This window comes from Anabrus simplex, chromosome 2, assembly GCF_040414725.1.
Source record: "Anabrus simplex isolate iqAnaSimp1 chromosome 2, ASM4041472v1, whole genome shotgun sequence".
NCBI lineage: Eukaryota > Metazoa > Arthropoda > Insecta > Orthoptera > Tettigoniidae > Anabrus > Anabrus simplex.
Genome location: NC_090266.1, coordinates 940,872,597 through 941,016,775, shown reverse-complemented (window position 1 = coordinate 941,016,775; position 144,179 = coordinate 940,872,597). Strand labels below are relative to the sequence as shown.

Here is a 144,179-nt window from a genome sequence, read left to right as displayed (position 1 = left end):
ATTTTATATTTCATAATTCAAATTGATGGTTAATTAGATTGAATTTAATTTCAATTTCCATTATGGTCTTTTTGAACTGCACATTTAATTTGAACTTGTAACTATGATACAATTTAACCATTTTCACGTGAAGGTCAATTAGGTTGAAACAAATTTCAACTTTCATTACGTAGCCTAGCATTTTCTATGGGATCCAATTAACTTAAATTTTACTCTCAAAAGGAAACTATGGTTACCGGCCAGTATTTTTGATTTATATGAGAATCGTTTTTTTTCTTATCCATCAATATTTTTTTTGTAAACCCTATTAACATATGAAACATCTCCCATTTTTATTAATTGTAAGTTAAATTTTATTAATTATTAAATATTTTGTTTCCACCTTACAAATGTCTTGTCTTACCATTTGGCATACTGAGCAGCAACAGTAATTTGTCAAGTGTCAGTTTTCATTTTGAGTCCTGGCCTTATACCTCTAATTAATTTATGGGTCCGTTCCACTTTTTATTTACGTAATTTACTGCGACCAAGGTAAGTTGAGCTTTTTTCTTGTTCTTGTTTATGATTGTTTGCATTGTGTTAGTTTTTGCATGTCCTTGGGCCGATTCACAGTGTTCACTCGCGATGGTATTTTTAATTATCACAATTCTCACTTTTGGAGCCATCGAAGCTTAAGCGACGTTTCTCTTTGAATATATGATTAGAGGTACGAAGTGATCGTCTTATTGGGTCGTACATTTTACCAAAAAGTCAGTGGACGGAATTACCTTCCGTTTTTTCGATGTAATCTTCCAGGATTGCCATAATCCGGGTACAAGGACGACACATTGAACACAACTCCTTCAACAACGAGTAAGTACACTGTACAGTCATTATAACACGTAACTGCAACATACTTAGTAAGACAGTTTCCTTGTTCATTAAAAACAACTGTACTTCTACCAAGGTATCGAACAACTTTTCTTAGTGTTGTATTGGTACACATAGGATGGCGTTTACACACAATCAAGTCAGTGGCGCTGGCAACCACAAATTCTAAATTATCTTGCAAATGGCTCGCTTGCGGACCCATGTTTAATAAGACTTTTTTTGTATCTAGTATCGTGTACTTACAGCTGTTTCAATCTGTGCTATTAATTCTGATACACCTTGTATTTTATTTTAAGCTCCAAGTTATTCTTCATTTTAAAATCAAATTTTTTGTGTGAAATTGCCTTATTCTTAAACCTCCCACCTTCGTTCAAATTTATTTGAATTTGACTACCATTTACTCTCCTGAACAGCACACCACTAACAATAAAATCAACATTTACTCAATTTTATAGATAAAAAGTCATATTTCCGTCTGCATTTTAAAATATTAACTTGATTCTTGGATTTTATTCCGGATAGGAGAAATTTTAACCTTTTTGTTCAGTTTTATGATTGAGTGTTTGCGCGATGGTTTGTCTGCTAAAGCATCACAAGACAGTCGATTGGTATAGCATAAGGGCGAGTAGAATCTTAGATATGAGTTGAGATATGAGGGAACCTAGACATGAAAATCGATGTGTCTCTTTTACCATTATTTTCAGACGAAAATTGATCGTGACAAAATAAATTCAGAATATGATTTTTTCAATGTTCATGACTGGCATAATATCACCCATTCACAATCATTGACAAGTTTACGCAACGTAAATAATTTTATACTTATATTGAGCCCATAATTCTACATTTCAGAAGAACCGCCGCACTACTATGTAGGGCTAGCTGCGGGAGGGGAAAACGCACATCCATCTTTGAAAATAACTAGCCTGATGTTTCTCGCTTGTTATTCACAGCAGGAGGTGAGCAAGAACGGAACATTTCGGAAGACTTCGGGAAATTGATAATAAAATTTTGGCTAATAATCCATTATGGGAGAGAACTCGGAAATGTCATTAGGGAGGAAGGAATTAATAATAATTTTTGGAATCATTTGATGCTTACTTCACAGGAAGAAATATAATTAATTATGCACATAGAGATGTTCGCCTGTCCATCGGCAGAGGGGGAACGGCACCAGGCGAGGTCATCCAGTCATCTAACGCGAGAAAGTCACCCACGGAATTAATTAATTACGCCCATGAAAAATGAAGAAGGAATCAACAAACAACACCATTGCGTTCGGAAAAATAGGCGGAATCTCTGGTGTGAGTTTCAGAAAAATCTGTCTAGTGGTATAGAAGATGGGATGATTACACAAGAGCAGGGGATCCGTCGTACCGCGTCACTAGATTTCGTAAAATACCCCCTCTGACCACGAGAGAAGCCACTCAATATCCACCATTCCGAAAGGGTAAACCTGTGACAGTCGACACCAAGAAGAGTACTTACAAAAGTTCAAGAAGTAGGTAACAGACTTAGGATCTCGAAAGCCTTATTGGCTTGAGAGAGGTAGGGAAAGACAAAGTGTTGGGAAAACGTAAAACAAAGTTTAATAAAAGTAATGCTTTAGTCAACGCAGTGCGACGGGAACATTGTGACACCGTGTATTAGTTATTACAAGGAACTTCTGTAAAGGAGATTAAAGTCTATTTGTCTATCTAGTCTAACATGATCTTTTGTTACCTGACCACGGGGAATCATTTGGTTTGTGGGTGAGAACTGATACACAGGAACGAACACCTGGTCGTTAGACGTTGGTAACTTCAAGCGTTCCAAGCAGTCACGAGGTTATAAGAGTTGTGCGCCGTACCTTCTATTTTTGTAGGTTTCAAATTGTTATTATATTAGATTATAATTTTTGGAAGAAGAGCTAATCCGTGTTGCACAAAGAAGTGCAGAGTCAGTGTAATTGATAAGTTAGTATTTAAGTGAGGCACTAAGTCGGAGGTTGCCGGCTTGCTAAATGCAGCCAAAATGACGCCACATGAATCAGCACAATTGCAGGTCTGTCTAATTCTAATATTATGTCTTTGTAGCTAGAAATATAAATGCTTGTCCTCTTAAATAGTAAATCATGACACCACGTTGTATATGTGACGTGTGTAGAATTAAGTTTGATGCGATGACGATTTTGTGTCATGTCTGCAGAAAGTGTACCAGGAAACACTGTAGGAGCTATTTTCTGTCATTGGTAGTGGCGAGGCGTATAAAACTGTGTTAATTTTCCTAAAATGTGTAATCAAATACTACAATAAAAACCTGTTAAATATATTCACGCCGGTAAAAGTCGTAATAATGACAAAGTAAAAATAACGATTATAAGTGTGATAAAGTCAAATAAAAATAACTATAATAATAATAATAATCACTCTAGGAGTAAATTCATATAATAATAATGCATTCAGCAGCTGTGTGAGTGAGGTTTACAGTTTCATATCGAAATCCAGCGAAGTGAGATAATTTTGGCATCGGGAAATTTAAAATTTTGACGCCGTTTATCTGAGAGACATAATCATGGCATGCTAATTTTCTCCTGAGGTCTTGGAAAATTTAAAGAAACTACTTTAAGATTATTATGAAGTTGTTTGGTTATGGGATGACTTGTACTTTAAATCTGATCAACCTCCGGAAGAAAGTGGATCGTAACAAGGGATGAAATATTTATGAGAACAATGAGGAAAAACGTTTGAGGCAGAGTAAGCCATGCATTTTATGAGTGGGAAGTTCTAAGCAGGATGTCGAAGAGAAAAGGCCCTGTAGTTTGACAAATAGGAATTTTTGTGACAGGGTGTGTATGTTGATGTGCAATATTTCTGAGACAGGCTGTATAAGAGGAGCGGCATCTTGTAGCGATCCTGAATTATGTTAAACAGAGCAATTGAAAAATGTAAGGGTTGTCAAATCCAAGTGAGTGTGTTGTAACGCATATTTTAAGTATAAGTGATATTCTCTCATGATTATTATTTTACGTAAGACTACAAATAAAGTCAGTTAAGTCAAGTTGTCGATTCTATTTGATACCAACAAAGTGCACTTTGTTATAAGTTATAACCGACCTCACGAACAAAACACATTCTTACACACGGTCGAGGTAATACTTGCTTATTGAAAATCTAATTTTATTCTGTATCTTTACGAGGCGATAAACATCCCGAATTGGAAACATTGCGGGTGATGAGCGAGTTTACCAAATTGAGAGTATACCCTTCGTATGTTGATGAAAGTTTACTTCACTGGAGAGTTGAAATTGACACATGTTTGGTGTGTTGACATTGAAGATTATTTGGAACCTCGCACTCTAGGCTATGTCATAAATATCGTGGTGGTTGTGGTTATTGTTTTCATTAATATCACTTAATATCAGACGAGATTTAGCTTACTTTTATTTAGCGAACTTCATTGTATATGTTTGAATTTTAATGAGTGACATATTGAACTATTCAAACCAGTTATTTAATTTTCATTTCATACTTTATCGTAGGAAATGGACATAGTTCATATTATTCCAGATTCGAGTTCATTTCTATAGCGGATTTGACTTCATGTGTTTGAATTTAAAGAGAATTAGATTTAAATATCCGGACATTGTTTTAAATTTTCGATTTTACCCGACAGTATCAGAGATGTGTAGACACTTTAGTGTTGGCTCAACGATAGGTTTGGGATGCCGTGTGTACGTAATTACCATCAAAGTTGTGTAGACACTGTATTGTTGGTTCAAGGACAGTATCAGGACGCCGTTTATACATAGCCGCGTCATACGTCAGGCATTTTTATGAATCGACTTGAACGATGATAGTGTCTGCAGTAGTGGATGCAGGTATAGAAGATATTAGCAGGTACTACCTACGCCACGTTTCGGCATAACCTTTACTAGCTGGAATGTGCTCCCACAATACCGTTGCATCGGTATTGGCTTAAATGTAAAGGTTGTCCCACGTGGAAACATGGCTAATGGAGACTGCTCCCTACTATTTAGCCGCGTGCGTTCAAGATCGACGACTTTTCATTTTCTATTTTACATTGCTTTTATTTTACTTCGAGATATATTGTTCTGGTATACGGTATGTTACGATAGTGCGGTGTGTTAACACTTAGTTTTTTTTTGTATTGAGGAATTTACACTAAGAATGTGATTTCAATTCGTCAGCTGTTATCATATTTTATTTATTTTACATTATTAACATTATTTAGGTGAAACGTTGGTCTACCGATCACTTGTAGTTAAGTTTAAGAGGACAAGTGTAGGTAGACAGATTAGTAATTGTAGTTGTAGTTATGTAGAATTGGAAAGGCTTCATGTCGTTCCCTATGTTTATTATGGATTTGTACTTTAACTAATGTAGCGACGTATCTGTTCCATAACCTGAAAGTTGATTTAGTAAGGAGACTTTTCGAGTGATTTATCACTTTTATATAACTTCAGTGATTGGCGTTTCTTCTAAACACATACCGGTAGTGAGTTTATGTTTCCCTGCATTTAGCAGTTTTGTTCCTTCAGAACGATGTAACGTAAAATCCTCTCGGATCAAGTGTTGTTCGTTCATTCTGAACATCTGTGTGTGATGATGCATATTTCGGCATCGGGATTTATCTATAACTTAAGGGTGTCACGAGATGAAAACACATGGTGTGATTTTACTTTAGAGTTTTATAATTGTTGTTAACTTGCAACAAACAACATGTTTTCAAATAATATTTCGCAACCTACCCGGAGCAACTGATAGTTAATTTGGTTCGACTAAGGATCCATTCGGTGGCTGTTCCGGTATCCGAGAGGATGTTCGACTGGTGGATAACCTTAATTAAATGTAAATCTGGAATTCTATTTGTTGAAGGTCTGATTTTCCACGGATCGTGTGGGTTAACTCACAGTTATCGTTGGGGTCAATGTTGTCCGACTTTTAGGTTTTCTGTCCTTTTATTGGTTTTGCTGTCCACAAACCTTATATTACGTTTCAAAACTTTGGAAGACACTAATGCAAATAATTTTATGAGCTTTCGCCCTTCACGTTATGCAATGTGACTGACCTATAACATTTTGTGATCAATTTAATTTGCTCTTTTTGGTTATACAGTAACCGAGATTGTCATGATTTATTTCAATAAAATTTATTAAGCACATTTTGCTCCTTATTTGTAGTAGTTATGCTCTCCTCTGAACCCTGTCGATCGGTCAATGAAGTGACAGAAAATAATTCTGCATGACCCCAATATTTAAGAATCAAGTTTTCCTACCGATGCAGCCGAGGCAGACGACCGACGATGGAATGGTAGGTTCAAAGGTTCAGTAAAATTGCGCCCAACGTGGTGCTTGAACCCACGACCATGAGAGTAAGATTCTCATGCTCTACCGACTGAGTTATGGAGGCAGACGACCTACGATGGAATGGTAGGTTCAAAGGTTGAATATACGCTTGGTTAAAGGTGATTTTGTAGAATCTGAGAATGTTCTTGTAGACTGAAACATGTCATTTTTGTTTAGTAGTGAGTTTTGACAGATTTTTCGTAGTATTATATGTGTTATGAATAGTATTTTCGACAGATTGAAAAGCTTTGAGGTTGCTGAGTCGACATGAAAATAATGGCTTCTTTCTATAAGGATGATTTGACCAGTCAGGCAAATTACGATACCAAAAACTCAAATAACTTGAGGGAAACGCCTCTCTAGAACTTCATTTTTGGAAAAAATTCAATGGCTATTTCAGATATCTGGAATACTTACTCTTACATACCAAAAAGATTTGGTTGTATCCGAATTACAACTATGTCTAAAACGTATTTGAAATGTGGACTGCATGAGGGAAGCATGGCATATTGGTAGGTGTAAATAATAGTTTTGGATTTCTGTCACCATCAACATGACCATTTTCGTACCAGTAGGATAATATTTGTCTTACAATGTTCGCTCCTTACATTTCCTTGACACGCAACGATTCCGATTAATAACTTGTTTAAATTAATAAATTTCAAAATTCAATACTGGGTATTAAAAATCGTTAAGAGCAAAATAAAAAACGAAACATAATCGTGACAAAAGCAGATAATGTAGACGCAAGAGTCATAATGAAACAGGCGAGTACGTGAAAAGAATTCATTAACAACAGCGGCTACAAGATATCAAGCATGAAGCAACAAATACATTTCAAACCGAGATAAAACAAGCGATCGATAAACGAAACTTACTTTCACAAATCGGGAAAATGGAAGACTTACATAAAAAGTTCCAAACTCACCACACCAAGAGCCCTTTAGCAAAAAATTCACAAAGGCTACAAGAAACAAACGAACAAACAAATGTTTTAAAAACAGCCTTAAACCAAAATGTTTCACATTCAACGAAAAAAATATATTGCCAAAAGTAAGTTTTAACCATGGGCTCACCATTATCAAGAATAATAGCGAATATATTACTAAGTAATATTGAAAAATGAATCTTAAACAAACATCTATCTAAAGGATCTTACACTGGAGCGGATACGTAGATGGCGTAATATTTATGTAGGCATATGACAATAACGCAAATGAGCAGTGCTGATGAAACACTAAGAATTTTTTACACAGGTCAATCAAATTCACGATGGAACCAGAAACTAACCAGAAGATACAATTTTTAGACATCACAATCAGTAGAAAATTGTTATAAAAAACATACAGGAAACCCACTCAGACTTCAAACAAAATAGACAACGAATCCAACCACCCGCACACTCAAAAATTAGCAGGACTGAATACAACGATACACAGATCAATATCCATACCAATGAGCACAACAGGTTTCAAGAACGAAATACAGACAATAAAACAAACTGCACAATAACGCAAATGAGCAGCACACACCTGACACACCACAGTAGATCGATTATTAAGGAAACATAAAAACACAAGAATACGCACACGCGGAAACAAAAAAATGCATTATCCTCAATTACGTGAACAAGAACAGGTAGGAGAAAAGTAACATTTTCAAAAATCTAGGTCTAAAAATAGCCTTCAGAACGAACGCATAGCACGCTACAAGGTCATACCAGGGAATGAAACCCGAACAAAAATGGCTTTTGTGTAAATCAGGAGTTTATGAATTCAAATATCAAGACCCAAACTGCAACGCAACGGCCAAAAAACCCTGTTTCCACACCGGATAAAAAAGAACATAAAATGCTGTTAGATGCAATCGGCATTCTGTCCTCGGAGAGCACCTATATGATACCTCCCAGACAGTTCACAGACACCAAGACAGATGTTAAAATTCTACACATCAAAAATAAATCAAATCATTAAACGTAAATAGGCACTGCAAACACGCATCGGAAAAGAAAATTCAATGTCCGCACACACCTGAACCCTCACCCCCACACCACTCATCATACAACTAAATTAGTTAAAACTTTTTTAAAACAACATTTCACGCTATATTTCTTTAGCTCTTAATTAATCCCACTGAAGGTTACTCTGGCGCAAATTACGTCTGGAATGTAGGTTAGGTGGTACCTATCTGTACTAAATTCTGTGAATACAGGCAGCGACTCGCCAACTGGGGCCGTTCTGAAGGTTTTAATTTTGTCACTAAAGATACACTAAAGCCATATTGAACCATTCAGTTCATGGTCAAGTAATATGGATTTTGGCCTAATATATTGGAATTGCATGAGACCAGCCTGAAGACGCTGTGCATAGCATTCTTTATGTAAGTGTATCTTCGAGTGCGCATTTTTTGTGGGAATATAGCATCAAAAGCGTGAAGAAAATTCCAGAGACTCTTAAATGGAATTTATTACCCAAGCGAAGCCCCTTCATAAGTGGCGTTGGACGCTAAACACTGCATGAATCTCGCGGGTTGATTGTATCTTGGAGGGAAGAGGAAGTTAATTTAATATCGCCAGCTACATACGAGATGCCCTGGATCTGATAGGAGAATTGCAACCTGCATAATTTCCCGCAAATTTTGATATGCGACACGGCTATAATTATAAATGCATACGTTAAGTGAGATACTTGTCACACTTTGCGCGGTAGAAATTTCCATTCGCGGGTGCGCTTAAATTGGAGACCTCCCACATTGGAGCTTGGTAACGCGGGCGCGAGCCTGATTATATATACACGGCCGCCATGGGCGTCAGTTTCATTCATCGACTGTACTGCTGCCAGAACGAGGTCATCACGCTACAAGTCGGCATACAGAAGAGCGTCTTTATCTTCGAGCTACGTACGCCAAGTTCAAGCAAGCCTTGGGGAAAAGTAAGTAATTGACATGGATAATTAAGCTGTACAATTGATATTACAAGCGTTGATCTGTTGCCTAGAGGAAATAGGCTGCTAATTATATGCTGTTTGCTAGTAACTTCACATTACTTGAGGTTAAAATTGTACCAAACGAACGATGCTTATTAGTGTAGGCTCAGGTTATCGATTGGATTAGAGAGTTCGGTCAGTGTGAAAAGCATGAAATGAAACTGCTATTATGTCTTGAGAGATGAACAATTTGAGGAGCAGGTCTACACTCTGAAAGTGACTTGATTAACAGACCACATTAGGTACGGTGGTAGAGAAAACGGGCATCAAACTACGGACAGTGTGTAACGGACATTTCTTTACAATTTTCCCTACATCATCCCGGAACGAGATACTGCTCATGTGTGTTGGGGGAGCGGTAACCGGAGCTGAAGCAGACGAGGTGTCGTCACGGCATAAGGAGTCGACCCAGAACCATCCAGCACGTCTACTCAACACGACACCGAAGTGGCGACCATTCAATCACCAGGGAAGCTGCAGGAAATGCAACCGCCAGCCAGGACGTCTCCCGCTACCAACCTGTGTGTGCCGTCACCATCTAAGCCCGTCAGGATGCAGTAAATCAGGCTGTCCACTGAGGAACCGTTCCGTAATGATCACCATCTCAGGTCAGAGCTTTCCAATTGTAATAAGCATGCTGTCATAAATTCTACTTGACAGGAGAATGTTGGCCATCAGCCAACATGTAAATATCGTAGGAAATTGTCATGTGTTTAGTGTCTATGCCCAGGACTCGAACTCAGTTAGGTTAATAGTAGGTTGCTTGTCGTGGGGACGAGAAGAAAGCCAGATTTCTAAAGCTGCGGTGAGAGCGAAAGACTTCCGCAGTTTGTTTACTGCTCACCAGCTGGAAGCTATTTTTAGAGACAGAAGAATGGCCGACCCTTGTCACGTGCCTGTAGTAAGGGGAGGAAGGGAGTAGTATGATGTCACGACACAGGATCGCAGAAGGGAAATGCTAGTGAATGTCTGTTAAATGTTTAGGGAGACCAGCGACCTTCTGTTACGGAACAAGTTGTGATTATATTTCCATTTGTAAAGATTATTTCTATGCAACCAGCCCCCAATTATATGATTATCAGATGGTATATTAGAATTCCTAAGGATTCATCTTATATGTTTGTGTCTTGCTCTTGGTAGGTCTTGTGTTCGATACCTCATCGGAGCAATGTAATTTCGTATGTTTATGTTTGCCAGTTAGGATGTTCTGAGTACTGTGGGATAGAGCTGTATAGAGAAATACAGGAAGAAATTACTAGCCTTGCATTTTGTGCAGATGCACGTTTAAATATTCCGTTACTCATATCATTGCTGATATGCTTGTTACAGCACGGAAGACATGTGAACGTGTTTTCGCGACCAAATGTAGGATGGTTATCGACGGCTCCCTGTTTAATAGTCCCATGCATTATACCACATATCTGACTTGTATATTTGTATATCTTCATTATCGATCTGATTGTAATAAATATTATTGCAAATATTTGCATGTAGCTAAAAATTTTAATTTTGTTATTTCGTTAGGATTGCTCTCACCTTGCACTTTTGGTATCCTCTTTAGTTAAGTAATATCGATGCCTTGTTCGTTAATCTTTACCCCTGATTCATGTTTCTCCAGAGCTGCTGAAAGAGGAGACCCATCGCGAGGTAAGCTATGTGCAAGAAATACTCACTCTGGTGGACGTATTGGTAACTATGATTCACTTGGTTCGATTTCGGCGTCATTATAGGGCACAATATGAAGAATTATTTAATTCATTGCTGCACATACATTCCTTCTAAAATAATTCATTCATTGCAAACATCATTTTTAATACAGACGTCTTCACGTACTTGCTATAGGGAGCCTGTGTTACTTACTCTGCTCGAGACGGCTACCAGTCACGTGACAAAAGAGCAGCGGGCAGGCGGGTTGCATACCGTGGCGGTACTGTACTTGCCGCTCGGAAATGGTACCATATGAAGAACAGCAATGAATTACATAAATAAATCATCTCTGAGGAATTATCAAACATTATAATATAAATAGAGTTGAGTAGGGTAATATGAAATGTACGTACTTCTTCAAATGTGTTATTTTAAGTTTTCCTAGTAACGCTATGCTTTCCCGCCCTTCATATTTATCGTACTTGTTGGATTGACAATAAGTAACAACGGCGCTGCAGATTAATTTTTTTCTGCTAGTTGCTTTACGTCGCACAGACACAGATAGGTCTTATGGCGACGATGGGACAGGAATGGCCTAGGAATGGGAAGGGAGCGGCCGTGTCCTTAATTAAGGTACAGCCCCAGCATTTGCCTGGTGTGAAAATGGGAAACCACGGAAAACCAACTTCAGGGCTGCCGACAGTCGGTTCGAACCCACTCTCTCCCGAATGCGAGCTCAGAGTTGCGCGCTCCTAAGCACACGGCCAACTCGCCCAGTAATTAAATTTTTAATGTGATTCAATATTTTATTACATATTAAACATGTTGTGTGTTATTTTCTTGAAGCATCAAATACTCTTCTTCCCAAGAAGATTTGAAACTTGTTGGCGTCGATGACGTAGGCTGTGCTGCACTGTCTTCCATAGTAAATGCAACATTTACCCACTAGGCTAGAACGTCGTGTGTTGTGAGGATAAAGTCGGGAACACACTACTGTCACCTCACGTGAGTTCAAGCGTATCGTATCTCAATCTAACCTGTCCAGAAATATATGGTATACCTTTGCACCACAGACCTTCAGTACGTACTACGTCACGAACTTCCCATGCTTCTTCCCTACTTGCTCGCTAAGTTGCCCTCGTTCCTCAAAAGCAGGGAGCAAACTGGCTCGGAACGCATTTCGCTTTCGATTGACGATGCCTGTTCTAGTATACGTGAAGTCAACTAGGCTATAGTCACGTAGAACTTTCCCCTTCGCTGAACAGAGACCCATCCCCCACTGCTCACGCGCTGACAACAACGGACGTGAAACCTGAGCAGGTTTTAATAAAAGCACAGAAAATATTCTTTAATTCTACCTGTACCGGGTGGTACACCCCAACGCCGCAATTTTAAATCTTGCGCCAATAAATCCTCCTCTACTGGAGAAACTCTGAACTTTAAAAACTGGATTAACTCATAAGTTTCTCAGAAGATGTCACAACCGTAAAATTTGTGATTACGAAATTGTCAGTACTGTGTGGAGTTCAACTTGTTTTGTTTTCTATTGATCAAGAAGTGTGGACTTTCTCTGATAGATGTCCCTACACAAAACTATGACCATGTACCCTGGTGCGAAGTGGAAGAAATTTATTTGAAGAAATTTTGTATTCATAAGTTTGTCTTTACTAAATTTCGTTCTTTCATTTGTGGGTTGGCAATATAAATCTTTTCTTTCCGCCAGTTTTGAACTTAGCCAATCCAGAATTTCTGTAATTAATTTTTGACCAATCGTGTATTTCTTCTCCAATTTTGATGGGTAACCTTTATCCAGCCAATAAACGACTGTGGGTGTGTCTTAATTATTCATGGAAGGTCTCGAATCTTCCCCGAGAGTATTAAAGCTGCTGATTTTCCTGTCTCTCCGCCACTCGAACAACATCTAGCCTAGTGTATGGAAGTGTAGCAGGAGGCGGGAAGCGCCTCTTTCATCCGGCAGCAGCTCTTCACCAAGGTAATGGCCACTTAACTTCTTTATTTATCGCTAGCTCAGCAGTCTAAACCGCGGGGAAGGTCCGAAACCTTTACTATGTAACCTATCTTGTAACATGTAATTTGCCGTCGCTTTTGTAAAAACTTCACCTATCTTTAACTGTAAATCGGGGATAGAGAGTGCGTTACCCTCTTGAGCTCCCCTTCATTTTCGGCTTGAGGTGACTACGTTTTGTAACTGTTTCTTCCCTTCTGTAATGTCTTAAATTTTTCTCATACGAGTCACCTCCCTAGCTTGGGAATAGCTCCTGTGCCATCGGCCCAGTGCCTCTTAGGTTTTAAAATGTGTATTTACTAGTGCTAATTCACGCCTCCTTTCCTTTCTTTGAATTAAGTCCATTTAAATTAACCTATTATTTTTCTTTTAAGGCCCCATAGGCTTGGTACGAGATACCCCTGTTTAATTCTTGTAAGTTGTGCCTTGGTGGCAAGTGATTGTAAAGTCTGGTATTACCCTTATAAGCTTGAAAAATTGAGAGCGGGTTAGCTCTTTTATTTGTGGTAAAAGTGCCTCTAGGAGGCCTGACATGTTTTTTGGAGCTTATGCTCCTTGAATGAAGGAGTTTTCTGCCCTTTGAATAAATGAGTGTACCTTGGTAAAGTTGGGCTAGTAGCTCTAGGATTGTGTAATTGGGCTCGAAGCCCAGAACTTGTAAAGACCCCGAAACTCGGGCTTTCGTTCGTAAGATTATACCTTGTACCTGATTAGTGGATAGTGGTTGAGTTGTTGTTATCCGTTTTAATTCTATCTAAAATTTGTTAAGTTTTCTACTTGTGAAAATGTAATCTTTATTGAAATTTTAATTCATCTTTCGGCCTTGTAGTTAGACCCATTCCAGCCCCCACCTTCTTTGACCTCTGCCTTCCACGGGTAACTCCGTAATAAGTAGTAGCAGAGCGTGGTTGAATGGGTCTCAATTTAGCCCCTTTTGAAAGCTAAACATTGCTTTTGTTTTGAGCTCTAACAATTTTCTCCGTCGCTGGAATTTTCTTTCGTATTTTCTAAATTTGTCAATCTTTTGTCATAATGTCCGGCCCTCGCGATGTCCTCCAACTCAGCTATTTAATAATAATAATGTTATTTGTTTTACGTCCCACTAACTACTTTTTAAAGTCTTCGGAGACGACGAGGTGCCGGAATTTAGTCCCGCAGGAGTTCTTTTACGTGCCTGTAAATCTACCGACACGGGGCTGTCGTATTTGAGCATTTTCAAATACCACCGGACTGAGTCAGGATCGAACCTGCCAAGTTGGGGTTAGAAGGCCAGCGCCTTAACCGTCTGAGCCACTCAGCCCAGCTCTCGGCTATTTTCGCAAGAAAGAACTGATTTACGAATTAACAATTACAAATGTTCAATCTGCAGGCACGGTTGCGGTAGACACCAACAAGCTTAAAGATTCCCTTGAATTGCCGATTAGTATCCCAACATTGGGAGAGAAAGGTATTGACGACGCTCTCTCCACGATCACTGACAATACTACTGAGCTAGCATCCGTAGTTAGTTTTTTTGAAGTAGGTGATCCATCCCCTAATCAACTCAAAATAGTACAGACTAGATTGTACCATTTTTCCAATAAAGTTAGTGACCTTTTGTCTCTTACGTTGAGTGACATTCAAGGGAAGGAGGCTAGTGCTCTTGTTGAACACCATTCTAAAATGTCTAGTAAGGTTAATCAATTGTTGACTGGGGCAGCGGCTCCCAAAACCGACCAGCCCTCTGTGGTAAACGTCGCTAGCGAGTAAGAGCCTTACAAGGGGGAAGAAAGTAGGAAATCCGTAGGAGGACAACTAACATCTGCCCCATTAGAAACTGAGTCAGGTCGTCGTACATCCATCCCTCCATTTGTGTTGAATAATGCACCGTCTGAAACAGCTCCTCCTCCCCCTAGGCCGTTACCAACTATGTCACCCGGGTTCAGTAGTTTGCCTCATCCATTAGGAATGTTGCTCCGGGTTATTTCTAAGTTTTCCGTTAACTCCACGAGTGATGTTATTTCATTCCTAGATCACGCTCTTGTCTTTTCTCTTTCTCCGTGTCAAATTCTTCAGATTATTTATCCCTATTCCATTGGTGTCCTCTCTGACAAAATAGTAAGAGCCATAGCTGATAAATCCTCCATCGAAGACTTCCCCGCCCATTTGTTAACTAATTTCATTCCGGCTAGGGCAAGGTCCTCTCTCATACAGCGGCATTATTACAGAGTACAGCGTCTGGATGAAAATCTTGCCGACTTCATCCAAGACATTATGTTCTATACTAGGGTATTTGCTCTTCATTTCCCAGAAGATCAAATTGTTCACGCCATTGTGGAAGGAATTTCACCATCCTATAGGTCATATTTGTGTTTTGCGTCGCGTCCGCAAACTTTTGCCGAATTAGAAGCTATCGCTGTCTCAGCCGAGGGAGTAAGATATGCTGACACACTACGTCTGGCGAGGGATTCCCTTCCTTCTTCAAGTAATCTTCGGCCTTCACCTCGCCGAACCATCGCAACCCGCAAATGTTATGCTTGTGGGTTTGCAGACCATCTCCGGAACAAGTGCCTTTGAACCAATCCAACGGGGCAAAGAATGGAGCAGGGTCATCTCTAGGCTGTTTTAAATGCGGCGCTTTTTCCCATATTGCTAAGAATTGTCCTAATACTAATAGCACCACCTCCTGCTCAACTTCTGGTGCAACTTCCACAAATAATCAAAAGTGACTAGCGGCATCGGCTGAGTCGGCGTGCCCAACTTCTTCAGGCTCAGCCCCTGTTAAATCCGACGAAATTTCAGGGAAAAGTCAGTCTTCTAATTTATCATTTGAAGGTCCCAAAGAATGTCTTAGGACTGTGGCGGATTCCCCCGCACCTGTACCATTTCTCAAAATTGAAATAAATAATGAACCCGTCACCGATCTATTAGACTCAGGCAGTGTTTTTTCAATTATTTCGGCTGAATGGTACTCTAAATTAAAATCTGTTTGTAAATTTTCTGATTTTTGTTCGTCTTCGGTTCAATGTGTTTCGGCTAACTCATCTCCATTAGAAATTTTAGGTTCCCTGTATGCCAAAATTCGTATTTTGAAATTCACATGGAAAATTAAACTGTTTGTGGCTAAGCATTTGTCTTGCCCTATTATATTGCGAGGGGATTTCATGTCTCACACCGGTCTAGTGCTCGACATTCAGAGCAAGTCATGCACTTTCAAATTTGCTAGTAATTTCAAAATCCCCTTACTTAAATGTAGTTCTGTGTCATGTTCATCTGTTTCGCCTACCGAGGATGAGATGTTGTTAGACCTTAGACATCTACCTGAAGAGCAGGCTGATAGTATTCGTAAGTTGTGTCAGTCATTTCCAGATGTCTTCTCCGATACTCTTGGCGTTACTGACCTTATCGAATACAAGATCGAGGTTACGGATTCGATTCCAGTCCGATTTCCACCTTATAGGTTATCTCCACCTAAAATGAAGGCTCTGAAAGAGATCATAGATCAAATGTTAAAGGACGGTATTATTCGACCCACTAAGTCGGCGTATTCATCGCCTATTTTCCTAGTTCCGAAACCCCAAGGTGGCTTCAGCCCTGTGATTGACTATAGGGCTTTAAATCGGAAGGTGGTGTTACAATCTGTGCCCCTTCCAGACCTTCACTCTTGTTTCTCATGTTTTCGGAAAGCTAAATTCTTCACCATCTTAGACCTCAATCAGGTGTATAACCAGATTCCTCTGGCTGAAGAATCTAAATATCTTACAGCTTTTGCCACGGACTGGAACTTGTATGAGTACAATCGCGTGCCTTTCGGGCTCCCCACGGGAGCAGCTGTTCTTACGCGATTGCTAGATAGGGTCTCCTCCGACATCAAATTTGAGTACTTATACCATTATCTTGATGATGTCGTCGTATTTTCTGAGACCTTTGAAGAACATCTTGATCATCTGAAAGAGGTCCTTAATCGCCTTCGTAAGGCAGGGTTAACCGTGAAGTTATCTAAGGTTGCTTTCGCTAAGCCTTCTATGTCATTTCTTGGGCATATTGTGTCGCCCGATGGTGTTGCAGTGGATTATTCTAGAACACGGGCTATCCGTGATTTTAAACCTCCCAAGGATGTCAAAGGTATTGCCAGATTCATTGGCATGGTGAATTTCTTCAGGAAATTTATTCCTAACTTCGCTAACAGGGCGGCGTCCTTGAACTTACTTCGTAGGAAAGGTGTCAAATTTGAGTGGGGGCCTTCTCAACAAGCCGCTTTCGAAGATCTCAAATTAGCTCTTTGTAATGCCCCTGTTCTTGCCATGCCTGATTTCTCGAAGAAATTTATCGTCCAAACCGACGCATTGTCGTCGGCGGTGGCTGCAGTCCTTCTTCAAGAGACTGAACTAGGGAGGCGACCCATCGCCTATGCGTCTAGGACTCTATAGGCTCAAGAAGCCAAGAATTCCATCTATGAACTTGAAGGTTTGGCAGTCTTGTTCGCACTAGAAATGTTCCGCCTCTATCTGGAACATGTCAAGTTCGACTTGGAGATAGATAACCAAGCCTTAAGTTGGGTCTTAGCTAGGCCGCGTCGTACTGGTCGTATAGCCCGCTGGGCCATCAGAATCTCTGCCTTCCAGTTTGATGTTAGGCATATAAGGGAGCCTGAAAATGTTGTGGCAGACGGACTAAGCCGTATGTTTTCAAAGGATGTAGAGCCCTTTGAACAGGAAGACAGTTCTTCACTTCCCGAGTCCATATCTCCTGGTGTAAATGCCATCCTAACGGATGCTCCCATGTTGTTTAGGGATCTTGAAAAATATCAACGTGAAGATCCAGTGCTGGCTCCTATTACGGAAACCCTTTCTTCTGGGGAACATGCCGTCTCTTACGTGCTGAGGAATGGGGTTTTATGTTGCCCGTCGAGGCATGATCAGAAGATGGAAGTGGTGGTTCCAGCTGTTCTTGTACCTATGATCTTCATGTTCTACCATGAGACCCCATTATGGGGGCATTTAGGCACCTTCAAAACTCGAGAAAAGATCCGAGAAATGTTCATTTGGAAAGGTATGGACTGTGAAATTCGTGAAATGGTAAAATCTTCTAAATCTTGTTGGCTTAGTAAACCCACCATGTCCACTAAGCAAGGGCTATTGTCTTCTCATCAAGCGTCGCGCCCCATGGAACGCCTCTATATCGACTACGTAGGACCCTTCCCCCAATCAAACGGGAACACCAACAAATTCATCCTTGTGTGTGTAGATGGCTTCACTAGATTTTCATGGTTTTTTCCGACTAAGCTGGCTACCGCTCTGTTTAAATTCCATCTTTGCTTCTTTTGGTCCGTGTCAATATATTGTTTCTGACAATGCTAAAGCTTTCGCCTCCAATATATTCCGTAAATTCTGTTTTGATCTGTCCATCTCTCATGTAACTACTTCTGCATACTATCCTCAACCATTTTTGGCTGAACAGGTAAATCGTAATCTGAGGTCGGCTTTAATTGCTTATCATCATAACGATCATTCTAGGTGGGATACGTCCATGCATTGGCTAGCCTTTGCTTTGAATTCCGCGGTTCATGAATCTCATAAGTTTACTCCAGCTTCCTTGATGTTTGAGTTTGTACCCAACACGCCGCTCTCTAACCTGTGGTCTCTTAGTGATATTCTACCTGAGACAATAGATCCAGATAATATTAGAGATCTTTGGAAGAAGGCTAAGGCCAATCTTAAAGTTTCTCATGAAAAGGTTAGGGAAAGATATGATCGTGGACGGAGGTCCAACAATTTAAAAATAGGAGATCAAGTTATCGTCAAAAACTTTGTTCCCGCCGGCAAGCTTGCCCCCAGATTTCATGGGCCGTCCACGGTTTTGGATTTCCTAACTCCAGTAACATTGTTAGTAAGCAATCCAGCCACCGAGAGGATCTTTAGGATCCATATTTCACAGATTAAGCCCGTGTAAAATCCTTGTTAACTTTGTCATTCACATTTTGCTGGAACTCTGAAGGTCATATTTCTCTAAACCTTAGGCCTTCTGCACCTTGTTCTAATTTCTGCTCTATATACGTATGTAAGACCTTACTCGCTGGTTATCCTGCTGTACTTTCCTGCACGGCCATTACCAAGCTCCCGTCTCCTGCTGAACCATACTAATGGCTTTGAAAATTTCCACGCCGCTGGCCCCACAGCCTCACCAACAAGGTTGTACCCTAAAGCACAAGTTACCAACAACAATTTTCTGTCGCCAAGATTTTTCTGTTTCAGTGCCCCACAGCCGTTCGTCGCCTTACCGCCACCGGTGGCGCCCACTCCACTCCCGTGATGTCCTCCTGTGTACGGCGCGCCGGAGGCTGTCTCCCGGCAGAGGCTGAAGTGCGGCGCACCAACCGCAAGCTTATCTGGGGACTGTAAACAAACTTCGCATCTGCGGCGTCCTTCACCACGACTACCCCTCTCATAGTGCGGGAGAGAGGTATCTCAGGGTATTGAGGGGTCCGGAGGACCTCGACTGGACATTGGCAGTGGCGGCTGGTCTTGCCGTCAAAATTTTCATCGTGTGGTGGGCATTCTACGGCAACAAAGACACTCTCAAGCCGGAGTTCAACTAACTCCTAACTATCTACTTCAAAACAAAGGAGACTTAAAAAAGGTTTTGATGCTTTCAATGGTTTTTCGAAATTCTTCTACAAACTTTGGAAATTCTCAATGTCTCATCCACACTCTCCCACAAACCTATTTACAAGCATGCAGAAATTTTCGTCAAGTCATGTTTTATCTTGGTTAAACAAAAAATTGGAATTTTGATATGGAAAATAATTGTCTTCAACTTTCTTCTGTGTCACCACTTGGGCGGACATTTGGGGGGGGGGGGGAGGTCTGTACCGGGCGGTAGACCCATACGCCGCAATTTTAAATCTTGCGCCAATAAATCCTCCTCTACTGAAGAAACTCTGAACTTTAAAAACTGGATTAACTCATAAGTTTCTCAGAAGATGTCACAACCGTAAATTTTGTGATTACGAAATTGTCAGTACTGTGTGGAGTTCAACTTGTTTTGTTTTCTATTGATCAAGAAGTGTGGACTTTCTCTGATAGATGTCCCTACACAAAACTATGACCATGCACACTGGTGCGAAGTGGAAGAAATTTATTTGAAGAAATTTTGTATTCATACGTTTGTTCTTTACTAAATTTCGTTCTTTCATTTGTGGGTTGGCAATATAAATCTTTTCTTTCCGCCAGTTTTGAACTTAGCCAATCCAGAATTTCTGTAATTAATTTTTGACCAATCGTGTATTTCTTCTCCAATTTTGATGGGTAACCTTTATCCAGCCAATAAACGACTGTGGGTGTGTCTTAATTATTCATGTAAGGTCTCGGATCTTCCCCGAGAGTATAAAAACTGCTGATTTTCCTGTCTCTCCGCCACTCGAACAACATCTAGCCTAGTGTATGGAAGTGTAGCAGGAGGCGGGAAGCGCCTCTTTCATCCGGCAGCAGCTCTTCACCAAGGTAATGGCCACTTAACTTCTTTATTTATCGCTAGCTCAGCAGTCTAAACCGCGGGGAAGGTCCGAAACCTTTACTATGTAACCTATCTTGTAACATGTAATTTGCCGTCGCTTTTGTAAAAACTTCACCTATCTTTAACTGTAAATCGGGATAGAGAGTGCTTTACCCTCTTGAGCTCACCTTCATTTTTGGTTTGAGGTGACTACGTTTTGTAACTGTTTCTTCCCTTCTGCAATGTCTTAAAGTTTTCTCATACGAGTCACCTCCCTAGCTTGGGAATAGCCCCTGTGTCATCGACCTAGTGCCTCTTAGGTTTTAAAATGTGTATTTACTAGTGCTAATTCACGCCTCCTTTCCTTTCTTTCATTTAGGACCATTTAAATTAACCTATTTTTTTCTTTTAAGGCCCTGTAGGCTGGGTACGAGATACCCCTGTTTAATTCTTGTAAGTTGTGCCTTGATGGCAAGTGATTGGAAAGTCTGGTATTACCCTTATAAGCGTGAAAAATTGAGAGCGGGTTAGCTCTTTTATTTGTGGTAAAAGTGCCTCTAGGAGGCCTGACATGTTTTTGGAGCTTATGCTCCTTGAATGAAGGGGTTTTCTGCCCTTTGAACAAATGAGTGTACCTTGGTTAAGTTGGGCTAGTAGCTCAAGGATTGTGTAATTGGGGCTCGAAGCCCAGAACTTGTAAAGACCCCGAAACTCGGGCTTTCGTTCGTAAGATTATACCTTGTACCTGATTATTGGATAGTGGTTGAGTTGTTGTTATATATTTTAATTCTATGTAAAATTGGTTAAGTTTTTCTACTTGTGAAAATATAACCTTTATTGAAATTTTAATTCATCTTTCGGCCTTGTAGTGAGACCCATTCCAACCCGCACCTTCTTTCACCTCTGCCTTCCACGGGTAAATCCGTAACACTACCAAAGTGACATATTTTGTTCTCTTGTGCAACAGAACATAATTTGACGTAACATACGAATAAAACTTGTTCAAAATCAGGCAAAATGTACAAGAGTATTCTTGAACAACGGTAGATTAACTGTCCTTCCTACGTTGGAAAAAATGTTGTCTGCTTCAGATTCACTCCCTCAGCCAGGTCTTTCCTTAATTCCCTATAAACAGAAACAAGTGATAACCATTCCACCTGATACAACTTTCCTTGTTCAGCCTTGGGATGTAGATTCTTTTAGTCAATGGAAGAATTTCGCCAAACATTTTTGTGAGCGATTTTTTTTCGAAACACTGCTATTGAACCCCAGAATCTTCATGCGATTATCGATAAGTTCAGTGCCCCCATATTAAATAAAATGATTAAACAAGCCTGGTAGAGATCTATATTTCCAGTTGAATGTTATGCCTTTGATGCTTTGGGCAATATTATCTGGGACACTGAAGATTCGAGTTGCTTAACTCCCAACTGCAAAAATGCACCAATCATCCATTGTTGTTACTTTCCTTTACATTTGTGTGTAACTGATTTCTACATTAAGACCCACAATCATGCTCAGGTATATGTGAACGAAAATGATAAAAAAAACTTAATAGAAAAAATATTATTTACTGCTAGGTTTTCTGTCGTATCCCAGGATGGTAATATAGTCAGTGAGATTGAATCAAGGTGTCGTAAAGCTAATGCAGTGAGCTCGCAGTTGCGATCAACAGTATTCTGTAAGAAGGAAGTCAGCTCCCAGACGAAACTATCTTTACATCGGTCTGTTTTCAGACCAATTTTGCTTTACGGGAGCGTAAGCTGGGTGGACTCAGGATATCTTATTCATAAGTTAGAAGTGACAGATATAAAAGTAGCAAGAATGATTTCTGGTACAAACAGGTGGGAACAATGGCAGGAGGGTACTCGGAATGAGGAGATAAAGGCTAATTTAGGAATGAACTCGATGGTTGAAACTGTACGCATAAACCGGCTTCGGTGGACGGGTCATGTGAGGCGAATGGAACACGTATTCTTTTGTTTTCGGAAAATCCCAATAGGAAGGGTGTAAAAGGGTGATAATGGGTTGAATGCCTTTAATGAGGCTACTTATATTTCAGAACATGAAGATATTACAGACCTGAAAATTGGTATTTGGGATCTACTTTAAAAGTAAAGAAACACGTATTTTTTTCGTTTTTGGAAAATCCAAATATTGGGGGGGTGAATTTTTTTAAAATGAGTGTGCCGACATCTTAAAACTTTAAAATTTACCGATGTAAAAATTGGTAGTTAGAATCTCCTCTAAAAATAAAGAAACATGTATTTTTTTGTTTCCTGTAAATCCCAATAGGAGGGGTGTAAAAGGGTGAAAATGGGTCGAATGACTTTAATGAGGATACATATATCTCAGAAACGGAAGATATTAGAGAACTGAACATTTGTATATGGGATCTCCTTTAAAAATAAAGAAACACGTGTTTTTTTAGTTTTTGGAAAATCCAATTTATGGCGGTAAAACAGGAGTGACAAATTGGGGTGAACTTTTTGAAAGACTATATCAAGAAAATATCTTGGAAACGTAAAATGTTACAGACGTAAAAAGTGGGTGTTTGGAATCTCCTGTAAATGTAAAGAAACATAGGTGATTTGTTTTTGTAAACTCCACTTAAGGGGAACTCAAAAGGGGTGAAATTTTAAGATAAGAATTTTTACAGTATATCTAAGAAAACTTGACATGCTACAGAAGTGAAATATGGTATTTTTTATCTCTATTAAACATAAAGAAACGTGTATTTTTAGTTTCCGGAAATATCACTTGGGTGGAGGGGGGGGGTAAAAGTGACTGAAAATGGTGTTGAATTCTTTTAATTAGGCTACTGATATCTCAAAAATGAAGATGTTACAGACGTGAAATTTGATATTTGCAATCTGCTTTAAAAGTAAAGAAACACGTATTCTCGGAAAATCCAATGAATGTGGGGGGGGGGGGAGGTGAAAGAATTGAAAAATTAATTGACTTATTTGTATGAGAATACATACATCTAATAAAAATCTAAAGTTGTTACAGACGTGAAAATTCGTATTTGGATCTCCTTTAAAAACAAAGAAAAACGCGTTTTGGGGGGAAACCATCTTGGGGGGCGGGAGTGTAAAGAAGTTGAATTCCTTTCATAAGGACACATAAATCAAAAACTGAAGAAGTTAGAGTAGTGATAATTGGTATTTAGAAGATCCTTTACTATTAAAGAAACAAGTATTTTTTGCGGGAAAATACACTTGGGGGCGGGAGTAGTGTGAAATGAAGTGAAAAAAGTAAATTATTTTTATGCGGATACTTATATCTCAAAACTGAAGGTAATAGACGTGAACATTGGTGTTTGGAATCCCCTTTAAACATAAAGAAACACGCCTTCTTTTAATTTTCTTTATTTTTTTTGGGGGGGGGGTAAATAAACTTTACGGCGGTGGGGTGTAAAAGGAGGTGAGACCAATTGATTTTACTGTTCATAATGTACTTATAAGGAGACTCAGTTGCTCAGGCGGCAGCGCGCCGGCCCCTCACAGCTGGGTTCCGTGGTTCAAATACCGGTCACTCCATGTGATATTCGTGCTGGACAAAACGGAGGCGGGACAGGTTTTTCTCTGGATACTCCAGTTTTCCCTGTCATCATTCATTCCAGCAACACATAATAATAATAATAATAATAATAATAATAATAATAATAATGTTCCCGACCGTCGTCAAATGTGCGGACCGTGCTGGAAACGGCTCCTGGACGGGTAATGACTAAGAATGCAGTACGGCCGCGGGTTCAGTGCCGCCAAGGCACCCAATATGACACCACGCCGGATCTCCTGAAGGATTTTATCCATATTAAAAATGGTTATAGGAAAAGATTGCAAAGATTTACGGACCCAACTGACCGACAAGAATATCTGAGCCTAGCCCGGGAAGTACGAAATCGATTGCTGGAAAGGAAGATTGAAAAATGGGAGGAAACGTGCCGAAATCTAATAGAAAACGAGTCAGATAGGGAATTTTGGTGGATTCTCCCAGAAAACGAGTCAGATCGCGAATTTCGGCGGATTATATATCTAAAACAATAAGCATTCAATTATAAATTTCAGTATAATACCGTAGCGAAGCACGGGTAACTTGCTAGTCTATATATATAAAGTAACTTGTACTGACTGATTCATAATCGCCGTGCCAAAACTACTGGACATACAGAAATGAAATTTTGGGGATACATTCATATTAACATGTAGGTGCTCGCTAAGAGAGCATTTTTGGATATTCCGTCGCTAAGGGGGTGAAAAGGGGGGGTGAAATTTTAAAATTAGTGTAGCTATATCTCAAAACTTTAAAAGTTTACAGATGTAAATTTGGCATTTAGAATCTTCTTTAAAAATAAGGAAATACATAATTTTGTTTTCAGAAAATCACAAAAGGAGGGGTGAAAAGGGTGAAAAAGGGGTTGAATGCTTTTAATCAGGATACCGGTACTCATATCTCAGAAATTGAACATATTACAGACCTGAAAATTTGTACTTTTGATCTTTTTTAAAAACAAAGAAACACGTATTTTTTTGTTTTCGGAAAATCCAATTAATGGGAGGGTGAAAAGGGGGTGAATTTTTAAAATGAGTGTATCTGTATCTCAAAACCTTAAAAGTCTGCACATGTAAAAATTGATATTTAGAATCTCCTTTAAAAATAAAGTGACACGTATTTTTTGTGTTCTGTAAATCCCAATAGGAGGGGTGTAAAAGGGTGAATAATGGGTTGAATGCCTTTAAAGAGGATACATATATCTCAGAAACTGAAGATATTACAGAACTGAAAATTTGTATATGGGATCTTCTTTAAAAATAAAGAAACACGTGTTTTTTTGTTTTTGGAAAATCCAATTAATGGCGGATAAACAGGAGTGACAAATTGGTGTTAATTTTTTGAAAGATTATATCTACAGAAGACCTGAGAAACGTAAAATGTTACAGATGTAAAAAGTGGTATTTGGAATCTCCTGTAAATGTAAAGAAACATAGGTGATTTGTTTTTGGAAACTCCACTTAAGGGGAACTCAAATGGGGGTGAAATTTTAAAATGAGAATTTGTACAGTATTTCTCAAGAAGCTTAACATGTTACAGAAGTGAAAAATGGTATTTTTATCTCTATTAAAAAATCAAGAAACGTGTATTTTTAGTTTTCCGAAATACCACTTGGGTGGAACGTGGGGGGGGGGGGGGTAAATGTGTCTGAAAATGGTGTTGAATTATTTTAATTAGGCTACTGATATCTCAAGAATGAAGATGTTACAGACGTGAAATATAGTATATGGAATCTGCTTTAAAAGTAAAGAAACACGTATTCTCGGAAAATCCAATGAAGTGGGTGGGGGTGAAAGAATTGAAAAATTAATTGACTTAATTGTATGAGAATACTTTCGTCTAATAAAAACTAAAGTTGTTACAGACGTGAAATTTGGTATTTGTATCCCCTTTAAAAACAATGAAAAACGCGTTTTGGGGAGGAAATCATCTTTGGGGGCGGGAGTAAAATGGAGTTGAATTCCTTTCATGAGGACACAGAAATCAAAAACTGAAGAAGTTAGAGTCGTGATAATTGGTATTTAGAAGATCATTTACTATTAAATAAACAAGTTTTTAGCCGGAAAATTCACGTGATCATTGGTGTTTGGAATCTCCTTTAAACATAAAGAAACAGGCCTACTTTTAATTTTTTGTAGGGGGGGGTAAATAAACTTGACGGCGGTGGAGTGTAAAAGGAGGTGAGTCCAGTTGATTTTACTGTTCATAATGTACTTAAAAATGAGCCTCCCTTGCTCAGGTGGCAGCGCGCCGGCCTCTCACAGCTCGGTTCCGTGGTTCAAATCCCGCTCACTCCACGTGACATTCGTGCTGGACAAAACGGAGGCGAGACAGATTTTCTCCGGATACTCCGGTTTTTCCTGTCATCATTCATTCCAACACACTGTCCAATATCTTTTCATTTCATTTGTCATTCACTATCCATTGCCCCAGAGGAGTGCGACAGGCTTCGGCAGCCGGCACAATTCCAATTGTCGCCGCTAGATGGGGGCTTTATTCATTCAATTCCTGACCCTGTCGAATGACTGGAAACAGGCTGTAGATTTTCGATGTACTTATTCTGATCATAAACCGATCATTTTTAATCTTTCCTGGGTTCGTTTTCAAGAGCCATCTTTTTCTTCGGAGAAGTTCTTAGATTACAGTAGATTCTCCTGGCATATAAATAAAAATTTAAACACCTTTGAAATAAGCGATAGGAATGAGATTGACCGTCCAATTGTTCACCTCTATAATAAGGTCAATAATACACGGAAGTATGTCATTCGTATCGCCAGAAATCCCGCACACTTGCCTACGCGCGGCAATGGTGCTGGTCATAATGTCAACAATGACAATGGCAGCAGATGTAATTTACCACCAAGTAGCGGTCTTGCATCTTGCTATGGGGTCCATAACATCTATAATAATAATAATAATAATAATAATAATAATAATAATAATAATAATAATAATAATAATGTTCTGGACCGTCGCCAAATGTGCGGACCGCGCTGGAAACGGGTCCTGGACGGGTAATGACTAAGAATGCAGTCCGGCCGCGGGTGCAGTACCGCCAAGGCACCCAAGACGAAACCACGCCGGATCTCCTCAAGGATTTGATCCATATTAAAAATGCTTATAGGAAAAGATGGCAAAGATTTAGGGACCCAACTGACCGGGTGGAATACCTGGACCTAGCCCGGGAAGTACGAAATCGATTCCTGGAAAGAAAGATTGAAAAATGGGAGGAAACTTGCCGTAATCTATTAGAAAACGAGTCAGATCGCGAAATTTGGCGGATTCTCTCAGAAAACCAGTCAGATCGCGAATTTCGGCTGATTATATATTAAAAAATAAGCATTCAATTACGAATTTCAGTATAACACCGTAGCGAAGCACGGGTATCTTGCTAGTAACTTATATAAGTTCAGTCTGTATACTTTTTAGGGAAAAGGTGTGTCAAAGTCAAGTGCCAAATCGTTTCCGGAACCAAAAAGTGCAGTAGTCTAATAGATTAAAGTTTTTAAAGAGCTATTTATTTATTTATTTATTTATTTATTTATTTATTTATTTATTTATTCATAGACATAAGTTTTTGGAATTACGGAATTAAGTATTATGTAAACATTTCTGTCAGTTTACATAACATACCATGGCGCAACAATCCCGAAGGGCCATGGCCTACCAAGCGACCCCACCTCAGCCCCAAGGCCTTCAGATTACGAGGTGTCGTGTGGTCAGCACGACGACTGTCATTTTACACGGAAGTCTTAAACTCCTCACCAGAACTGTGCAGTCGCTCGAAGAAAGAATGAGCGCATGGTAATGGATGTTCCCCGTATTTAATATTTTATCAAACTTAATTTGAATTTCTATTAAATAATAATTCACTTCCCATGTAGACACAAACCCTGAGTATACGCACAGCAAATATTATATCTGTAAGTTAAGTTGTTTCTGAGAGAATTACTACTGCGAGGAACTTATACAGTACCATGAGCTCATTACCTTTTTTTAACGACATCCATATACGCCCTTCCGTAATTCTACTCACTCATGAAGTACATTGAGACAGTTTGATCGAGTAATACTTATTTGTTTTGAACATTAAATTCAATTTACAGACAGAAATAGAGTCGCGTAGCTGTGTGCTTGCATTCGGGAGATGGAAGGTTCGAATCCCACTGTCGACGGCCTAAAATATGATTTTCCATGGTTTCCCATTTTCACACCATGCAAATGCTGGGGCTGTGCCTTAATTAGAGTTCTAACATTTTCCCATCCTTGCGTCCCCGAAAACCTTCAGTGTGTCAGTGCGATGTTAAATAACTAGGAAAACAAGTACACACAGAAAGTATTGTGTCGAGATAACGTATTGATGGTTTTAATAACCCAGACTACAGAGCAATTGGTCAATTAATTTTCCTGAATATTATGGCGCCTAATCTATTTAGATGCAGCGACTGAAGTTTGAATCAGGGGTGAAAGATTAAAATAGAATATACAAAATCTATTTCAAAATGAAATTCTGTATTAAAATGAACACGATCTACCAGTCTGCAACCGCTAATATCATCAGTGTGTTAACTAGAAATAGAACTGCAGGACAGAGGCTTACCTGTGTTAATTAGTCCGACGTGATTGATGGCCGTTCACGATTTTATAACACTTCTATTACTGCATGAATGGTGGAAGCTAGTTAACATAGTGTCAACATTTCGTAATTCACAAAATCTAAATATGATTAATGCAAGACTTAACGTCATTTTTGAAGCACATTTAAAAAGTTGGGAGTGCGCCTAAATACGAGCAATGTAAGTAAAGTAGGGTTAATAGTGATAGTGCAATGTTTATTGAACTAACAAGTACAATTGCATTACATTCTTTCAATGTAGTCGTGCCGCAAACTCTATTACCCTTTGTGAATTATCGGGAAGCTGTTGGGGACCGTTGGCAAGGCGTTCTCTGTTGTTGACAGCGAGGGAGCCACGTCAGGAAATCGGCGGCCTCGGAGGGGTTCCTTTAACTTCGGAAACAGGTCAAGGACACACAGACTCATGTCTGGTGAGTACGGAGGGAGTTCCAAGACCTCACAATGCCACTGTTGCAGTAAGAGTTTGACGTTGTTTGCAATAAACGTGGACGTTTGCGACGCATATCCGGACGCAGATTTCGCTCCAGAAAGAGGCCATATTAATCCTCCCTGAGGCACAGCATGCGTAAGAATAACACCCTCACAATCGTATGCCACTATCAACATAAGCTTCACCCCACTGGGTTCCTGTCGTAATATCTGTGGACGTGACGAACCTGGGTGACGTTATTCATTCGATTGACGCATTAATTCAGGCCCGTCGGTTCGCGCCCACATCTCAGCAATGGCCACAAATCGGTGCAGAAAGACGTCTCCTTCGTTGTGGTATCTGTCCAGGTGGATGCAAGCCAGTGCATAACGGTGCAATTTCTGTACGTCGGTGAGGTGATGTGGAACCCAACGGGACGCAATTTTCCTCAAGATAAAACATTTCGTCAGTATGTGCACACCGTTCGATGAGTGAGACCAACCTCTACGGATAATTCCCGGACAGTCCATCTGTGGTCGAAGGAAACGAGACCCCTCACAATGCCAATCTGATCTTGAGGAATGGACGGCCAACTTGTGCGGTGCAAACCCGCAGTCTCATTCCGACCCGTATGAAACACTTTGACCCAACTGTCCTATACAGTAATACATTCTCGCAACAGGCTTTACGTATTCCTCGATAACATTCTGATGCATTTTTGACACGGGCAAACTCGATTTTAATTCACGAACGAACGCTGATCACCTTTTGAAATCATGCTTTAGAGCGGTGAAATCGACACTCCTTACTTCAACGCCACACAGCAACAACACTCCCAACTGTATGTCCGTCAAATGCACACTACACGTCGACAAGAGCGCAACCTCACCGCTCCCATGTCCTATTTGCACGTGGCTGATCTTTTGCGAGTGTCTCGACTACGTTGCTACTACTTTAATTACAGCCCTTATAGAGGACATGATAGGTTAGGACCAATTACGAACATGCCAATTCGCAACTTTGTACAGTCTCATTACACCAAAATTGATACAAAAATATTTTGTTCAAATTATGGCGTAAACTATGGCATATAAATGCTTGCTTTAGACTCGATGCATGCAATGTGCGAGATGCGTCACCGCCTGGCTCAAATTCAAACTTGTAACGATCCTTAATTATCCAGTAAACAAAAACTGCTAATTTGTTATTTCCAGACCCTATAGGCAGTATGAGAGCCGCAAAGAAAAAGCCACGAATATGCCAGGGGGTGGAGTAATAATCATATGGTGCTTGATGTCAAAGGTCAATATTCAAGTACAACCCAAAAACAGGAATAAAAATGCTCGACGAAAATTTCCCCTGATCACATAATTAAGGGGCTCAATTAATCGTGAGCAGATCAACACCTGAAGCAGAGCAAACACAAGCTCAGTTAGGGAAGCAAGGAAGATAAGGTGCGCAGTTGCTAAGCAAAGCAGAAGTATTTTTCCGGGATGAACATAATAGAAAAGGACAAAGGAGAACTGATCCATGTTTTTAGAAGATAGCATACCGTATGAAAAAACCTACAACCTGTTTTCCAGTCATTGACCGGGTCAGGGATGGAATGAAGGAAGCAGATGGCTATTAGTACGATGGGATCGCCACTCCCAAAGCGATTTATTAATGACTGATAGATGCTATGAAATGAGAATGGAGAGTGTTGCTGGAATGAAAGATGACAGGGAAAACCGGAGTACCCGGAGAAAAACCTGTCCTCCCTCCGCTTTGTGCATCACAAATCACACACGGAGTGACCGGGATTTGAACCACGGTATCCAGCGGTGAGAGGCCGACACGCTGCCGTCTGAGCCACAGAGGCTCTTGCATCCCGTATATTTATCATATAACACTTGATTTTCTAAAGACCTTAAAAAGTTCAAGGAGAAATTCATCTTAGGAACGTAAAGATGCAAAATTGCTTACATTCACATCGTTTCACCAAAAGGAAAACTACAAGTAACTAGCACCTTTCATAAATCTACGAGTTAACACATACATCATTTCAGCTCACGCGCTCCACAAGAATCGAAAGCATTTTACACTATAGGGAACATGCATGATTTTCAAAAATACTTTTTTTTGAAAAGTACACCAATGAAATAGTACGTAAACGTATTACAATGAGGTAAGTTGCCTTGTTTTCTACCATTTAAAAAATGTTCAAAAGTGCTTTTCCGCAAGGCGAGTGAAACGGCCTCTGGCGTAAGCGGCGCGCTGTGACGTCACGATCCAGTACCGCATGCAGCTCTACCAGCCATTGTGCATCAGCCGTTACTAAAAGCCGATTGTTTATTATTCGTGATCGCGAATAACTTCAAAATGACAGAAGAAAGGTTCAAAACAGCACAGTAAGACAATCTATCATGTGTAGATGTCATCATTCTTGAAAAATAGCGACTTTTGTGGCCGCAGAAATTCGCGGATAAAAAGCTAGTTTGTAAGTGGCATCTTTTATATACGTGCAATGTATTGTAACTCATAGTATTAGGATAACAACGAACCTGGATAGAAATCACATCACTTTCAACATTTCCTTCTAGACTGATTCCCATATTAAAGAATAACATTACATTTTCGGGCTTTCAGCATTAGTAAAGTAAGAAATCGGATTTCAGCACTAACATAAACATTTAATTAACATTATAGTACTAGTCCGCCTCTGTGGTGTAGTGGTTAATGTGATTAGCTGCCACCCCCGGAGGCCCGGTTTCGATTCCCTGCTCTGCTATGTAAGTTGAAAACAAATAGTACGAGGGCTGGATCGGTGTCTACTCAGCCTCGGGAGGTCAACTGAGTAGAGAGGTTTCGAATCCCACCTCAGCCATCCTCTAAGTGGTTTTTCGTATTTTCCCACTTCTCCTCCAAGCACCTAAGGCCATGGCCGTTTCCTTCCCCCTTCCTTGTCTATCTCTTCCGATCTTCCCATCCTCCAACAAGGCCCCTGTTGAGCATAGCAGGTGAGGCCGCCTGGGCGAGGTAATGACCCTCCTCACCAGTTGTATCGTCATACCGAAAGTCTCGCGCGCCAGGACACTGCCCTTGAAGTGGTAGACTTGAAATTCCTCGCTGAGTGCGAGGGAAAATCCAAACCTGAAGGATAAACTGATTAAGAAAGAAAGAAAGAAGGAAAGAAAGAAAGATCATAGTACTATTGGTCTATAATCTATCATTCCCGAAAAAATATATATTTATGGTTGGGGCAACTGGCCTACCCACTTGCGGGGCCCATGAAAGAGAAACATTAAATACCTTGGTGGAGGGAAAAAGTTAAACATGATAAAGATAAAGAAAAATATGACTTCATCTAGTTTTCACAAGTCGTGCTGAGTCTGAGTGGTTCAGACGGTTGAGGTGCTGGCCTTCTGACCCCAACTTGGCAAGTTCGATCCTGGTTCAGTCCGGTGGTAGTTGAAGGTGCTCAAATACGTCAGCCTCGTGTCGGTAGATTTACTGGCACGTAAAAGAACTCCTGCAGGACTAAATTCCTGCACATCGGCGTCTCCGAAAACCGTAGAAGTAGATAGCGGGCGTAATGCCAATAACATTAATTACATTTGGCTTTTAACAAGCTGAGCATATCACGCAAGAAAACTGTCTTAGTGACATTTTAGTCGTTCAATACAGGAATGTCTTTGGGTTCTGTGTGACTTTTACCTTTTTTTTTTTTTTTGCTATTTGATTTACAACGCATAGTCAAAGATAGGTCGTATGGTGACGATGGGACAGGAAAGGCCTAGGAATGGGAAGGAAGCGGCCGTGGCCTTAATTAAGGTACAGCCCCAGCATTTGCCTGGTGTGAAAATGGGAAACCACGAAAAACCATCTTCAGGTATGCCGACAGTGGGGTTCGAACCCACTATCTCCCGGATTCGAGCTCACAGCTGCGAGCTCCTACCCGCACGGCCAACTTGCCCGGTATTTGTATCGTTCGGTTTATTGACTTGGCTTGTATAACCTAAAACTTAGGCTAAGTTGGATAATATTTTAAACACCAACATCATTATTTTCACCTGTGTGCAATTATATTATTTATTTCACTAATATTATGATAATTATTATAATTGAGCATTGTTAACTTATAAGACCCCAACAGACAAGCATTGGTTTTGTGTAGAGATATATATTTGTTAAATTCACGTTTTCTTTCATGACGTACACGCCTATTTTTTGTTATATTATAGAGTATTTACCTATAGCCTAAATTTCTTTACAAATATAAGCTCTTCAATAAAGATATAAATAACTGTCGCATGCCAAGATAAATTGGTATAATTAGAGCTGTCAATGTGGTTCATAACCCCTTTGATTTATTACCTAGACATGGATCACCCAAAACATAGGTTAGGTTTGGAGAATACTTTAATAAACAGCATTAATTAATGCACTGTTTATTACTTTCATATTCCAAGATGTAAATGAAGCATTTAATTAAAGCATCATACATTAAAATTCAAAATGTTACCACTAGAACAGCTGACATGGAAAAGTGATTGAAAATTCAAACAAATGCAACTTTGTGACGTTCCCACTTTGCCCACAGATTAATGACAAATTTATAACGTGGCGGGTCACTTTAATATTAAAATAAATAAATGATATGTCATGGTTTCTCCAGAAACAGTATCCCAAGGGCGCCAGTCTTCAAGCTTATGGCTTGAAAACAAAAGTAGATAATTAATAATAATAATAATAAATAAATAAAAAATACGTAATGAGACTCAAAAAACTCCCAGGGGTGAGGTGAACGGAACACAAATCATTAAGTACACTAACTTGGAATTTAAGGATCATTAATAATCATTTCATAAAATACAAATTAAAACAGCTATTTATTAAGATGAAAACGTGACGTAACGGCGTATCAACTAAATCTGAACTTACGGAAGCAAAAGAAAAAGTGAATGAAATTAACTTTAAGAAAATGAACTGTTGCGCGAAGACTTGCAGTAACTTATGCCATAAGCTCACCAAATGTAGACTCTGTTGTCTTGAAGCTGAAGATGGGTGGATTTCTCGTACAGGCTGCCTCATCTGTTGTTGGATTCTAGTCCTACATCCACATTTCCTGTCTTTAACACTTCCTATTGTACTCCTTACATAAAGTCGTAATGAGTCCTAATTTTAAGTGCAAAACCACCATGGGTTATGTTCATGGAGAGAATACACTTGTATTCTTCCGAATTACGGAACAGTAGCGTAGCTAAACTCATAATAAAAGCTCTCCTGCCCTATACCAGTCAGAACCGGTCTCCCGTTGACTACCTCTCGTCATTGAGATAACAAGTCCCAATGAGAGTAACTTTTGAGTAGAATATACTCCGATGCGAAGTGAACTAAGTTAAAATCTTCTCCGATGTGTAGACGTAGAATCGTAGTAAGAGTATCTTCCAAGCGTGAGAATCAGAATCAGAATGTCCGAATCTCTGAATGTGAGTCTGAATGAGAGTCTGAATGGGAGAATGTCCTCTCCAGCCCTTGTCGGTGGTATATATTGGTTCAAAAGTCTCCTTCCATCAGCCATATCACATGGTCCAGTAAGATTCGAGGTCTCATCCCTTCTCCGATGTACAGCTGTGAATCCATCACGTTGCTTCATTACGTTCATTCACATAGGCTGAACTTTCCCGCTGAAATAAAGCGTCTCGAAGCTGAGTTTGAAAAGTGGGTGTTAATAATGTATCAACTGTCTTTTCATGAGGTGGAGAGGGTAATATCTCTCGTAACCTCGATGACGTACTTTTCCTGGAACTGGGCTGAAATTAGCCTGCTGACTCTGGTCACCTCACAACGGCTATTGGAAAATTTACTGCAAGTTATAAATATGCGTGATGTTGAAATACTTTACCCAATAATTTGTTCGTTCAGAATACGTTATAGCCGCGATACAAAGAAATGAAATTATGATTGAAATGGATGATAAAAGCCCTATATATATACATATTAATTTAAAATGACCTATCAGTGATTAAATATATACATATTATCAATTAAATATATAGTTCAATAAATAAAAACATTCAGTGATGTCCCAAACATCACATTCGCCCCTCTGAGCCTGAAACAAGTAGTACTTCGTTGAGGGCTCACACCCACACATTGCCACTTACGTTACACTTGTTTCCAAAACAACTGTACATTAATTCATTACTGTATACAACACAACACTATTTTACAAAATTACAACTTGATGATTCCACCTACAACTTAATAACAGATAATATATAACACTTCAAAATTTCCATTAAAGCACAATATTACAACTTAGCGAGTTTCTGATGTCTCACTTTCTCAAATGTTCGTCACCTCTTGCTGATTTTATCAATCCAGTGTATGCAATACTTGACAATTCAATTTAGATCTGTACAAAATTTACACAAACAGAGTGCATCGTATTACTCTTTCAAGTGTTTATACGTTCTTGCTGTATGACTATCACTTCACACACGCTAACACATTCACGTGGTTTTAGCCTAGGGTAAAATTATTGCAAGTCTTTATGATGACTTCTTATTGTCTACGGGGAATTTACAAATTTTAAACTGCAATATTAATGATCCTCGTTATATAAAATCAAATACTAGATTACCCATACATGGCGTTACGTAAAGAGAACAGACGTAATCTTGGTAATGAACTCGTGTCAATCGTATACACACACATCGTGTAGCAAGCAAAACAAAACTTGGGAAACTCCACCTACCAGAGAGCAGTCACTCCACGCTGCGACAGGTGTATATTATATAAGAGATAAGCGTGGCCTGGCTCACTGACCTATATTCCAGCACTATGGAAAATCCACAGGACTCGTAATATATTTACGTAAACTTCTAATGTTGTACGTACCCATTAAAATGCAATCGCCGTCAGATAATTTATAAGCACAAGGTCCTAGTTTCTTATGTATACGATAAGGTCCTTGATATAAAACTCCAGCCATATCACCCATAAAAACCGTGGCTAAATCACCTGCCTCATCACCTAATGCAATATTTAATGCTCTAATTAAGGCTGCAGAACTAGTCTTCGTCCCGTAGGGAACGCGCTGAAACTGATACAAGCTGTACTTATGACTAAATGCTGTCAGAGGCCTGTCCTCTACTCTCAAAGGAATCTGCCAAAAACTACTTCTTAAATCAACAGATGAAAACCATTTTTTACCCTCAAAGCCCTGAATTAACTCTTCAATAGTCTGTGATTTTAACTGGTCAGTACAAATACGTCTATTCATATCCCTCCCATCAATGCAAATTCTAACGCTCCCATCACTCTTAGGCACAACGATTAAAGAATTTACATACTGGCTATTAGACACTTCAATTATCCCATCAGCTAACATAGCTTGTATCTGATCGTTAACTGCCTTGGCATATTTGTGTGGGATAGCATACCGTGGCCCGCTGAAAGGACTGTCATCCAGCACTGAAAAAGAATGTTCATAAACATGTGTTTTACCGGGTTTCTTAGAAAGAATCTCAGCGTGTTCACATAACACTGCCAACAATTCGTCTCTCTGGACTTCCTCTAATTTACTGTTACTCGCAGCTTCAAATAAGGCATCCTTCTGATCCTCTTTCAACCACAACTGGCATAAATTAAACCCCTCACTGGGTTTCTCCTCATATCTAGAAACCTCAATAACACTCCACATAGAACAAACATTCGTTTTCCTCTGAATTTCATTTTTCAGTTCGAGTTTGACATACTTATTATCCCACTTCAGATTTACCGTTGCATCATCGTAATCTAGCTGAGCCGATTTTAAAGTCAGCCAGTCACATCCCAAGATGAGATCAAATACGAGGTGAGGAATAACCAAACATACCTGTACTGAAATAAAACCCTCTATACAAATCGGCACCGCAACCTGCTTGCATATTTGTTTCGACTTTTTACCAACAGCTGTAATAATGAATGTAGACTTAACAGGCATCTCTTCTATCATAATACCCTGTTTAACTAAAGAGTCATACCATTCTGAACTAATACATGATTTCTGACTTCCAGTATCAATTAACGCGTGAACATACGCCCCCCAAACTTCTAATTGAACCACAGGATTAATCACTTCATCACCCGAATCTAAATAATTATTATCTGGTTCACACATAAGGTCTTCCTTAACATCTAGGTCATATGGCAATAGTTTCATAACACAATTCCTAACTACTTCCTGGTAAGGCTGGAATTCTGACCCATCATTACAGCCTGCATTTAGTTTAAAGGTTGCGATCGTGCACCTACACTTGGCTCGTTAGTAACTTGTCCTCTGACTTGTTGGGCATTTTCCATTCTATTTTCAGGTGCGCCACCCCTACCGTTATGCCTTGGCTGAAACTGATTACTATTCTCGTAGTTTGGCTGTCTCCTATTGTCCCTTGGTTCACTATGAGGAACAAAATTATGTGCGTTTCCTGTTCTATGCCCAATGTTTCCTAGCGCATCAAAACTCCCTAATAACTGCTCCATTTCCTGAATAGTTTTAATACTTTGCATACACGCTGCTTCGCGTATCCTGTCTGGAAAATGTCGTAACAGTAATCTGACTACATCTGAATCAGCCGTGATTCCGTCTAAATTCTGGCAAATCATAACATGTGACAAAAAATACTCAGTCATAAAGACACATTCATTATGTTTGAATTTCCCAAATACTACCCTTTCTCTTTCACGGCTTTGAACGTTTTCGTTCCAGTATTTGTCTGTGGAACTTCGTCTTAAATTCCTCCAGACTTTTCATGTTACTTTTATAGACTGAAAACCAGGAACGCGTCTCTCCCACAAAAGCATGATCAATAATGTCGATCGCCTCTTCCCAGTCCATAAAACCTTCCTCAATCCGTTTCCCAAACCGTTTTTCTACTATTTTCAGAAATTCAAGTGGGTTAGTTTGTTTCCCATTGAACTTCGGTAATTCGATTTCCTTACTGTAAATCCCTCCATGACTTTGCCTCTCAGTGTTACCTTGCCTTTCTCTTACTTCTCGTTGTCTGCGTGCTTCTGCCATCGCTATGCGGTTATCTACATCTTTATCTCTTCTTTCAATTTCATTCACTACAGTGTTCTGTTTTCCTTTCAAAGTCTTAATTTCCACTGTATTGCCTTCTACTATCGCAAACTTTTCTCTTTGTTCCCTAGTGTTGTCTTCTATTATACACTTAACGGTATCGATATTGTTTTGTACCTGTTGCTTAAATTCTCTTATTTCTTCCTTTTGGGTCTCAACTTTATTATCAATACTTATCACCTGTGTCTCTAACTCCTTTCTGGTGTTGTTGCTTTCTTTTTCCATTAATCCCAACAACTCACTCCTCTGCTCTACAAATTTCTTTTCTACCTCTTGTTTGTTTGGCTTAGTTGTCTCTTTCTGTTCCTCTATCTGCTTGTTAAATCTTTCATTTTGCTTAAATAATTCTTGTAACTGTTTGCTATGTTCGTCCATCCTTTTATTAGCTTCGACCTTGTGTTCATTCAATGCCTTACTTAATTCTCGTTTAGTTTGTTCTACTTCATTTTTAATTTCTGATTTAGTTTGTTCTACTTCATTTTTTATTTCTGATTTAGTTTGTTCTACATCTGTTTTAATTTGTTCCAATTCCTTTTTTATTTCGGATTTATTTTGTTCCATTTCATTTTTTATTTCAGATTTACTATCCTCTATCTTACTTAACATTAACTGCATCATTTCAAGTAACTGATTATTATTACTCTCACTGTTAGGACTAACCTCCGTCTCGCCCCCCATCGTACTATCGTCTGAATCTAACGTAACTTCGTCATTCCTACTCTTATTCCCTTCGCTATCTTCGCTCCTAATATCAGTTTCTTCCTCTACACATTTATCTAACTCTTCCTTAGAATTACCTAAAGTACTACCCTTCAGCACGTGTCCACTACGCAGCGTCATGTCTTTCTCCTCTTGCTCGGCCATGTTACCCCCAAAATCAAACACACTAGAAAAATATACTGTGGATACACAACAGTTACCCCCAAACTACTGATTTTATCCTTCTATACCAGTACTTAATGATTTACGAGCCCCTCAGTTGTGGCGACAATTTGTGACGTTCCCACTTTGCCCACAGATTAATGACAAATTTATAACGTGGCGGGTCACTTTAATATTAAAATAAATAAATGATATGTCATGGTTTCTCCAGAAACAGTATCCCAAGGGCGCCAGTCTTCAAGCTTATGGCTTGAAAACAAAAGTAGATAATTAATAATAATAATAATAAATAAATAAAAAATACGTAATGAGACTCAAAAAACTCCCAGGGGTGAGGTGAACGGAACACAAATCATTAAGTACACTAACTTGGAATTTAAGGATCATTAATAATCATTTCATAAAATACAAATTAAAACAGCTATTTATTAAGATGAAAACGTGACGTAACGGCGTATCAACTAAATCTGAACTTACGGAAGCAAAAGAAAAAGTGAATGAAATTAACTTTAAGAAAATGAACTGTTGCGCGAAGACTTGCAGTAACTTATGCCATAAGCTCACCAAATGTAGACTCTGTTGTCTTGAAGCTGAAGATGGGTGGATTTCTCGTACAGGCTGCCTCATCTGTTGTTGGATTCTAGTCCTACATCCACATTTCCTGTCTTTAACACTTCCTATTGTACTCCTTACATAAAGTCGTAATGAGTCCTAATTTTAAGTGCAAAACCACCATGGGTTATGTTCATGGAGAGAATACACTTGTATTCTTCCGAATTACGGAACAGTAGCGTAGCTAAACTCATAATAAAAGCTCTCCTGCCCTATACCAGTCAGAACCGGTCTCCCGTTGACTACCTCTCGTCATTGAGATAACAAGTCCCAATGAGAGTAACTTTTGAGTAGAATATACTCCGATGCGAAGTGAACTAAGTTAAAATCTTCTCCGATGTGTAGACGTAGAATCGTAGTAATAGTATCTTCCAAGCGTGAGAATCAGAATCAGAATGTCCGAATCTCTGAATGTGAGTCTGAATGAGAGTCTGAATGGGAGAATGTCCTCTCCAGCCCTTGTCGGTGGTATATATTGGCTCAAAAGTCTCCTTCCATCAGCCATATCACATGGTCCAGTAAGATTCGAGGTCTCATCCCTTCTCCGATGTACAGCTGTGAATCCATCACGTTGCTTCATTACGTTCATTCACATAGGCTGAACTTTCCCGCTGAAATAAAGCGTCTCGAAGCTGAGTTTGAAAAGTGGGTGTTAATAATGTATCAACTGTCTTTTCATGAGGTGGAGAGGGTAATATCTCTCGTAACCTCGATGACGTACTTTTCCTGGAACTGGGCTGAAATTAGCCTGCTGACTCTGGTCACCTCACAACGGCTATTGGAAAATTTACTGCAAGTTATAAATATGCGTGATGTTGAAATACTTTACCCAATAATTTGTTCGTTCAGAATACGTTATAGCCGCGATACAAAGAAATGAAATTATGATTGAAATGGATGATAAAAGCCCTATATATATACATATTAATTTAAAATGACCTATCAGTGATTAAATATATACATATTATCAATTAAATATATAGTTCAATAATTAAAAACATTCAGTGATGTCCCGAACATCACAACTTAATCTTTAAAAAAATAAACTGTAGACTTTTCCGATATATCACCAGCATTTCTCCGGCTCGCCAAAATCCATTTCTCCTTAGTTTTAGCGTCCTTGGAACATTTATAAACAATTTGTTTGGGATGGTATGCGATGTGCTATTGCTCATCGGAACTAAACACCACTGCCTCACTGTCTGCGCAGGATTCATTTTAAGTCTAAAATAAACCACTCAGATTATTATCCAATTTATCGAATTTAACCAAACCAGACACTAACATAAAGTAGAAATACGCCAATTGCATCCTGTTTCTCACAGCACACTATGTGTTATTTCATCTGCTAATTCAGTCAACCTGTACGATGACGTCAGACCAATGAGATCGCGTACTTGCGTGACGTGACATTTTCCTACTTTAATTTAGATTTTTATCATGTTTGGAGTTATTATTTGTACATTCTGATCACATTTTTTAATTCTGCGTGAAATTTTGAATCAGATTAGCATATTTTAATTAAAACCCCGGATCATGCATGTTCCCTATTTTTCAATCAGAGCTTAAATATTTACCAAATAGTTTTGAATTAATTTAACCCAGATTACCAAGGCCCTGTGGTGTAAGGTTAGCGTGTCTTCCCTTTACAGTGAGGACCCGGGTTCGATTCCCGGGCAGGTCCTTGATTTTTACCTGGATCTGAGGGCTAGTGCGAGGTCCAACCAGCCTACGTGGTTAGAGTTGAGGAGCTATCAGGCGATGAAATAACGGCCCCGTCTAGGCAGACAAGAATAACGGTGAAGGGACTTGTCATGCCGAACGCACGACAGCTCAAAATCCACCGGCTTCCGGGCTGAGCAGCGGTCGCTTTGTAGACCAAGGCACTTCGGAACCGTTGCGCCATGGGGTTTGGTTTGGTTTAGATTACCAAGGAAGGAAAATTAAATTTTTTTGGTTTCCATTCCTATGAAAAACAGCCATGAGGTACTCTCAAAGATAAGATCAATTTTATGCACTATAGGCCCTAAGGTTTTTTTTCCACAAGCTATACAGACTGTATCTTAATTACACCGATAAAAATTAGGGATATTTTTCGTGTTATGTAAATAACAACGACGCAATCGGATTGGCGAAGAAAATGTTCCATTTCGAAAAAATGAGGTTAATTTATTACTTCCGTGGGCGCGATTCAAATTGACGAACTTGCCGTATTTTTTCTGACAGGGCGCAACCCGCTGCCCGCTGCTGTGCTTCAGGGAAGTGAAGGGAGGGGAACAGAGGGGAAGTGGAGTGTATTATAGACGGAAACAGAGATAATATTCGGTGCGAATGCAAACGTTTCTCGTTCGTTTAGCGCAGTCACTTCCCAGCTCCAGTGGGCAGTATACGGTGTGTTCTGTCAATATAGGCTACGAAGTCTGCGGTAAAACTTGACTCCTTTCAGGTACACCAACGAAGAAATGGCTGATATGCGCCTAACCTATGGCGCAGCGAAAGGAAACAGGGGAGACATCCGGCACCCTAACTGCTGCCAATCGCATCATTCAACCTCCGTGTCCGCTGGCAGGTGACTGCGTGAAGGAGGGCGGAAGAAAACCCTCATATGACAGTAGTGCGCACATTTCAGCATAGCTTTTGTGTCAGTATTCGGGCCGGCATTATTAGTGACTATTTGCTTGGGCCGTATGTCCTTCCTCCTAACCTGAACGGTGAGGAATGCCGCCGTTCCCACGTAGAATCACTGCCTCTATTAATGGAAGACGTTCCTCTGGGTATTCGGCAGCGAATATGGCTGGTCATAACGGCGCTCCACCTCATTTCACTCACCGTGTGACGTAGCACTTCAATGATCATTATCCGGGGAGATGGGTAGGCCCTAGTTGACCAATGAAATGGCACCACGCTAAGCCGATTGAACTCCCATGGACCTTCCTTGTTACGTGAAGATGGAAGTAGAAGTGGGGAATATTGAACAATTACTGTAATCAAACTATTGATCGTATTGTATCTTTCGTTCGGTATTTCATTCCTTTTACAATGTTGTGTGTAAAGGAATGCACGATGGTGTGGCGGCAGCGATGCACCTTCGCGCATGTTCAATAATAAAGAACGTTACTGAGACCAGCAGACTAGAGGAGAAATCATCAGAAATGATCGAGTGCATTCCTTGACTGACAAATGTGTCTTAATTACTGTGTGTCTTTGTACTGTGTGAGCTATTTTGGCTGCTTAAAGAACAAACTGTGGATAATGCCTGTAAGTGATAAGGACAATTCTGCGCATGTCAAACGAAGAAACTTGTGCATTATCTCTGACTCCGTCTATCATACACCCCACTTCACCTCCATTCCATGAGCACAGCAGCAGACAGGAGTTTGCGCTCTGGCACAGCAAATACAGCGAGTTCGTGCCCGGAAGTAACAAAGTACTGTAATCTCATTTCTCGAAACCAAACTTTTTCCCCCAATCTGATTCCGCCATCGTTCCTTATACAGGGTTATTCACCTATGATGTTACACGGGAATAGCGTCTAAACCATTAAAGATATCGGTATTCTGTTTTCATATTCATAAATGATACCCAGGGGCTTTTAAAATAATGTGCTACTTATTCCCATGGGGTGATTAATAACAGAGATATTGATACTAGCTCAATAGTTTTAAATAGAATGGCACTAATACCTACAGCTTGTCTAAAAGTACAACCGCGTACAAGTTCAAATGTGTAAGTATTTTCAAAATCGGACTGTTACTATTTGAGATATCAATAAAAACCGTATTTGGGATTTTGGATGCCCCATCAGAAATATGGAGTTACTATCAATATTTCGGATATTAATCACCCCATGGGAATACGTAACACATTATTTTATAAGCGCTAGGTGTCATTTACGAATATGAAAACAGAATACCGACATCTTTAATGGCTTAGAAATTATTTCCGTGTAACATCTTAGGTGAATAACCCTGTATAACACGAAGAGCATCCCTGTTTTTTCTCGGCATAATTTGGATAAACTCTGTATACAAACAAATGTAAGCATGATTGCAAGGATCTCAGATTCCTCAATCAATAATACAACTATGCAATATGAACAAATCATGCCGAGAGAGAGAAGGTATATTCTATCTCTCTTTTTGTCTTCGGGTTCCCAGACATGGCTAATGATCAAACATTAAAATATTATCTTTACGGGTATTTTGTAGTGAATAATTGTCTAAAAACATCATAAAATTCAACTTTGGGGCAGGAAGGAGTAGTAAGTCTTGTCCACATTTACCATTCCATACCCAGACCGGCGAGGTAAACAAACCCATTAGATTATCCTCAAACAGGTCAGTTTCTAGCAGCGACGAGGAAAGCATAGGAATAATAATAATAATGCTATTTGCTTTACGACCCACTAACTACTTTTACGGTCTTCGGAGACGCCGAGGTGCCGGAATTTAGTCCCGCAGGAGTTCTTTTACGTGCCAGTAAATATACCGACACGGGGCTGTCGTATTTGAGCACCTTCAAATACCACCGGACTGAGCCAGGATCGAACCAGCCAAGTTGGGGTTAGAAGGCCAGCGCCTTAACCGTCTGAGCCACTCAGCCCAGCAGCATAGGAATACGAGTCACAGTACAGTATAGGGCACTCAGTTCAAACAAGCTCAAATCTTAAAAACCATAGCACTTCCACCTATATCCTCTGCGTTTAAACGCAAACAGCCTAAAACGTCAAGATGAAATTACTGTCCAAACTTCACCAATGCCAAGTCCCGTGTTCTTAGGACTTCAGTACACCATGTAAGTAACCGCATACATTTTTGCAGGGTGGAGATAATCTAATTAACTGATTGCACCATTCTCTAGTGCTTAAAGTCTCCGTTCAAGCTCTTATCTATTGGTAACAAGTAAATAAACCCACAAATAGCATGCGTGGAACGCATAACACAGATAGTAAATTGACACTAGGGCTAATACTCCCTTCCTCGGCAGTAGCACAACAGAAGACGGAGATTATACTACTACTACAATTAAATTGAGGCTCTCATTCCTCCCCTGAAGGGGGAGGCGGGCACCTTAGGTGATGACTCCATCATTCAGGCCAGGAGATATGCGGGGGGTGATGTGTGGAGAAAGTGAGGGGGTTGGCGGCCGTGGCCTATTCTAGGAACTGTCCCGGCATTCGCCTTAGTACAGGAGAATGGGAAACAACGGCAAACTATTTTCAGGACAACCGACGGAGAGGATCAGGTCCTCCCCATCTCCCGAATGCAGAGGTGTAGAGCCACAGTAGAGCCGCCGCCACGGTTGTTCGGAGTGCATAGCTGTCGGACCACGGACCACGGACCAGCCATGGCCACTTGTAGGCCTGAACCTACTCTACAACCGCCGACTGGAAATTGCATCTATCTATCAAAAGTTTTCATTCCCCTACCTGGAGCCATCTATAGGGCAACGGTCCCTATCTCTTGCCAGGAGATTCGGGAAGGTTGGGGAGAAGTGAAAATGAAATGAAATGGCGTATGGCTTTTAGTGCCGGGAGTGTCCGAGGACATGTTCGGCTCGCCAGGTGCAGGTCTTTCGATTTGACTCCCTTAGGCGACCTGCACGTCATGATGAGGATGAAATTATGATGAAGACGACACATACAGCCAGCCCCCGTGCCAGAGAAATCAACCAATGATGGTTAAAATTCCCGACCCTGCCGGGAATCGAACCCGGGACCCCTGTGACCAAAGGCCAGCACGCTAACCATTTAGCCATGGAGCCGGACGGGAGAAGTGAAGAATTAAGGAGTAAGAGATGGGAAGAAGTATTCGGCCTGTTTGCTAATTAACTGTTAAATTTTATCATGTTAATTAAATTTAGTATTTTTTGTGGTGGTGTGAATAATTTGGATGATAAGTAAATGCAGTAAGCGATTGGAGGTGGGAAGTATGAATGGATGAGCTTCTTCTTCTTCTTCTCCTTCGTCCCACCCACCAACCCAAGTCCCCTCAGCTGATCACTATAAATGTGATGAAGATATCCCTCCACGCCCACTCAGATTATCCAATCGATTAAAACAGTATATAATTGCCGAAGATGATGTAAAGAGAGCGGGGGCTGAGGGGGAGTATAGGGGTTACGACAGGGGACTGGGTGGGGGGTGAATACCAGAATTTCAAGTGATGTGGAAGTGAAATGTGTATTGAGGCCTGTGTACGATGTCCGAAAATGCAGATTTAAAGTTTGGATGGCTGCTGCCTGTAAATGAGCGAGTACCAGGGGGCGCTGAAATGGATGTATGTTATGTATTTGTAATAAATCGTATCGTGTCCTCGATGGTTGGTGGTTGAAACAATGAGCGTGATGGAGTGGTGGGTTTATTGATGTTACGCATAGGCGCTACTATTTCCGGTTTGTCTCCGTGAGGGGTAGGGTGGGCTTTGAAACGCCTCGAATATGTTGTGTGTTGTTCACAGCAGGTAACGCACCGGGTGGGCATTTACTGTAGAGGTGTGGTGATGCTGGGTGCAGTGACCGCAGACAAGATGTTCGGCATTGGACTGGGATGTTGTGTGCCTATTGTAAGGTAAACAGCGGTCACAGCGAATGGGCTGTCGTGCAGGTGCTATTTCTCGCCGAGTTCCTTGGGAACTGTTTGTTCTGGAAAGAGCTAGGTCTACACCCTGGATCACACAGCTGAATAAGTTGTGTCTCGGTGGCGGCGAGGTTCGAAGTGGTGGCTATGAGAGGGGTTTGGAGTGGTGTACTGGAGCCACTTGTGTGAGCCTATGGATCTAGGTAACTTCTGGGATGCACCCTCTCCGTTGACTTTAATTATCACGCCATTTGATGTTGGACGGATGTTGCCCACTTCCTCCCTCCTAAAATTGTAACGTAGAAGTGTAGTGAAGATCTTGGACGGTGGGCAGAACACGGCTGTGGAATTTAATAGGAGGTAGGAATGTGTGCCTTCTGGAGTTGACTGAAGAGAACGGGGGCTAGAGAGACGGCGACGTGTTCATGATGTTGATGCAGCAGAAGACATTGGAATGATGGGCGGGCGCTCAACTGCCATAGGTCGATCTTCAGCTGATATGATGGCCGGGGTTGGTGCTTTTCTTTTGCAAGTTGCTTTACGTCGCACCGACACAGATAGGTCTTACGGCGACGATAGGACACGAAAGAGCTAGGAGTGTGACGGAAGCGTCCGTAGCCTCAATTAAGGTACAGCCCCAGCATTTGCTTGGTGTAAAAATGGGTAACCTAGGGTGGGGGAAGGGGTGCTGACGGAAAATCCAAGGCAAGGGGATCTGCAACGAGTTATTTGTCGAGTGGAAGCTGTGATGCGGCTTGTTTGTATTGCACCCGCGAATCGTCTCGCTGGGGGCCTGGTACCTCTGGGAAAATAGCAAGAGTAATATGAAGAGAGAATTGGTGTGAGTGGACATACGGCCAATATGGGTACTTTATAAGCAAAGGCGTTGACTGGTAGAGGGGCATTAGAAGGATCCTGGAACTGAGGAGAAGTGCTCTAAAGTGGAGTTATTAACCTCGAAATTAGGGAATCAACCCAAGAAGGGGACTTCTACCCTCGAACCTAGGTTCCAAGAAGAGATGGGGTGGAATACTCGAAGTGAACGGATCAACCCAAAATAAATGGAGATACCACCCTGGAAGTGAGGTATTACACATAGGTCCCAAGAAGAAATCGGGTTTTAAACTTGAAGTGGAGTAAAGAGATGCGACAACGTCCCGAGGTGAAACCTCACGAGGCACTGTTCAGTCCGCCTGGCTGATCACTTTTTCAAGTGGCAATGAACAACTTCGGCGGAATTCGGCGTTAGAGAGCTCGTTGGATTATGATAATGTAGTAACATAACTTACCAACAGAAGTGCCCAAAACGACGAAAGGATGGAGATTGCATAGTTCACTTACAATGTATAAGGAGGATGGTAATAAATGTGTAAACAGCGAGCCAAAGAGGGCAGAGCGTTTCAACTTAGCGAGAATTATAATATCAGGTGACGTGATGACTTAAGCGGGCAAACGAGACATCGCGGTTAGTGAGTGGTGAGGCGGATGAACGGTGTGACGCATGTCATCATTCGACTGGAGATGAAGAGCACATGCTTGAGCAGGTGGGCAGATCCATCCATTATGAACTACACGAGCAACGGTGAGTGGATTTTGAAGGTGCGCGGTGTGCGGTCTACGCAGCTTACCGAATAACTCGCTACGATGAATCCCACAGATTCGTCCCGCCAGATGTGTGCGAGGTGCGGGGCTTCGACAAATGGGTTCTGTTCTCCACCGAGCGTCAAGATAAGTTTTACTCACGAAATGGACAAGAAACGAATTGAAGAAGTCCGAATTCACAGAGTTATCCGTTACTCACCTCCATGCTAATATCTTCTTTAATGCACCGGGCTAGTTGGCCGTGCGTTTAGAGGCGCGCAGCTGTGAGCTCGCATCCGGGAGTTAGTGGGTTCGAACCCCACTGTTGGCAGCCCTGAAGATAGTTTTCCGTGGTTTCCCATTTTCACACCAGGCAAATGCTGTGGCTGTACCTTAATTAAGATCACGGCCACTTCCTTCCCATTCCTACGTCTTTCCTGTCCCACCGTCACCATAAGACCAATCTGTGTCCGTGCGACGTAAAGCAAATAGCAAAAAAGATTGATGCATGCTTCTTTAATGAAATGCAGAGTTGTGTGGAAAAGGTCTCTTGAGACTCAAAAGTAAGTTCTGAATTTGGTTGTACTGTCCATTAATAAATGGTGTCTTACAAGAATGTTGGCGACACCCTCGGTTTTCCTATGACTGCAGACATCACTATCTTCCCTACCAAAACTCCTATGGAGTAGGGTGGTCGAATACAGCCAGGGGGTTCCCTGCCTGTCGTAAGAGGTGATTAAAAGGGATTATGCCATGGGCTCTGAACTTAGGTGCATAGATTAGTGACCACGGGTCCCCTAGTTGGGTGCCAGGCTTCTCACTTTCACCTTTCCAATCCTACCTCCGTTGGTCAACACTTGTTCGCTTCCGACCCCGGCGGTATTATATTTGTGAGGCTTAAAGCGTCTTTCATTATCACACCCTTCGTCACCCTTCCTCTTCTTTCTCCGATTCCTTCATTCTTCAGAAGGTCAGACCTCTTCGATGTTTTTATCTGATTAGTGTTACTTGAGGATGATTGCAGAGTTGTTCTTCCTCTTTAAAGAGTAATCACCAACACTTCCTCCACACAAAAAAGCGCAGGAGAATTTCCTCTTCATCATCGGAGATGTCTTCCAAAAGTAGCACGCAGGCGGCGAGATCCATTGGACGAAGCATGATTTCGCAGTCTAAGAAACCGCAAAGCCTTGTAACGTCTTTGAGAGGGTAATATGTACGCCAGCCTCGCATGCGTTGAGTATTAAAAACCGAGCCTTAAATGGCATAAATAACATAAAATGTGATAGTTTACACCATGTAATTACTATTGTTAGATAATTAAAAGGCTTGAAACAAGTTTTTCTGGTTTCAACACACACGCAAATTTTCGAAGTGAGAACATCGGTCCCTTAGTAAACTCAGAGATGTAGGGCATGAAGCTGACTAATCACAGAAGTGAGATTTCAAGTCCTCCTCACTTATTCCTCTTTTTATATTCATTTTTGCACGAGTGGACATCTTTTATGACTACTTTGCTTTTCTGAAGTCTCAGATATACTTATTAGGAAGCTTTAATAAATAGAATAGACATAATAAATTTCCTCAAGTCAGCACCGACTACGGACAAATAGCCATATTGTGTTTACAATTGTTATTATTGCGCTGGTCTCATTCAACTAAGTAATAGGTATATCCTCCACTCGTTCCGTATGGTTGCAACTACTGTATCTGGGCTTAAGAGAAATATGATTCTTCAAAACGCTGAGGTGTTTGCAACAAGGCAAAGCTTCCTGAACACTCGAGTCACAGTTCTTGTAAAGGCGTACATTAGAATATACACTGAAATCCATTCAAGTACGATTCACCACACGCTACGTGACGGTCACTTCACCTCGTAGCTTCAAAACAGTGAATCCATCCTGGCCATCCCTAAATGTATACGATGTTCCATAAGTTAAATTAGCGTCGCCGTAAGACATATCTGTGTCGGTGCGACGTAAAGCAAATAGCAAAAAAGAAGTTAAATTAGTTTAAATAAGACACATTAGAACAATATTTCCATAACTAATTGTACAGGTAAAAAAATTAAACGACGGTACTGAGAAGTATATTAAGTTTATAACTTTAATATTCAAATATACAAGTGTAGTACTGGTTCATTTATTACAAACATAAAAATTAACTTAATTTATTTCATCCATAAGTAGCTTCAACTTAATGGGAAGGATTCTTCATATTGAGGAGGAGTGATAAAACGATTCCACAGTTTTCTTTACTTTATTTCAAACTGAAAAATATACACTGCATATTTATGTGCCTTCAATTGTTAACATACTCGTAGGGTAAATAAATAAATAAATAAATAAATAAATAAATAAATAATAAATAAATAAATAAATACATTGCATATGTACATTATACATATATTTTATAATATTGGAGATTTAAACCCCCATCTCCAATTTCCTGTTAACCATTCTTTTCCCAGGAACAATCGTTTGACAACCAAAGAATGACATTCATACGTGTAACATGTATAACTTCATAATTATGGTTTCTACGGACGCTGGGGCTTTTGTAAGATTCGGCATTGTCAGTACATTCCAATGACTGGTTTAAATTAACAAGTCTTCGAACCAATTCTATTCATAAAGAATACGCGTTTATGAACTCAGCGTATACGGTATTATTGGACGAAGTATTAGAACAAGAGTGTGTACAGTCTTTGCTGAGCTGAGCTAGTGAGCAGACGTGTCTGGTAATGATCCGAAAATGCAGGGTAAGCAGTATGTGTGTAACGGTACAACAGTACAAGAATGCGATAAGGCGATGGCATAGCCGGATCAAGTTAAACACTGAGTACAAAATAGGAGTTAATAAATAATAGGCCTAGCAGAATTATTGATGGCGGCAGCTATAGTGGCTACTCTGTTAGTCATGGAAGGCGTCGAGATGAACGCAGGCCCATTGTCACAGGAGGACATGAAGAAAATCAAGGAAGCTGTGCGCGAAGCTCCTCAGACTGACCACCCACCAAAGAAATGCTCGATATACAGTCTCAACAAATTAAGGAAATGAAGGATTGTGTAACCGAAGAATTAACAGCAATAAAGGAGAAGGTGCTAGAAGAATAAGTTCAGTTTCTGCAATGGCGTGACAGCAGAGAAGCGGAGGAGTCACGTCCCTGTGGTTCAGATTCCAAGTAAAACTGGAGTTTCCGTGGCTAATGAAGATTAATAGTCGCGTAAAACTACAAATTTTATTGCTTCTCTTCAGCATTCATACCAGTTATTTTACTGAGTTTTCGCAAGACTGAAGAGGTATTTGCTCTTCTTTCCAAACATGCTATACATAGAAACAATTTCATGAAAATCCTTCATTTACAGTATGTCATAGAGTAACGTTTCTTTTCCTTCTCGGGGAAAGAATTACACCCGTTGTAATCTTGGTTACTAAGAACATAATGGAGGCAAACTTGCTCTCAGACTTCACCTCGTTTGACTGTCAATAGATCAGATTCTCTCAAATTCGCGGAAATCATCAAGTACATAAATGAGTCCTCGTAGAAACATCGCTATAAAACTCTCAGACACTCACTGTTATGGAATGCGTTCGTGGGTTACAGAATATGTTTTCAGACTGTCTATATACACAAGTTCAAATTTATTAGCACTATCATGGTCTGAGATTTTTCGCTTTGTGTACAGCAGCCAACTCCTCGTCTTGTGGTACCGTAATATCTGTTGGTATTTGCCGGCGGTTGTGACGATGTTGATGGTTGTGGTGATGGTGGTGATGTTGATGTGGCTGCCTCTGACGAGCGAGTTTCTGCAACAAATGATAGTAAAATTAAGATGTTTAAAGAACATAATAACATTTCATGTATTCAACGTAGGATTCTTAAGGTCAAGGTTGATCATCATAGTAGTCTGATCGTATTCGCTTGTCTGAGCTCGGCGGTAATTCTGATATCTGCTCACTAATAACTGAGTACACAGGAGGAGGGGGAATTGACGGGAACCATAAACCGAGAAGAATAATGTATTATTCCTCTGGAAATCAAATGAAATACTCCTATCTTGAAGCGCCTCAGATGTTTCAAACCTACAATGAATATTTTGAGCAGCAAGGAGATGAAAGTAATGATATCGCAGGACAACATTCAGAAACTTTATACCGGGTGGTCCATCAGCCACTTGCGATCCAGTTTTATGCATCCCTTCATATTTACTACAATTCTGTCCTGCTCCATGGCTAAATGGTTAACGGGCAGGCCTTTGGTCACAGGGGTCCCGGGTTCGATTCGCGTCAGGGTCGGGAATTTTAACCAAAATTGGTTAATTTCGCTGCTGGCACGGGGGCTGGGTGTATGTGCCGTCTCCATCATCATTTCATCCTCATCACGAGGTGCAGGTCGCCTACAGGAGTCAAATCAAAAGACCTACATCTGGCGAGCCGAACATGTCCTCGGACACTCCCGGCACTAAAAGCCATACGCCATTTCATTTACTACAATTCTGAAAGACATCGGTCCCTCTCGCTAAACCGGGGTAATATAACGAGATGTGTATTCACGGGCTAGAAGACGGCAGGAATCGTGAGTGCCACTATTATTCATTGTGGGTACGTCGAATGAACCCGTAATACGAATGCAGATACGCAGAACACGTACTTTAAAGCAGGAGGTGGACGCACAGACCGGGAGCATGGCACTGTATAAGCTGGGAAGTGGGCGCCGTAGATCAAGTGTCGTAGAATCTTACGTGGCAAACGGACGGGGAGATATTTGATAATGAACAGTGCTCGAGATAGAAGGTTCGAATCCCACATATTTGTTTTAACAGCCGGTTACCTGGGATGTGGTAAGTTTGCATACTTGTTAGCTTCCAAGGACTGATTTGTTTATTTAACCCTGTAGAAGACCGTATGTATCGTTGCATTGGGTATGGTGCTGGGTTGGACGAGGATGAGGAGATGATAGTCTGTGGGCAGTTAGCTAAGTCGTACATGTTCCAAGCTTCGTAGACCACAGATAGGGCAAAGTATGCCCCATTGGAAAGATAACAACGTGCGATGGCAGATAAATAATGTATGTAGCTGGGCGAACTGCCCTCATTTCAAGCAGTTCATAATACAAAGAGTTTATTCACTACCTCGAGATGTATTTCAGCGACGAGTATGTGGGTATGTTACTTATACATGGAGAAGCTAGACAGAATGCATGCCAGGCAAAACGCCTGTACCAAGAACGCTATCCGGATAGATGACAAACGGAGGGCATGACTTTCGGAGTGTGGAAAGACTCCTGCGGGGTATTGCATTCCTGGGAAAGACACAGCTTGTTCAAGATCATCCCGTGACGTCTGCTGACAGTGAAGAGATGGTGTTGGACGCTATCCGGCGTAACCCTCCTACTAGCACACGGGCCATTGCACAGGAGAAGAACATCAGCCGAGCGTCTGTTATGCGTATATTGCATACCCACCGGTTTCACCCGTACCATCTGCACTTACACCAGGAGATGCATGGACATGATTTCGACGCTCGGATGGCGTTTTGTCAATAGATACTGCAGCATGTGGACACTGATCCTGTTTTTCTAACGACTCTCTTATTTATGGACGAAGCACGATTCCACAACAATGGAAACGTTAATCGTCAAGATATGCATTACTGGAGTGTGGATAATCCCCATTGGGTGCGACAGACAGCTTTTCAGTTACAGTGGGGCGTGAATGTATTGGTGTGGAAACATGGGTGATCACCTTATCGGTCCCCATTTCTTTGAGAGCCATCTGACCAGCCAACGCTATCTGCGGTTTCTCCAAGAAGAATTACCACCGTTTCCGGAACATGTGCCACTCCTTGACCGCTGCTGGATGTGGTTTCAACATAACGGAGCTCCAACGCACTCGGCGGTGATCGTCCGGAACCATCTCCATGCGACGTATCCTGATAAATGGATAGGAAGGGGAGGATCTGTTCCCTGGCCCGCCAGATCGCCCGATCTTCCACCCCTGGATATTTTTCTGTGGGGCCATGTAAAACAACTGGTGCATCCACAGGAACCGGCCACTCCTTGTCACCTTAGACAGCTCATCACCGAGGCATGCCAATCCGTTTCGCCAGAGATGTTGCAACGGGCCAGGCGGTACTTACAACCGCGCGCAGCTCTGTATCGACCACGGAGGTCGTCAGCTCGAGCAGGTGCTGCGTTAAACTACGTGGATAACTGAAATCCTGTCAGATTTTTCATGGCCTCTATCAACCCAGCTCCATACCAACGGCCCTTTTCAGGGCCAAATAAACCAATCACTCCTTGAAAAATACCGGTATTAAGTATACAACCTTGCCGCACCCCAGGCAATTGGCTTAAAAATAATACTTGCACGGGACTTGAACCTTCTAACATTCGAGCACTGTCAACTCACACATCCTACCGCGTGCTAGCCACGTGATCTACCGCGACACATGATCTACGACACCCACTTCCCAGCCTATACTGGCCACAGACCATCATCTCCACATCCTCGTCCAACCCAGCACCATACCCAGTGCAGCGATACGTACGGACTTTTACGGGGTCAAATAAACAAATCAATCCCTGGAATCTATCAAGTATGTAACCTTACCACATCCCAGGCAACTGGCTGTTAAAGAAAATTCTTATGTAGGATTCGAACCTCCTACCTCGAGCACTGTCCACTATCACATATCTCCCCACCCGCTTGCCATGTGAGCTACTGGGGCATTTGACCTACGTCCCAAACTTCCCAGCCTATACAGTACCGTGCTCCCGCTCTGTGCGTCCACCTACTGTTTTAAAGTACGCGTTCTGCGGATCTGTATTCGTTTCACGGGTTCGTTCGAGGTACCCACAATGAATTAATAGTGGCGCTCATGATTCCTGCTGTCTTCTAGCCCATGAACACACGTCTCGTTATATTACCCCGGTTTAGGGAGAAGGACCGATGTTTTTCAGAACTGTAGTAAATGTGAATGGATGCATAAAACTAGATCGCAAGGGGCTGGTGGACCACCCGGTAAATGTTTATTGCACAAGATCACGTAGTTCACGTCCTTTTACACACTCGATATTAAGTTTAAAACTTATGTAATATACAAATGACAAATTGATTCGTCCGCCTTTGTGGTGTAGTGGTTAGTGTGATTAGCTGCCACCCCCGGAGGCTCGGGTTCGATTCCCGGCTCTGCCACGAAATTTGAAAAGTAGTACGAGGGCTGGAACCACAGCCATCCTTGAAGTGGTTTCCCGTGGTTTCCCACTTCTCCTCCAGGCAAATGCCGGGATGGTACCTAACTTCAGGCCACGGCCGCTTCCTTCCCCCTTCCTTGTCTATCCTTTCCAATCATCCCATCCGCCGCCAAGGCCCCTATTCAGCATAGCACGTGAGGCCGCCTGGGCGAGGTACTGGTCATTCTCCCCAGTTGTATCCCCCGACCCAATGTCTCACGCTCCAGAACACTGCCCTTGAGGCGGTAGAGGCGGGATCCCTCGCTGCGTCCGAGGGAAAAGCCAACCCTGGAAGGTAAGCAGATTAAGAAAGAAAGAAAGTTCGAGGATAATGTCGAAATGTTTATTTAATCTTAAGGAGTTATTTTTTAAAGCGGACTATAACATAAAATCGCTTCTAGATGGCTACCGGTTGGAAATAGGTATATACCATCGCGGACTTTTTTGTAGATGTTTCTATGCTCTACATTTAGTACGCTTACACTTGGGGTCTATCGTTGATGGTTCACGCAGCGTAAGCCAAGATAGCAAGTGACCGACCGACTGACATTTTTGTCTCTTTCTTCGTATTTACTGTGTATCGGATCACGGATACTGTGTTATTTCACGAGCTTCGAAATATATTCAGAAACTAGCTGATGCACCCGTGCTTGGCTACGGAATTCTACATTGTATACAGAATTGTAGGTTAGGTACAGTACACGTTGTGAGCAAGACTGCATTAAATTGCATAGCTATTAACGTTACCTTGGAAACATGACGGAAAAATCACCAAACGTCTTTTCTCATATGAGGACTGCGTTAGGGAATTTTCATTGTAATTGTAGGCTCGCTTGCCTACCATCAGTCAGATCAAGTTGGGGAGTTTTCATTATAATGTCAGACACTCACTCTCCACCTGCCTTTTTACACCCTCAGAAAGACTGTCTTAGTGGTTTCCCTAACTGAAATGAACATAGGTCATTACAATGACGTCAGTAGGAATGGCGCGATTAAAAGCAGTGCTTTCATATGAAATACTCGATCAAATGATAAACCAGACATTTTCTCACTTTTAATGAACAGTACTACCCTGCCGATCTAGCCGTCCAAAGTTCCAGAGCTGGAATGTCCAGGCCGCAGACAGCTGTGATCCGTGAACACTCTTAGTCTTTTTTCGGAGGCGGGGGGGGGGGGTCGAATAGTGGAGAGTCCCAGGGCAAAAACTATGCCCTTTTATTAATCTGTTTCCTAGGAGTACCCGATGAGTCGAAAAATCTCAATTCACTACACTGGCGGCGGAAAAATCTATCTGACTTGGAGGCAATTTTTCCTAATTTTTCCTCCAAGCCAGAGGAAAAACCCACTCTTCACTGCTAATTTTAAATAAAATGAATGTAGAATTTAATACAAGTGAAGAGAAAGAATCTCTTTTGAAGAAACAGCTCGTATCAGGGTCGAATTTTTAGTTATTTAGGGAATTGTGGTGATATAATTTGGAATATGCCAAAATTGTAATTCTAGACCAGGTCATACTACTACTACTACTACTACTACTACTACTACTACTAAGTGAGCCGCTGTCCTAAGAGTGCACACTGCTCATTCAAAACAGCGCGTCAGAGTAGGGATCGAATAGCTGGAATACTATGATGAAATGAAATGAAATGGCGTATGGCTTTTAGTCCCGGGAGTGTCCGAAGACATGTTCGGCTCGCCAGGTGCAGGTCTTTTGATTTGACTCCCGCAGGCGACCTGCGCGTTGTAATGAAGATGAAATGATGATGAAGACAACACACACACCCAGCCCCCGTGTCAGCGAAATTAACCACTGATGGTTAAAATTCCTGACCCTGCCGGGAATCGAACCCGGGACCCCTGTGACCAAAAGCCAGCACGCTAACCATTTAGCGATGGAGCCGGACGGAATACTATCATGAACCACTGAGTTGCGTACCAGCAGTACGGTCAGAAAAATATATGAACCAGAGGAATAACATGCTAAAGAAGAAAGTTGTTTAACTCCCAGCTATTTCCCGTCAATATTCAGTCAGGCAGTTATACTCGAAACGCAGCAGTAATCCCATCTATCGGAGTTGAGCGGCAGCATAAGAGACAAAGAACATCACCACAAACAATAGTCACTGTAATGTTATTGTTGATCAATGTTACGCGCTTTCAATATTGTAGGCCTACACATTTAGTTTTCTTCCGACTCTGCAATACCACTCTTATGATAGTCGGTACGGTATAACTGAATAAAACATAAATGGTCAGAAATTGTATTCTCTATAACTTTTGTTATGAAGTATTTTTCGATTGGACCAATAACATAGATATTTAAAAATTAAATTAAGCGTCTTCCCCTAAACTACAATTTTATACAGGGGGAATAAAATTGTTTATAACTTGACTGCAGTTTCGTATTCCTCGACTCTATATACTGACTTTCATTAAATTCTGTTAACCCATTTTCTCGTGGCTCGGCGTTGATATGGACTTGGCAACAAAAATACAAACTCATGAATATCCGTGTTATCAAAGCCGGTACGGTAACAACGTATGACATAAATGATCGGAAATTTAATTTTATGCAGCTTTAGTTATGTAGTAGTTATCGATAGGACCACTAACAATATAAATATTTGAGAATTCAATTTTAGACCTTCCCGTAAACTACCATTTCACTCAGCGTGAGTAAAATGATTTATAGCCTAGATTGTAGTGGCTCACCCCCCGCCTTCACATACCGAATTTCATTAAATTCTCTTCAGCCGTTCTCTCGTGATGTGTGTGCATGCATACATACATACAGACAGACAGACATTACGGAAAAGTAAAAAATGAATTTCCTTGTTGCTGTGGACATGACCGATGCAGAAATACCATTCTTTTCAAATTCTGAGCAATGTACAGACAAAACTCCTGTTTTATATATATAGATATAGCGTAAGTTATTAGCACATAATAATGTCAATGTTACTGGTTTTAGGTCCCACTAACTACGTATTTTAGCACTTTCACCACCGGACTGAGACTAGGATCGAACACGCCAGGTTGGACTAAGAAGGCCAGGGCTCTACCATCTGAGTTGCTACTCAGCCCGGCTATTAGCACATAATATCAATCACAGAAAATATAATTTTCATTCAGTCATTTATATCTGACACCTTTTTACAGTACGAGCTGTAATAATGGAGATATTCAAAAGTTTATTTCAAAGTGTATCAACAGCCAAGCATTGCTGACGATGAAGTATTGTTATGCCATCACAGTTGCGAACTAACTGGCTATGATGATTGTTGTCGTAATTTTCTTTATAATATGCAAAATAACAATAATGTTATTTGTGTTACGTCTCACTAACAACATTTACGGTTTTCTGAGACTCGAGGTGCCGTAATTTTGTCCCACGGGAGTTCTTTTACGTGCCGACAATTTATAGCACCATAATATGTTGACTGCATTTTAATCAGTACAGTGGTTCTACTTCAGATACTGACAACACGAACAATGTTCACGTAGTGAACCACTATAATTATTATTGTTATGTGCTAATAGGCGGACTGAGTAGCAACTCAGACGATAGAGCGGTGGCCTTCTTAGACCAACTTGGCAGGTTCGATCCTGTCTCGGTCCGGTGGTGAAGGTGCTCGAATACGTAGTTAGCGGGCATAAAACCAATAACATTATTATGCGCTAATGACTTATATTTCTGAATATATTTCGAAGCTCGTGAAATAATGCAGTATCCCTGATCCGATATACAGTAAATACGAAGAAAGAGACAAAATGGTCGGCCGGTCACTTGCTTTCTTGGCTTACGCTGCCTGAACCGTCAACGATAGACTCCAAGTGTAAGCGTACGAACTGTAGAGCATAAAACCCTCTACAAAAAAGTCGGCGATGGTATATACCTATTTCCAACCGGTTGCCATCTACAAGCGATTTTATGTTATAGTCCGCTTTAAAAAATTAACTCCTTACAATTAAATAAATATTTCGATATTATCCTCGACTCATCGTCGAAATAAATTCTTGTCCTCCTCCACGATTTCATACGGATTACAATAACCTTTTCAGGACATTATTTTCATGAATGGTTCAGAAGTTATGACCATTTTAGACTGTAGTGGTAATACGTTCCCTGTTGTCTGCTAGGAAGTTGCCTCTACCTCGCCGCTAGAAGTGCTAGTGTCGCTACAGCTGTCAAATGGATGAACCTTCCTCTTATTAGAGCTTCGCGACTTTGTATATTAGACTGTAGTATAACCATAATGTTGCTAGAGAATCTGACCGTTTTTATCTCTGCGTCTATCATCGAATGGTTACAGAAAGGAAATAACTTTGGGAGGAGGATAAAATGTAGACATATCATCCCAATCATAACTACATAGCTCTAACACCAGTATTTCCCTGGGAAAAACAATATTCCTGAAGGAATTTCCGAAAATTTCCTGAATATTTTCAACAGCTTTAACACCGAGAGTAAATCTCTGGGAGAATCAGTATTCCTCGAGGAAATTCCAGCAACTTTCTATATATTTTGTAAATTAAGACTATGTACATAATTTAAATATATATGCTCTACAAGGCGTTGCAGGTCATATAACGCCAAAAATAGACTTAATTTCTAAAACTGTACTTCACGAGGTGGAAATATCGAATTGGAAAGAGGTATGAACCCAGTTACTCTGATATAATCATTAAGATTACGTCTGCCTTTAAATGCACAAGACAAGGATCAAAATGTGCATCCTTGATCATAAAATAAAATAGTATATTCTCCTACGAAATTCGGAGACTGAGTTACCAGCAGCTGAAAATCAAATGGGAAAAATAATTGAATTACAGGAGCAACTAATGTAAACATCAAATATGACAAACAAATGTGAACTCAGGAAATAGAATGCTTATCTTGCTATTGTTACTATTTCAATTTGTTCTTCCTCTTCTTCTTCTTTATCTTTTTACCGTCCAGAGTCGGTTTTTCCCTCGGACTAAGCGAGGGATCCCACCTCTACCGCCTCAAGGGCAGTATCCTGCAGCTTCAGACTCTGGGTCGGCGGATACACCTGGGGAGGATGACCATTACCTCGCCCAAGCCGCCTCACCTGCTATGCTGAACAGGGGTCTTGCGGGGGTTGGGAAGATTGGATGGGGTAGACAAGGAAGAGGGAAGGAAGAGGCCGTGGCCTTAAGTTAGGGACCATCACGGCATTTGCCTGGAGGAGAAGTGGGAAACCACGGAAAACCACTTCCAGAATGGCTGAGGTGGGAATCGAACCCACCTCTACTCAGTTGACCTCCCGAGGCTGAGTGGACCGCGTCCCAGCCATCGTATCACTTTTCAAATTTCGTGGCAGAGCCGGGAATCGAACCCGGGCCTCCGGGGGTGGCAGCTAATCACACTAACCACTACGCCACAGAGGCGGACATTTCAATTTGTTACCTCGGAAATATCGCGAAGCTATACAAACATAAAAAAGTATAACTTGTTTAATTACTCGGATTTCTTATCTTTCATATTGTTGATTCCGAAATATCAACTCACGTTGTAGCTAATCTGGTAGAGGGGATTTAAGAAATAATGAATTGTTTTAGGCTTGGTTCCGTTGAAAAAAATATTTGAAGTTACTATGTAATCTATCTCCTTCTCCTTTTTAATCTGTTTACCCTCCATGGTTGTTGGCTTTTCCCTCGGACTCAGCGAGGGATCGCACCTCTACTGCCTCAAGGGCAGTGTCCCTGGAGCTTCAGACTCTGGATCGGGAGATGACCAGTACCTCGCCCAGGCAGCCTCACCTGCTATGCTGAACAGGGGCGTTGTGGGGGGATGGGAAGATTGGAAGGGATAGACAAGGAAGAGGGAAGGAAGCGGCCGTGGCTTTAAGTTAGGTACCATCCCGGCATTTGCCTAGAGCAGAAGTGGGAAACCACGGAAAACAACCCAACTCTACTGATTTGACCTCCCGAATTTGAGTGGACCCCGTTCCAGCCCTCGTACCACTTTTCAAATTTCGTGGCCGAGCCGGGAATCGAAGCCGGGCCTCCGGGGGTGGCAGCTAATTCCACTAACCACTACACCATAGAGGCGGACAGCTTATCTCCTGCTGGACTAAATTATTCCGTCACCACAGCTTCTCCGAAAACCTGAAGCGTAGTTAGTGGGACGTAAAGCCAATAACATTATAAGTCTGTTGTTATTCCAAGTATCTGTTGTTTGTAGAACTGTCATTGTTTATTCACCACTGAACATACGGTAATGGATTTTTTTCTAAGACCCCTTCAGTGAGATTTGTGCTGGACAAAGCGGGGGCGGGACAGGTTTTTCTCCGGGTACTCCGGTTTTCCCTGTCATGTTTCATTCCAGCAACACTCTCCAATAGCATTTCATTTCATCTTTCATTAGTCATTACTCCAGAGGAGTGCGACAGGCTTCGGCAGCCGGCGCAATTCCTATGCTCGCCGCTAGATGGGGGCTTCATTAATTTCATTCCGGACCCGGTCGAATGACTGGAACCAGCCTGTGGTCGGCAAAAGTTATGAATCATACATGATACAACACTTTCTCATCTTTTTACTCACCCTTTCAGGCAACAAGCCAACGGCCGTAGCCGTGTTGAAACACCGGATCCCGTGAGATCTCCGAAATTAAGCAACATTGGGCGTGGTCGGGAGTTGGATGGGTTGCCACGCGCTGTTGGTTGGGGGTAAGGGAATGGAAGAGCGGAAAGGAACTGGCCACCCTACCGCACGTAAACTCCGGCTCAGGAACACCTCTGCGGAGGTTCGGACCTGCCTTCGGGCAGAATAGGGAACATGCATGATCCGGGGTTTTAATTAAAAATATGCTAATCTGATTCAAAATTGCATGCAGAATTCAAAAATGTGATCAGAATGTACAAATAATAACTCCAAACATGATAAAAATCTACGAAAATGTCACGTCACGCAAGTACGCGATCTCATTGGCCTGACGTCATCGTACAGGTTGACTGCATTAGCAGACGAAATAACACATAGTGTGCTGTCAGAAGCAGGATACACTTCGCGTATTTCTACTGTACGTTAGTGTCTAGTATGGTTAAATTCGAGGTCTATACATTGGATAATAATCTGAGTGGTATATTTTAGACTTAAAATGAATCCTGCGCAGACAGTGAGGCAGAAAACTTATAAATGGTGTAGAGTTCCGATGTGCAATAGCACATCGCATACCATACCAAACAAATTGTTTATAAACGTTCCAAAGACGCTAAAACTAGGGAGAAATGGATTTTGGCGAGCTGGAGAAATGCTGGTGATATATCGGAAAAGCCTACAGTTTATTTTTTTGAAGATTTTAACTTAAGATGAATTTGTTTGAATTTTCAAATCACTTTTCCATGTCAGCTGTTCTAGTGGTAAAACTTTAAATTTTAATGTATGATGCTTTATTTAAATGCTTCAATTACATCTTGGAATATGAAAGTAATAAACAGTGCAGTAAATAATGCTGATTATTAAAGTATTCTCCAAACCTAACCTATGTTTTGGGTGATCCATGTCAAGATAATAAATCAAAGGGGTTATGAACCATTTTGACAGCTCTAATTCTACCAATATATCTTGGCATGGGACAGTTATGTATGTCTTTATTGAAGAGCTTAATTGGTAAAGAAATTTAGGCTATATCTAAATACTCTATAATGTAACAAAGAATAGGCGTGTACATCATGAAAGGAAACAACGTGAATTTAACAAATGTATAACTCTACACAAAACCAATGCTTGTCTGTTGGGGTCTTATAAGTTAACAATGCTCAATTATAATAATTATCATAATATTAATGAAATAAATAACATAATTGCACACAGGTGAAAATAGTGATGTAGGTGTTTAAAATATTATCCAACTTAGCCTAAGTTTTAGGTTATACAAGCCAAGTCAATAAACCGAACGATACAAATACCGGGCAAGTTGGCCGTGCGGGTAGGAGCTCGCAGCTGTGAGCTCGAATCCGGGAGATAGTGGGTTCGAACCCCACTGTCGGCATACCTGAAGATGGTTTTTCGTGGTTTCCCATTTTCACACCAGGCAAATGCTGGGGCTGTACCTTAATTAAGGCCACGGCCGCTTCCTTCCCATTCCTAGGCCTTTCCTGTCCCATCGTCACCATACGACCTATCTTTGACTATGCGTTGTAAATCAAATAGCAAAAAAAAAAAAAAAGGTAAAAGTCACACAGAACCCAAAGACATTCCTGTATTGAACGACTAAAATGTCACTAAGACAGTTTTCTTGCGTGATATGCTCAGCTTGTTAAAAGCCAAATGTAATTAATGTTACTGGCTTCACGCCCCGCTAACTACTTCTACGATTTTCGGAGACGCCGATGTGCAGGAATTTAGTCCTGCAGGAGTTATTGTACGTGCCAGTAAATCTACCGACACGAGGCTGACGTATTTGAGCACCTTCAACTACCACCGGACTGAACCAGGATCGAACCTGCCAAGTTGGGGTCAGAAGGCCAGCACCTCAACAGTCTGAACCACTCAGCCCGACTTGTGAAAACTAGATGAAGTCATATTTATCTTTATCATGTTTAACTTTTTCCCTCCACAAAGATATTTAATTCTCTTTCATGGGCTCCGGAAGTGGGTAAGCCAGTTGTCCCAACCATAAATATATATATTTTTGGGAATTATAGATTATAGCCCTATAGTACTATGATCTTTCTTTCTTTCCTTCTTTCTTTCTTTCTTAAACAGTTTATCCTTAAGGGTTGGTTTTCTCTCGGACCCAGCGAGGGATTTCACCTCTACCACTTCAAGGGCAGTGTCCTGGAACGTGAGACTTTGAGTATGGTGATGAAACTGGTGAGGAGGGCCATTACCTCGCCCAGGCGGCCTCACCTGTTATGCTCAACAGGGGCCTTGTTGGAGGATGGGAGGATCGGAAGGGATAGACAAGAAAGAGGGAAGGAAACGGCCGTGGCCTTAGGTGCCTGGAGGAGAAGTAGGAAAATACGAAAAACCACTTCGAGAATGGCTGAGGTGGGATTCGAGACCCTTCTACTCAGTTGACCTCCCGAGGCTGAGTAGACCCCGTTCCAGCCCTCGTACTATTTGTTTTCAACTTTCATGGCAGAGCCGGGAATCGAAACCGGGCCTCCGGGAGTGGCACACATTAACCACTACACCACAGAAGCGGACTAGTACTATAATGCTACCTATATGTTTATGTTAGTGCTAAAATCCGATTTCTTACTTTACTAATGCTGAAAGTCCGAAAATGTAATGTTATTCTTTAATAGGGGAATCAGTCTAGAAGGAAATGTTGAAAGTGATGTGATATCTATCCAGGTTCGTTGTTATCCTAATACTATGGGTTACAGTACATTGCACGTATATAAAAGACGCCACTTACAAACTTGCTTGTTATCCGCGAATTTCTGCAGCCACAAAAGTCACTATTTTTCAAGAATGATGACATTTACACATGATAGATTGTCTGATTGTGCTGTTTTGAACCTTTATTCTGTCATTTTGAAGTTATTCGCGATCATGAATAATAAACAATCGGCTTTTAGCAACGGCTGATGCACAACGGCTGGTAGAGCTCCATGCGGTACTGGATCGTGACGTCACAGCGCGCCGCTTACGTCAGAGGCCGTTTCACTCGCCTTGCGGAAAGGCACTATTAAATATTTTTTTAATGGTAGAAAACAAGGCAACATACCACAATGTAATACGTTTACGTACTATTTAATTGGTGTACTTTTCAAAAAAAGTATTTTTGAAAATGATGCATGTTCCCAATTACCCTTACCTTACCTTAGGCAACAACTGATGGCAGGGCAAGTAAATTATGCTTCACCCTCAAACCCTGTAGCGGATACAACTCAGGCTGACGAGTACAAGTAATCACAAGCACTCGCGTTCCTTCTGGCAGGTGGAACTTACTCTCACGGTCAATAGCATATTGAACAAAGGAGTTTTAAAAAATCACATGTTGATTAGATTATCACTGTAATTGTTGTCCTAAATGGAGGATAATAATTGCTTTCACACAAATCAACAGTAAACTTAGCGGTAAATTAATAAATAGCATTATTACTAGAGAAATATAGGTACGAAACTACGGCAACTGTTTCGTTGTAGTTACGAATCTCCTTCTGTGGCATTCCACTTCATCGTGCCGTCATTTGTTTCCTACCTGAGGTCCATATGAATGAAACTGCTATGTCTGTAAATTCTCAATATCTTTGTCCATCATAACTAGCGCGCGTAGGTCAAACGGGAATATGGAGGTGAAAAGTATTGCGTAAGTAACACAAAAATGATTTTTGTTGAAAGAAAAATAGCATGATCCCTCGACTAATAATTATATTAATTAATGAGTTATGGGCACAAGTCAACAACTCGCCCCACCGAGCAACATCAAGCAAAGCAAAGCAAAACAAAGAAGTTAAATGAACAAAGACTTCACACACAAAAGTGTTGCATGAACAAAAGACATACTGAAGCGCTGTGACGTAGTAGAATTCACAGTCGTAATGTAGTAAAGTGTGATATATTTCTCCAGTAATAATTGTATTTATTAATTTACCGCTCTTAATTTACGTAAAATCATTCATCTTCCATTTAGGACAAAAAGTATAATGAAATTTCATGTATACAATTCGTTTACGTACCCCTGTAGCGAAAACGTGAAAAGAAAGTAGAGTCTTTACCCCTCCCCCCCCCACCCACCTCATCCCAATTTGGCACAATTCAGTCATTGTGAATTAATATGTACTCAAGAACCCAGTTGACTGAATGTGAATATAAACTTGAGTGGAAATAATCCAGACATTATGACTATTTGACTTGAAACGTAAAAAGCATAAATATTTCTGTCGAAATACTCAGCCTACAGATACGTTATTTGCCTTTGCTGGCAGGACCTAGTGTTTACAGTGCACTATGTCTTCTGGTATGGGCTAGAGCAATTTTGTTACTTTCATTGATCTGTCTCTTTCTTATCCTTGGCTTTGACAATATGAAAGTGACTGAGGTATGAGCGATGCTAGTAATGCCATTCCTTATGCAGCCAGTCCCTGCTATGAATGGTGTGAAAACGTTGCTCATAGGGCTGGTTGGTGCATGCATTTCAGTGGGCTTGGCAGACTGATATGTACTAGCAATTTCTGGCTCGGTGAGGAAAGCAACGGGAAACTACCTCACTCCTCATTCCCTAGTACGCCTCTTCAGTGATGCCTAGGCCATCTCTGACAGCTGATGGCAGAGCTGTGAGGATCCAACCAGCCTTAGGGCTGAAGACTGAACATACATACAGATACGTTATCAGAAAAACGTATTTATACATATGAAACAGATTACAAGGTACAAAAATAATACATATTATCATAAAACGTATTGCCATTTCAAAGCACTAAATAATGTAATAAGTAAAATATATCGAAAAATGATTACCGTAATACCAATGCGAAAATAAAAATATGTCAGGTTATGTTAAATATGAGAATAATTATAGACTATAGGAATGGTCAATGAAAAACAGAGTAGCACATCAGTAAACAAACGAAACCAGAAGAGCACATACAATACACTGAAGCTTTTAGTCCAAGAAAGGTTATCTAAAACTGTACATATTTGTTTAATGGAACCTGTGCTTGATGAGGCTATAGCACAATTCCCTCACTTCACTGTTACTAGTAATGGGAAGAAGCAGTTCACCTGTGGGAACTAGTTCATTCGCTCTCGCTCCCAAGAAAGAACTACTTCACGAACTACTTCGCGAACTACTTCAAAATGTTTAACTTTCCCGCTAGAGCACTCTGCAACCGCTGAAGTAGTTCGTCAGCGAACAAGTTCCTTCTCATTCCCTTCATACAAGGCTTCATCGCTTCGCGAGCTTTCCAGAACGAGGAAGTACACAAAGTGGACAACAGGTAGCACGCAGGTGCACTTCTCTGTAACATTCGTAAATGCTATAGAGGTGAACGTTCCTATTACCGGTAATGTCAGTTCACACTCTCTTCCCCCGCCCCCAAACCCTCAGGAATGTATAGAAAAAGTCTATTTCTTTTCAAAGATAATAAAAATGTCTGTGAAATTTTGTCGACTTGAAAATGAGAAGTTTTAAACGCTGATCTGTTATCGCAAGAGCACCCTTTTCTTGGTGGTGATTTCATCCCCTGACAAACAAATTTAGAACATCTGAGCGTTGGTCAACTTTTTCTCGCCGGTGGCGCTAAACGTCAGACTCCAACACTCTCGCTCCCAAGAAAGAACTACTTCACGAACTACTTCGCGAACTACTTCAAAATGTTTAACATTCCCGCTAGAGCACTCTGCAACCGCTGAAGTAGTTCGTCCGCCAACACGTTCCTTCCCATTCCCTTCACACTCGTGAAGTACTACAGTTCGCGAAGTAGTTCTCGAGAGAGGAGTAAACACTTCACAGTTCGTGGGAGTGAAGTAGTTCCCGAGAACTAGTTCGTTCGCGAACTACCCATCACTAACTGTTACTGTTGTAGGAACGTTCGCTTCAGAGTACCTTGACACGTCCGATCTGCCTCACGATGCTTCTACTTATTCTCAAAATGTCGAAACAATGAACGACACGTTCCACAGGCAAACTACCTCAGCCCTCGCTCCACTTTACTCTCAGCATAATAACTATGCGTATAAATATAACTGATATAATATCTCCTGTATATTTCAGTTCGAGACAGAGTCATTCTAAACTTGTCATAGCTGAGTCTCTCTCGCCACTGAACGTCGCTCTCAGAATTCTGGTATGTTGACTGATGCTATCCTTGCTCAATCAATCGTTTCTTCTTTACAGACTGCCTTTGATGTGTTTGAGGAAGTTTATTTCATTTGATATTCATTAATTCTTCATAAAATTAAAATAATATTGGCCAAGACATCGTAAATACAATTTTCTGATTCACAAATCTTAAGAACAATCATTAAGCCTATCTGAACACAAACGTCAACACCACAGCGTTGTAATTGGAGGGCTGCCTAGTCATAACAATGTGCTCGGTTTACTTGGGAGGATGTGGGTTCGATTTCCTGTCATGAACTCGGAATATTTAGATACCAGACATCAACATCTTGAAACACATACGATCTTGGCTTTCACTTAACCCACCGCAGAAATGAGCTCTAGGTTAAAATCTGCAGAACAAGTCGGCCAAGCATAGAGCTAAACACATAGTTCTGAGGTTAAGCATTATTCCTTTACTTTCCACTCCTCCAGCAGCCGTCATGGCCTTTCCGGAGTTCGCTTTGACTTGCTAAGGCGATCATTATTCGAAGGAGAAGTAGGTAAATAGTTTACATTTTTGGACATAAATATTCCCAAAAATCAATCTAGAAATCAATCTAACTGAACTCTTTATATTTTATACTTAAATACTAACCATAATAACGCAATAAATCTTCAGAATCTTCAGAAAGTGTTGACAACGTACGATGTAATATGTCTAAAACGCAAGAAATAAGGGAAGGATTGGAATTGGATGATGAGCAGGAAGTCAATATAATATGTTGAAAACGCACGTGTATCTGAAAAACAAAGAACACACCTGAAAACAAATAACATTAAGAATTGGATGGAGAGAATAAAATCCAACGAATGCACAGACTCATGAACTTCGGTTCTACTTTACTCTCAAGTAATTAGTGATGTGCTTGAGCCCGGCTCGAGCTGCTCGAACAGATGACGTCAGTGTTCGAACAAGTTCGAGCTTTGCTCGAGCTTTTGTGCGCGCCGCAACCTAGCGCCTTGCTCTTACGAACACCCAGAAAACTTGAGAAGGATGTGTAAGAGTATTATGCTGGACAGTACGGGTTCGTCCCCAGTTTACTGTTACTTCCGTGTCTTTTGTACATAATATAATTTCTACCCATATCTGTATATAGGAGACAGTCAAAATTTGTGTTTGTGCGATGATTCGTTACAAATGCCTCCATCAGAATAAAACAATTGTCTGCTAGATCCGTATAATAAATGCAGGTATTACTTGGGTCGAAATAGTTACATATTTGAATGGTTATAAGACCAAAAATGTATGCTATTTTGTCTTCAGCTTTTGACACATTTCCCGCTCAGCTCCACGGCTTTAGTCACAGGGGTCCCGGGTTCTATTCCTGGCAGGGTCGGGATTTTTAACACCATGAGATGGTGTCTGTTTTGTTTTGTTCCGGATGGGCTAGAAAACTACTGGACCGATTGACCTGAAGTTTGGTAAAGGATAGAGCTTGAAATCTCGAGTCACTTTTGATTGTCATATATATTTCACGCAATTAGACAGTAACATTGCTCCATAATAATATGTATAAATCTATTTGTGTACACGATTGATGAGATGTCAATCCTTTCTTACTCAAATTCTTCTATACGAGCAAAAAGGGTCATTCTCTCCCAAGAGGTGGATTCAAACCCCCAACATTGAGGTCAGAAGCCGCGTTACACAGCAGTCTTAGCCGCCCAAAGCATGATATTGTAAGAATAATTTTACCGTATCCACAATTTTGCATCAAACGTGCGATTGTTACAAGATACACAAGTACTGCCTTGGGAAGAAATACTTCCGGTAAGTTAATACGCGGCGAATATTACGGATACATGCTTTGTCCTTTTCATAGCATATTATCATAATCTAAGCCTTCTAATTTTATGGGCATAATTTATTCCCCAGAAGATATACGTTAATGACTGAATGTAGTAATATATGACAGCACGCAACTTCGTTATATCAATATCATGCATACACCTGCGTGAACGGTGCTGCACTTCATACGTTATTTGCATATCTGCACGTTCGCCCTGTAGCCTGAGTCAGACTTCGCCTTCGGTCACGTGACTGCTCGTCCGACTCGTTGGCTGAATTGTCAGCGTACTGGCCTTCGGTTCAGAGGGCCCGGGTTCGATTCACGGCCGAGTCGGGGATTTTAACCTTAATTGGTTAATTCCATTGGCCCGGGGGCTGGGTGTTTGTACTGTTCCCAACATCCCTGCAACTCACACTCCACACATAACACTATCCTCCACCACAATAACACGCAGTTACTTACACATGGCAGATGCCGCCCATCCTCATCGGAGGGTCTGCCTTACAAGGACTGCACTCGGCTAGAAATTGCCACACGAAATTATTATTATTATTATTATTATTATTATTATTATTATTATTATTATTATTATTATTATTACGTGACTGCTCGAGCTTGCTTCGAACAGGCTCGAACCTCGGCGCGTATCGGGTATGCTCGATCCCGCTCGAACATGGGTATCGTTTGCCCATCATAGGGTAGCAATGTGGGCTGGCGACTGCCACTTACTCGTTTTACGCTCCCGCAAAGAAACTTAACTCCGCACATACAGTTACTGATAATGAAAAAAAGAAAACGAGATCTAAAATCTGGTTCCGATAAGGTTGTCATATTTATTTTCAATCTAAATCCAGTACTAGTACAGAAGAAAGTAAAATACTTTATGTGCTTAAAACTTCCTGTTAACTGCAAGTCTATTGTATGGGTTTTTAAAACACAGGCATCCTAAAACTTATTCCTGAATCGGTGGTTTTTAATATGAAGCTCGGTTGAAATATATTCTATGGGAGTGAACTCATGGTTGTAAGATGGAACACAGGACTCACCTGTACCTCCTTCAGCTTGGTACGGCGGGCTGTGTGTAGCACCCATAGCAAGTAGAGCAACATAATGAGCGCCGGCGCAATGAAGCCCGCCAACATAGCGTTCTGTTGTACGCACGCATGGTACAGCCCTATTAATGACGTGGCAATGATAACTCCAACCACAACGTATTGGCCCGTCCGCCGCCGCTCTTCCTGAAAGAGAGGGGAAGAGAAAAAATATGTAAGATATTGTGGTTAGCACAACATGGTAGGCCTATATTGATAGCCTAATACTCCTTGGTGCATTTTCCTCGTACAGTAAAATGAATAATACTCTATGATGAAACTTCTTTTTAAATTCTCTAATAAGATCTGGCAACTTCTACAAAGTTTACATGTACCCAGCATTTAATTTATATTCAATAACTGCACAATACGTCCTGTGCCATCTCCATATGGGCCATGAAGATACCTGGAGGGTCAGAAAGTAAATGCTTCCACCAAACGTAACCACCGCAATAGGAGCACGCACAATCACCTTTGCTCACTTTCTTTGCAGGCTGAGTGAATTCCAGAGCTACGTAACTCACCAGAAGTGGAAAACTTGTTTCTAAATTTGCCTACTTCCTGACAAGGAATCAAACCCAAGAAACATTGCACGTCTTTACCGCCTCGAACACGTAACCTCCATAATAATACGTCCTAACTGATATTAATATTAAATAATGTCATTGGTTTTACGTCCCACTAACTACTTTAACGGTTCTCGGAGACGCCGAGGTCCCGGAATTTCGTCCCACAGGAGTTCTTTTACGGATCGGTAAATCTACTGACACGACGATGTTGTGTTTGAGCACCTCCAAATTCAACCGATCTGAGCCAGGATCGAACCTGCCAACTTTGGCTCCGAAAGCCAGCACCTTTAACGGTCTGAACCACTCAACCCGGCATATAAGTTAAAGTTCTTTAACTCAATAATAGTTATGTGGCCATAACGAAGTTCAGTAAGTTTGTATTATAATCCTATTATTGACATTTTTGCTGCTGTTACCTGAAACATTTTACCGAGCGGAGTGGCCGTGCGGATTAACGCTGTACGACTACTGAGCCAAGCTCTTCGTTCAGGAGATGCGCGTGTTCGAACTCCAACGTCGGTTGTCCTGAGAAAGGGTCTTTATGGTTTCCTATTTTCACTTCCGGGCAAATGCCGGGATAGATCCTATTCATAGACCAATGTCGATTCCTTCCATCTCCTTAGAAAATTTTCATTCACTATCATTAATTTCATCTTCATTAGCTATATAAATGAGGTTGACGTCAGGATGGGCATCGGGCCGTATAAATTAATCTTACCCCATCCCGACACCGTATCAAGAAACGGGACTAAAGCGTAGACATACAGACATACGTACATACATACCCTGAAAAAATTCGTATCAAAACTTTTGAAATACATTTCTCTAATTTACTACCAGTTGCACTTTCTTCCTTTAGACGAAGTCTTTTATGTATGTATGTATGTATGTATGTATGTATGTATGTATGTATGTATGTATGTATGTATGTATGTATGTATGTATTGCACCCATAAGCGAATTTACGTAATTAATTTACAAATTTAAAAGTTGAATATTTCGCATATCGAATACTACAGTAGGCTGTGAGAGCTAGCAGTCACAAAGGAACTTTCTGGCGCCAGTCAGTCGGCAAGGAAAATCCTCGAAACTCTTCTTAGAGCACGAGCAACTTGTAAACCGCCCTGAGTACTGCATCCAATAAATTTTATGGTACCGCCTAGGAGTGACAACTTTCTACTTGGTTCTCACGAGAAAATCACTCGTTGAGGCCTGACCTACTTAGAAGGACAAAGAGACAACGATAATACCCACCAACCCTAGGGAGAAAATGGAAGCATCCACGCTACGAAGAGCGCGAAATTCTCAGCCAATCACAAAATTCCAAATTTGAATGTCCTGTCATAGCGGGAATCTACAGTCAGTATTTCGCTATTTGAAGCCCGGAGTAGTGGTGAAAAACAGTGTCCTGACTTCCTAATAATATTTGAAAATTTATCAGTGCGAAGGTGTGGTCAATTATTGGCTAATTAATAAAATTTTAACTTCACACGGAAGAGTAGTATCGCCCAGGAAATGAACTGTCATGGCGGGAAGGAGCCATTCGCTGGAAGAAAATAACGCCGTTGACGCGCGCCGTCGTGTGGATTATCCTGTGATCGTTTCCCACGGCGCAATATAACAAGTAAGTCAGACCGAAATTAGGAAGATTTTGTACATAATTTTTGAAGCTTTAACCTACGGATGTATGATAAAGCGCTCCCAAGTGCTAGATCACTACGCCACATCCCTTCCACAGAACTATTTTCAAGGTGGGGGAGAACTCATTACATAACCAGCGAGCAGGGTGGTGAATCTTCAGAGTGTGACGGTGTGACTGTGTGTTTCACTGTGTATCCTGTGTTCGTGGGTTAGTTGAATTTTCAGTGTGTTTAGAGTGTGTGTCAGCTAATTCAGTTAGTCAGCTTTGAACTTTACTTTTGTCTGGTAAGAAAGCGATCAGAGACACTTGTTGGCATCCGAGTGAGCCATGTATTTTACTTGGGAGAGTAACATTTCAGAAATAAACACTTTAACAAACTTTACTTTACGTTGAATTTATGCAGAGGTAACAGGCAATAGCTACACTTTCAACACTTGGCTTAAATGAACTCACATTACGAAACGAGAGGGACAAGTCCATGTTTCAGCGTAGCTGCATAAAACCTCTCTAATCCACGTGTAGTTTGACATTTGTTGGAAGCTATTTTATTCTTCATTTCTGGAGGACGATCAGCATAAATTTCTCCGTATCATTGGAAACTGTACTTTAGCTTGTTTTTACCACTTACAATAAACTGTTTTGGCAAGCGAGATGTTTGCGGGGAGAAACTAGTTAAAGCAGACAGGGAGGAGAATGACTTTTCTTTAATGAAGGCCGCAGTGTTAAAGACCTTGAGCAAACTGTTATGTTCCGAAGAGGTGAATAACCGGCAAGCCACTAGGTAAACAAAAACTGAGAGAGGGTGTGAAGACCAGCAGGTGATTTTCAGGCAGGTAGCAGAGAGGAAACTTTCGACTTCACGTCAGGAGTCTATGCAGTGCTATCGTCTAATCTTCACTGGAGTGCGAGAAAATGCGAGTGTTTATGTTAATGTAAGCGTGTGTAACGCCATGATAAAAATGTATCAAGTTTGCGAGTGTGAAAATTTGGAATACCACATCAGTTTCAAGATGGAATTCTAATTCACCATGACGGAGCCCGGAGGGTGATCCAACATGCCTCCATCACCCAGGTATGAGCATCAATAAAATAATGTAAATAAATACGTAGGACCGTGCCTAATCGATGATCAAATGTAGCTTAGACTGTTAGGTAGGATTGTAAATAATTCACATTTTAATAATCATCATAATAATAATGATAATAATAATAATAATAATAATAATGTTGCACTTTCAGCTAGGGTTATTTGCGCACTTCCTTCATGTAGATGTGTTTGCGTATTGTTATGGATTATTCTGTAGTATGTCACTTTGACAGTTTAGGATGCTATATTATTAGATCTCACTGAGTGTAATGCCGATTTTTTTTCAAGAATATAATAATAATAATCATCATGTTATTATATCGTTGGTTTTGAGCGACATTTCTGTTGGAGTTTTGATTTTGTAGACGCCGCCTTGTTGATTTTAATGCTTATTTGGAGATTTGCGCATTCAGCTTGTTTTATGTTGTGGAATCATCCTTCAGATGACCGTTTCCGGTAGTTCTTATCCCGTGTATTTTGCGACGATTTTTGTAGACGCGAGTATTTATTTCTGTGTAGTTGCGGTTACACATTCTTCTATAGCTGTGTTTTGAGGGGCAATCTCGTCATTTTAGTAAACAGTTAGTGACAGGAAGCCATTGATGAGTCAGCTCTGATATTTTGTGATATGTGAAGCAGAGAATGATCTAGAGATCGAGCTAAATGAATAATATCCCTGATGATCTACATTGATAATGGAAATGTGATATTTGGACCATGTCATGAACTGTCGTAAGAAATAGAAATGTGCACGACAGGTATTTCGCCCGCCGGATACGAGCGAGGCTGTATTATGAGGTACTACGTCGAGATTAATGATGAGTAAATAGAATTGAGAGATGAATAATTTAACCAAGAGTGTTAAATATGTTACGACATGGGTTATGATTGTAGGCAGAAGCCTGTATTTTTGTCTCAAATAATTCCAGGGAAAGTAGATGCTCGGCGAATATGCTAGCCGTAGTACATGTGAGCAGAGCGACGAATCAATGTGTATTTTGATAGTCATGTAGTGTCATGGATGACATGGAATAGCAGTAATTATTGTCCATAAAGGTTAAATAGTGTCATGGCCAGACATTTGTCGTCTGAGGTTAGAGATTGCCGTCAAATCCACAATTTTGCTACTCGTAGCGGGGTAAATTTTTTCTGTAGACTCCGACATTTTGCGCATTTCATCCTTATTAATTTTCAGTAGGCAGCGATGTTGGGATCTAGTTTTGTTTATTTGTTATTCTTTCTGAGTGTACCTTTTATTACCGTTTATTTGTAGGATGTGATCGTATGTGAATTATTTATATTTGATTTGGTGTAAATAGATAGGTGTAGTTAGGCTAGTTTTGATTTCTGTGTTTTCTTTGTTGGAGCAGTGTTTCTCCATTAGCAGGTCTAATTATGTAAATAAGATTTCATGTGTTAGGATAAGAGATCATCGATTAGGTCACAGTCAAAACCATAGTAGTGGTATGCTCATACCAGGCATTCAGTAATTACCAAACCTTTAAAATCCACTACATTTTAATTAGGAAATGAAGCGATCTTTAATAAACCAGTTGTATAATACCTGCCGCAATGAATGAGGTTAATAAGATGGGATCTGCCTCCATCTAGTGGTGGTACCACAAATAATGAGTTCATAATGAAATGCAGTCAGCGGCAAATTAAGTAAATTTTAATGTACAAGGATCGCTGTCATTTGAAATGTAAACATGAGGCACTTGGCCTAATCATTTGGATTATTTTTTATGAAGTCCAGGCTATCACAGTCATGCAAGTGAAGTTTAAATAATTAGATGGGTGGTTGTGACACTCAGGTTCATGTTTCAATAATTTCTTTTTGTTTAATCACGAGGTGTTTGAATAAGACAGTGGTTATGTGGTAAATGAAGTGTGATGTTCATGGCTGTTTTCTTTGAATTATTCCTTATTTGTTACACTTGGTTAGTGCAGTCCATGAGTATTTAAAAGCTGGGTGTTTCCCAACTAAGCCACATGTTTTAAAGACTTGATAAATACCTCTGAGTCAGTGTTGATTTGATGACGTAACTAATTACTTAATTAATTATTCAACTACTTTAATTAATTTTTAGTAACATTTCCAGGTATTTCAATTCAATATTTCAAATGAGATGGTGTTTTCTGACCAGAGTTTTGAATTTATTCACGTCATCGTCTTGAAGACAGTGTCAACATAGTCTGGAATATTTTAAATTTTGATCGACTTTCAGTCAGTTTTATTAGGCAGATATTTGAGTTATTGTAAGGCAGATCCTCAATCTATAATTTTCTTAGTCTCATTTATTTCACTTTGTTTACATTTTCACCAGTTTACTTTATTTTTTTGGCACTTTGCACTTTATCCAATAAATCAGTTTGTTATTTAAATTTTAATTCAGTCCTTGGGTACAGTCATTTATAGTTAGTTTACCCCAACTTTTCATTTCCTCACTCCCTGATCGACGGGTGGCCTATCTTCGGGGATATACGGACGGTCCGCGACTGAGGAAGAAGAGTCTACATGCAGCGGTGAGCATCATTTAAATGTCATTTATTACAGGAGCAGCCGGCGCACAGGAGAAGGAAGAAGTTCACCGCAGTTGGTGCCTTGAAAAGGGCACAGTATGTATGTAGGTAGGTAGGTAGGTAGGTAGGTAGGTAGGCAGGCAAGCAGGTAAATACCGTACGTTGAGTCATTGAGTCTTCAAACCTAAAGCTGGTTGAAATGACAATAAATTCTTCATCCGCTGGCATTAAAAGCCAATACGTCACTACATCTTGAGATCAATTTACTGAACAGATATTATGGAATGATTTCTTGGACATTCTTCTAACTAATTTTCGATAGACCTTATTTAGATAAACTTCAGTATCACCCACTGCATTCTGTCGACCTGTACCGTTTCGTAAAAATTCACAATTAGGACACTTCATTCCAAAGACTTCCTTGCACTAATGACAAGTACTGAACTTGATGTTAGGCCTGTATCACCAAATAATTTCTACCTACTGACCCAGTTAATAAGGAATTTCTACTCACGTAAAAGTCTTATACGATGAGAGCACAGTTTGCAAAACAAGATCCTGAATACTGGATTATACAAAAATCAGTGGATGCTACGTATAAGTAATCACAATTTCGGTCTCGTTTCCTGTGATAATATTGAGCAATTAGCTTCCGAATTGATTATCATGAACTCGGAGGTATTAATATTTTACTCACCAGACTTATGGAAAAACATTTCGGATGAAATTAATTTCGTCTGCAAAGCATCTGAGCATCAGAATTACACTTATTTCTTCATTTAATAGAATTACAAGGTACCAGAAAGATCAACAACACGACTAGACGGTTGATTCATGTTGACTGACAGTGTGCAATTGTCGTGACATTTCAGCCAGGTACTCGGTTTTGGTGTACGTTGAATGAACATCAATGCTATGTGCCTCCCCAGAAGAGGGAAACTGGTTTCTAAACTGTTTTACTTCATGATGAGGTATCGAACCCACGTCCTTTGGAGTGATCAGAGTACGCCTCTACCCCCTAGTCTCTGCAACTTCGGGCCATAAGCCCATTTAGGATTTTAAAAGCTTTTCTAGTGTTTCGCCTCCCAGCTATTTGTTCATGGCCGAACTTGTTAAACCATTTCTTTTTACGTTAAGGCCATTTAGAATGGGCACTCATTGCCCACGTTTATTTGAGAATGGTTTATGTACGAATGTCTAAAATATTGTTGACAAGAAATGACGGTAAACACATTATTTGAAGTTTGGCAGGCATAATTTTATAAGAAACTTGTGCCTCTGGGAAGCCGGGCTATATTAACTTTTGGAGCTCAAACTCCCAGACTATGTAAGTGAGTGGAGCACTAATGCTCCATTATATATTACCTTGCTGATAATTCTATCCAGTTCTTGTGCCTGGCACTTGGACTTATAGTCCATTGTGGTTATCAGATCTGACGAGCTCATTGTTATTCCATTTAACTGTTATTTGTTGTTCATTATTCAAATATCCTATCTATCAAATTTTAAACTAAAAAAAGAGAAGAAAGAATAAAATTGCAAAATTTAGTGTTTTAAATTATGCTCTGGTCATTTTCTTGTCCGCCCATTCACCCCTGCATCTTCCTACGCCTCTGCGTTCCACGAAATTCCCGTAACAATAGTAATAATGATGATGATAATAATAATAATAATAATAATAATAATAATAATAATGTTATCGGCTTTACGTCCCATTAATTCTAAAGCCCTCCATGGCCTGCACGGAGATGACTTTACTTTTATTTTATTTTTAATTTCTGTATGTTCAAGAACTCAGCCTCGGGAGGTCAACTGAGTAGAGGGGGTTCGATTCCCTCCTCAGCCATCCTGGAAGTGATTTTCCGTGGTTTCCCACTTCTCCTCCAGGCAAATGCCGACCGTGGAAGGTAAACAGATTATGAACGAACCAAAGGAACGATTGTTACATATGTATTACAATTTAATGAAAGAACGGCGTGATTATACAATTAAAATAATTTAGTATTTGAATATACACTTAACAAAGTAATAGACACTGCACAGACACATTTTTTAACAATAATTGCCTTTGGTTATACACCATTTAGACCAGCTGGTAGTGATAAGGATAGGGATGATGTTATGTCTTCTTACCATGAGACCAGTCATGGCATTGCTACAGGGTGGGAAGGCCATGGTAGAAAGGTTTGTATAGTTAGGTTGGTATCTTGTAGAAACTGAATCAGTGCTCTGTACATTTTGTTATCGTGGTCTTGAAGAATAATGTTGACATTTGTGGGGATTGGGATATGAAGTGACCGAAGCTGTGCGAATAACAGTGTGCGTTGTTGCTCATACCTGGAGCAAGAAAATATTATATGATTCAGATCCGCATCATCGAAATCGTTATGTGAGCAAACTTTCGAGGTAGCCATTCCGATGTGGAGGAGGTGGTGAGGGTAGCATCCGCGTCCAAGCCTAATCCTGATTATAGTTGTTGGATATCTCCATGCAATATTGTATTTCCAGAACCATTGTTTTTCCGGCATTGTTGTCTGCAGTGTTGCGTAATGTGCTCCTCGTTTGGTGGCTAGTCCTTGGCCATTCATCTTTCCGCAGGGCATAGGCTCTTCTTTTAACTAGTGGAATAAAATCAGTTTATGTAAGCTGTATCCCTTGAAACATGCCACTGATTATACTTCCTTTCGCGAGGTGATCTACAACTTCATTGTCGCTTATTCCACCGTGCCCTTTTATCCACAGAAAGTGTGTTCGACTCATGGATGTTTTAGCTTCTTGAATCTCTTGAAGTAGATAATAAATGTAATGGTTTGTGGTACTGTTTTGAGTTGGGTGTTGTAGTTTTTCCAAGAAACTTCTCGCGTCGGTGAGTATGAGTTCTTGTTGTTTCAGTCATCAGTCCATAGACTGGTTTAGTGCAGCTCTCCATGCCACCCTATCTTGTGCTAACATTTTCATTTCTACATAACTGCTGCATCCTACATTTGCTCTAATCTGATTTTCACATTCATACCTTGGTCTACCCCTACCGTTCTTACCACTAACTCTTTCCCCAAAAACCTACTGCACAAGTCCTGGGTGTCTTAAAATGTGTCCTATCATTCTATCACTTCTTCTCGTCAAATTTAGCCACAATGATCTCCTCTCACCAGTTCGATTCAGTATATTCTGAAATGGTAAGAGTGACCATATTTTACACCAGCAATGATGGGTAGAGTTTTGGCGGTATAAATAGATGTTACTGTAGGAAGTTTGAGTTGATTATATTCTTCCATGAATGAGCAATAAAATGCACACCCTGTTTCTTCAGAGGTTTTTGAGCCGTCGGTGTAAATCTGGTCGTAGTTGGACCAGGTATTGTTGACAAAATATGAAACTGCAATGTTGAGGGTTTTAAACTGCTGCATATATTCTGGAAGGTGTTAAACCGAAGGCTTCAGATGAGTAAAGTTATAGTCATATTGGAAGGTAATGTCATTTACAATTCAAAGGTATCCTTATTTTGTTTTCACTGTGGATGATGAGGAGCAAGGAAAGTCGGCGTAATTGGGACAATCGTCCGTCAGGAATGGCCTGTGTCAGGCTCTCCATTTAGCTCTGTAATGGGTGTTCTGATATGGAAGCAGTGCGAAGTATGAACCCCTAAGTTCTGAAGTTTGTCAATGAGGACCTCGATAAAAACGCTGCCATTGCCTCCAGAAATGTCAAGAAAAATTGCTGTAAGTTATCCTTTCTCCAAAAATATTCTCCCGATGTCAGTAGTTATGACGCTTAGATGATCGAGTGTGCTACGGGACTTTCTAAAATCGAATTGGGTTTTTGGCATCAATTTGTTATGCTCTAACCACCATTCTAGTCGTAGTTTTACGAGACGCTTGAAAGTTTTGAGCGATGCACGATGACAGTGCTATGACCCGATAAGACGCTGGATCGCTAGGGTCCTTTCTTGGCTTCAAAATGGGAACGACAATTTGTGTGATTCAATATTCTGGAAATGTTCCATTAACCCAAATTTTATTGAAGAGGTTCAGGAGCAACTTCTTTGCGTTCATTGGGAGATATGAGACCATGCTATAGTGTATATAGTCATAGCTAGGTGCTGTATTTGAAGACTTTCTTAAAAAACAGTCTCGAGTTCGTTCAGTGTGATCGGCGCCATCAGAATAATTTGTGTTTCACCGGTGCAAGCTAATGGTGTTATATGACATTGAGGGGTAGCAGTATGAGGATCAATGATTCGCAAATTCTTCCGTGCGCGAGTGGGATGTTCGAGGCAGTGGTGGTTTCTTTTTGAGTTTAGTTACCATGGTCCAAACTTTCGAGAGGGGAGTCTCCTTGGGAGAGTTTCACAAAATTCTTTCCAGATTGTTTCTTCCATTTTTTCAGAAACCGTTTTGTTCAGCATCTTGTTTCTTGAAGGCTATGAAATTGTCCCAGTAGGAGACCTCCTGTAAGTACTAAAGCAGAATTTTCACTTAGCTATCATTTTTAAACATTCAGGGTTCCACCAATGTACCGTGTACTCCCGAGGTTTGCAGATGTTTCTCCTCTTCGAGATTGCTATCGAAGCGGCTACATTTATGCGCTCAATGAAATGATTGTATTTGTCCAAGATATGAAGAGAGTAAGTGGAATAGTATCTAGCAGATTTTCTACAGTGCGGTTATAAGTTATCCAGTTCACTTCCTTCACGTTCCATTTTGTTGCACGATAATAAATGATAGGAATGACTGGGTTAGTGTGATTTATTTCAATGTAAAAATTTTTGGATCCCATGGTGTAAGGACGAACTCTTCAGATCAGTTCTGTAGAAATTGATGAAGAGCACAGCATAAGATCAATAGCTGATTAACGTTGTTCAGGAAGGGAAATTAAAGTTGGAGAGCTGTCATTTAATGTGAACACTTCCGAATCTTCTATGTATCTTAAGAGAGCTCTACCGCTTGCGTCCGTATATTCACAACCCCAGGTTGTATTAAGAGCGTTGAAGTCTTTGCACAATAAAATGAGTTCACTGAGCTGTGGCATGAGCGCATACCATTATCGTGAAATAATGATGTTCCTAGGTGGATAATATATTGATACTCTGTGTTCTATGGCTTGAAAACTTTCTACTTCACTGTGGTCGAATGGGGTAAATTGTTTTTTAATTATAATAGCAACTCAACCCCAACGATCTTCTTGGTCGTTACAGTATATTATATGGCCGGAAATCGATATATCTCTATCCGGGTGATAGTGGGTTTGAACCCCACTGTCGGCAGCCCTGAAGATGGTTTTCCGTGGTTTCCCATTTTCACACCAGTCAAAAGCTAGGACTGTACCTTAATTAAGGCCACGGCCGCTTCCTTCCCAGTCCTAGGCCTTTCCTATCCCATCGTCGCCATAAAACCTATCTGTGTCGGTGCGACGTAGAAACAAATAGCAAACAAAGAAAAATATATCTCTATCTTGTTTCAGCCATGTTAGAAAGTACAGCAATAGGGATGTTTCGTTGAGCGTTCTCATGGAGAAGAGAGGCTAGAGAGCGTATATTCCAATGAAAATTGTTTACCATTTTCTTATTTTTTAATACTTTGGTTGTTTAACGATTATTTTCTTTCTGCAAAAGTAAGTAACAATTGATGAAGAGGATCTAGTTGAATGTCACTAGAAGGCGACGTTCGGACTTCAGATATCATACGCACTATAAGGTGTGTTATTTGTCCAACTACAGTACTAGGGAAGAAGGCGATTGTGAGGGAGGCTGGATATTGTGGGGTTGGGGAGATATGGATTATGAATAATCGGTGTAATATAGAGATAATGAGTACTTGTTTCTACTTGGACTGACTGTTGCTGATAACCTGGTGGCATGGTATAACTGTTATTCGGCGTAGGATTCTGTTCAGCTGATTGTAAAGCCACTGTCGGATCGATATTGGATCTTGGTAGTTAGGTACTGTACCAGCCACTTGTGAATATGGTTGAGTCATGTATTGCCTGTTGTGCTTAGCGAATGTTTGTTTGGCTTCCTGTTGTTGTTTGTAAACATGGCAGGTCCCGTCCGTGGTGAGGTGCGGACTCGTGCAGCGTACACATTGCGGCTCGGTTGTGCTCGAGCATGACTTCATGGAGTTATGACCTCCGCACTTGCTGCAGCGCGTAGCACTACGACGTTGCAAGTGACGATGTCTGAATCGTAAACAATTTACACATACCAGAACTCGTGGAATTAATGGTTTTACAGAGCATCGTGAACCGAACAGTGCCACGTGAGGTAGAAACTACTGAGGTCGAAATGTTATTGAACATACTTGTATTGGTGTGCGTTCATTAGGATGTTCAGTATTGGGCCGCGTGAAGCGTTTCACTGTGACAATCGGAACGTCACACTGTATGAAGATTTTAATTTCCTCCTCGGTTAATGTTGTGTCGACATCTCTTATTACCCCTTGCTTATGTATCAGAAAATTGGGAATATACGACTCAAGGTTATTGGTTGTAAACATTTGGGATGTAACAAGAACGTTAACTGCATCACTTGTCTTGGTTTCTACTTTTATCCTATTACGTCCAGAAGGTATTATGTCAATCATATCACGTTTTGTAGGCCTGATTAATGGAATATAAAAATTTACCTATCGCCATAGGGTGGAATCTGCCTATGTTCCTGTTCAGGCTTTCGACTAACACGTAAAATGTTCCTTGATCCGTGCAACAATATCCATTAATTTTACTACAATCCTGTACTAGTAAACGACTGGTAGGAGCATCCGTTTGATTGACTGGATTTTGCAACTCGACAGGTAACTGACTTTGATGTGAGACATCGTTACTGGTGCTCAAGAACACAGACACATTGAATGAGTGAGACTGGCAGACTGACGAATGCGAGCGGCAAGTGGGTGAATCATACCTCAGTATCCATGACCTCAGCAAAAAATAGACCCCTGCTACCCTTCTTCAAACACAAGCTCACGGTGCTGCGGGTGCTTGTGTGGCGCTGTACGAATCGGTTAGTCGCAACGAACGACATTTTGTGTGTACTTCCGCTACGTATTTCTTCTTGAAAATTAAAGGAATCAAAGAAAATAATTATCTGATAAGACGACAGAATTTGTAGCCCACAATCTTTCAAAATATAATTCCTAGTTTCAGGTGGCAGAAATGGAATTCAAATGTAATGTATTCTTCACGATGTAGTGGGGGGAATGCAACTGCCCCACCCCCTCCTAATCTTCGCCACTGGTCTTGTTTGTTGATCATTCCATCAAACACCTGCAGTAAAGCATCAGATTGGGCTCCGCCTAATCTGAAAGTATCTGAAAGTATGCGTCTTATGTACTAACTAGCAAGATACCCGAGCTTCGCTACGGTGTTATACTGAAATTTATAATTGAATGCTTAACATTTCATATAATCGCCAAATTTCGCAATTTGACGGCAAAGTTCCTCCCATTTTTCAATCTTTATTTCCACCAATCGATTTAGTACTTCCGGGGCTAGCTCCAGGTATTCCGCCCGGTCAGTTGGGTCCCTAAATCTTCGCAATCTTTGCCTATAAGCATTTTTAATATGGATCAAATCCTTGAAGTGATCCGACGTGTTGTCGTCTTGGGTGCCTTGGCGGTACTGAATCCGTGTCCGGACTGCATTCGTAGTCATTACGCGGCCAGGACCGTTTCCAGCACGGTCCGCACATTCTGGCGACGGTCCAGAACATTATTAATATTACGGTTGGTGATATGAATTGAATTTGGATTATTATTATTATTATTCTTATTATTATTATTATTATTATTATTATTATTATTATTATTATTATTATTATTATTATTATTATTATTATTATTATTGTAGTCCTGGATCCCGCAGCAGGGTGCAAGACCGCTATTTGGCGGTAAATTACATCTGCTGTCATTGTCATTGCTGAAAATGTGACCAGCACTATTGTCGTGCGATGGCAAGTGCGCGGGATTTCTGGCGATACGAATGATATACTTCCGCGCATTATTGACCTTATTATAGAGGTGAAGAATTGCATGGTGAATATCATTCCTATCGTTTATTTCAAATGTGTTTAAATTTTTATATTCCAGGTGAATCTACTGTAATCTAACTTTAAGTTCTTCAAAGGAAAAGATGGCTCTTGCTATTTGCTATTACGTCGCACCGACACAGATAGGTCACATGGCGACGATGGGACAGATAAAGGCCTAGGAATGGGAAGGAAGTGGTCATGGCCTTAATTAAGGTACATCCCCAGCATTTGCCTTGTGTGAAAATGAGAAATTACGGAAAACCATCTTCAGGGCTGCCGACAGTGAGGTTCGAACCCACTATCTCCCGGATGCGAGCTCACAGCTGGGCGCTCCTAACCGCACGGCCAACTCACCCGGTAAGATGGCTCTTGTAAACGAACCCACGAAAGATATAAAATGACCAGCTTATGTTTAGAATGAGTACATTATGAACAGTAAAATCAATTGGTCTCAACTCCTTTTTCACCCCACCACCCTTGAGTTGATTTACCCCTCGCCAAAACCAGAAGGCGAGTTTCTTTATGTTTAAAGGAGATTCCGAATACCAATATTCATGTCTGCTACCTTCAGTTTTGAGATATATGTATCCCCATAAAAAGAATTAACTTTTATTTCACATCCTTTCACACACACCCTCCCCCACCCCTCTTAAGTGAATTTTCCGGCAAAAAATACTTGTTTCTTTAATAGCAAAGGATCTTCGAAGTATCAATTATCACGATTCTAACATCTTCAGTTTTTGAGATATGTGTCCTCTTGAAAGGAATTCAACTTCTTTTCACCCCCGCCCCCCACGATGTTTCCCCCCGCCCCCAAACGCGTCTTTTTTAAAGGAGACCCAAATACCAATTTTCACGTCTGTAACAACTTTAGTTGCTATTATATGGAAGTATCCTCATACAATTAATTCAATTAATTTGTCAATTCATTCACTCCACCCCCCCCCCCCTTCATTGGATGTTCCGAGAATACGCGTTTCTTTACTTTCAAAGCAGATTCCGAATACAAATTTTCACGCCAGCAAAATCTTTCGTTTTTGAGATAATAGTATCTTCATACAAATAATTCAACTAATTTTTCAATTCACCCCCCCCCCCGTTTAAGTGGATTTCCGAAAACAAAATTACGCATTCCTTTATTTTTAAAGGAGATTCCAAATACCAAATTTCAAGTCTGTAGCATCGTCAGTTTTTTAGATATCACTATCCTAATTTAAAGAATTCAACCCCATTTTCAGTCACTTTTACACCCAACCCCACCCAAGTGTTTTTTTTTTGAAAACAAAAAAATACATGTTTCTTTATTTTTAATAGAGATACAAATACCATTTTTCACTTCTGTAACATGTTACGTTTTTGAGATATACTGTAGACATTCTCATTTTAAAATTTCACCCCTATTTTAGTTCCCCACAAGTGGAGTTTTCAAAAACAAATCAGTTATGTTTCTTTGCCTTTACATGAGATTCCAAACACCAATTTTTACGTCTGTAATATTTTACGTTTCTGAGATATACTGTAGATATAGTCTTTCTAAAAATTCACCCCAATTTGTCACTCCTTTTTAACCTTCATTAAATGGATTTTTCCAAATGCAAGAAAACACACGTTTCCTTATTTTTAAAGGAGATCCCAAATGCCTTTCCAGGTATGTAATATCTTCAGTTTCTGAGATATAAGTATCCTCATTAAAGGCATTCAACCCTTTTTCACCCTTTTTCACCACTCCTATTGGGATTTTTCGAAAATAAAAAGTACGTGTTACTTTTTTTAATGGAGAATATAAATACCAATTTTTACATCTGTAAACTTTTAAAGATTTAAGATATAGATAAACTCATTATAAAAATTCACCCCCCTTTTCACCCCCCCCCCATTATTTCTATTTTTCAAAAACAAAAATACGTATTTCTTTATTTTTAAAGGAGATCCCAAATACCAATTTTCAGGTCTGTATTATCTTCAGTTTCCGAGATATAAGTAACCTGATTAAAGTCATTCAGCCCGTTTTTCACCCTCTCTCAACCCTCCTGTTGGGATTTTCCGAAAACAAAAACACGTGTTTCTTAATTTTTAAAAGAGATTCTAAATACCAATTTTTACATCTGTAAACTTTTAAAGTTTTGTGATATAGATACACTCGTTTTAAAAATTCACCCCTCTTTTCACCCCCTTAGCGACGGGATATCAAAAAATCTTCCCTTAGTGAGCACCTAAATTGCAATATAAATGTATCCTCAAAATTTCATTTCTCTATGTCCAGTAGTTTTGGCTCGACGATGATGAACCTGTCAGTCAGTCAGCCAGTCAGGACATGTTCTTTTATATATATACTAGCAAGATACCCGTGCTTCGCTACGGTATTATACTAAATTTTATAATTGAATGCTAATTGTTTTAGATATATAATCCGCCGAAATTCACGATCTGACTCGTTTTCTGCGAGAATCCGCCAAAATTCGTGATCTGACTCGTTTTCTAATAGATTACGGTATGTTTCCTCACATTTTTCAATCTTTCTTTCCAGCAATCGATTTCGTACTTCCCGGGCTAGGTCCAGATATTCCACCCCGTCAGTTGGGTCCCTAAATCTTTGCCATCTTTTCCTATAAGCGTTTTTAATATGGATCAAATCCTTCAGGAGATCCGGCGTGGTGTCGTCTTAGGTGCCTTGGCGGTACTGAACCCGCGGCCGGACTGCATTCTTAGTCATTACCCGTCCAGGACCATTTTCCAGGGGGGTCCGCACATTTGACAACGGTCCAGAACATTATTATTATTATTATTATTATTATTATTATTATTATTATTATTATTATTATTATTATTATTATTATTATTATTAAAAGATGTTCTGAACTCCACAGCAAGCTGCAAGATCGCTACTTGGCGGTAAATTACATCTGCTGCCAGTGTCATTGTTACAATGTGACCAGCACCATCGTCGCGCGTAGGCAAGTGTGCGGGATTTCTGGCGATACCAATGACATACTTCCGTGCATTGTTGACCTTATTATAGAGGTGAACAATTTGACGGTCCATCTCATTCCTATCGTTTATTTCAAATGTGTTTAAATTTTTATTTACATGCCAGGAGGATCTACTGTAATCTAAGAACGTTCTCCGAAGGAAAAGATGGCTGTTGAAAACCAGCCCAGGAAAGATTAAAAATGATCGGTTTATGATCAGAATAAGTACATCGAAACTATATAGCCTGTTTCCAGTCATTCGACAGGGTCAGGAATGGAATGAATAAAGCCCCATCTAGCAGCGACAATAGGAATTGTGCCGGCTGCCGAAGCACACCTCTGGGGCAATGATCGTTGAATGACAAATGAAATGAAATATTGGACAGTGTTGCTGGAATGAATGATGAGAGAGAAAATCGAAGTATCCGGAGAAAAACCTGTCCCGCCTCCGTTTTGTCCAGCACGAATGTCACATGGAGTGACCGGGATTTGAACCACGGAACCCAGCTGCGAGAGGCCGGCGCGCTGCCGCCTGAGCAACGGAGGCTCCTTAAGTACATTATGAACAGTAAAATCAATTGATCTCACCTCGTTTTACACCCCACCGCCGTTAAGTATATTTACCCCCCCCCCCCCCAAAAAAAATATAGAAGACGTGTTTCTTTATGTATAAAAGATATTCCAAACACCAATGTTCACATCTGTTACATTCAGTTTTGAGATATAAGTATCCCCATAAAAATAATTCACTTTGTTTTCACTTCCTTTCACACTCCCCTCCCCCCCACCCCGTAAGTGAATTTTCCGGCAAAATATACTTGTTTCCTTAATAGTAAAGGATCTTCTAAATAGTAATTATCACGACTATAACTTCTTCAGTTTTTGATTTATGTGTCTTCATGAAAGGAATTCAACTCCTTTTCACTCCCGCCCCCCAAACGCGTTTTTCTTTGTTTAAGGAGATTCAAATACCAATTTTCACGTCCGTAACAACTTTAGTTTCTATTAGATGTATGTATTCTCATACAATTAATTCAATTAATTTTTCAATTCTTTCACCCCCCCCCCCCACTCCCCTTCATTGGATTTTCCGAGAATACGTGTTTCTTTACTTTTAAAGCAGATTCCAAAGCAGATTTCACGTCTGTAATATCTTCATTTTTGAGATGTCAGTGGCCTAATTAAAAGAATTCAACACCATTTTCAGTCACTTTTACCCCCCCCCCTTCCACCCAAGTGGTATTTCCGAAAGCTGAAAATACACGTTTCTTTATTTTTAATAGAGATAAAAATACCATTTTTCACCTCTGTAACATGTTAAGTTTTTGAGATATACTGTAGAAATTCGCTTTTTAAAATTTCACCCCTTTTTATTTCCCCTTACGTGGAGTTTCCGAAAACAAATCACCTATCTTTCTTTACATTTACAGGAGATTCCAAATACCCACTTTTTACGTCTATAACATTTTACGTTTCTCAGATATTCTGTAGATATAGCCTTTCAAAAAATTCACCCCAGTTTGTCACTCCTGTTTAACCCCCATTAATTGGATTTTTCAAAAACAAAAAATACCTGTTTCTTTATTTTTAAAGTTAATCCCAAATACCAATTTTCAGGTCTGTAATATCTTCAGGTTCTGAAATATAAGTAGCCTCATTAAAGGCATTCAACCGCTTTTTCACCCTTTTCCACCCTTCCCATTGGGATTTTCCGAAAACAAAAAAATACGTGTTTCTTTATTTTTAAAGGAGATTCTAAATGCCAATTTTTACATCTTTAAACTTTAAAAGTTTTGAGATATAGATAGACTCATTTTAAAAATTCACCCCCTTTTCACACCCCCCATTAATTGGATTTTCCAAAAACAAAAAATATGTATTTCTTTATTTTTAAAGGAGATCCTAAACTCCAATTTTCAGGTCTGTAATATCTTCAGTTTCTGAGATATAAGTATCCTCATGAAAGTCATTCAACCACGTTTTCACCCCTTTTCACCCCTCCTATTGGGATTTTCCGAAAACCAAAAAATACGTGTTTCTTTGTTTTTAATGAAGATTCTAAGTACCAATTTTCACATCTGTAAACTTTTAAAGTTTTGAGATATAGACACACTCATTTTAAAATTTCACCCCCCTTTTCACCCCCTTAGCGACGGAATATCCAAAAATCCCCTCTTAGCGAGCACCTACATCTTAATATGAATATATCTCCAAAATTTCATTTCTTTATGTCCAGTAGTTTTGGCTCGGTGATGATGAATCAGTCAGTCAGTCAGTCAGTCAGGACAAGCTACTTTATATATAGAGAGATAGACTAGCAATTAGCCGCCTCTGTGGTGTAGTGGTTAGCGTGATTAGCTGCCACCCCCGGAGGTCCGGGTTCGGTTCCCGGCTCTGCCACGAAATTTGAAAAGTGGTACGAGGGCTGGAACGGGGTCCACTCAGCCTCGGGAGGTCAACTGAGTAGAGGTGGGTTCGATTCCCACCTCAGCCATCCTCGAAGTGGTTTTCCGTGGTTTTCCACTTCACCTCCAGGCGAATGCTGGGATGGTACCTAATTTAAGGCCACGGCCGCTTCCTTCCCTCATCCTTGCCTATCCCTTCCAATCGTCCCATCCCCCTACAAGGCCCCTGTTCACCATAGCAGGTGAGGCCGCCTGGGCGAGGTACTGGTCATACTCCCCAGTTGTATCCCCCGACCAAGAGTCTGAAGCTCCAGGACACTGCCCTTGAGGCGGTAGAGGTGGGATCCCTCGCTGAGTCCGAGGGAAAAGCCGAACCTGGAGGGTAAACAGATGATGATGATGATGATGACTAGTAATTACCCGCGGCTTCGCTCGCGAGAATTTCGTAATTTGATCAGAGTAATCGTTCCCCGGCATTGTACTAAGAGAAAATCTGAAAATTCCTAAAGTATAAAAAATCGCCCAAAAATCGAGTTTCATTTACCCCAGAAATTTTTTGTAAACCCTGTTTGTGGTATTACCTTTTGGGGCTAAGATGACCATGCGACTTAGCACTGTACATGCGAGAAACAGTCTTCTCTCAAGTTTCTATATTTTTAAAGGAGATTCCAAATACCTATTCCCACACCTGTAACATATTCAGTTGAGATATACATAAGTATCCCCATAAAAAGATATCAACCCCTTGATCAGTCCTTCACCTACCCCCATCTAAGTGTATTTTCCGAAAACAAAAATACATGTTTCGTTATTTTTAAAGAATAATCCAAATATCAATTTTCACGTCTGTAACATTTTCAGTTTTTAAGATATGTGTATCCTCATTAAAAATAATTCAACTATTTGTCACTACGTTTTACCCCCTGCTAAGTGCCTCTCCGAAAAAGAAAGGTACAGGTTCCTGTGTTTTTAAAGGACTTTCCGTAGGCTATCTGCGCGTCGTGATGAGGATGAAATGATGATGAAGACAACACATACACCCAGCCCCCGTGCTAGAAAAATTAACCAATAATGGTTAAAATGCCCGGCCCTCCCTGGATTCGAACCCGGGACCCCTGTGACCAAAGGCCAGCTCGCTAACCATTCAGCCATGGAGCCGGACGACTTTTGATGCACATATACCGGTACTCATTTTAAAATTGCACCCGCTTTTCTTATTCATTTCAGCCCCTCAATTGGATTTTTCAAAGCAGAAGAATACGTGTTTCATTATTTTTAAAGGATATTCAAATAACATTTTTCTTGCCTGCACGTCTGTAACACCTTCATTTTTTGAGATAAATGTATACTCATAAGAATAATTCAACTTCTTCTTCTGCTTCACTTCTTTCCACCCCTCTCGCGCCTTAAGTTGACTTTCAGAAAACAAAAAAAAATTGGTGTTTCTTTATTTTGAAAGAAAATTCAAAATACCAACTTTCACGCCTGTAAAAGCTTCAATTTTTAAGATAAAGTACTTCAACTCTTTAGTTACTTATTTTCAAACCCACACCCCTTACATCGACTTTCCGGAAAAACAAATGCGTGTTTCTTTATTTTTAAAGGAGATTACAAATACTAATTTTCACGTCTGTAACATCTTCAGTCTTTTAGATATAATTATACTCATGAAAGTAATTCAACTCCTTTTACACCGTCCTTCCTACCCGTTAAGTTGATTCCCCCTCCCCAAAAGTGCGTTTCTTTCTTTTTAAATGAGATTCCAAATGCCAATGTTCACGTCTTTAACAACAATTTTAATTTTTGAGATATAAGTATCCTCACACAAAGAATTCAACTAATTTTTCAATTCATTCACCCCCTTAAGTGGACTTTCCACAGACAAAAGAACACGTGTTTCTTTACTTTGAAAGAAGATTCCAAATATGAATGTTCATGCCTCTAACATCTTCAGTGTTTGAGTTTTTGAGTATCCTCATAAAAAGAATTCAACTCCTTTTTCATCCCAGCCCGTTGAGTTGAACCCCCTCCCCCCCCGCGACCAAAAATGAGTGTTACTATATTTTTTAAAGTGATTCCAAGTAAAAACAAATTGTGTGCAACTTTCAGTTCTGGAGATATTAGTTTCTCCTTAAAAAGAATTAAATTTTTTCACTTCATTTCACTCTCCCCCCTTAAGTGAATATTCCGAAAACCAAAAAACGTAATTCTTTGTTTACAAAGGAGCTTCCAAATGCCAATTATCACGACTGTAACATCTTCAGTTTTGAGATATATGTATCCTCATAGAAAGGAATTAAACTCCTTTTTCACCGCCCCCGCCACAAGTTGATTCCCCCCCCAAAAAAAGCGTGTTTCTTTATTTTTAAAGGAGATTCCAAATACAAATTATCACGTCTGTAACATCTTTAAATTTTTGGATATAAATATCCACAAACAAAGTATTAAAATAATTTTTCAAATAATTGCTAGTTGCTTTTGCTAGTTGCTTTTACGTCGCACCGACACGGGTAGGTCTTATGGCGACGATGGGACAGGAAATAGCTAGGAGTGGGAAGGAAGCGGCTGTGGCCTTAATTAAGGTACAGCCCCAGCACTTGCCTGGTGTGAAAATGGGAAACCACGGAAAACCATTTTCAGGGCTGCCGATAGTGGGGTTCGAACCTACTATCTCCCGATTACTGGATACTGGCCGCACTTAAGCGACTGCAGCTATCGAGCTCGGTTTCAAATAATTCATCCCCCTTAAGTGGATTTCCCATGGACAAAAGATTACGTGTTTCGTTTGTTTCAAAGGTAATTCCAAATGCAAATTTTCATGTCTGTAACATCTTCAGTTTTTGAGATATAAGTATCCTCATGAAAAGAATTCAACTCTTCTATCACTCCACCCCCGTCCGTTAAGTTGGTTTCCCATAAGCCAAAAAAGCGTGTTTCTTTATTCTTAAAGGAGATTCCAAATACCTATTTCCTCGTCTGTAACCATCAGTTTTGAGATATGAGTTTCTCCATAAAAAGTATTCATTTTTTACTTCCTTTCACACTCCCCACTCAAGTGAATTTTCCAAAAATATACAGTACTCGTTTCTTGAAAAGAGCTTCCAAATACCAATTATCGCTTCTGTAACATCTTCAGTTTTTGATATATATATCCTCGTAAAAGGAATTCATCTCCGTTTTCATCCTCCGCCCCCTCTACCAAGTTGATTCCCCCCCGCCGTAAATGCGTGTTTCCTTTTATCGTTATTTTTAAAGCAGATTACAAACACCAGTTTTCACGTTTTTAACATCTTTAGATATTTTTGGTACGTATATGTTCATTCTCATACAAATCATTCAAGTAATTTTTCAATTCTTTCACGACCCCCCCCCCCCCCACACTTAAGGGGCTTTTCCGAAAACCAAAGAATACGTGTTTCCTTATTTTTAAAGGAGATTCTAAATACCAATTTTCACGTCTGCAACCTGTTACGTTTTTGAGATATACTGTAGATACGCTAATTTTAAAAATTCACCCTCATTTTCAGTTCCCCTTAAGTGGATTCTCCGAAAAAATATTTATGTTCCTTTACTTTTACAGGAAATTCCAAATACCAGTTTTCAAATCTGTAATATGTTACGTGTCTGAGATAATTTGCAGATATAGTATTTTTTTTAATTCACCCCGTTTGTCACTCCTGTTTACCCCCCACCTCATCGGATTATCCAGAAACACAAAAATACGTGTTTCTTTATTTTCAAAGGAGATTCCAAATATCAATTTTCATGTCTGTAACATCTTCAGTTTTTGAGATATAAGTCTCCCCATTAAAGGTGTTCAACCCCCTTTTCCCCCTTCTTTCACCCCCCTTAATGGTATTTTACAAAATCAAAAAAATACGTATTTCTTTTTGAAGGAGATTGCAAATATCACTTTTTACCTCTGTAAACTTTTAAGTTTTTGAGATATAGATATCCTCATTTTAAAACTTCGTCCCCCTTTTCACTCCCTTAGCGATGGAATATTTAAAAATCCTCCCTTAGCGAGCACCTACATGTTGACATGAATGTATCCCCAAAATTTCATTTCTTTATGTCCAGTAGTTTTGGCTAGGCGATGATGAATCATTCATTCATTCAGTCAGTCAGTCAGTCAGGACAAGTTATTTTATATATATACTAGCAAGATACCCGTGCTTCGCTACGGTATTATACTAAAATTTATAATTGAATGCTAATTGTTTTAGATATATAATCCGCCGAAATTCACGATCTGACTCGTTTTCTGCGAGAATCCGCCAAAATTTGCGATCTGACTCGTTTTCTAATAGATTACGGTATGTTTCCTCACATTTTTCAATCTTTCTTTCCAGCAATCGATTTCGTACTTCCCGGGCTAGGTCCAGATATTCCACCCCGTCAGTTGGGTCCCTAAATCTTTGCCATCTTTTCCTATAAGCGTTTTTAATATGGATCAAATCCTTCAGGAGATCCGGCGTGGTGTCGTCTTAGGTGCCTTGGCGGTACTGAACCCGCGGCCGGACTGCATTCTTAGTCATTACCCGTCCAGGACCATTTTCCAGGGGGGTCCGCACATTTGACAACGGTCCAGAACATTATTATTATTATTATTATTATTATTATTATTATTATTATTATTATTATTATTATTAAAAGATGTTCTGAACTCCACAGCAAGCTGCAAGATCGCTACTTGGCGGTAAATTACATCTGCTGCCAGTGTCATTGTTACAATGTGACCAGCACCATCGTCGCGCGTAGGCAAGTGTGCGGGATTTCTGGCGATACCAATGACATACTTCCGTGCATTGTTGACCTTATTATAGAGGTGAACAATTTGACGGTCCATCTCATTCCTATCGTTTATTTCAAATGTGTTTAAATTTTTATTTACATGCCAGGAGGATCTACTGTAATCTAAGAACGTTCTCCGAAGGAAAAGATGGCTGTTGAAAACCAGCCCAGGAAAGATTAAAAATGATCGGTTTATGATCAGAATAAGTACATCGAAACTATATAGCCTGTTTCCAGTCATTCGACAGGGTCAGGAATGGAATGAATAAAGCCCCATCTAGCAGCGACAATAGGAATTGTGCCGGCTGCCGAAGCACACCTCTGGGGCAATGATCGTTGAATGACAAATGAAATGAAATATTGGACAGTGTTGCTGGAATGAATGATGAGAGAGAAAATCGAAGTATCCGGAGAAAAACCTGTCCCGCCTCCGTTTTGTCCAGCACGAATGTCACATGGAGTGACCGGGATTTGAACCACGGAACCCAGCTGCGAGAGGCCGGCGCGCTGCCGCCTGAGCAACGGAGGCTCCTTAAGTACATTATGAACAGTAAAATCAATTGATCTCACCTCGTTTTACACCCCACCGCCGTTAAGTATATTTACCCCCCCCCCCAAAAAAAAATATAGAAGACGTGTTTCATTATGTATAAAAGATATTCCAAACACCAATGTTCACATCTGTTACATTCAGTTTTGAGATATAAGTATCCCCATAAAAATAATTCACTTTGTTTTCACTTCCTTTCACACTCCCCTCCCCCCCACCCCGTAAGTGAATTTTCGGGCAAAATATACTTGTTTCCTTAATAGTAAAGGATCTTCTAAATAGTAATTATCACGACTATAACTTCTTCAGTTTTTGATTTATGTGTCTTCATGAAAGGAATTCAACTCCTTTTCACTCCCGCCCCCCAAACGCGTTTTTCTTTGTTTAAGGAGATTCAAATACCAATTTTCACGTCCGTAACAACTTTAGTTTCTATTAGATGTATGTATTCTCATACAATTAATTCAATTAATTTTTCAATTCTTTCACCCCCCCCCCCACTCCCCTTCATTGGATTTTCCGAGAATACGTGTTTCTTTACTTTTAAAGCAGATTCCAAAGCAGATTTCACGTCTGTAATATCTTCATTTTTGAGATGTCAGTGGCCTAATTAAAAGAATTCAACACCATTTTCAGTCACTTTTACCCCCCCCCTTCCACCCAAGTGGTATTTCCGAAAGCTGAAAATACACGTTTCTTTATTTTTAATAGAGATAAAAATACCATTTTTCACCTCTGTAACATGTTAAGTTTTTGAGATATACTGTAGAAATTCGCTTTTTAAAATTTCACCCCTTTTTATTTCCCCTTACGTGGAGTTTCCGAAAACAAATCACCTATCTTTCTTTACATTTACAGGAGATTCCAAATACCCACTTTTTACGTCTATAACATTTTACGTTTCTCAGATATTCTGTAGATATAGCCTTTCAAAAAATTCACCCCAGTTTGTCACTCCTGTTTAACCCCCATTAATTGGATTTTTCAAAAACAAAAAAATACCTGTTTCTTTATTTTTAAAGTTAATCCCAAATACCAATTTTCAGGTCTGTAATATCTTCAGGTTCTGAAATATAAGTAGCCTCATTAAAGGCATTCAACCGCTTTTTCACCCTTTTCCACCCTTCCAATTGGGATTTTCCGAAAACAAAAAAATACGTGTTTCTTTATTTTTAAAGGAGATTCTAAATGCCAATTTTTACATCTTTAAACTTTAAAAGTTTTGAGATATAGATAGACTCATTTTAAAAATTCACCCCCTTTTCACACCCCCCATTAATTGGATTTTCCAAAAACAAAAAATATGTATTTCTTTATTTTTAAAGGAGATCCTAAACTCCAATTTTCAGGTCTGTAATATCTTCAGTTTCTGAGATATAAGTATCCTCATGAAAGTCATTCAACCACGTTTTCACCCCTTTTCACCCCTCCTATTGGGATTTTCCGAAAACCAAAAAATACGTGTTTCTTTGTTTTTAATGAAGATTCTAAGTACCAATTTTTACATCTGTAAACTTTAAGAGTTTTGAGATATAGATGCACCCATTTTAAAAATTCACCCCCTTTTCACCCTCCCATTAATTGGATTTCCCCCAAACAAAAAAATACGTGTTTCTTTATTTTTAAAAGAGATCAAAAGTACAAATTTTCATGTCTGTAATATCTTCAGTTTCTGAGATATAAGTACCGGTATCCCGATTAAAGGCATTCAACCCTTTTTTCACCCTTTTGTGCCCCTCCTATTGGGATTGTCTCAAAACAAAAAATACGCGTTTCCTTATTTTTAAAGAAGATTCTAAATACCAATTTTCACATCTGTAAACTTTTAAAGTTTTGAGATATAGACACACTCATTTTAAAATTTCACCCCCCTTTTCACCCCCTTAGCGACGGAATATCCAAAAATCCCCTCTTAGCGAGCACCTACATCTTAATATGAATATATCTCCAAAATTTCATTTCTTTATGTCCAGTAGTTTTGGCTCGGTGATGATGAATCAGTCAGTCAGTCAGGACAAGCTACTTTATATATATAGATATATATATATATATATATATTACTACAATCCTGTACTGGTAAACGACTGGTAGGAGCATCCGTTTGATTGACTGGATTTTGCAACTCGACAGGTAACTGACTTTGATGTGAGACATCGTTACTGGTGCTCAAGAACACAGACACATTGAATGAGTGAGACTGGCAGACTGACGAATGCGAGCGGCAAGTGGGTGAATCATACCACAGTATCCATAATCTCAGCAAAAAATAGACCCCTGCTACCCTTCTTCACACACATGCTCACGGTGCTGCCGGAGTCTTCACTACTTGCTGTGGCACTGTACGAATCGGTTAGTTACAACGAACGACATTTTGTGTGCACTTCCGCTACGTATTTCTTCTTGAAAATTAAAGGAATCAAAGAAAATAATTATCTGATAAGACAACAGAATTTGTAGCCCACAATCTTTTAAAAAATAATTCCTAGTTTCAAGTGGCAGAAATGGAATTAAAATGTACAGTTACTCCCATAAATATTCGGTCGCTCTGATTTTTGACACACTTTTATTGGATAGCTGTTCTTACACTATAATGATAACGTATAATACAACGAAACATGTAGGAAAACATCATAACACGTTCTACAAACATTGTGATGTAAGTCTAACTCTTCTGACAGTCATTAGTACGCCACCTGTCGTACTTTAAATAAAAGCAGTAATTCCAGTGCCGCCTCAAAAATATTCGGCCACTATACAAAAAGCAAAATACTCTCGCATAATTGACAACCCTGTTACACATTCGGTAGTTCGTAGGTCCAACTTGATGTTTTATGACCTCTTCCAGTCGATTAGGCATACTGGCGATAACTTTCTTGGTATAATCAGGGCTTAATGCCGCCCGTTCTTGTAGCAGTCTCCTCTTCAGTTCTGGGAGGGAACTTGGCGGCCGCAATTGCAGAGCTCCCTTCATTCTACTCCACACATTCTCGATGGGGTTCAGGTCGGCTGATTGTGGTGGAGTCTCCAAAACCTTCGGCAGTTGTACAGCAGCCACTCCCTGACAAGTTACGACTTGTGCTTGGGGTTGTTATCTTGGTAGAACTTCATAGTACGCTGTATACCAAGTTGTTCCGCAAATTGTTGCAAACTGTTTTTGAGGATAGCCAAAAGCCCTCTTTTGTCGAAGTATGTTCAGTGAAACTGAGTGAACAAACCCCGTTCGATGCAACACATCCCCACACAATTGCTCTTCCTCCACCATATTTTACCGTTGCTTGTAAATAGTTTGTTTTCAGTTTTTCGTGACGTTTCCGCCACGCCAATTGCTTTCCATCGAACCCGAAGACGTTGAACTTCGACTCATCAACAAATAACACATCCACCCACCAAGCACTGGGTTTGCTTACGTAGGTTTTTGCGAACTCTAGCTGCTTATTTTTATTTACCGCACTAATGTATGGTTTCCTCCTAGCTCTTCTCTCAAAGAACTCATTACTTCGCAGTGCTCTTCGCACGCTTTCAGTACCCACATTTTTTCCACACCCCTCTAAAACAGCTGCTGCCAGTTTCGGGGCACTAATTTTCGGAATTCGTTTCACATTCCGAAGCACAAACCGCTCCTCTCGTTCTGTCCATCTTCTTGGTCTGCCTGTCTGGGAAATTGAATCAATTCTGTCTTAATTTTCGGATCGTCTTAGTGTATCTCCAACTGCTGTTCTGCTTATTTTAAGCATCTGCGATAACTTTCTATGCGATTTACCTCGAGAATGATGGAATATCACGAGCTGGCGTTCTTCAAACGCGGTAGTGTGTTAACTTTTGCACTCCATTTGATATCAGTTCGCAACACTGCAGCAAATGACTTCGGCATGACGTGTCTTGCGGCACCGCACTACTGAACTGAACGTTTTGCAACACTGTGTGCCCTGTCGCCGTCAATGAACAAAGCGACAATCCCGGCCTTTCCGGGTGACCGAATATATTTGAGGCGTGTCATTTCACCCATGTACGCAATGTCCTTTCTTTTACAGCATACTGTACATCAATGCTCCGCGATTCCTCTTCTGCATAAGCAACCACATGTAGTTCCATTAGTTGGACACATTTGGTTTCACATTCTGCCCATGGTTATGTTATTGTCATCACTTTTCCGCGGATTTTATCAGTGGCCGAATATTTATGGGAGTGACTGTAATGTATTCTTCACAAAGTAGTGGGGAGAAGGTAACTGCCCCACCCCTTCCTAATCTTCGCCACTGGTCTTGTTTGTTGATCATTCCATCAAACACCTGCAGTAAAGCATCAGTTTGGGCTCCGTCTAATATGAAAGTATTCTCGGAGTCTACATTCTGCGTCTTATGTACTAATGTTCCTCGTCTTCTTACCCAGGCGTTTACTCATACTTTTCTAATTTCCTACTTTTTAATCTTTTTATTTCCAGCTCCTCACAGCGCAAGGGAAACAACAGTAGAACCCGTACGAACTACTACTGCCGACATTTTGCAACTACTGAAACGACGCAGCAGCTTTACAAGTCGGTATATTATACACATACAGGATAAGTTTACTAGCCAGCATGAAGCAACCGTACCTTCAACTGTACTCGCATTAGCAGCGATGAGTTTACTAGACAATGTTATTACCGAACCAAACCAAATCCCATGGCGCAACAGCCCCGAAGGGCCTTAGCCTACAAAGCGACCACTGCTCAATAGGAAGGCCTGCAGATTACGAGGTATGGTATGGTCGGCACGACGAATCTTCTCGTCCGTTATTGTTTACTTTCTAGACCGGGGCTATCTTACCGTCAGATGGCTCCTCAATTGTAATCATGTTGGCTGAGAGTACCTTGAACCAGCCCTCAAATTCTGGTAAAAATCCTTGAGCTTGCCGGAAAAGGAACCCGGGGCCTACGAGTAGGAGGTAGGTACTCTACCCCTACACCACGGGGCCGACACAACGTTATTACAGACAGCGAATTTAGAAGGTGCGAGTCAAGTTGCATGCGGCTAACTAGCAAATTCGCCCAGTGCAGCTGAAGTTTAACAGCCGTTGTACAGGAGTTAAAAACATGTTAACTTAGCGCCCTGTTAGTACTGAATAACCCCTGGCTCTGCCAATGAGTGCAAAGGATTGCAATCTCACCCTCAACCTCCCTATATGTGGCATTCATAGTTTCTAAGTCCATCTCCATACGAATGTCGGGATAGCATCTAACACACAGGCTATACCTACCTACTTCCTTAGCCTGGATTACTAACACATCAAACCACGCATTGCATCCACAGAGACTTCACAGGAACTAAGTACATAGAGCCGCTGACCTCGATGTTCCAATCATGTTAAGTGAAGGGGCAGCGGTAGCAGGAGTAACGACAGAAATACACTCCCCTGTGCGTGAAAAGATACCTCTTCGAATGATTTATTTATTTATTTATTTATTTATTTATTTATTTATTTATTTAGCACATGATGATAAGATAGAATTGACGTACATAATATTAAAACATTATTTGTATGTTCCGCGTGCTCCATTTAACTTGGACACTTCCAACATTTCTTCAACGGTTTAAGATATCGAAATGAGGTTTTCGATAAATGATAGTATGTCAGGTGACGAATAATTTGCTGTAGGCTAGAGATACTACTCGTAACACTTGTTTGTGCGAACAAATGAACTAAGTATGCGTTTTAAATGGAAACACGTGTTTTCAACTGCATCCAAATTCTCGAGAATCTCATAATACCCCTCGAGACAAAGTGAACAAAGCTGCGATACCTGCGTGCTTGTGCGAACCACAACAGCTTAAGAACATTAATTTTCTTTCTCGAAGCGCGAGACTCGAGCTACTTTTATCAAATTTGTCGTAATTCATAAAACTAGTAATTATAATTACTAAAACCAACCTAACTTCCAACTTCGAAAACAGTATACATTCAAAGATCAAACTACGGTAGTCACTGGACTCAAGCGCTGTGTGAAGTCCAGTAAAGTACGAGGAAGAAGAAGAAGAACAAGAACAAGAAATATTACATGTTCGTTTAATCTGTATTTATGCATAAGCAATATACTTTTTAGAATTCCTTTTTTTTTTGCTATTTATTTTCCTTCACACCGACACAGATAGGTCTTACGGCGACGATGGGACAGCCCCAGCATTTGCCTGGTGTGAAAATGGTGTGAAAATGGGAAATCACGGAAAACCATCTTCAGGGCTGTAGACTGTGCGGTTCGAACCCACTATCTCCCGGACGCAAGCTCACAGCTGCGCGCCCCTAACCACACGGCGAATTCGTCCGATGCTCTGAAAGTTACGAGAATAACAAAGCGAGAGCGTGAGTAAGGTTCTATTAAAAGAAATGATTCGTAACACCTTGAACGAACGGCGCTTAGCCACCTGAAAGTTACTGAAATTACGTTTTCTATTGGATAAAACACTTTTACAGTTCCTGCGACTGTCGTTATAAAATCCTAAACTGTCCACTGTAAACCGAGCGAGTTAGTTGCTTGGCTCGGGTCACGTAGCCGTGTGCCTGAATTCGGGAGATGGTGGGTTCGAATCCCACCACTGGCAGACCTGAAGATGATTTCCGTGGTTTCCCATTTTCAGACCAGAAAAATGCTGAGGCTATACCTTAATTAAGGCTACGGTCGCTTCATTCCCTGTTCAAGCCCTTTTCCTATCCCATCGTCACTAAAAAGCTGTCTGTGTTGGTGCGACGTTAAAATATTAGCCAAAAAAGTCTACCGTGAGTTTGCAGATATGCAAAGAGATAAGTTATTTCCGTTCTCTCACGAACAACCACTCTTTTAATTGTATGGTTATGTTAGAAATTGAACGTCCCTTCAATTGAATCGATTATTTCAGAAAGCAGTCAAGTGCCAAAAAATGGAAAAATGAGTTAATGGCAGAATATATTACTAAGAGGTATACGCACATTTTGGTGCTGAAACCAGTCAAGAAACGTCCTATAATGGTCAGGCATTACGTTGAATTTCGTATTTAGTTCAGAAACCAGTTAAGTGACACCGCTTGCTTGGTTTCTGCGGTAAACTGCTGGTACCTTTCCGGTTGGCGCTGCTGTTCTGAATCCAGAATAACCAGCTGTTCATCTGTTTTTGTTGTCATTGTTGTGTTTCTGGAATCACATGTTCCTAGTTTTGTGAACAACTGATTCAAAAAGTGTTTCTCTTGTTTAGTGCAGTGTTTTTTATATTCTTAGTGATATGTCTGAAAATCCCACTGTCGGCAGCCCTGAAGATGGTTTTTCGTGGTTTCCCATTTTCACACCAGGCAAATGCTGGTTTCTGAAATAATCGATTCAATTGCTCTAGATTTTATGAGATACCAGGCTGTGGGCCCTTTGTCCTGTACGATTTCCTTAACGTGTTGGAAGTGGAGCAGAACTGACGCACTTAAACTTCCTTAAATGCCACTGAGCTCAGTCGGTATCGAACCCACTATACAGGACACTCAAGGGGAAAGACTAACAGACTGCATCGAGATTCATTTATCATATAAACGAGAATCAAATATCTATATATAATCTCTGGATGAAAGTGATGAAATTCTGTACGACAGTTCGAGAATTCTTAATTTTTAATAATGCATACTCATCCAATGCTACCTAGCCGAGGGGGATAAAGGAGTGCTGCGTTTAACGGGAAAGACGTGCTCAGCCGTGCTCACCTGATATGATGAACAGGGGACTTGTGGGGGGATGGGAAGACTGGAATGGATAGACAAGGAAGAGGGAAGGAAACGACCGTGGCCGTAAGTTAGGTACCATCCCGGTATTTGCCTGGAGGAGAAGTGGAAAATTACAGAAAACCACTTAGAGGGTGGCTGAGGTAGAAATCGAACCCCCTTTACTCAGTTGACCTTACGAGGCTGAGTTGACCCCTTTCCAGCCCTCGTACCACTTTTCCAATTTCGTGGTAGAGCCGGAAATCGAACCCGGACCTCCGGGGTTGGCAGCCAACCACACTAACCACTATGCCACAGAGGCGGATAAATAAAAAAACTGTTTAAATAAAGTTGGGAAAATATTAAACTGCAGAACTGATGAGCATATTACTTACTTCGCGCAAAGAGAGCTCACTCGAAACTGAGTTGACTGATGTTACTACAACTTCCTATTGGCATTATACACTGTTATCAAATACATGTGTGACACGAGTTAAATGATCTGCAAAATGTGTGCACAATAGTCCTACTATCTCAGGTGCATAATACTATACCAAGTCTCATTATTTTAAAATAATTTGGTGCAGGTATGTTCCGAAGAACTTGACGCGGTGCTGTGAGAGACAGCCAGGGTAAGTACTTTTTAGAGCTGTGCTGTATTACACTCAACACAATAAACTGCTGCTAGATGAAACAAAGTAGCAATTCCTCTACGTAAAAATTGTAAAAAGAAAACCCATTTCCACTGCTTCCACAAAACTAACCAGACTATTTCCATGCAAAGTGACGCTAGGTTAGGGTTTTTTTGTTATTGGCTTTACGTCGCACCGACACAGATAGGTCTTATGCGACGATGGGACAGGAAAGGATTAGGAATGAGAAAGAAGCGGCCGTGGCCTTAATTAAGGTACACTTGCCTGGTGTGAAAATGGGGAAACCACGGAAAATCTTCAGGGCTGCCGACAGTTGGGTTCGAACCCACTATCTCCCAAATACTGGATACTGGCCGCACTTAAGCAACTGCAGCTATAGAGCTCGATGGTGGGGGTTTTCTTTTCTGCGAGGTGTCTATGGGTCCCCTTAAAGACCCGGGTCCGCCTGCATTGCAGGCCCTGATGTTGCGCTCCTGCCAAGGAATACGCAATATTCTTCTCCAGCACCGCATCTCAAACTAGTAGTCGATACTTTTCATATGTACAGCTCGCAAAGTCCGCGTTTCAGCACCGTAGAGGAAGAAAGAAAAATCCAGTTTGAACTAGTCTCATCTTTAGCTTGTCTGAAACGGAGAGATACTCTCAAATAAAAGATAGTTGAATCATGATGATCTTGCCCATGGCGATCCTCTCATGATGTCTACTTCACACTGTTATTGCTAGTTACAATGGTACCAAGGTAGGCTACAACAATAATTATTAAACTATTTTCATTTCCATGGAGGCGTTTATTTCAGTTAGTTCGCTGGCTCTATCTTCTTCTTTATCTGTTTACTCTCCAGGGTCGGTTTTCCCTCGGACTCAGCGAGGGATCCCACCTCTACCGCCTCAAGGGCAGTATCCTGGAGCTTCAGACTCTGGTTCGGGGGATACAATTGGGGAGGATGACCAGTACCTCGCCCGGGCGGCCTCACCTGCTATGCTGAACAGGGGCCTTGCGGGGGGATGGGATGATTGGAAGGGATAGACAAGGAAGAAGGAAGGAAGCGGCCGTGGCCTTAAGTTAGGTACCATCCCGGCATTTGCCTGGAGGAGAAGCGGGGAAACCACGGAAAACCACTTCCAGGATGACTGAGGTGGGAATCGAACCCACCTCCTCTACTGATTTGACCTCCCGAGGCTGAGTGGACCCCGTTCCAGCCCTCGTACCACTTTTCAAATTTCGTGTCAGAGCCGGGAATCGAAACCGGGCCTCCGGGGGTGGCAGTTAATCACACTAACCACTACACCACAGAGGCGGACGGCTCTATCAAGTACCATAATCATTTCGGTATTTTGAATTTTGATCTGCAGACATAAATTGATGCTCTCATTTCTGGCCTTAACCAAAGCGTTTAGAATCCCCGACCCAGTCAGGAATCAAAGCCGAGTTCGTCTGAATCGACCATTGATCATGCTGATCAGTCAGACAAGGAACCGGATGAAGAATTGTTTAAATTAACTATGCATGGCATATTCCCTTACAGTGGAAGTTAGAAACAAAGCCGTCCTTATTGGGGGATACTTGACGACAAAGTTTAGACACTTGTTTAAAAGTAGCTTAACATTTATGTATGCAACGTGCCTGCTCCTTGAGTCATCAGACATGAACTTCCTCAATGAGATGAGATAGCTGTAGCAAGCGGAGGAGAGGGCGTAGGAGTATTGTATAAAATAAAACGATTCCTGCAAACCATTAAACAAGCCGCACTGGATTGTATGAAGAAGCTCAGTGTATAACCAGAATATAAACAGCTGAGCCCAGAAATAAAAAATATACAACAAAGAACAGTTTGAAGGAACTCAAATACAGGGTGTTTAGGAAATACACACCAAATTTTCACACAACAGGACGAAATAAACAGACACGCATTCCCCACTAGCTCTTCATTCATGTCCTGAAAAGTGCCGGGCTGAGTGGCTCAGACGTTGAGGCGCTGGCCTTCTGACTCCAACTTCGCAGATTGGATCCTGGCTCAGTCCGGTGGTATTTGAAGGTGCTCAAATATGTCATCCTCGTACCGGTAGATTTATTGGCACGTAAAAGAACTCCCGCGGGAAAAAATTCCGCTACCTCGCGCCTCTGAAAACCGTCAAAGTAGTTAGTGGGGCGTAAAAAATTGTATTATTAATATTATTGATACCTGCAAAGGAACTGGGAAGTTGTTAATGACTTCATATACATAGAGGGTGTTGTAACCAAGGTTGAAGTTTACAAAACACAACTTTTATTGCTTCACTTTATGATATTTACACAAATAACTGAAATTTATTTTGAAGCAAAAAGGAATATTGAATCTTGAGAAAAGTCTGTCTTTACACAATATGTACAGGTTTGCAGTCTTTATATACACTTCTATCTTGAAAAGATAGTCTTTGTGAATTGACACGTTGATAGTCGAGAACTATCTGGCACACTAACATAAATGTTCATGAGAGTCCTTGTTTGTTGAAGTGCCTGAATTCCTAAAAAGCAAGTTCAATTGATTGAAGAAATTCCACTTAGCGAAACTAAGGGAGCTTGCATATATTAGGGAATGAAAATGGCTTGTAAAAGAATTACGGAACATAGGCAGCGGAAACAGGTAAGGGAGCGGTGACCAGAGGTGAAACCTCGTACTGCCAGAAATTCAGTCCACCTGGTCGAAGCACATTTTCAAGAGGAGTAGCCTCCGTGCTCGACGTAGGGTGTATTCTGGAGCTGGACACCGGGGCAAGTGGGCAAGTGAGCAGGCCGGGAGCTCCTATTTATAGTACACTCGATGGTCAGGCACGCGCACTGAGGGCTGCGCGTCGAAGCTAGCAGAATGATACACAGGCGCGCGTGCAGCTGGCTGACGGAGCGAGAAGGGAGCGCCGGACATACAACAGAGGGAATGAAGTCTTCTTTTTTTTACAATTTGCTTTACGTCGCACCGACACACATAGGTCTTGTGGCGACAATGGGATAGGAAGTGTCTAGGAGTGGAAGGAAAGCGGCCGTGGCCTTAATTACTCTACAGCCACAGCATTTTCCTGGTGTGAAAATGGGAAACCACTGAGAAACACTGTCGCGTAGTCGAAGGTGCGAAGATAATCAATTTTGAATTATTTGTCGAATGAAGGTATCTTGGGTTCGGGCCTGAGTCGTAACTCGAGTCCAATAGAAGATGTCAGATCACAAGTCGAAGAATGATGATAGTATTATTCGAAGTTTCCAGTACGTGATACCTAACGTATTCGCACCTCTTACGGTACTCTGATAACTTCTGAATAATAAGACTTATTAAAGATGAAAGGTAGAGATGATTTATTAGAAAAAGAAGTGAAGTCCTCCCAGCATACAAGCTACAGTAGACCTGTTCGTACACTGAACGGTCATATACAAATTACATTGATATTTATATACCCTCCCAATTTTGTGTGTGTGGCCTCTGGCCTCACCTAGTGGCCTGTTTTATTGTTACATATCAATCTGGTAGGCAGTCCCTCTTCTTTGAAGGGTGGACCGCTATGGTCATAAGCTAAGCAATTAAATCGATTCGTGTTTATGTTTCTGTTATCACACATAGTGTTCTTGGGTAATGATCGGCACATAATTGAATACAATAAATACACTCAACTTAGTCACTTACTCTTCGAAAAGGATGCCGACTTGGTTCATAACAGAAAAGAGATCCGCCTTGAGAAGAAGGCTGACTTGAGTCATCTAGCAGATGGGGTCTAATGAATAACAAATAATTTATAATCGTGTGCGTGAGTTGCGTGTGTGGTTATTCCACACCACCTTCAGGGCTGCCGACAGTGGAATTCGCACCCGTTAATTTTAGAATGCAAACCTACAGCTACGTGACCCAAACCGCGCAGCCACTTGCTCGGTTACAATCTGTTTTAGGTCGCACCGACACAGATAGGTCTTGTAGCGACTATGGAATAGGAAAGGGCTAGGAGTGGAAAGGAAATGGCCGTGGCCTTAATTAAGGTACAGCCCAAGCAATTGCCTGGTATGAAAATGGGAAACCATGGAAAATAATCGTCAGGGCTGACGACAGTGGGATTCGAACCCACTATCTCCCGGGTGCAAGCTCACAGCCACGTGCCCCTTGACCGCACGGCCAACTCGCCCGGTGGAAGGAAATGGCCGTGGCCTTAATTAAGGTACAGCCCAAGCATTTGCCTGGTATGAAAATGGGAAACAATAGAAAATAATCTTCAGGGCTGGCCGAGAGTGGGGGTTGAACCCACTATCCCCTACTATCCACTATGTGACGCAAATCACACAGCCACTTGCTCAGTGGTAGGACGACCAATCAAGACATCAGAACATCGCTGTACGTCCACCATTATTACATTATATAGGCTGTCCACAGTATGACAGAATGAGCGATTCTGAAGAGGAATCTGCCAGATTCTTTGTCTGTGTTAATGAAATGTTGTATCAATAATATGAAAATTTATATGACCAAGATTTCAAACTAGATGATATTTTAGCTTCCATTATAAACGATACAGAAGTACAATAAGCGTAATATTCTGATATACACTGTAGGCTGTAGGCTGCTGTACGTGTTATTAAAATAGGTCTCAACAGCGTGTTGTCAGAAACTGATTTTCGGTACAAAGTGTTGTATGTAACTTTAAAATAGAACTACGAATCTATCTCTACAGCGCATACTCAATGTACCATTGGCTAACTGCTCCTAGACGCCGCGGTATTTTCTTAAATTAGTTATAAAACACTTCCGTTTATTTCCACCCAAATTATTATTTGGAATATGTTGATTGATCATTCACGCAGGTTTCAATAAAATCGGTCTGGTCCAACCCAAACGGTTTTCTTGTTAGTGCCGATGTTTTTTTTTTTTTTGCTAGGGGCTTTACGTCGCGCCGACACAGATAGGTCTTATGGCGACGATGGGATAGGAAAGGCCTAGGAGTTGGAAGGAAGCGGCCGTGGCCTTAATTAAGGTACAGCCCCAGCATTTGCCTGGTGTGAAAATGGGAAACCACGGAAAACCATTTTCAGGGCTGCCGATAGTGGGATTCGAACCTTCTATCTGCCGGATGCAAGCTCACAGCCGCGCGCCTCTACGCGCACGGCCAACTCGCCCGGTAGTGCCGATGTTACGAGTTGTTACCTTCAAATCCCTCAGAGACCTTCATGGCCAGTGCAAAGATGACTTTCATAGTTTATTACCAAACCAAACCCCACCTCCCATGGCGCAACAGCCCCCGAAGGGCCATGGCCTACCAAGCGACCGCTGCTCAGCCCGAAGGCCTGCAGATTACGAGGTGTCGTGTGGTTAGCACAACGGACCCTCTCTTGGCTTTACCGACCTCGATAGCTGTAGTCGCTTAAGTGCGGCCAGTATCCAGTATTCGGGAGATAGAAGGTTCGAACCCCACTGTCGGCAGCCCTGAAAATGGTTTTCCGTGGTTTCCCATTTTCACACCAGGCAAATGCAGGGGCTGTACCTTAATTAAGGCCATGGCCACTTCCTTCCCACTCCTAGCCCTTTCCTGTCCCATCGTCGCCATAAGACCTATCTGTGTCGGTGCGACGTAAAGCAACTAGCAAAAAAAAAAAAAAAAAAAAAAATTATTGGCTTTCTACACCGGGGCCGCCATCTCATCGCCAGCTCCTCAAATGTAATCACGTAGGCTGTGTGGACCTTGAACTAGCCCTCACATACAGGTAAAAATCCCTGACCTGACCGGGATTTGAACCGGGGCCTACGAGTAACAGGCAGGCACGCTACCCCTACACCGCGGGGCTAGCATAGTTTATCACTGTATGATGATAATATTTTAAGTTTCTGGTAATCCGTTCATACATGTTATTCTGCCAAATTGAATGAAGTAAATGAGCAAAAATTGGTAGCAGCAGGTAAGTTAACCTAAATTGTCACTAACTAAAATACGAAAAGATAATGAAAGTTAGTACTACATCTACCTACGAGTCATACAGGTAAGTCCGCTTCTCTGGTGTAGTGGTTAGTGTGATTAGCTGCCACCCCTGGAGGACCAGGTTCGATTCCCGAATCTGCCACAAAATTTGAAAAGTGGTACAAGGGCTGGAACGGGGTCCACTCAGCCTCGGGAGGTCAATGAGTCGAGGTGGGTTCGATTCCCACCTCAGCCATCCTGGAAGTGGTTGTCCGTGGTTTCCCAATTCTCCTCCAGGCAAATGCCAGGATGCTACCTAACTTAAGGCCACGACTGCTTCCTTCCCTCCTCCTTGTCTATCCCTTCCAATCTTCCTATTCCCCCACAAGGTCCCTGTTCAGCATAGCAGGTGAGGCCGCCTGGGCGAGGTACTGGTCATTCACCCCAGTTGTATCCCCGACCCTATCTCTCACCCTCCAGAACACTGCCCTTGAGGCCGTAGAGGTGAGATCCCTCGCCGAGTCCGAGGGAAAAACCAACCCTGGAGGGTAAAAAGATTAAGAAGAAGAGGAAGAAGACATACAGGTAAGCACTGAATTAAACTATTTCCCAAAACAAGTACTTACAGTTAAGCTTTAAAATGTGGAGGGATTGAATGCAATGAACTTAAACACAGGGCAACCAACTGTATTCATATTCGTAGTAGTAGTAGTAGTAGTAGTAGTAGTAGTAGTAGTAGTAGTAGTAGTAGTAGTAGTATTTTGCAAGTAAACTGTGGGTTTCAATGGGCAAAGAAAACAGCCTCATCCTAATTCCAAGTATTAAATCATTTACTTTGCGCAATGCATGCTGAAAATTTAAACTCTGTTTATGTCTGTGCTTCATTTAAGAGCAAGATAACTCAACAGTCAACATATCCATATAATTATATAGACAATCTGTACTATTGTAGTACAAGAATGCTCCGACCATATACAAATTACTATCCGTCAGGAAAATGATTAGATGGTGTATTTCTCACGGCCATTTTCCAATTTCCGTTAAAAAAAGATACATACTCCATTACAAAGACGATAGCAACACTGATTACCAGAGATAATCCATACATGAATTAATACATGAGCTGTTGGTCTCCGAGCGAGCAGGCTGCGGTTCACGTCACGTAGCTGTGAGCATGCATTCGAGAGATGGTGGGTTCAAACACTACCGCCGGCAACCCTGAAGATGTCTTTCCCTGGTTTCCTACTTTCATACCTGGTGAATACTGGGGCTGTACCTTCATTAAGGCCACGGCCACTTCCTTCCCGATCCTAGCCCTTTCCCATACTTGCATAATCTTTTTTTTTTTTTTTTTTTTGCAAGTTGCTTTTCGAAACACCGACACAGTTAGGTCTTATGGCGATGATGGGGCAGGAAAGGGCTAGAAGTGGGAAGGAAGCGGCCGTGGCCTTATTTAGGGTACAACCCCAGCATTTGCCTAGTGTGAAAACGGGAAACCACGGAAAACCATCTTCAGAGCTGCCTACAGTGGGGCTCGAACCCACTATCTCCCGAATACTGGATACTGGCCACACTTAAGCGACTGCAGCTATCGAGCTCGGTCTCTTGCACAAGTAAAACCTTTCATGTGTTAGTGCGACGCTAAACAACTAGCATTAAACACGACAATAAACATTCGACCAAGATATCTCAGCCCTAAGCCCCACAATTCGGCTCAATGAGCAGCGCTCCAGCAGATGATGCGTCCTGGAAAGTTATCCTTGTTGCTGCTTGCACAGCTTGCCGTTACAACTGGGGACAAGCCGCAAATCAAAACTGATTTAAACTTTTGATATTTTTGTTGTGTTTAATGCCTCGTTCTATTCAGTGTATTAGATTATGGTGCTAAGTAAATACGTTTAATTATATTTTTATTAGGTTATGCGTAGGAAGCAGAATTAATTACTTTGACATCTGATGAGATGACTAAACATCCCTTTGACTACTACTAATAATCCTGAAAATACAATAAGCCAACATAAAAACTTGTTTAGAACACAGCATGAACAATGAACGAAAAACTATCTCCAAGTTAAGTGCAGAAATAAATACATGAATAAATATCACTTACCACAAATTAAACATAGGCGTAAGTGTGCTCATATATCTGAAATTTCATTCAGCAGATAATAAGGAGTGCGTAAATTTTCGCTGGAGAAGACGAGTTATATTTGGTGCACTCGATCGTGCACTTGCAATTCGACGAACGGCAGTGAGATGCGCGTCAGCACGTTTCTTCGCGGAGATATATTTATCTTCATTAGAGAGAACAGATTCTCACATACTGTAGATACGTTGAGCCAAACATTGATGGAAATTTGGCAGCCCTTTTGTGCATATTTGAGAAATCTGTTTGCGAGAAGTGTTCATAAAAATGTGATAGGCTTGTTCGTGATACATATTTAGCCTTCAGTTCATTATCACATCGAATTGTGAGCAACTCGCACTGTAGATCAGACGCAAAGTCATCAATTAATATAGCAGTTGAAAAGGGCGTAGCAAACACTTTCAGATCAATCGATAAATCGTCCAGATTTCCAAATTAGATGGAAAATTATTTCATAAGACTCGCAAGAGTACCTGAAAATGTCTGCAATTGATCTTGAGTTAAACTAGATTTCGGCATTGACAGTTTGGGAAAGTGGGCTAACTCACTCGCTTTTCAACATCTGACGCTGCCAAACCTCCAACATTTGCTTGAAAGCAGTGATGCTGTCTACAAAGTGAGTAATAAGTATTTTAACTACACAACGCACTGTACCATACTATGCTATTTTGTTGCGTAAACATAATATACTCAGCCAGGTACATTGCAGTAGCTATGCTTGGGTCTTGATTCCGCATATCGCCATCTAGTCTTTACAGCACTAACTGTTAGATAGACGTCAGCTGTCCGGGCTCCTCGGCTCTGCCAAGGCTGCACTAGATAGACAGGACACAAGGTTCGGAACGTGACGTCACGTAAGTGGCCGACGTTCTTTATGGCAGAGTACGGCCCGCTCTCACTGTTACCATGGTTTAGTTCATTTATTGAATCTCATCGATGTAACTGAACACTCCCTCAATTGTGGTTTTATTTAGGCTTGTGTACTACATGAGTTTTACGCTGGGGGTGGGGGTGGGGGGACTGGCGGAGCAGTTTATGTACTAATAGTATCTGAAGAGACATTTCTTTACGTTAAATTAAACTGACACCTCCCATTTGTAACGGAGCAAGGTTTCATGTAAAAGATTGAAACCCATAATACGTATAAAAATTGTTTTAATGTTACTAGGAAAATACATGATAGCAATTCCCAATAATGGTCTGAAACCTTTCTTAAAAATTAGACTTCAACTTAAGATTTATCTAACAATTCCTAAGGTTTCAAATTTTCTTTTCTTTGGCACTTTATGGGTTTGTCTGTGATAACTGTTTATATTTCTTCTTCTTCTTCTTCTTCTTCTTCTTCTTAATCTGTTTACCCTCCAGGGTCGGTTTTTCCCTTGGACTCAGCGAGGGATCCCACCTCTACCGCCTCAAGGGCAGTTTCAGACTTTCGGTCGGGGGATAAAACTGGGCTGCCTCACCTGCTATGCTGAACAGGGGCCTTGTGGAGGGATGGGAAGATTGGTTGGGATAGGCAAGGAAGAAGGAAGGAAGCGGCCGTGGCCTTAAGTGAGGTACCATCCCAGCATTTGCCTGGAGGAGAAGTGGGGAAACCACGGAAAACCACTTACAGAATGGCTGAGGTGGGAATTGAACCCACCTCTACTCAGTTGACCTCCCGAGGCTGAGTGGACCCCGTTCCAGCCCTCATACCACTTTTCAAATTTCGCAGCAGAGCCGGGAATCGAACCCGAACCTCCAGGGGTGGCAGCTAATCACGCCAACCACTACACCACAGAGGCGGACTTTTTTATGGTTATTCAACAATACATTACAGAAATGTATATACATTTTTCAACGAAATTTGTAAAACTACTTCCACAATCACTGCATGTTTCAAACACGACAATATGAACTAGACCTAACAAAACGTTTTAGGCACAATGACATCGTTTAACTCAATTTCCACAGTTTCAAAATGTGAAATTTCTGTAGATTTGAAGCTTTTACAATATGACCTCTTGCAATCCACATACTTAATGAAATATCACTAATAGGGATGTCTGCAGGTTTAGCAGAGTATGCATTTATTGCGATTAGGGCTTTTAATTTTCGTTCTCACTCAATGACCTGCTTTACAAATATGTTAGCAGGCACCACTCATTTCCCTGTACTGTCCAAGACTTGTTTCTAACTCGTCAGTTTGAAATTTCCCTAGGAATACATTTCTGAATAGTAAACTTGTTTTCAAGAAATTTACTAACTCCAAAATTGTTTTTATAGTGTGAACTAAGGCTGTTTAAGTTTCATTAGTAAGTTTTCCATGACGACTCTCTGTTTTCTTGTGTGATATCCCCTTGAACAGGAAGATTATCCCACCTAATTAAACAGGTTATAAACTTGTGCAGAGATAAAACATTGCACTACAATGAAGGTCATTAAATCTACCGCCATTGAAAGCACGCTTAATATAAACAATCATCCACCATTGAAGAATTATTTCTAAAAATACAGCAGTGCTTTTCGAATTATTTTTATTTTATGTTTTCAAAGTGTCTTAAAGCGGCAACATTTTCCTCATCAAACAGCTTAGAAAAAAAAGGTTTACATTTTGTCGCTCTAAAGAAGTTGGGTACAAAACGTTTTGGTTCAGGGCAGGAGTAAGCTTAACTACATTATTCTCTTCTTCTATGTGCAGCTGTTTAAAGTGACCTATACAAGCAAAACAATTTTTGTCTAACTCAGGATTGCCAAGTCAGAGCACACGAAAGTTTGTAAGTTATCAGCTTGGGTAAGCCAATTATTTCTCAACCTTTTAAATAAATGAACAGTATCATACATTACAAAAATCTTTTGTGTTTCGTCAAATGGATTTTGGAAAGCAGTCTGTAAATTGCTTTTGCAGAGCTTTTCAAACATTTCCTATTAACACTGTTATTATTAGATATTTTGCATACTACTTTACTTTAAGGACTTGCAAAGTTAATTCTTCTAAGAAATGTGATGTTAGGTTCTTCATGGAAACAAACGAACAACGTCTTTATTCTTTCTAAGAATGGATAACAACATAAAAGTCTGTACAGTTGTAGCTAGTGTAGTATTATTTTCTCCACTTTTACTACGAAACGCAACTCCCACCACCTTTCGTCCTTTATAGAAGTAAGCTCAGATTTTACATAGAATTCATCCAAAAACAATTTGCAAAATCTTTCATGTTCATTTAACAGTTTTGGTTTCTTTTTCAAGTAATTCCAATGTGAATCGTCTATACCCGAATTTCCCGTGCCTAGTTTTGCAGCGAAAGACTGTAAATACACGGTGAGGCATGGTTAGGAACGTTGGCTGTCTTATCTTCTTATATGCCCCAGCGAATGTGAAAAATATTGAAGCCATCCATGCTATTAGTATAGTTTCCTTGCAAAAGCTAAGTTTAACTGATCTTGCATAATTCCAGTTTATCAGTAATGATACAGTCATCAATTTCACTTTCAATTTAATTTATCATTTTGTTCACAGTTTCTATTTTGTCGTGGACAGTCACTTTATAGTCACAAGCAGGACTAAACGGGAATTACAGGTAACTTTTTCTAATTCGACCATTTTAACTTCTTGCCCCCGTCACCTAACGCATCTCTATCAGGCTTTTAAAACAAGAGCCTCGTTTAATGTTAAAGAACTACCAATTTTCGAAATATTTTCCTCAGTCATATACATTTTTGAAAATACTGAGACTTTGGCTGTCAAATTGACAAAAACTTTGTCAAAATCTAATTTATATTTCATACTGAAACTACCCATAACATCATCGAAGTCCTTAATCCTTTCTTTCTTTCTTTCTTTCTTTCTTTCTTTCTTTCTTTCTTTCTTCTTCCAGTTTTTCAAATTTTTCTTGTTTTTGAATAGGAGTTTTCCTAGGTGCGGGAAGAATTTTAGGCAGATAGCCAGGCATATTTTCAGACTTAGTGGGAATAGCGTCGTCTGAGAGTTTTAAATGGTTACGTTTTACAGTTAAAATGAATCCATCAGGTCTTTTAAACAGAATCCTCCCTAATTATGAAACGTTCGTCGAAGTGTTTTATGCACACAACTGAGCTTGCTGAAGAGACAAATTCGGTTCGATGGATGGCTAAGATCCATTTTTGTTTCCCAATCAAGTCAGTAGGAAATTTAAACACTGAAATACTGGGTTGTTCTGAAACACGGTTGCTTCTACAACCAGGTACACAACACGATATGGACATAATTCACAATGTTCACACAATTTTAAATCTTTCATGACCACCGATAGCCTCACTGCTGCATGGTTCAGCTCAGCCTAAAAGTCACTCGCGAGAAGTGAAGCGGCCGGCCACTTGTGTGACGTAGCGCCCGAAGTGGAGGAGGAGCGTTATGGCCTGTCTGCCTAGTTGGCCTTGGCTCTGCCCGCGCTCATGCAGTTGGCTCGAGGAGCGGACTCTCACATTGCCCACCTATGCCCTAAACGAACGACAGCATTAGATCCGAAGACTAATAAAGCACTGTAATTAAATCTTAGTGAAAAGAATTTCGAAACATTTTGATTTGTAATAATAACGTCAATATTCATTAGGCTACGCACTTCAGTGAAGTGAGATTTTAGATACTGATTAAGTTCAGTTTTTGTAAGAAGATGGGACCTATTACCAGAACTGTTAAGTTAGAGTTCACCTGGAGGGCGGCCTGTTTCTTTCTACTCCAGCACCAAACAACCAGCCAATCGATCAACAAATCGTACGCGGTCATCTGTTCAGGAACTTACCATTATGTTGATAGAATATAGAAAATTCTGGGAAGAACTACTATCAAGAATGGTTCTTGTCAGGACTGATATTCGAACTTAGGATATCCTAACGATTCAACTCCTGATAAACTCAGTTGCTATCTTGATATTTGACCTACAGCAGTGGGCACGAAGTTATTGAACAGCAATTTTCAGGAAGAGAAACCAAAGTTTTATTCATTTCCGATGGGTGGCAGCGCTATAACTAGCCTTCAAAACAGCGTCTGTAACGGAGGTACGTACCAAACAGAGAGCAGTTACTGAGTTCTATTTGGCGGAACACCAGGACATCACAGATATTCATAGGCCCTTGCAGAATGTCCACGGAGGCCCGGCAGTGGACAAAAGCACGGTGAGCCTTCTACATGACAACGCAAGACCTCACACAAGTCTGCGCACCAGACAGAAGCTCACAAAACTCCAGTGGATTGTTCTTCCTCATCCACCCGAATCTCGCGCCTTCTGACTTCCAACAGTTTGGCATAATGAAGGATGCACTACGCGGGAAGCACTACGTGGATGATGAGAAAGTTATCGATGCAGCACGACGTTGCCTCCGACATCGACCAGTCGATTTACAACTATATTTCCAAGTTGCTTTATGTCGCACCAACACAAGTAGGTCTTATCGCGACGATGGGACAAGAAAGGGCTAGGAGTGGAAAGGAAGCGGCCTTGGCCTTAATTAAGATACAGCACCAGCTTGACCTGTCGAGTGGTGCTATGCAGGCATACAGGCCCTCAAATTACTATGGCGTAAGGACGTAGCATAGAATGGAGGTTATGTTGAAAAACAAGGTATTGTGGCAAAACGATTGGGGAATAACATGATGTATTTGAATCCTCAATAAAACCAACCTACTTTTAGAAAACAAAGTATTGCATTGTATACAGTGCGATTCAGCAGCTCCTTCCAATATCGTTTGTTGCAGCCCAACTAGCGTGCATACGGTTATAGGGGTGCTATTCTCCTGGAGGCGTACTGTATGGTACTAATGTTCAGTGAGCACATTTTGCGCACGATTCTGAACCCTACAGAAATATTATATCATCCGTTCGCAAAACATGTCGCCTTGAAATCATGTAGCAATATCCTTTTATTTCTTCTTTCTTAATCTGCTTACCCTCCAGAGTTGGATTTTTCCCTCGGACTCAGCGAGAGATCCAAACTCTGCCGCCTCAAGGGCAGTGTCCTGGAGCGTGAGACATTGGGTCAGAGGATACAAGTGGGGAGAATGACCAGTACCTCGCCCAGGTGGCCTCACCTGCTATGCTGAACAGGAGCTTTGCCGGGCGATGGGGAGATTGGAAGGGATGGACAAGGAAGAGGGAAGGAAGCGGCCGTGGCCTTAAGTTAGGTACCATCCCGGCATTTGGCCTGGAGCAGAAGTGGGTAACCAAGGAAAACCACTTCCAGGATGGCTGAGGTGGGAATCGAACCCACCTCTACTCAGTTGACCTCCCTAGGCTGAGTATACCCCGTGCCAGCCCTCGTACCTCTTTTCAAATTTCGTGGCAGAGCCGGGAATTGAACCCGGGCCTCTGGGGGTGGCACCTAATCGGCCCTTCTCAGGGCCACAAACACATTCATTCACACACAATTTGCATGAAAGCGAGTATTGAACTTACATTGCTTAAACAAATTTCAAAACTTCGTGGTCTTCGCCCCGGACTCGAACCTCCCACCTGACATCCAAGCCCGCTCCGCCACGCCACGTCCTTACCACCTAAACTACGGTTCCGTACGACACACTAGGCAGCTTTTCTTTGCTATTTGCTTTACGTCGCACCGACACAGATACGTCTTATGGCGACGATGGGAGAGGAAATGCCTAGGAGTGGGAAGGAAGCGACCGTGGCCTTAATTAAGGCACAGCCCCAGCATTTGCCTGGTGTGAAAATGGGAAACCACGGAAAACCATCTTCAGGCCTACCGACAGTAGGGTTCGAACCCACTATCTCCCGGATGCAAGCTCACAGCTACGCGACCCTAACCGCACGGCCAACTCGCCCGGTACTAGGCAGCTTAAAGTAAGTATTAGCTCTACTGCGGTCACAATATCAATTTCAATTTAGTGTTTCGCCGGCGTGTCGGATTCATATGATCTAGAAGGCATACGCATGTCTTTCAGCGTTTAATACGAGTATAACATTACGGCGTCCTATCATGGTGAGGCGGTAAATACCAAGATATCCGGTTGTGTCTTCTGAGCATATCGGCAGGGCAGATGTTTACAGGACGGAATTTAAATATTGTGGGTTGCATAAAACTACATTGGAATGGGTGGCTGACTCAGGCTGTATATTGAATTCCCTTCTTATTATGAATACCTTGTGGCCTTCTCGACGAAATTTTTAAGTTATATTGGACAGGATTTTGAAGCTGAATCATTCAGTAGTCTGAGTTTCGAATTCTGGAACCGGCAGAAAATAACCCGAGTACAGGTTTTCCACTTCTAATCCTACTCCAAAATGATAACGATTATACACACTACTAATGACCTCAGATTCTGCACATACAAGCTCATAGTGCTGTCCGGCTCCGTGGCTAAATGGTTAAGAGTGCCGGCCTTTGGTCACAGGAGTCCCGGGTTCGATTCCCGGCGGGGTCGGGAATTTTAACCTTAATTGGTTAATTTCGCTGACACAGGGGCTGGGTGTACGTGTCGTCTTCATCATCATTTCATCCTCATCACGACGCGCAGGTTGCCTACGGGAGTCAAATCAAAAGACCTGCATCTCGCGAGCCGAACTTGTCCTCGGACACTCCCCGCACTAAAAGCCATACACCATTTCATTTCATTTTTTCATAGTGCTAATGGTCAAACGTGTCCGAGACGCCTTACATCAATCATCAGAAACAACAAAATTAAACACAAATAGTTCCCCCTAATAAAGGGAGAAACGTTATACCATTTAACGTTAAAAATACAGTACATCCAACTCTCCTCTTAAATGTTCCGATAAAGGTTATCTCCAGCATGCTTTGAAGCAAAAGAACTCCTACGGAGTCTGGCGTCGGTAAGTAGAAAACGATATCGAGTTCGCTGAGATGGAAGATTCTCTTCATGTCTGTAGGGGTTTGTTTTGTGTTTACCGCGCAAATTTTGTAGCAGTGATCTAATAATAATAATGCTATTTGCTTTACGTCCCACTAACTACTTTTACGGTATTCGGAGATGCAGTGATCTATGACGACGTTCAATGAACGCGTGTATTTAGTGTACCCGATGTAAAACATCGCTGATACCCTATGTGGCTATGATATTAACGCTGGTACGTATTTATAACTATTTATGGCTAGGACAGGGGAACGATGCATCCATTGCCTTTCTTGTGTACCAGTCCAGCATTTACAAGGAGTTAAAGAACGAAATCGCAGAAAATGACTCCTAGGATGGCCAAGAGTGGAATTTTGATACACTTGTGTTCTCAACCACGTTAAAGAACGAAATCACAGAAAATGACTCCTCAGATGGCCGAAAGTGGAATTGTATTCTAAACTACGTTAAAGAACAAAATCACAGAGAATTACTCCTCGGATGGCCGAAAGTGCAATTGTATTCTCAACAACGTTAAATAAAAATACACAGAAAATGACTCCTCGAATGGCCGAGAGTGGAATTTTAATACACTCGTTTTCTACACTACTTTATCTGAGGAATCATAAATTCTTGGCAGAGTCGAAAATCGATCCCGGTTAAGTGTACAATTACAGTTTCTAAAGCCATGTAATACATCATCGTACCTATCCTTCAATGTAGCAATGCAACGAAGTTCCGATTAGTCGGTATCAGTATTCTAGCCTAACATCAAAGTCCGATCTATGAGTGTGTTATTATTAACTTGGGCTGGTACCTCTTTTCACAACTGCGAGTAGACCACGGCCGCTTCCTTCCCACACCTAGGCTTTTCCTATCCCATAGTCGCCATAAGATCTATCTGTGTTGGTGCGACGTAAAGCCACTAGCAAAAAAGCCTATTATTATTATTATTATTATTATTATTATTATTATTATTATTATTATTATTATTATTATTATTATTATTATTATTATTATTATTATTATTATTATTATTATTATTATTATTATATCTGTTCTTATATAACTGAGAGATAAAGTTTAATGCTACGTACTACTTAGGGCTGGATTTAGAACATGTCTTGTTTAAAAGAGTCCTCTGTCTAGAGCGGGAGAGCTGAAAATATTGCCGCCCTTGGGACACAAACCCAAGTCGTCCGCCTGCTAGACGGGTCGTTAACCGTTTCTGGTAGGATGATCGATACACAAGATAATCGTATTTAGCTCTTGGATATTTTATTGACTGCCTATAGAGACAGTTGCAGAGCGTGTGCTGAATGAACTGTTTCCACACCATCCACACACTCTACTATTAACACTACTGTGCAGGAATACTGTAGAGTATGTTTGACAAGCTGCACACAGTGGATGCCCTGCAGATGTCCTAACGACAGTCGATGTTCAGCATATTCAATGTGCAAGAGAAAACCTTTGGTGTTTACAAAGTGTAGTAAATTCTTCTCAGTGTCTCGGCAGAGAAAAGTGTGTACTATTCTATTTCATTTCATAATATTCTATGGAACTTGTAAAACACATTTTATTAAAATAAATACCTCAAAATAGAGTTTACAGGATAGGAAACCGATTCTATGGATTCTCGCTCGTGATGTCTATTCTAAATCATCCAGGCTATTAAACTACAAAACTTTAAAATAACTTCACCTACCTAAGTTCAGTTGTCTCATGAGTGATCATTGAGATTGTCGCCTATGTACGCTGTCCATTTCGATGCGACCCTATGAAAGGTTGCCTATGCCATCCGGCGGGATTATGGCTCTCATTTTCAGGAAGAGTACTCGGGTAGTACCTTTAATCCAACTCTGTGAAAGAGGTAATCGTACGAATCTACATCCAAATATCCACTACTTGTAGATTCTACTGTTAACCGCTGAATAATTCCGCTGCTTGGCTATATGTCATTGTCAAACAACAGAAATGCTGTAAGTGTTGAGAGGGAATGTGAAAGAGAGTGAAAACAAATTTTTTGGATCAAGAACGCTGCTGAAATACATAAGATGTTGGGGTGTTTTTTCCTTTCACTTTTTGTCAATTTGCTTTACGTCGCGCCGACACTGATACGTTTTATGGCGACGACGGGATAGGAAAGGGCTGGGATTAGGAAGGAATCGACCGTGGCCTTGATTAAGGTACATTCTCAGCATTTGTCTGGTGTGAAAATGGTAAACCAAGGAAAACCGTCTTCAGGTCTCCCGACAGTGGAGTTCGAATCCACTATCTCCCGAATGCAAGCTCACAGCTGCGTGGCCCTAACCGCACGGCCAACTTGCTCGGTCTACATAAAGTGTATCTGCATGACAACAACAGGCTGTTGTTACCTTTGCCAGAAAACAAGTAGCGTTAACATGGATAACAATGGATTACATAATGAGTTTACCTATGTACGTTTAAGCATTGAGACCTTCGGTTCAGAGGGTCCCGGGTTCGATTTCCGGCCGGATCGGGGATTTTAATCGCGTGTAATGAATTACTTTGGCTCTGGGACGGGGTGTTTGTCCCAACACTTTCTTCGCCATATTCAGGCAACGCGCTACAATACCAACCAACCACTACTGAAAAACACAATAGTGATTACATCCCTCCATATAGGGTTGGCTTCAGGAAGGGCATCTGGCCGTAAAAAAGGGCCAAATCCACGTGTGCTACACAGTTCGCACTCGCGACCCTACAGATATGGGAAAAGCGGTAGAAGAAGGAAGATGTAATAGTAGTACTATATATCAGTGAGACTGTAGTGAATTTTATTATGATGGGTCTTCTTAGGCAGATATAAGTATTTAGAAACTCATATAACTATAAATAGATAAGGAAAATAATTAATGAATCAATGAAATATTGATTGATTGATTGATTGATTGATTGATTGATTGATTGATTGATTGATTGATTGATTGATTGATTGATTGATTGATTGATTGATTGATTGATTGATTGATTGATTGATTGATTGATTGATTGATTGATTGATTGATTGATTGATTGATTGATTGATTGATTGTGACGACACAGTAACTAGCCCGCGTTGACTGGATTCCAAGATGCTGCTCACTCATCCGCTCTCTCATTTCCGCACGAATGCACACACTGTTTAGGAACAACGGTCCAGAATATCATTCACTTCCCTCGAACATCGTGTGACAAACTTCAACACCTTGGCATCAATATTTCTTCAGACAGCATCATTTCGATATTCCTTAATTGCTTGGCCGTTCTTTCTCCGTATAATTGGTGTTTAAATTCAGGTTATGTCACAACAATGGACGTGAATTGATACACATGTTTCCTCTCAATAACTCTGTCTGGAATAGAGCAGCAAAAAGAGACCTACTTTTATGCCACTCTTAAAATAGTGAACTAGAAAATAACTGGTGGCCTATATGTGTTCGCTGAAAATAAAATTGGCTGGGGAGAAGACCAATTGTGGACAAATGTTTAAAAACCCGTTCTGGTGACACTTTCGAGACATTGGACGTAGAAGTATGACTGAAAAGCATGTCAAAAAAAACAACACAATTTAGCACGCCGAGCCAAAATTACTGGACATAAAGAAATGAAATTTTGAGGATACATTTATATTACAATGTAGGTGCTCGCTAAGGGAGGAGTTTTTGATATTCCGTCGCTAAGGGGGTGAAAAGGGGGATGATTTTTTGAAGCGAGTGTATCTATATCTCAAAACCTATAAAAGGTTACAGATGTAAAAATTGGTATTTACAACCTCCTCTAAAAATAAACACGTATTTTTTTTCGAAAGATTCCACTAGAAGGGGCGAAAAAGGGTGAAAAAGGGGTTGAATGCCTTTAATGAGGATACTTATATCTCAGAAACTGAAGATATTAGAGACCTGAAAATTTGTATTTGGGATCTCCATTAAAAATAAACAAACACGCATTTTTGTGTTTTTGTAAAATCCAATTAATTGAGGGGTGAAAAGGGGGGTGAATTTTTAAAATGAGAGTTTCTATATCTCAAAACTTCAAATGTTTTCAGATGTAAAAATTGTTTTCACAATCTCCTTTTTAAAAAAATCAAGATACACGTTTGTTTTATTTTCGGAAAATCCCAATAGCAGGGGTTATAAGGGTGAAAACGGGGTTGAGTGCCTTTTTATGAGGATACTTATATCTCAGAAACTGAAAATATTACAGATCTGAAAATTTGTATTTGGGATCTCCTTTAAAAATAAAGAAACACGTATTTTTTGTTTTTGGAAAATCCAATTCAAGGGGGTGAAAATGGGGGTGATTTTTTAAAAATGATTGTATCTATATATCAAAACTTTAAAAGTTTACAGATGTAAAAATTGGTATTTACAATCTCCTTTAAAAAAGAAACACGTATTTTTTTGTTTTCTGGAAATCCCAAGAGGAGGGGCAAAAAAGAGTGAAAAGGGGTTGAACACGTTTAATGAGGATAAATATATCTCAGACACTGAAGATATTACAGATCTGAAAATTTGTATTTGGGATCTCCTTTAGAAATAAAGAAACACGTGTTTTTTGTTTTTGGAAAATCCAATTCAAGGGGGGTGAAAATGGGGATGATTTTTTAAAATGAGTATATCTATGTCTCAAAACTTTAAAAATTTACAGATGTAAAAATTGGTATTTACAATCTCCTTTAAAAATAAAGAAACACGTATGTTTTTGTTTTCGGAAAATCCCAATAGCAGGGATGATGAAGGTGAAAACGGGGTTGAGTGCCTTTAATGAGGATACTTATATCTCAGAAACTGAAGATATTACAGGCGTGAAAAATGGCATTTAGGATCTCCTTTAAAAATAAAGAAACACGCAATTTTTTTGTTTTTGGAAAATCCAAATAGTGAGGGGGGTGAAAGGGGGGTGAATTTTTAGGATGAGTGTATCTATATCTCAAAACTTTAAAAGTCTACTGATGTACAACTTGATATTTAGAATCTCCTTTAAAAATAAAGAAACACGTATTTTTTCATTCTTCAAAAATCCCAATAGGAGGGGTGAAAAGGGGTGAAAAATTGGTTGAATGCCTTTAATGACGATACATATATCTCATAAATTGAAGTTATTGCAGAAATGAAAAGTGGTATCTCCTTTAAAAATAAAGGAACACGTATTTTTTGTTTTTGTTTTTTGTTTTTGGAAAATCCAATTAATGGGGTTAAACAGGAGTGACTAATTGCGGGGAATTTTTAGAAAGTCCTTATCTGCAGTATATCTCAGAAACGTAAAATATTACAGACTTAAAAATTGGTATTTATAATCTCCTGTAAAGGTAAAGAAACATAGGTGATTTGTTTTCGGAAAATCCACTTAAGGGGAACTAAAAATGGAGTGAACTTTTAAAATGAGAATTTCTACAGTATATCTCAAAAACTTAACATGTTACAGAAGTGAAAAATGGATTTTTTTATCTCTATTAAAAATAAAAAACGTGTACTTTTTGTTTTCGGTAAAACCACTTTGTCAGGGGGGGGGGTAGATGTGACTGAAAATGGGGTTGAATTCTTTTAATTAGGATACTGATATCTCAAAAACTGAAGATGTTACAGACGTGAAATTTGGTATTTGGTATCTGCTTTCAAAGTAACGAAACACGTATTCTCAGAAAATCCAATGAAGGGGCGGGGTGGTGAAATAATTGAAAAATATATTGAATTAATTGTATGCGGGTACTTATATCTAATAAAGACTAAAGTTGTTACAGACGTGAAAATTTGTATGTGGATCTCCTTTAAAAACAAAGAAAAAAGCGTTTTGGGGGGAAATAATCTTAGGGGGGGCGGGAGTGAAAAGGAGTTTAATTCCTTTATGAGGACACATATCTCAAAAACTGAGGATGCTAGAGTGGTGATAATTGGTATTTAGAAGATTCTTTACTATTAAAGAAACAAGTATTTTTTCCGGAATGTTGACATAGGGGGGGGGGGGAGATTGTGAAAAGAAGTGAAAATGTTAATTATTTTTATGGGGATACTTACATCTCAAAACTGAAGGCAACAGACGTTAATATTGGTATTTAGAATCTCCTTTAAACATAAAGAAACACCCCTTCTTTTAGTCTTTTTGGGGGAGGGGTAAATCAAATTAACGGCGGCGGGGTGTAAAAGGAGTTGAGATCAATTGATTTTACTATTCATAATGCACTAATTAGGAGCCTCCGTGGCTCAGATGGCAGCGCCGGCCTCTCCCCGCTGGGTTCTGTGGTTCAAATCCCGCTTTCTCCATGTCAGATTTGTGCTGGACTAAGCGGAGGCGGGGCAGGTTTTTTCTCCGGGTACTCCGGTTTTCCCTGTCATGATTCATTCCAGAAACACTCTCCAATATCATTTCATTAGTTATTCATTAATCATTGCCCCAGAGGAGTTCGACAGGCTTTGGCAGCCGGCACAATTCCTATCCTCGCCGCTAGACCGCTGACCTGGCCGAATGACTGGAAACAGGCTGTGAATTTTCAATGTACTTATTCTGATCATAAACCGATCATTTCTAATCTTTCCTGGGTTCGTTTTCAAGAGCCATCTTTTCCTTTGGAGAACGTTCTTAGATTACAGTAGATTCTCCTGGCATATAAATACAAATTTAAACGCATTTGAAATAAACGATATTGACGGTGGAATTGTTCACCTCTATAATAAGGTCAATAATGCACGGAAGTATATTATTCGTATCGCCAGAAATCCCGCACACTTGCCTACGCGCGACAATGGTGCTGGTCACATAGTCAGCAATGACAATGGTAGCTGATGTAATTTACCGCCAAGTAGCGGTCTTGCATCTTGCTGTGGGGTTCTGAACGTCAATAATAATAATAATAATAATAATAATAATAATAATAATAATAATAATAATAATAATAATAATAATAAAAATAATAATAATGTTCTGGACCGTCGTCAAAATGTGCAGACCGCGCTGGAAACTTGTCGTGGCCGGGTAATGACTACGAATACAGTCCGGCCGCGGGTTCCCAAGACGACACCACGCCGGATCTCCTTAAGGAAATGATCCATATTCAAAATGCTTATAGGAAAATATGGCAATGATTTAGGAACCCAGCTGACCGGGTGGAATACCTGGACGTAGCCCGGGAAGTACGAAATCGATTGCTGGAAAGAAAGATTGAAAAATGTGAGGAACTTTGCCGTAATCTCTCAGAAAACGAGTCAGATCGCGAATTTCGGAGGATTATATATAAAACGTTAAGCATTCAATTATAAATTTCAGTGTAATACCGTCGCGAAGCACGGGTATCTTGGCAGTTTACATATATTTCCGTTACAGCAGCAAAATTTCCTTCCATTTCTGCGTCAGACAGGTTCCGCTTTATAAATATTAAACTATAATTCACGGGATCGGGAACATTTTCCGATGTGGATAGTTTTCAGGTTCATAAAGGTTCCGCTAAAGGCAGGGTTTACTGTATATATATTAAGACCGTGCACCAGGTTGGAACAAACATGGCGGACGGCCTTCATAAATGACAGCTAAACATGAACTGCGAATAAGTCAAGATCTAATATGTTATTATTCGTATTCTTAATGTCTGATTATTCGTATTTTGGGACGTTAAGTGTCAAAAAAATACATTCATCTGATTATGAGTGCCTTTGCTGGCGGGACCTAGTGTTTACAGTGCACTATGTCTTCTGGTATAGGCTAGAGCAATTTTGTTACTTTCATTGATCTGTCTCAGCTTTATCCTTGGCTTTGACAAAATGAAAGTGACTAAGGTATGAGTGATGCTAGTAATGCCATTCCTTCTGCAGCCAGTCCCTGCTATGAATGGTGTGAAAATATTGCTCATAGGGTCAGTTGGTGCATGCATTTCAGTGGGCTTGGCAGACTGATATGTAATAGCAACTTCTGGCTCAGTGGGGAAAGCAACGGGAAACTACCTCACTTCTCATTTCCCTAGTACGCCTCTTCAGTGATGCCTAGGCCATCTATGACAGCTGCTGGCGGAACTGTTGAGGATCCAACCAGCCTTCGGGCTGAGGACTAAACATACACACTGATTATGAAAGAAGAAGTAGTAGACTGGTTGACTTAAAAGGAGCATAATATTACTGGGAATTGTTATTCAGGAGCAGTGGATAGATTATGTAAATCTGGTTACTAATATAAAAATTAAGGTTATTTGCTGTTACGAAACATGAGAACCGGGCGAGTTGGCCGTGCGGTTAGGGGCGTGAGTCTGTGAGTTTCCATCCGTGAGATAGTGGGTTCGAATCTCACTGTCGGCAGCCCTGAAGATGGTTTTCTGTGGTTTCCCATTTTCACACCAGGAAAATGCTGAGGCTGTACCTTAATTAAGGCCACAGCCGGTTCCTTCCAACTCTTAGGCCCTTCCTATCCCATTGTCGCCATAAGACCTATCTGTGTCGGTGCGACGTAAAGCCACTAGCAAAAAAACATGAGAAAACGATCAACAGGCAAGTGTGTTTCGGTCTACAGTCACTATGAGATATATGTGTGTGTCTCAGAAACTGATAGTTTTTTTTTTAAGTTTCAGGTGGAAGAACGATATGTGGAAGCCCGAAATATAATATCGAGTGCAAAAATGAGTATGGACGAGCAAGATGAGCCAAATGTAGACAGTGGCACTGTCAGGTGGCAATTATCTGTGCAGATAAGTAACATTTGTATATCTATTTATTATTACAAATAATGTTATTAGTCTAAATAATGTTCACTTAGTTACATAATTATAATTAAATATATTTTGAATTTAAATACTTGAAGGAGAATGACGGGTCTTAAGTTTTCAGTAACTAGTGGATAACTCGATGATGGATGAATCTTGCTAATGAAGGGGAAGTTAATATATGTAATTTACAAGTTGAGAAGTAGTAAATTTCCATGATACAGGAATTGTGGAAGACTGAAAATAAGGATAATCAAAGATAATAACGGAAACATTATGAATGTTTAATATAGAGTCCCTCACGAAATAATTGCTGCAGTTGAGATGATATATAAAAACTGTGTTGATAAATGGGGATTAAGACAGTGTGATAATGTTGAAAACAGAATGTAGGCCTATTAATATGGGAAGAATTGCATAGGGTCTTCGGAAATATTGAGGAAGAGAATTATGAATGTCATGTCGCGTATGAGATGATTGATTATTGATATCGGTGTGCATGTTATAAATAATACTGTTAATTTTAAACATTTATATGTATTAATTTTAAGTCATTTAATTTTTGCTGAAGAGTAATGTTGGGACAGGTAGGGAAAGACATGTTATTACGACTTCGAAAGCACAAGTATTACAATTTAAACTGATTATTAATATTTATCAGAACGCATCAGTCGGACCAAAGTTCAATTTTAAATTTAGGCCCCGATTCACACTTTCTAATTAATTACAGTAGCAATCACTGACACAACGACCACAGGAATGCACACAATGCGGGTGGTCCCTCAGTTATAGGTACACAGGTCTGATGGATAACACTACGTGATACCAGATCCTAAATTCGATCAACATTAATTATAATTTGATCTTTATTTACAATTGGTTTTACGTCGCACAGCCACAGATAGGTCTTAAGGCGACGGCGGGATAGGAAAGGGCTAGGAGTGAGAAGGAAGTGGCCGTGGCCTTAATTTAGGTACAGCCCCAGCATTTGCCTGGTGTGAAAATCGGAAACCACGGAAAAGCATCTTCAGGGATGCCGACAGTGGGGTTCGAACCCACTAACTCCCGAATTTTATCTTGACCTTTGACTTCGAAACATTGAAAACACATTTATAAAATGAATAATTAACACATAACCACAATTTGTTATTAACACACAGCGACTAAGTAGTTATTCATGCAGCAGGTGCTATTTAAGTGTTCACATTTCCTACGTACAGTAATGTTGATAAATTGATCTGTAAGAAGAAGTCAATAAATTGTAGTCAAATCTCATCCTCATCAAATTAGCAGGTAAGTTCTTTACACTCACGTTTGTAAGTCCCAAGGAGTATTATTCTTACATGCGATATACATGTCATACTTACTGAGGGTGTGAGACTCGGAGTTTCCAGAGACAGACGAGTCTCTGCCGCCATATTCTGTTGTCAGGCTCCTGTCCAATGAGATTTGTCACAACAAACAGAGGTAATGAATGAGAATCACTTTTAGAAGAAACAGTACTTTCTTGCCCTTAAAACTCACACATACCCAACATTTTAACAAATTATGACTTGAGAACGTATTTCAATTACACGAGCACTAAAGGTGTACCTACAGAGCTCACTTTATAACTGCAGTTTCCATGTACGAGAATGTATAGGGCTTCTATTTTCAGGTTAGATCCATTCAAATTTTTCGCGCACAGGAAGATATATTTTTTCTGCTTCTTGTTGTAGTACAACGAATTGACATCTCTATAATTACGTTCTTTCAGTTCGAATTATGCATCATTTGTGAAAAGCGCATTTTAATGGCAATACCAAATTTCCTCTAAATGAACTAAAGTGTCGGAAAGCAATGGTGAGGCTTCCATGCGTGTGAGCAATGTGATCACCTCAGTCACTGGCCAACAGCAGACTAATACCCACAAGGCCTCAGACGCTGTCCTGTTTATAATAAAACTTTTATGCAGAGTACACATCCGCATTCTCAAAGCCATCCACAAATTAATCAACCGTATGTTTCTATATTTCAAAATATACAGCTACTAAATCACACATAGCTGTAAACTGTACGTCTCGGATGAAGTCCAGAAGTGGAACAAATAAACAGGAAAGATGATAACAGCTACGTTGTCAGGTCTTCATCAGACGAGCAAGGATAACATGAAACAGACTGAAACATCGCAGCCGTGAGCTAGTCAAGCTAGAGTCTGCTTTGAAAGTAAATGCTCAATGCTGGTGGACATGCACTTCTGACATTTCTCGTTTTAAAATACTTTTCGTCTTCTCAGCACCTTGTACGATCTCCTCAAACGGAAGTACATCTAGACAAAGGGTGTAATTTCTCCACACCCAAATAAGTTCCACGACAAGTCTTCAAATATGTTATTATCATCATCGCAGTCACTAATCTTTTTTTACGATTTGCTTTACGTCGCACCGACGCATACAGGTCTCATGACGACGATGGAATAGGTAAGGGATAGGAGTGGGAAGGAAACGGCCGTGTCCTTATTGCAGGTACAGCCCCAGCATTTTACATTGTGAAAATGGGAAACCACGGAGAACCATCTTCAGGGCTGCCGACAGTGCGGTTCGAGCCCATTGTCTCCCGAATGCAAGCTACATCTGCGCAACCCAATCGCACGGCCACTTGCTCGGTTAGTTACTAATCATATCAAAGAAGAGACACAATATATATTTCGTGTCAGGGCTTAAGAGTATGTCATGTTATATAGGGTCCTGATAGTACAAATTATTGATTTAATTTTCAACAGTTAGCAGAAGAAAATTATTATTAAAACATGACAATTAATCCATTTTCCGAAATATGTTGATGTGTTATTCACTTCTGATCTCTACAATTATGCTGTTTCTGATTCTAAAATTTCAAACCTTTGTCTAACTCTTAGCCCTGCCTCGAAGGATCCTACATAAAGAGAGTTCTTAATCGTATTGCCGAAGTTTTCTGAAATAAAGCAACAGTATATTTAATCTTAAGTGGAATATAAGAGCCAAATTAAGTTCCTCCAAACATGAAATAAAATGGAATTGATGTTTACATCTAATCGTGATAATGATTATTAATGTAATTAGAGCGTGACAGCCGAGTGATATCGACACTGACTTCTCACCAAGGTCGTGGTTTGAATCCCAACCAGTGCACTTGTGATTTTTGAAATGGGTAGTCACGTCTCCACGGTTCGGATTCCTTGTAAAAGTAGGTGGTCCCATGGTTAAGATCCTGATATCAACAATCATATAAAACTGAAAGTTGCTGTTACTATTATTATAATTAATCATTTATAACTTGAACAGAAATGCGAGGAGTATGATACGAAAACGTGCGCTTATAAGAGGAAAGTGGTATCGAGTAGGAGTTGCTAAACTGGAATACCAGGACCACTTCTCGAACTAAGATTGTGCATTTTTCCGGAATGGCAGTAAACCGATATAGCAGTGTGAGAAATCGAATCAAACTGAAGTAAAATTAACAAAGTGAGGAGTTCCTGGTCCAGAGAGCTACTGCATTCGCAAGGAAAAGAGGAAAATGGTTAGTTCGCAGACCTAAGTATCATTCAGTTTTCCGGACGTCTCTGTTTTGTTGAAGAGAGGAAGGCAAAGAATGAACATTCTTAGACCTTAGGCCTTAAGATACTGAAGCCATTTAAAAGAAGGATAGGTCTTTTACGAGACTAACGGGATCGACTGTAGAAGGTAAAAAGAAGCAGAAAGATAGCACGGAGTTAGACTCGCTATTCAATGATTTCAGGCTAACAGGCGTAGAAGCAACAGGCTACAATGATTTTCGTGAATAAAGGATCTTTAAGTCGCGTAATTCATTCACAGAAGCTTTCCTATAGGACGAAAAGAGGAATAACAGTTGCTAATGAATTCATGATAATGGAGAATTCTTGTAACAGTGGTTCACATGGAAGTAAATTTCTTCAAAACTCGAAGAAGAAGAAGAAGAAGAAGAAGAAGAAGAAGAAGACCAAGAGATGCTGAAAGAAAAGAGACTCGATAGAGAGCTCACAGGGAAGATACTGGAAAGGGAGAAAAATGTTGTTTTTTTTTTTTGCTATTTGCTTCACGTCGCACCGACACAGATAGGTTTTATGGCGACGATGGGATAGGAAAGGCCCAGGAAGTGGAAGGAAGCGGCCGTGGCCTTAATTAAGGTACAGCCCCGGCATTTGCCTGGTGTGAAAATGGGAAACCACGGAAAACCATACTCAGGGCTGCCGACAGTGGGGCTCGAACCCATTATCTCCCGATTACTGGATACTGGCCGCACATAAGCGACTGCAGCTATCGAGCTCTGTGGAGGAGAAAAATGTATCCAATATTCAAGGATCTATTGAGATTGCCGAAATTTGAAATAACCTCAATTATTTAAGGTGCATAACACTGAGGGACACTGATGTGCCTCAAAATTGGTTGGTTATGTCAAAAAGAAGCGTACTTTGGGAAAATATAAAGACATAACGACATGGATGTGTATTAAATATTTTGGTGATGTTACTCATTGAAAATGAAAATGAAAACCTACAACCTGTTTTCCAGTCTTCGACCGGGCCAGGGATGTAATGAATGAATGAATGAATGAATGAATGAATCAGATATAGGCTGTTATTACAATGGCGTCCCCACTCCCAATGTGATTATATTAATGAGTGATAGATGCTATGAAATGAGAATGGAGAGTGTTGCTGGAATGAAAGGTGACAGGGAAAAGCGGAGAACCTGTCCCGCCTCCGCTTTGTCCTGCACAAATCTCACATGGAGTGACCGGGATTTCAACCACGGTATCCAGCGGTGAGAGGCCGACGCGCTGCTGTCTGAGCCACGGAGGCTCCACGATGTTACTTATTATCCGATGATAATTATAAAAATATATAAGGAACAGAAAAATTAAGAATGTTCTGTCAGAAATTACATTATTTGTGTAACCTAGAGTAAAAAAGTGGTGTTGTTTAATTTTGTAAAATTTTCAATAAAGGGAAGAATCGCTAGAACATTCGTAAATCTCAATCTGCACAAAGAAATCTCCACCGTTCCTTATATAATTTTGGTCAGTACCGAAAATTGCCGTTCGCGCATAGGATATAAGTTAAAGCCGCTCAAAAATAATGAGCGCATGTTATTGTGAGTTCCTCGCATTTAACATTTTATCATACTTAATTTTAATTGTTATCAAAATACAATTCAACTCCCATTTTGATACAAACCCTGTGAATAACCACAACAAACATTGCATTTATAGATTCGATTGTTTCCGAGTAAAGTGTACCTGCGGGGAAGTTACACAATACTATGCGCTCAAGCGTTTTTTAAGCGACTGTACTTCTATGAAATAAGGTAAATAATAATAATAATAATAATAATAATAATAATAATAATAATAATAATAATAATAATAATAATAATAATAATAATGTTATTTGCTTTACATCCCATTAACTAATTTTACGGTTTTCGGAGACTCTGGGATAACGGAATTCAGTCCCGCAGGAGTTCGCTTACGTGCCAATAAATCTACCGACACGTGGCTGACGTATTTGAGCATCTTCAAATACCACCGGACTGAGCTAGGATCAAACCTGCCAAGTTGGGATCAGAAGGCCAGAGGCTAAACCACCTAGCCACTCAGCCCGGCAAAGGTAAAATGGGTCCACCTATTCAATACACAAATATTAATGACAAATACAACTATTTCATAAAAAACGGTTATATTCTCATTAAGACATGAATTCGTGGTAATAGTTTCAACCATACTTGGGTCATTTTCAGCCGTTACATAGTCAAAACTGGGACAACAAAAAACATTGAAACACACAAAACGTCAAAAAAAAAAGAGAACAATTTAAAATGAGTGTGGTGAAAAATATTGAAGACTAGCAGTTATCCGCGGCTTCGCTCGCGTGGATTTCGTAAAATGATAAAAGTAATTGTTCCTCAGTACTGTACTAAGACATTATCGGAATATCCATAAAGTTTAAACACTCACCGACAAATTGAGTTTCATTTAGTCCGGAAACTCTTTGTAAACCACGTTTGTGTTGTTGACATTTGGGGCTAAGATGACCATGCGACATAGAACTGTACATGTGAGAAACAGTCTTCTCGCAAAAAGAAAAAAAAAATGTTTATTTTGAAAGGATTTTCCAAATATCTATTTCCAGGTCGTAACATCTTCAGTTTTTGAGGCTATAATAATCCCCATAAAAAATTCAACCCATTTATCAGTCTTTCCCATTTTCCGAAAACAAAAAATGCATGTTCCTTTACTTTTAAAGGAGATTATAAATACCAATTTTCGCGTCTGTAACATCTTCAGTTTTTGAGATGTAATCATCCTCATATAAAATTATTCACTCCTTTTTTCACTTCATTTCAGCCCCTGTTAAGTGCCTTTTCCGAAAACAAAAAAATACGAAATACGTGTTCCTGTATTTTTAAAGGACTTCGCACATACCAAGTTTCATGCCTGTAACATGTAAAGATTTTGACATATGCTGTAGATAAATCGGTACTAATTTTCAAATTTCACCCACTTTTTCAATTATTTTCAGCCAATTAAGTGGATTTTCCGAAAAATAAAAAATACGTGTTTCTTTATTTTTAAAGGAGATTCAAAATGCCAACTTTCACGTCTGTAACATATTCAGTTTTTGAGATATAAGTTTCCTCATAAAAATAATTCAACTTCTTCTCTCTTCTTTTCACCCCCTCTCACTTTAAGTGGACTTGCCGAAAACAAACAATATGTATTTTCCTTCTTTTCTTATTTTCACCGCCCTCCCCCCCCCCCCAACTTAAAGTAGATTTTCCGAAAAAGAAAAATACGTGTTTATTTTTAAAGGAGATTCCAAATACCAAGTTTAACGTCTGTAACATCTTTAGCTTTTAGAGATATAAGTAACCTCATATAAATAATTCCTGTTCTTTTCTCCTTCTAAGTGGATTTCCGAAAACAAAAGAAGACGTGTTTCTTTATTTTAAAAGGAGATGCCAAATAACAATTTTCACGTCTGTAATATCTTTTGTTTTGGAGATATAAGTATCCTCACAAAAATAAATCAACTATTTCTTTCACCCCACCCCATTAAGTTGATTCACTCCCCTCCCAAAAAAAATGAAATACATGTTCCTTTATTTTTAAAGGAGATTCCAAATACCAAATTTCATGTCTGTAACCTTCAGTTTTTGAGATATAAGTATCCACATAAAAAGAATTCAACTTTTTCACTTCCTTTCACCCTCCACCCTTAAGTGAATTTTCCAGAAACAAAAAATACGTGTTTCTTTATTTATAAAGGAGCTTCAAAATACCAATTATCACGACTGTAACATCTTCAGTTTTTGAGATATGTCTCCTCATAAAAGGAATTAAACTCCTTTTAACCCCCTTCCCCCAAGTTTTTTCCCCTTATTATGCGCGGTTCTTTATTTTAAAGGAGATTCCATATACCAATTTTCACGCCCGTATCAACTTTAGTTTTCATAAGATATAAGTATCCTCATACAAATAATTAAATTAATTTTTTCAATTCTTTCACCCCCCTTAGTTGGATTTTCCGAAATCAGAGGAATATGTGTTACTTTACTTTTAAAGGAGATTCCAAATACCAATGTTTAGGTCTGAACATCTTTAGTACTTGAGATATAAGTAGTCTCATACAAATAATTGAACTACTTTTTAAATTTTTTCAACCCCGTCTAAGTGGACTTCCCGAAAACAAAAAATGCGCGTTTCTTTATTAAAGGGCATTCTATTTACCAATTTTTACATCTGTAACATCTTCAGTTTTTGAGATATCAGTATCTTAGTAAAAAGAATTCAACCCACTTTTCAGTCCTTCTATCCCCCTCCCCCCACAAGTGGTTTTTCCGAAAACAAAAAAAATTCAAGTTTCTTATTTTTGAAAGAGATTAAAAATACCAATTTTCACTTCTGTAACATGTTAAGTTTCTGAGATATACTCCAAATAAGCTCATTCTAAAAATTCACCTCCTTTTTTTAATTCCCCTTAAGTGGATTTTCCGAAAAATATTATCTATGTCTCCTTGCTTTTACAGGAGATTCCAAATACCAGTTTTTACGTCTGTAACATGTTACGTTTCTGAGATATACTGTAGATAAAAATTGACTCCCTTTGTTACTCCTGGTCACCCCCCATTAATTGGATTTTCCCAAAACCAAAGAATACGTGTTTCTTTATTTTTAAAGAAGGTTCCATATACCAATTTTCATGTCTGTAACATCTTCAGTTTTTGTGATATAAGTATCCTCATAAAAGGAATTTAAACAAAATTTCACCTTTTTTCACCCCCTTAATTGGATTTTCCTAAAACAAAAAAATACGTGTTTCTTTATTTTAAAAATGGATTGCAAATACCAATTTTTACGTCTGTAAACTATTAAGTTTTTGAGATACAGATATACTCATTAAAAAATTTACCCCCTCCTTTTGACCCCTTTAGCGTTGGAATTTATAAAAACCATCCCTTAGTGAGCACCTACACACTAACATAAATGTATCCCCGAAATCTCATTACATTATGTTCAGTAGTTTGGGCTCGGCGATGATGAATCTGTCAGTCAGTTAGACAGTCAGTCAGGACATGTTATTTTATATAGACTGACACCAGGTCCATCAGTCGCAATATGTGGAAAGACTGAGTTCCGCAACATGACCCATACTGTGCTACTAATTCAATAAAGATTTTCTTATGTAGGCTACATCATATTGAGACTGATGGACGTGGTCTCAATATTCAAGACTCCTTTTTAAAGTGTTCTTATTTTTAGATTTTTGTGTGTTTTAATGTTTTTAATTATAAAAATTTTGACTATGTGATAGCTGAAGATGACCCAAGTATGGTTGAAAATATTACCATGAATTAATGCCTTAATGAGAATATAACCGATTTTTACGAAATAGTTATATTTGTAATTAATATTTTTTGCTGGCCCCGCGGTTTTGGGGGGTAGCGTGCCTGCATCTTACCCGGAGGCCCCGGGCTCGATTTCCGGCCAGTTCAGGAATACCTGGATCTGAGGGCTCGTTCGAGGATCCTTCGTGATTACAATTTAGTTGCTATCTGACGGTGAGATGGCGGTCCCGGTCTAGAAAGCCAAGAATAACGGCCGAGAGGATTCGTCGTGCTGACCACACGACACCCCGTATTCTGCTGGCTTTCGGGCTGAGCAGCGGTCTCTTGGCAGGCCATGGCCCTTCGGGGCTATTGCGCCATGGGGTTTGGTTTGGTTTGGTCATTAGTATTTACGTGTTGAATAGGTGAACCCATTTTACATTATTTCACGTATAACAACTGCCAATACGAATCATTATGAAGTTGTCCGGCTCCATGGCTAAATGGTTAGCGTGCTTGCCATTAGTAACACGGGTCCCGGGTTCGATTCCCGGCAGGGTCAGGAATGTTAACCATCACTGGTTAATTCCGCTGGCACAGGGGCTGGGTGTATGTGTCGTCCCCATCGTCATTTCATCCTCATCATGACGCGCAGGTCGCCTACAGGTGTCAACTAAAAAGACCTTCACCTGGCGAGCCGAAGTCCTCTGACACATCCCGGCACTAAAAGCCATACGTCATTTCATTTCATTATGAAGTTTATATCATACGACGACTGTACGTAGTTGAAAATTGAAACAGTGTGGAAAAAGCATGGCTGGCCCCGTGATGTAGGGGTAGCGGAGTCCCCAGGTTCGATTCCCGGCCAGGTCAGAGATTTTAACCGGGACCTGAGGGCTGGTTCGAGGTTCACTCAGCCTACGTGAATAGAATTGAGGAGCTAATAACGGTGAGATAGCGGCCCCGGTCTAGAAAACAAAGAATAACGGCGAGAGGATTCATCGTGCTGACCACACGACACCTCGTAATCTGCAGGCCTTCGGGCTGAGCAGCGGTCGCTTGGTAGGCCAAGGCCCTTCAAGGGCTGTAGTGTCATGGGTTTTTTGTTTGTTTGTTTGGAAAAGCATGAGAGATTGAATTGTTTCTCGAGCGTTCCAGTGGTTCATATACTTTCCGCTAGTGTTCGTGATTTATCGGGACTGCTCCCTAGAGTTGGAAATCTTTCTAACGCAGGCTGCATGTGCCGCAATATTCCACAACGCGAGACAGTGTACCGCGGTCAAGAAAACAAAAACAAAAGGATGAAAACTCCTGGGCTATATACATCATGGCCTGTCAGTCAACTAATACTTGTAAATAAAGGATACAATTACAGTAATACATACCTTCGCTTCTTATTCTTAATTTTCTTTGTCTGTTTACCTTCCAGGGTCGGTTTTTCCCTCGGACTCAGCGAGGGATTCCACCTCTACAGCCTCAAGGGCAGTGTCCTGGAGCTTCAGACTCTGGGTCGAGGGATACGACTGGGGAGGATGACAAGTAGCTCGCCAAGGCGGCCTCACCTGCTATGTTGAACAGGGGCCTTGCGGGGGGGATGGGAAGATTGGAAGGGATAGACAAGGAAGAGGGAAGGAAGCGGCCGTGGCCTTAAGTTAAGTACCATCCCGGCATTTGCATGGAGGAGAAGTGGGAAACCACGGAAAACCACTTCAAGGATGGCTGAGGTGGGAATCGAACCCACCTCTAGTCAGTTGACCTCCCGAGGCTGAGTGGACCCCGTTCCAGCCCTCGTACCACTTTTCGAAAATGTCGTGGCAGAGCCGGGAATCGAACCCGGGCCTCCAGGGGTGGCAGCTTATCACACTAACCACTACACCACAGAGGCAGACACATACCATCACCATCTGAAATAATGCATTTATTGCTGAAATTCATTTTAGTTATTCATTAATAACAACAAACCTGATAGCGTAAGAGCCCCGAATGCCCACGGCCTACCAAGTGGCCACTGCTCGGCCCGAAGCCCTGCAGATTACGAGGTGCCGTGTGGTCAGCACGACAAATCCACTCAGTTGTTATTCTTGGCTTTCGCCATCTCACCGTCAGATGGCTCCTCAATTGTAATCACGTAGGTTCAGCGGACCTCGAACCAGCCCTCAAATCCAGGTAAAAATCCCTGAGCTGACCGGGAATCGAATTTGAGGCCTCTGGGTAAGAGGCAGCTCACTACCCCTACACTGTGCCACCAGCTTACTTACAGCATCCATATTTCTACTATTTTTTAATTTAAAGATTACTTTTATCAATATTTACTATAAGAGCAAGTTGGCTGTGCGGTTTGAGACATGTAGGTGCTAGGTTCAAATGGACTGCACCAATATTGAAATATTCAAGGCTTGATTGATTAGATCAAGGGAGATTACTGGCAAAAATGAGGGCCATTTTACTAGACAAAAGAGTAGTCGAATGGGTGGCTAAATTTGTAGAAAATAGAACTCACACAGTTAGAATAGGTGAAGTGTTATCTAATCCTGTAATGATTAAGAGGTGAGTCCCACGCGGAAGTATTACTGGACCTTAATGTCTTCTTACATTACATAAATGATATTAGTAAAGGCTATTTGCAGATATGATTCGAGAGTTACAACAACAATTAGACATGCTGAATTCCAACTCACACGAAGAGGTTGAATCAATCAATCAATATATGAGACGGAACAACGTGGAAATCCATGGTGTGCCAGAAATACAAAATGTAGTAGCATAGGCGCGGTGATCGGATGTGACGTGAATAAAAATGACATTGACGTCGCACATAGGTTACCGTCCAGAAACCCAGCGTTGCCGAGGCCGATAGTTGTGTTTGTGAATAGATGGAAGAGGGCCGAATTGTTCAGCGCCAAGAAAAGAAGCCCACGAATTTCATCTCGAGCTATTGGTATTAATGCTGCAGACCAGCCGATCTATATAAACGAACACTTAACTCCCAAAGCAAAGGGAATCTTGAAGAGGGCAAAGGACCTTAGAACAAGAGGATTAAGTATATATGGTCCAAAGAAGGGAAAATATTTTCTAGGAAAGATGACACCTCACAGATAGTAACCATACGGAGCATAGAGGACATCTTAAAATTAGAATCGGCGTAACTAGGTGATGTTATTCTTAGTCTAATGACATGATTTAGGTAGGCTGTTTACTTGTAGGTAGATGAACAATCCATGTTATTTTTTATGGAAGGTTCTGAATTAACAACTATGTGAACTACAGGAGCTTACTAGCAAAGATGGAACTAGAATTCTATACATCAACTCCCAAAGTATTTGTAATAAGTGGAGTAATTTACTTTATACAGTACAGGAAGCACAATATCCTGAAATCATTGTAATTGTTGAAACATGGGTTTCTCCTGATGAAGAAAAATATTTCAATCTGAATGGATTTGATGGTCTCTTTTGTTCTAGATCATGTAATAGGGGTAGTGGAATCGCCATTTATATAAAGGAATCGTATAAGGCTAATGTATTATTATCTATTAACAGTAATGCCAGTTCATATAGTATATTATTAATCGAGATAAAGGGTTTTGTGAATGACATTCACTTAGTAGCAGTATATAACCCTCATACTAAATTTTCGAAAGATTTTCTAAAATGTTTAGAAGATATTTGGAATAAAGGTGGCAAAACATTTTGTATTACTGTTGGTGACTTTAATATAAATAAATTAGAACAGAGTCATATATCTACTGAGCTTCAGAATCTCTGTGGGTGTTATAATCAGAGTTCATGTAACACTCTCTTTCCTACTAGAATTTCATTGACAACTAGTACACTTATAAATCATTTTTACGTAAACAGAGTCTGCAAATACAAAATATATAACATAATAAATGATCTGAGTGATCACAATTTATTAATCTTGGATATTAATATTACACCCAAAATGAATACACAAAGAAATTATGTAATGCGACCTACAAAATACCATGTCCCATCTATGGAAAAATACATGTCTCAGACGCCATTAACTATAAATGACGAGGATGGTTCGGATATCATAACAGATAAATTAATGACATATTTTAAAGAAAGTACTGCTTTAGTTAAAAATGAAAGTCCTAATCTAAATAAGAAAGTTAGACTCTTTTGCCCATGGTTTACGTCAGAGCTGTTAAATTTAATCAAACAAAAAAATAATTTATATTATAAAATTAAAAGACAACAGATGAGATTTAGTATGATATGTGGCTATATTTCACAGCAGGTAATACAAGACTATAAAGACATACGTAACAGGGTTACTAGAATGAAAAGAGATCTAGAAAATAATTATTATATCAATAGGTTAAACAGCACAAATAATCAGAGGACAGTTATTAATAATATTTTAACAACTAATAACTGTAACAATGAAGAAATACAATTGAAAGTAAATGATAAGTTGGTGACTGACTCTAGTCAAATTTCTACTATATTTAATGACTATTTCACTGATATGGGACTGTCTTTAGCTAAGAACATTCCTCAGTGTAAATACCCTCACCTTGAACCTGGCCCAGCTAATTCCTTGTTTTTAACCCCTACTAATGAAAATGAAATTGAACAAATAATTAATAATCTTAAAAACAGTTGTAGTGTTGACTGTTTTGGTATTAGTAATACTCTTATAAAGAGACTCGCTAAATTTCTTATACCTCACATCACAAAATTAGTTAACAAATCTCTATCAGAGGGTAAAGTACCAGCCAAACTTAAAATCGCCAGAGTTGTACCAATCTATAAAGGCATGGATAAATGTAATATAAGTAATTACAGACCAATCTCGGTACTACCTCCTCTATCTAAGATTTTAGAACAAGTGGTTAAAAAAGATTATTAGATTTTTTGTTAAATAATAAATATTTTTATCAATTTCAATATGGTTTCTTACCTCACTCGAGTACCAGTAATGCTATTGAGGATATTATTATTAAACTACAACCAGCTTTAGACTCAGGTATGTTAGCAGCTGGTTTATTTATAGATCTTAAAAAGGCTTTTGACAGAGTTGATCATAAAATTCTATTATATAAATTAGAAGTAGCAGGCATTAGAGGTATTGCATTGGATTGGTTTGTTGATTACCTCTCTAATAGGGAGCAGTTTGTTACATGTAATAATACTCAGAGTAATGTAAAGGTGATATCAATTGGTGCACCTCAGGGTTCTGTTCTGGGACCTTTATTGTTTCTTATCTTCATTAATGATATTGGTCACCTTAAATTAAATGGAAGACTACCCAATTTTGCTGATGACACTAATATTTTTTATACAGGCTCTAGCAATCATGAACTTGAACAAAATATGCAGCAGGATATTCGATTACTTGAAACATGGCTTAATTCCAACCGATTAACTATAAATCTAACAAAAACAAACTACATAAATTTTCACAAACCTTTATATGCATTAAACTTGGATAAAAATCTTCCTTTTCTTCAATCACAGAGTAATGAAAGTACACAGTACTAAATTCTTAGGACTGATTATAGATGAAAATCTGTCGTGGAGTAATCACATGGAGACTATCTGTAATAAAATTATCCCTGTGATTGGTATCCTCAGCAGATTGCGATATAAGTTCTCTCGTGGGTTGTTGAAGGGTATTTACTATGCTCTTATTGAAAGCCACATCTCTTATATGATACATGTCTGGGCATGCTGTAATAAAGAATTATTTGGAAAGGTAGAGGTCCTTAGGAAGAGAGCATTAAAAATAATTTTCAAACTGCCCATTCTGACACCAACTAAAGATCTGTATAAACATTGTAATATATTATCACTTCCAAACCTCCACGTAAAGGCTTCTATATATTATGATCTATAAAATTCAAAACAAATTGGTCCGCTCAAACACATCAGTAATTACTAATTCACGGGTTCATAATTATGAAACAAGAATTATTCATAATATTCAATACAATCAGATTCATTCCACTAGTTATGGTCAAAATTCTCTTTGGCATTTTTCTATAACTATGTATAACTCACTTCCAAGAAGTATAAAAATGTTACCAACTTTATCTATCTTCAAGAGTAATGTAACTAAATTCTTGAAGTAGTATGGTAATTATGGTTAGGAAGCTTTGTCCTGTCTTATCTATTACATTATGTTAAATTATACACTTACTGTATTTTATTTTATAATTACATTGTGAATATAGGTGCCATTGTAATTTATTTGTATTGCACCAAGAAGAGCCTTGGCTCAGGTGATTATATTGAAATGAAAAAAAAAAAATTATACTTTATAAGGTACTGTAGTAAATAAGTTACAGGATTGTAAGTGCCTACAAAAAGACTGTGAGGTGAACAGCAGACAATTGTATGATGGTAAACAGGATGGAAAGTCAGGATGTAAATTTCAGTAAGAGGAAAGTCCTCTCAGTTTTAATTGCCATATGGATGGGATGATAGTACCTCATGGGGATCACTGTAAGTACCAAGGTGTTAACATAATGAAAGGTGTCAATTGGGGTAATCACATTAACAAGGTTGTAGGGAAATGCTACAGATCTCCCCACATGATTTTGAGTGTATTTAGGGGTTGTAATAAGAATGAAAAGAGAAGGTGTATAAGTACGTGATAAGACCCCAGTTAGAGTATGGCTCCAGCACATGTGACCCACAGCAGGACTACTTGATAAGAGAACTGGAAATAATCCTTAGGAAGGCAGCACCATTTGTTCTTGGTGATTTCTGATGAAAGAGTAGTGTTATAGATATTGATTCCCATAGGGAACATGAAATATTTGTCCTGAATGAGTAAATTTATAATACCAATATAATGGTCCATAATTGGACATTATAAATTTTCCAGCTAACTCATTCTTGGTTGCCTGCATTTCACCCCCGTGTGCTAAGTTGGGCTCATCAGTTGGTACCGGTATTTAGCACACCCACCAAAACGCATGGCTAGTGCATACCGTGGAGGCTACTGCATAGGCTACTTGAAGCCACCAGCAGTGCCAATGCTCTTTGAGACTTTGTCTCATTTCCTAAAACTGATGCCTGCCTGGCCATCAGATGATATAGATATTGATTGCTAAGTACCAACTGATGAGCCCAACTTAGCACACAGGGTAGAAATGAAGGCAACCAAGAATGAGTTAGCTGGAAAATTTATAATGTCCAATTACGGACCATTATATTGGTATTATAAAAGGGTAGTGTTACGTATGAAACTGTC

At 40.2% G+C, this 144,179-nt stretch overlaps 1 protein-coding gene across 1 annotated transcript; it reads right to left on the bottom strand.

The window, feature by feature from the left end:
• Positions 1–50,004: 50,004 nt before the first annotated feature.
• Positions 50,005–129,935, bottom strand: LOC136863203 (uncharacterized). Its single transcript, XM_067139567.2, has 3 exons — positions 129,456–129,935; positions 70,584–70,775; positions 50,005–51,515 (listed from the first exon to the last, which is right to left on the bottom strand). Exons 1-3 carry the CDS (start codon positions 129,504–129,506, stop codon positions 51,363–51,365), a joined length of 396 nt encoding a protein of 131 aa, XP_066995668.1. The 5' UTR covers positions 129,507–129,935; the 3' UTR covers positions 50,005–51,362.
• Positions 129,936–144,179: the final 14,244 nt, after the last annotated feature.

Excerpts from the sequence above, each read along its gene's own strand:
- LOC136863203 (XM_067139567.2), bottom strand. The coding sequence starts at position 129,506 with ATGGCGGCAGAGACTCGTCTGTCTCTGGAAACTCCGAGTCTCACACCC. Across the intron at positions 70,776-129,455 it reads CTCCGAGTCTCACACCCTCA|GAAGAGCGGCGGCGGACGGG; the intron begins GTAAGTATGACA and ends CCTCTCTTTCAG. Across the intron at positions 51,516-70,583 it reads CCAAGCTGAAGGAGGTACAG|AAACTCGCTCGTCAGAGGCA; the intron begins GTGAGTCCTGTG and ends CATTTGTTGCAG.